Source organism: Vanellus vanellus (genome assembly GCF_965231255.1).
Source record: "Vanellus vanellus genome assembly, chromosome: 4".
Lineage (NCBI taxonomy): Eukaryota > Metazoa > Chordata > Aves > Charadriiformes > Charadriidae > Vanellus > Vanellus vanellus.
Window position 1 is genome coordinate 63,942,954 of NC_138909.1, and position 143,423 is coordinate 64,086,376.

The window sequence follows — 143,423 nt, forward strand, 5'->3', positions numbered from 1 at the left end:
GGCAAAAAGAACACTGCAGGCAAGACTAAGCAAAAATTGTTCTACAGTTGGAAAAATGTCATCATCAGATTTCCTCTTTTTGCTTCTGTAAATTGCAGCACGAGGTGAAGAGGCGAAGGGAGAAGGAGGGAAGCGGGCTTATGGCCAAATTTTTATTGGCCATTTAATTGGTAGTCCAAACATGGACTAGGAAATCTGTTAAGAAACGATTTTTTTCAAAGTTGTCTCAAGCTCTTCAAAGTTTAATGCTGGGTTTTACTACACTGTTTGCCTCAGTAACACAATCAACTCTGAAATGGAAATAGTCACCCCCTAGTGCGTATGACCTCTTCATGGTGCAAAGGACTACCCTGTTACAAATGACATTTCATTCTCAGAGGCAGAAAACTAGTATTTTACAAGCCACATATTTTTTAGTTCAGCTGGTGTTCCATGTAGCTGATGGAGAAGCTACCATAAAAAAATGGCCCAAAGAAAGACAAAATAAGGAGATGGAAGGGAAAGGCAGTAGTCCTTTCACATTTAGTTGTACATGCTAGAACTTTGAGTGTTCAGGGTCCTGTGACTCTGAGTCATGCCTGTGTTCTCTGAGATATGTTGGCATCCCTTCCAGCTCCGCTTCTCTGCATTGTTCTCTGGTTCAGTTATTCATATTAAATCACATTTCAAAAACCCTCTTTCTTCCTCTAGGGAGTGCTGCCATGTGTACCACTAATAAAACCTAATTAGTACGGCTGCAATACCATGAGGTGGGTCACATGACTGGAACATAAGCATCTGTGGCAGCAGCTTGGTCCAGGCAGGTAGAGCGGAGTGAGGAAGTGCTGCTCATCACGGCGGGCACAGCCCGGTCTGCTAATGCTGAAGAGGTCTGGCAAGCGCCGAGCCTTACCTATACGCATGCGGTTCACAACTGTGAAATTCTGAAAGAGGAATTGTGACTACCTTTTACAGACCACCTGGCCATTTTATGCAACTGCCCGGGACATCTATTGGTAGTACTAAGAAGAAAAAAATATCTTGTGTGACTTCTTTTTGGATTTGTTGGGTGTCAAATGCCAAACTCGAAAAGAGACTCTAAAAATTAGAGCCAACTTTGAAATACAGAAAGCTTTGCACCCAGGAGAGGATGATCTCTGCTTAGTTTAACAGAGGAAAAGGAGTGCTCTATGATTTTGTTACCTGATGCAATCAGAATATGGCATGAAACGATTAAAGGAAAAGAAGGAGCCAGTTCTCTAAAGCCTAAAGCAGTTCTAGGTATAGTTAATTAGGAACAGAAACTTAACATGAGAACTGTTAATGAAAATTGGGAACTGTTCAAGGATCTACTGCTGCTTTGTCCATGCACAGCATAAAGGAGAAGTAAATGGAAACAAGACAAATTACTAGTCAACATATACAGGTGATAAATGGCGGTCAAAAGAATAAATGGACTGTTTAGACACAATTCCGTCTTGTGTTTGCAAGGGAGCAGGCGTACACGTTCTCTCGGCTGGACAGCAGATAGTGCCATACTGTGCCATTAGCTACCTTGTGCACCACTGCGTAAATGCCTTCAGCACGGCACGCCGCTCGCTGGAACTGGAGCACGAGCCTGATGCATGCTGAGCATATGGGAGGAAGCCTTGGAAACCCAAATTTCAGTTCAACAGGCCTGAAGACCTCAAGGCACGTTTATTGCCCTGTCACTGCAAGATACCTACTCATGTGTCTGCCTAGCTAGATCACTTGCCACCTTTCTGCTTTCTTTTCTTTCACCAGTAAAGGTGAAATGGAAGGAGAGCAAGGGAAAAAAAACAAACCACAAACAAGAAAAAAGCTGAGAACCCAAAAAATATCGCAGGAGGGAGATTATTTTGAAATGTTTTCTATGAAAATATTAACATTTTTCCCCGGCTGCAGTGAGTGCATGAAACAGACCTGCTATGTTCTGGTTGCAGCCAAGAGGAGGTATGGGTGGCTTTTTTCGCTTGTGGGTTTTTTGACAGGATTGTTCAGTCTTCAGCTTTTTACTTCCATTAGAACTCCACGCAGAGCAAAACTTTATATTTCCAAGCATCTATTTCCTTAGTAACTAACACTTAAAATAGAAAAATCTCAACATTGACCTCATTGCTTGCTCTCTGCCCTGCAGAACTAATGATATAGAGGTTTCTAAGAAAAGGAAGCGGGATGTGCAGGCATGGTCCAAGAAACGGATCAAGTCCATGAAGACCTGAATCCAGGAATGAGGCTGAGCAGATGAAGGTCCAGCAGAGGAGCTGTCTCTCAGCCGCTGCTGTATCCATGCTGTTCTAAACACCACTTTTTCTCTCATTGCAACAAAGCTCTAATAACAGTACTATCTAACTTCCACTTTTTGTGTTTTCTTTGGAGAGAAAAACTGCCAAAAGGAAATTCTTTTGCCTATGGCCAAGTAATGTTATTCAAAATTCCAGTGTTAGATGGGGGTTGCTAAAAATCCCTTTGGAATCTCCCTTGTGCAGTGTTTCTGTACAAACACAGCATGGCACTATGTTAAATCACCACGGTTGAATGATCTCTGCAATCCATGACATAAGGAAAATAGATTGATCATATGGATTGAATCACAATAGATAGGAAAGACTAATACAGAATATATCTTCTTTAATTAGGAAATCTTTCTGTCCCAGGTACTCAAAAAGTGAAGTTAATTCATGTAAACATTTTACATCTGGGCAGACTTAAAAATGCATCAGCACAGAATATTTTAAAGTTGCAGCTTCCTAGGGGAAATTCAATAATTTTTTAGGGCCAAACACTGAAGCCAATAGGATTTTCCTCTGTAGAATCAGAATAAAACAAAACAGCCCCCATCGCTCCCCTTGACTATTGATGACAGGCACCAGAGCTCCGCAAAGGAAAACAGAAAACGAACACTAATGAATTTTGGAGTGAACTTGCCAAGTTACAATACTGTCTTCATTTAAGTCTCTTCTAAGAATTTTTCCAAGGTATTCACAGGAAATAAATAGCTTATGAAAACAGCAGTATAATTTCAGTGGAACCATTGACGTACCCAGGAGCCCAAGTCAAAGCTTTTTCATGTGAGCAAGAGTCTCCGTGGCCGTTGACAGAACAGCACACATTTCATGGGTTTGGGGGTTAGTTTGGCAAATAGACATGAGTACCGTTGCTTGCTCTGCCCCGACTTCCTCTGAAAGTCCTCAGTACTTTTAGGACGATCCATTCATTTCCTTTGGGACGCAGGGATGACCAAGCCAACTCTGAACCTTTTCATACCAAGGTAATTACTAAAGCCAACTTTCAGATACCAAAAGACAGCCCCTGAATGAGCAAGCCTGGTTTCAGGGAGCAGGATAATCTCAGTGGCAAGGCACAGGTTGCTTTCCAGCAGGGCTGACTAGCCAAGCAAGCACGGCTGTTGTTTTCCCAGTGCCTGCCTTGCCGCTACATGATTAAGTTGGGTAGATTTATGTGTCCCTGTTTAGTTATAACCAGTGGGTCTCAGTTCTTTGGGTGTAAAATGAAAGCAGTAATAGCCTCCTCCTGCCTTGCACACATGTAAAGGGGAAAAAGTTAGAAGACTGAAAAGGACGTGGGTGTTTCTTGTAAAGACTAGACCTGTCTATCATCTCAGATCTCTCTTTCGGACAACTTTCTGAATTTTGAACCTGATCGATGCCAAGCGGCCGTGTGATTTCATAATTTTATCCATAGTCCTGCTTTTATCCTGTTTCCCTCCTGTTAGTCACATCCGTGTTTGGAGAGCGCAACAGTCCAGAGGGATGGTGAGAACCGGGGGAGACAGAGTTATCACAGAGCTGGTGCTGGGGCTCCGTGAGTTACTGAAGGCCTCAAAAGCAGCGGAAAGCTGGCTGGGTCAGAAGCTTTCCAGCCACTTCCTTTTTCTGCTGCTACCGCAGCAGGATGTGAGATGGGAGGCACCCCACGTTAAAAACTATCCTGAGACGCAGACGGTTCTCCCTTGACTACTTAATACATTTCTATGGGTCGATCACACTGGCAATGCCCCTCAAAGTAGTCACGCTGGGCAGCAGGATGCCGCTGAGCAGCCTGCTCAGTTAGGAGACACATAATGACTGGTTTTGTATATGAGTAAAGAAAGATGCTGTCCTGCAAGGTAAGGAGAAAGCAGCTTTCTGAGGTTGCTAAAAGTGCAGGCAAAAGTCCTCTCGGTACCTCCTCTCCCCTTGCCACGGGTAAGATGTCTCACACATAATGTATGCCCCACATGTTACTGACTCATTTTCCTTCTCTTACTAAGATCACTTTCGAAGCAAAATTTCAGTCTTTAAAAGCAAGTCCCTGCCCTTTTGTATTTAGCAAAAGCGAACGACTTCTCTAAAATCTGTCTGAATTTCTCTGCAGTGGGTTTGTGGAGGTTATATCACAGATCTGACAGTCATAGCGAAAGAGGAATATGACCTGCTCCACATATGAACCAGGAAGTCTACTCTTTTACGTAGAGTTAGTGAATTTCAGATGAAAGATCTGAATAACTTCCTTTTTCCACTTCAAGCTAAAAATAACATAGCCCAGCCCAGAAGCCAGAGGGATACAGAGGGATGGGGATAAAGCAAGAGACTGACAATCCTGTGGCTCAGGAGGTCAAAGCGCTTGCAAGAACATCACACGCTGACACTGTAAACCAGACCCAAGGAAAGTCTTGCAAGTGCTTATTATACAATTTAAATATACTCTTAAGCCTTTCCACACTCTTCCTCTGCCTCTGTCCCACTTCGTATTGGCTCTTTTAGCAATATATTTTCTAGAAAAGAGGACTCGATGTAAGAATTGTTAATAAAATGATCGGTGCCTGGAGCTATAAAGAAGCATAACTATGTCATTCCTGTTGAAGTCAGCTACATTTTGCCTGTCCTTCATGCCCAGCTTTCAGAGATCTGATACTGGAAGGTGAAGAGACTGTCTTTAGTCTGTATTTCTGGCTATTTTCTCTCTGTGAGCCATGTGGCTACAGTTTTGGGCTTCTAAACAGAATCTGAATGTCTTTCTGGATATGTTTAAATCGTACTGCAGGTACGTGCTGTAAAGCAGCTCCAGGTGGCTTTATTCTAGCTGGCCAATTCAAGCACGTGGCTGAACGGTGTCTCGGCTCCTGCCTGCCCACGAGTCCCTCCCAGGAGCTGGTGGTGGGGAGAAAGCGAGCACCTGAATCACACCAAACTGTGACCTGGGATGTTGGCATGTGGGTTGACATGCCTTTTGCACGGCTGGGGAGCCTATGTCTCATATTTGTGGGCTTTCGATGAGGATCTCAGAGATGACTGGTAATCTCATTGATTATTCTCTGCCCCTTAGCAGGAGGGTGGAGCTATGTGGTGGAATTCAGTATGTAAAACACCAACCTGAGAAGACAAGCAAGTGAGTTGGCCAGGAGTTTCTGTACTTGGCATTGCTTCAACATCTTCTAGAATAGTGTAGTTCTTGTTTTTACCGTTCAATAAAGATCTCAAAAAATTGGAGAGAACTCAAAGAGGATCCACAGCAATGATACAGAATTGGAGGACGTACAAAGACTCATAGGAGCTCAAGCTATATATTAGGCAGGTGATAAAGTTAGGGGAGAGTCTGCAAGTCACGCGCATGGAGGAAGAAACAATTTGGTGGTAAAGGGCTTTCTGATCCAATAAACAAAAGTATAAGACCTAGAAGATGGGATCTGAGGCCTCCCCTGGAAGCCCAACAAAAAAGAAAGTCCTTCCCAACAGATCTGCTTTGGTCCAGCTGAGATGGTAGTGGAGGGAACTGTTCCTTCTGCTGAACCCAGTGGAGGCACTGCCTCCGGCAAGGTGAGCTGTGGCTGTGGCCCTGGTTCAGCCTCAGCGGCAAGGACACGCTATTGCGTCAAACGCTCTGTGCATTAGCGAAGAAGCCAGGCAAGATAATGGCTATATGGCTGGTAGGTCACCTCTGAATTGCTGAGGGATTCTCAAGAAGTCTGGACTGATTTTAGTGTCACAGACTGGGCCTGGAAAAGCAGTCTTTTTAACATGTATTAGGATTGAGCAAACAGGGGCAAAAGGGAAACAAATCTCATGTTCGCCCTTGGAGAAAGAACTCTATCCCACGATACAGCTTGCTCCCACAGATGTCTGGCAAATTCTGGAGCAACGAGGAAATTATTTCTGCTCTGATGATAATTCAGATTCAACATTTCAGGTAAAAGAGAGTTGGAGAATTTCAGATCTCTAGCCAAACTTAGAGTAAAATGTTAAAGAGTTTTCTATCACGTACCACCTCAAACTGAGATCCTGCCATCAGAAACAGCAGAGATCAAAACCTAGGCAGCACACTCCCAATGGCTGCAGGAAGAGCTGGGCTTATAAAACTGGCTGAAAATCTTCTTGTACAGTAAAGATGACCACTTACTTTCAGAACGTTTTCTCTTCTTTTCTTGAAATTATTAGATTTGTTGACGAAAAATTTATATTTAACTGAATGTATGCTGGAAAGGTTTTCTGGACTAATGAAAGAATGTTTAAAGACTGGAAAAAGTCATCACAAAATCTTTAATAAATTAAATTTTTAAAGAAATTCTATAGCTGCAGCTCTACTGATGCATCACTTTAGCCTGGTTGTCCTGATGTAGGGTAAAGCAGGCTTCCAAAATTATATTCTCCATATGAAGGAGTTTGGTTTCTGCAAAACCAATTGCAGAATATTTATTGCCATTAAATTTTCTTCATTGTTTTTTGGAAGAGTAACATTTAACTGGTCAAATACCAACCCATAATTAAATTGCGCCCGAAATCCACCCGTTGCCTAAACTGAAGGATACCATCACACTGTTTCATACCTCAGTGCTACCTGCATTCTTTTATTGAACAAAATAATTCTGATGTGCAGCTGGTATATTTGTTTGTAAAACACCTTTGCCTTCTTTAGGGAAAAAGTTGCTCAATGAAAATTCTAAAGGCGGCTACACATACAGTGCACAAATTCCTCAGTTTTAGTTTGATGCAAACATAGCTTATTAATAAAATAGTCACACAGAACTATTGTATCATCATGATAACGGGCAAAAAGATAAAATAATAGGCTATTATATGTGCAATAGTCTACTATAAGTGCAAGACCCTTAAAATACTATGGATTAACATCTTTAACATAAACTTAATTCTTATAATGTGATTTATAACCTATTTTTCATTAGCAAAACTTTACAACAGTAAAAAAATTGAAACAGCACATTTTTCCTAAAAATAAACTTGATGCTACAGTGAAAGTGAAGACAATTAATAAAGGGCAGTTAACTGGAAAAGTTTTCCATATATATCTTCAAAAAGTATATATTACTTTGTACATCTTTAGTAGTAAGGGCTGTTTTGTGTCCTTTGTATTGCCTTAAGAAATAATTAATTTGGATGTGAAAAAATAAGAAAATATCCTTGATTCTGAGTAAGGGATGATTTCCAGATATCACAAATACATTAATTATATTTTTTATATACCTATATATAAAATCAAGGGCCAGAAGTAATGACCAGAGAGAACCACACATGCTGTATTAAGCCATTATAAGAGGAAATTTAGAAATAATGCAGAAAATCCAAAAATGTTCAGTATGTGATTTTGTACTTTTCAGGGGTGTGGGGTGGAATACAATACTGTATTAACATAATTTGTTGATTAAATACTTTCTACTATGGCATTTCAGCTCTGGAGCCCCCAACACAGGAAAGACATGGACCTGTTGGAGTGGGTCCAGAGGAGAGCCACAAAAATGGTCAGAGGACTGGAGCACCTCTCCTATGCAGACAGGCTGAGAGAGTTGGGGTTGTTCAGCCTGGAGAAGAGAAGGCTCTGGGGAGACCTTATTGTGGCCTTCCAGTCCCTAAAGGGGGCCTACAGGACAGCTGGAGAAGGACTTTTTACAAGGACATGTAGCGATAGGACAAGGGGGAATGGCTTCAAACTGGAAGAGGGTAGATTTAGATTAGATATTAGGAAGAAATTTTTCACTCAGATGGTGGTGAGGCACTGGAACAGGCTGCCCAGAGACGCTGTGGAAGCTCCATCCCTGGAGGTGTTCAAGGCCAGGCTGGACGTGGCCTTGGGCAACCTGGTCTAGTGGGAGGTGTCCCTGCCCATGGCAGGGGGGTTGGAACTTGATAATCTTCAAGGTCCTTTCCAACCTAAACCATTCTATGATTCTATGATTTTTCAAAAGGCATCTCTAGTCAACGTATAGAAATAGGAGCTTTTTGCTGCTTATTTATCCCACCTGTCTTGGGCTCCTCTCTCACTAAATCATATTCTGAAAGTGGCTAAAGAGAGAGGAGGTGTATTCCACCCTCTGGGTCAAAACCCCATGAATTTATGTTGTAAAGTGGTGTTCCTCATCACGGCATAATAAAAAAAAAAAAAACAAAAAAAAAACCCAAACCAAAAAGGCTGGTCAGCTGCAGGATGCAGTCAGGGAAACAATGTGACCTGAACGCAAAAAGGGACAAGTAATCTCAGGATGAATCAGGTGAGGGAAGTTCTTTTTAAAAATGGGAAAATATTCACGCTATTTGCCAAGACTATTGGTAAGATGTTATCTGGAAACTCTGTTCACTCATGTTTGAGAATTCAAACTTGCGCACGGGTAGAGCAGACACCTGGACGAAATGGGGAAAATTGCTCTTGTAGAGCGGGCATGAAGGAGCTTGTCTTGTTTATCATAGCAAAAGAAAAGCTGGGATGTGATATGATTGCTTTCTGGAAATACATCAGAGGGCTGAGCACCACGAGAGGAGAAAGATATGTGAACTAACAGCATATACAGGAAATGGGAGATAGGTAGGTAGATAGATAGATGTATAGGTAGATAGATAGTCACCTTCAAAGTGTCGTAGTCGCATCAGAGGCTCAAACAGCTGGAAGCTGAAATGAGAAAAATCCCAATCAAAACGAGATGAAAATTTTAATTGTGATGCTAATTGTAGCAATTCATCGATTTGCAGTAGATTCTGTCTCAGTGGAAACTTTGAAATGAAAAGGCATATTTGCTCTAAAAGATATAGCACTGGTCTTGAATCAGGAACTGATTCATGGAAATCATATGGCTCCTATTTTCCTGTGTGTCAACTAGGTAATTCCCATAGTGCCTAAAATCTTGTTGTTATCATTCTACTTACTTAATTTAAAGCTCCTTTTAAATTGCAAGAACAGTGTAAATCAGACCCAATGGAAATGAGAATTGGGTCCTACGCTTTAGCACTTCTGTGAAACAAAAATCCATTGTTTTATGTGTCTTTAATCCTTCTTCTTGAATGGTTTTATTTCATACATGGTGATAGCTCAGAAGGCGGCTGTTGTTAGCTCACAATAACAGATTATATTCCAGCATTTTTTGTGTAGCTTCCTTTGCCGAGGAGGCCAGCCTCTAGGTTAACTTCTGGAAGTAACTTTGGAAACTAATTTTCAGGCAATGCTCCAAGAAAAAGAGGCACATGTTGAGGAACTGACATAACTTTTTAACACCACAACCAGCATATTTCTTCAGGCAAACCCAGCCAAAACAAGTTGCCAAAATCAATATTGATGTAGTCCTTCATCCAATCAACAAATGCCATTGTTTATAAGATATAACTTTTCTTGGTTAAAGTTCAAAGCTAAACGCCAAGGATTTTCAAAACTATTAAAATGAGAGGATTTAGATTTCCAGAAACTCTGGCTTGCTCTCAGCCTCAGTGGGTATTCTGAGCCATTAGAAATTATCCAAAGAACCTCCACAGTTTTTATATAGAGCCTAATGGTGAAATGACATTTATATAGAACCTAATGGTGAAATGACACAAAGAGAATGTGGGTGCATGCACACATGCATGTGCACGTGATATATGTACAATCAAAAAGGTACTTTATAAATCTTATATCAAAAAATGGCACTTCAGATTTTTCTGGATCACTGCAATTTAGCTTGAGACTAAGAAAAGAGAATTGTGCAGTATGATTAAATGAAATTTGCAGGATCTCCTGTGTGTTGGTAAAATGTCTGCTCTTCCAATCCAGCAAAATAAACCACGACAGTTGGGTTCAAAATTCCACGAGCTTGGGTTTTATAATTGGGAATCCATTGAATCATTGCGTAGGCATGCGATTTGTTTAACCATTTCCCTAAGACGTTTCTTTAACTGAACCAGTCACATATTCCTGAATTTTCCATGGTACTAATAAGTCCAGAACTACACAAACCCAGAAGAGGCAATGCAAATGTCTCTCTCCCTTAGCAAGAGATTTGCACAATTCCAGTCAAGGATTGTATTCCAGAATCTGGGCTTCATTTTGTGAGACACCCTATAGGAGCTTTAGATAACACGTAGACAGGTAGGCCACATGGCAAAAAGCCACTTTCAACTAATCTTCAGCAACCTCAGTAAGTGGGAGGCGCACTTTTGAAATTTTTGAGTAATCTGTGTTCTAAATAGCATTATCAAGGTGTTCTTGAAATACTAGCGCGGACTGGCTTTGGCAGGCCATTTAGGTAATGATGGAGCCTCTTGCTTAGATATTGAATGGTGAAATTGGGTTTATTTTCATAGCCTTTAAATTCCTGGAACCATAGCGCAGACATCTGATTTTTAACAGGCTTATTTGGTACTCTGAGGCTCCTGCTTTGCTTTTACCTTGGATTTAGGATTTTTGCTTTGCTAGCTTGAGGGTGAAGTGGTTGGAACAGATTATAATTTCCAGTGTTAACCCACTCCTAAAAAAAAAACCCTTACGTGCCTATTTGCTAAAAATTCTGGTTATTCATTGCATTGAGTAGAGATAGCGCTGCCTTCTCCTCACTTTTACCGTTTCAGTGGCCAAAGACAGCCCAAAGCATCGTAGCAGTTCCTCTTTGTACCTCCGCATGCATGGGACTTAAAGTTTCTATCTTGTGACAAAACAGACAGCAGTGTCTTAAACTCCCCCCTACTGAGTGTATCACATGGTAATCCTGGATATGACTGAGGACTGTGCCATTTTCTTACTGTCTTCTCAGAAATCAGGGGTATTTTTTTGTAAACAGGCATGCCTGTGTAATTGCATTAGTTTCACTTAGCTTTTTGAAGTCTTCTCCCTAAAAAATGGTGTGGTATGACAGATTATATAGTCTGGTATTTGGTAATCAGGCTGCAAGATGAATAACCTAAACATGTCACAGAGTGGGAATTTGGTACAAAAATACAAAAAGGGCATTGTCCTTTTAGGTATTCTGACAGTCCTTCAGGTCTTTTTCTAAGCAGAAAAAAATAAGAATCTGTGCTGTTTACCGATGAACACTCATAGAGGATAGGTCTAGTTCTTCCAGAAATCGTGCATTATTGTGGTCTTAAGCTGGGCCATGCTTTAACTTTTGGGTTTCATAGTCCTGGCATAGACTCTGTGGTAAGACATACATTTCATGCTGCTAGTGTCACAATTTACGAAAAAAAACCAAACCCCAAAACATTTTCTCAAAGAAAACCCCTTGTCCCTAGGTTTTGGGTTATTAAACTCCATCAAACTAACTTTTAAATGTAGCTTCAAAATGAGCATCCCACTCAGATGTTAGTAAGCAGAGAGATACCTACTTATCCCTAGCCTTTACCTGCAGGTCAATAATCTTTTCTTTATTAGCTGTAACTTGTTCTGGCTTTACAGCAAGCAAAGATAAAGACCTCTCCCTCCACCCCACCAGCGGAGCCAAGCCCTCCCTCCATCCAACAACGTAGGATGTCAACCTCAGCCCAGAATTCCAACCCATCCCACAAGAGGAGGAGTAGGGTGTAGTTCCATGAAAAGCTCCCGGCAGCGCCTTGGATACACCGCCACCACGTATTCAGTGGGGAAGGGACAGACAGGAGGGCAAGCTCCTGCTCCGAACTGGTCGGAAGGGGCATTTCACAGCAGGAGAGGGCACTTCAGGCCAGCCTGGTTGACAGGGGGCAAACCAGTCTTCTCCTGCGGTCACATGTGCTGTCTTGCATATTAAGTGGTTTGCACTGTGGTGGACTCGTCTGAAAGTTTCACATGCTTGAAAGTGGTGAGGAGACGCCGCTGTCCTTTTCCAGCCCGTATGGTTTAAGTGCTATGAGCCAGTTGGACCTGTGAGACCTGGTGGACTGGGTACATACCAGAGGATGGCTACACGTAACAGGGGAAGGAGTTTCACATTTATCCGCTAATAACCAACTATTAGTTTTGTCTACCTGTTTTTTTTTGACTCGGGGTTTTTTTAAACAGCTCCTATGTAACTGTTTCACTGTGATGAACAATGATTTATAGGACTGCAATGGGTTCATTTGTTCAGCATTTTAGGATCAACTGTGTCTGTGCAGCAAAACCAGAAAACCTCCTCAGCCTTTGCTTTTTCAAAAATCTTCCTGGATCTTGCATAAAAGTAGGTGTACTGCTCACTTGTTTTCTCCTCTCAGAAACAGAAGGCCATTCTGGAGCGGACATCTAATGACATATTTTGTTTTCAGGGAGATGTTTAAAAATATTTGAAATCTATCGCCAGTAAATATTCATAACATTCCCCATGGAAAAGCTTGTTCCCAGAAGTTACCATAGGTGACAGGGAAGTTCAGGAATGATAAACGTTTCTTTTTGCTGACGATTTCACATTTTCTTCTTGCTGCTGACATTTAGACAAAGTTTTCTGCTGACATTAGAAAAAAAAAAATTATTTTCCCTGTCCAGACGTTCCTGGCCAAAACATCACTTTTGTGCTTGCTTTTACATTCTTAAGTTCCCAGTTGTCCGAAACGAATTCTTTTTTATTGATCTAATGATTACTAGGTTCAAATTCTCCCTGATTATTCTTTCACTTTATGCCTTATATCTGTAGCTGTAGTAGGAAAGCTCAGCTGTTTCATTTTAATACTTTTAGTAATCTTCCTTTCTGTCTGTCTAGCCACACGATAGCTTTCACTTGACTTGATGGTAGTTAATGGCAGGTGACTGCACTTATTTTTTTTTTTTCCCATCTCTTCTGCAACCTGGATTAGCAGTACTTCCCTTCAAACGCATTCTCAAAAGTGCATCTACCCCATCTGTTTGGTGCCTTTGTTTATGCGTTATTTTACAGCAATATGGTTGCAATTTCTTCACCACTCTTACATTATCAGGTGTCTCTATTTCCCCAGTCACATCTAGCTTTGTCCCTCATCTTGAGTTCTGGGCTTGGCTTCTTGCTTAACATCATACATAATTTCCCTCAGTTCTATAAATGTTAACTCAGGCCAAAACTTAAGGTTGCAATGGCTACAAATGAATGTATTTTGCAAGGGAATTACTTTCTAAACTAACATTCAGTACAAGCCTTATTAGTTCCAGATTCGCACAGATTTTTAAATGCTGCTAATTCAAAACTTTTGAATTTACTTTTGTAACACTGAGACAATTAAAAGCAGGCTGGACAACAATGAACAAATCTGGGACTTGTTATGACACCATTGTTGTTATAACAGTTCTGGCTGTTTGTATTTTGAAGTGAGAAAATTGAAAGTTATTCTGAACAAAACCAATGCTTGTGAACGCTAAACTTTTAAACTCAATTTCACTGCCTTTGGTTTTTCTACCATGGAAGACAACATCCCTAAAAAAAAATAAATCACACGATATCGGTTCTTGAGTGTCATTGTCTGGCTGCCAATCAATAGGTAAGCAAGAAGGGCACACGTCTGCAATAACACAGGAAAAGGAAAACAAAGCATGCAGGCCAAATCCTAGCAGATCTGAAAAATTAAACCAGTCTTACCTCAAAAGCCAAAACCGTTGGGGAGAGGCAATGAAAACGTTCTGCAGAAAAGCCTGCACCTTTGTAAGTCGGAATGATTTATTCCGTCTATTGCTGCCAAAGGAGAGGGAAGAGAGGACACAGAGTCTTGCAGGAAACACACGCTTGTGCAGGGCTTTTCACAGAGTCGTAGAATGGTTTGGATTGCAAGGGACCTTTAAAGGTCACCTAGTCCAAGCCCCCTGCAATGAGCAGGGACATCTTCAACTAGATCAGATTGCTCAGTGCCCCGTCCAGCCTGATCTTGAATGTTTCCAGGGGTGGAGTTGATGCTCTTCTTGTTTATCAGTTAAAACGATAGGAACCTGTACACAGCTCTTCCTGACAAGAGCAAATCTCTCATGGTGGTAATACATGCCAAGAAAAATATCTTGGTTTGGGTTCATGCCTTCATTCCCTAAAGAAAAGCCACAGCACGGACACCCTCTGGTTGTTGTTTCCTGGGGTTCTGGATTCCCTGGATCCATACCAGGTAAATGACAAGTTGCCTGTGGAGCCAAATTGCCCATTTTCACACTTGCACCTTTGTAAATTCAGATGCATTTGGTACCAGTAGAATTGCTTTGCAGTAAGAAGACCCGCGCTATACTTTCTGTCCTGCTACTCCAAATGCTCTGTAATAGCTTTTATTCTACCGATGATACAGGGATGGGAGGCATCCTGTGTAATGAAGACACACTTACCAAGAAAATTAAAATATTAAAACAGCAGAAAAAATAACAGTCTCCTATTTTTTAGCCCCATTGTCTCACAGTGCCAGATACTGTTCTGCCATACCACACTGTTCTCTTCTACCTTAACATATAAAACAAAAAATATTCTACCACGTCTTGAAGATTTATATATCTGCAAGGTTAAAGGCCCTATCCCAGAAAGCTTGGTTGGAGGCAAAATAGAGAGCTGAAAGCACATCCAGCATGTTGAAGGTGTATGTATTACATATGAGACTCCTTTCCATCATCACAAAATTCCTTTTAATATAAAAAGAACAAGAATTTCTAGCAGAAAACAGTCATAGAACCATAGAATGGTTTAGGTTGGAAGGGACCTTAAAGATCATCTGCTCCCAATCCACCTGCCACGGGCAGGGACACCTTCATCCAAAAATTTCCTTATTTTGCTTTTCTGTTCATGCCACCCTTGTTGCGCCCACAAGAATGAAGCAAAGGAAATGAGAACTGGTTTGGCTTCATGGAGGTATACTACTTGATGAACTACATTTTGGTTAAAATATTGACACCTTGCATTAGGTGACAGAGAGGACTATAGAAATAACAGGAAGTTTCCTGCTCAAGCAGGAAGCTATTTTTAATTTTTTTTTTCAGAAGCCCTGCAGAGACATTTAGTAGTTAGAAAGCAGTGATGCTTTGCTCTCTTTTTCCTACTCATCTGACCCAGCACAATGGCTGCGGGGGACTTCCTGGTTTGGAAGCTGTAGCATCCCAGAATCAAAGGTTCTAAAAATATACATTGTTAAATGCGGAAGGTAGATAAAACCAGTACTAAACTAAGGCAACACTGGATGTTCTGGCACATGTCAGCTTTGGAGCCTTCTAAAACTGCATTTAGGTGTGTTCTTAAATGACGGTGTAATCCCAAGCTCAGACAGGTACCGCTGGCAACGTGCTTTCCTTCTCAGCACAATTCTATATTGTTCAGCTGCAGGAGCACAGGAAGTTTAAGCATTAGGAAGCTATGGACTTTTCCTTATGCATTGAATTAACCTTTTTTTTTTTTCACAAGCAATTAGGCACTCGTTGGTCAGCCTTAAAGGGGATATTTTACAAAACAATCCACAAAGGAGAGTATTAAAAGTTATGGCTGCTGTCTTCACAAAGGTTAGCGACTGTTCTACAACTGGGCAGAGACTTTACCAGAGTTGCAGAGAGAGCAAGAATTACTTTTCTGAATTTCCAGTTCTTGCTCAGCGTAATGAATATGGAAAACCAAAGAACCTGGCTACAATCCCTTCATGGGGTGAACTTTCTCAAATTTTGAACATAAAGAAGCTGGAGGTTGTCAGCAGAATTATACCTTTCCCTCCTTTAGGGTAACCCTCTGCAAGCTGCTACATTTCGAGAGAGCCTCTCCATTAAAGTCTATTAAATCTATTGAATACCAGCGTTTGCACTGGAGGTGGCCAAACCCCAGAATATCTGAAGGGATGAAATTTTGGCATTTTGAAATTTGTTTCTGTGCAGATTAGAGGGAAAAAAAGCCTCTGAAATTTCCCATCGAGCAGGCAAAATGAAAAAAAAAAAAAATTCTGGAAATACCAACACACATAATTTCCGAAAGGAAAGGTGCTCTCCAGGGATCATAGCAGCAGTTTTGAGAAAGCGGTTGCTCGTCAGGGTAAGCAGTAGTGAAATCAACAGGAATCATGTCAGCATCTGCCACGGCTTTGTGACTCCAGGCGAGCTTGGGGAGCCTAAAAAGCCAGCTGGACCGGGAGCCTGGAAACCCTGGGACCCTCGGCCCAGGTCAGTCTGAATTAGCAATGAACCTCTGCAGCCTCCTCCATGGCAGGACGCCTGGCTGGCAAGCAAACTTTGGCGTGAGCTGGGGTTGCAAGCTGACTGCTACAGAGATGGAGGCCAAAATAAAGTTAGAGTCAGAGCTTCCAAGGCTTCCTTGCTTTTGGCTCAGGTAGGATCCCAAAACCCCTCCCAGACCCTGGCCCCAGGACTGCTTGTGCAGGGGGCTGTTCTGGAGCTGTGGGCTCCAGGAGCGTGGGATCCTACGCGGAAACCTCACAGCAATGCCACTGCAGCCCACCAGGACCAGGGGAGAGCATGCCAGGTTTGACAGATTTGTAGGAAAACAAACAAACAAACAACTTTTTTTTTGTTTTGAAACTGACCAGTGCTTCCATCCTGGCCACAGGGATGCAATGCGTAAGCAGAAAATACAAATGCCTCAGACTGGACAAAGACCATATCATAACTTCACAGAGTTAGTAAAAGCGTTTGTAAAATGTCAGAAGAGGCATTTGCTGTCATGCCATCAATCTGTGGCTTTTAACCCAACAAAATAGGATAAAAACTCTTCCTACTCATCTTAATTATCTCCCTGAGGCCAAGACAGGCATTTTCTTTCTAATAACTGGGTCACAGCACATTAACAACTATCTATACACCATGTGTCAGCTGGAAGTGAGCTAGTAGAAGGACAACAGAGGAAGAACGTGCCTGAACCAGAAACCTCAATGGCTCATTTTGCCTTTGACTTTACTACCGCTATAATTAACATCTTTTTTTTCAATGTCAGTGTCCAAAGGACCCAATTAAAGCAGGTCTGCACTTTTACCTGGGAACTGAGTACAAACTGAAGAGTGATTGTACTCCTGAATCTAAACGGCGAAGGAGTAAGTTGGAGCACAACACACCTGTTTTTTTAAGGTGATACAGTTGTATCCTTACACTGAGACAATGAAAGCTGTATATCAAAAACATTATGAAACATCACATTGAAATACAGTGATTCAATTTAAAGCCCAGATTGGCATAAATATAAAACAGATGCTAAAACTGCACTCTTGTGGATCTTGGTTGAAGGCTAAGCCAATACTCTTATCTCTGAAAGCAGCCAATATCACTTTCTCTGAAGGTATAATAGTCTGCTGCTTCTAATTTCTTACTTCTGTCAAGAGGAGAAGCTTTGTCTTCACCGAGCTACTGATCAGCCTGTGAAGCCGGATTGATGCTTCCAAAGTCTCTCCCCAGCTGTAGTGTAGCGTAGTGTAGCAGCGGAGGCAGATGCAAAGACATTAGGGAATGTAATATCCATCAGTTTATTGACTTATCTTTATTCCTTTGGTACAGTATATGAAAAAATATGCAAGGAACATTGCCCTTGCAAACAGAACAAATAATTAGTAGGCAAGCTGAAGAGCTGAAGTTCACATGCAATCATAGCTCCTTTTTTTATCCCTTTCCACAAGATGCATTTTTTTTTAAACATGGACCAGGCTCACTAGTCACATGCAGTGTTCTTTATTGGCATGAGCCCCACGCTGCAGTCTCTCTCTGCCCCCTTTCCCCATATGTCTATAAAGCAGAAAGTGGTGGGAAATTACTGTGGCCGTTTCTTACTGGACATTTTTGCGATACAATGGTTTGCGGGACTATCAGGATGAACTCCAGCTGACTGCTTTCAGCCCAGCAATATTCCATATAGCCAGGAACTAACCCTTGAAGCATTTCCTTCTTTCCATGAGCTCTGCAGTGAGGAACACTGACGAGTTATCTGTACATCTAGAGTGCTTCTCTGTATTTCTTTAAAGCAAGACAAAGAGGCATTCAATAGGAATTTGCCTGTATTATATAGCTTCTACTTCTGTTTTTGCCATTATCACGTATCAGCTCTGGTTTTGTTCCTCAGCCAAGTTCTTTTCATATTTTCCAGATCATTCAAGTGCTTGCACCCAGTGCCCCAACAAGGTTTAATGAACAAGTCAGGATTAGGTTTTAAGCAAGCAATTATTTTTTGATTCATCTTTTTTCAGGTCTGTAAGGGAAACAGTGAATTAAAGAAACTAATGGAAAGGAGTTCCTGCTGCCACTACCATGTGCTGGCTCTCAGCCAGAGCCTGTCTAACATTTGCAGGAGTCACGAGTGTGAAATGAAGGTGGACGATGGCTTTTCTGTAAAACGATGAACAGTATCAGTCCTCTTTCACTCTTCTCTTCGAAAGAAGTCAGACAGTTCTCGCAGAAGAACTAAACTCAAAAATATTCCCAGTCAGCCTGCGACAGGGAACCAGGACATCCTCAGCCAGAATGAGCTCACCCAACCTTTCCCCCTACTCCCGAATGTGTTAAATGTTCATAGACAGGGGTATGTCTGGGAGTCTGGCACAAATGATTGTTGCCATCTGAAGTAGCTCAGATCAGGATCAGCTCCTTTGGATGAAGCTTTGGGCACCGGAGTCCATTTATTTCAAGGTCGTTTTCTTTTCCACTTCTGTTGGTCTGGAATACCTCCAGATATGAAATTTCTGCACGCCAGTGTCCTACCATTGTCAGTCTTTAGAAGAAAACATTCTTGTCCCTCTCACAAGAAAAACACGGCAGAAGCTGGTACTTTCCACCAAGTTCTGGCTGAATAGCATCATTTTTTTGTTCCCTTTTCAGCTATGGTTTTCATCATCTCCCTGACATCCCAGCCTACAAGCATTACATTGTTTTTCATGTATCATTAACAACTTTTTATGTCTTGCATTGGTGTATTGAGGAATGGGATCTAATAGCCAGGATCCCTGACATGACCGTAATGCGAGTGGCCGAGGAGGGCAGAAGGAAGTAGCCTATGCTGTAACCTGTAGGCAGCTTCAGCATCTAATAGGTGCTCTTTCGTCTTCCTTAATCTAGGGATGACACAGTAAAAGCAGGATCCTAACTGTGGCCTCCTAAGTGTGTCTTATTTAGATGTCAAAAGCTTTTGTCAACACGCTTATGATGACAGAAGATAATCCTTGTGTTTTGGTTTTGCACCTGGATTCTGACGTTGGACGTGAAGTGAATTTATCACTGCCCTACTTCCACTGCGGCGTGACAACTGCCATCCTTGTGCTCCTAATGACTAAGATGTCAAAGGAAATGCTGATGCTAATAAAGAGGCATCTTCTCACACGGAATTCGCGCTAGAGCTCTTTAGCACTGTTATTATTTGCACTTGAATTCCCCTTTTTTTTTTTTCTCTGGATGATACTTGTTTGAATGTCTAATACTTATGCTGATACTAAACTTTACATTCTATTTTTGCTTATGTTGTGTGTCTTCAGGCTGAGTTAATATTATAGCTGCTACTGGAAAATGAGTCAGCACTTTCCAAAACTGCAGTCTCGAGGCCCCAGATGCTTAACCTTATGAGAATAGTTTTGTATTGATAGCCAAGGACTCCCAAAGCTTAGGCCTGGACTAGGTGGGATTGTAGTACTTGAGATGCTGAAAGTTTGCAAATTTTATTTCACCCTAATAAAGTTCCCGGTATTGTCTGTACATGTGAATGGGCACAGATCAGATGATACAACACAGGCTTAAACACATTTGAGAGAATTTGAGTTAGACTCTAATTAAACTTGCTTTAGTATCTATTCCCTCTAATATTTTGTTTTCAGAAAAGCTGGGAGCTCTTCTGGCGTAGCTGGCCAAGGAAACACTCCCTCTGCCACAGACGATGCTGAGATGCTCCAGGCAGCTGGAGTGCCAGTCCTCCAGCGCTCAGCTTTTTTAGCCCCATCGCAGGGCTTGACCTGAAGATGAGAAACATGCCTAGGTCTGAAACTTTTTCTTCTCCTTCTTTTGGCTTCGACTTCTATTTGCATCACAAGTCCCTGATTTCGTTATCTTTAAAAGGCCTTTATCACACAGAACCGGGATCACCGCTCCCAAGCAGCGTTGCATATTTGGAACTTGTATAAAGCACAGTATCTTACCACACCTTCCACTTTCTGTCTGGGAGCATCTCCCGATGCTGCCTGCTTTGGTGGTAAGGACAGGAGTCATTGCAAGTATTCCTCTGGACTGATTATAATGGAGAAAAAAACAACAGTGCAGCAACTTTCTAGGAAGGGTTTTTTTTAAAACGAAAACAAAGCCTATTGACTGGAAATGATCTAAATGTGATTCTAGCCACTGCCAGGTCTCTTGGCAGCGTGAGCTGCCAGCTTTCCTTTCCTGTTTTTTTTCCCTCTGATAACATATGTAAACAATCAGTAGTACACATCAGAAGGTTTTTCTTGGGCTTACGTAGGATCTGCAGCATAAAGCACACACACGACACGGGATGGCGAAATCTACTCCATCAGAGGTAGGATTCATTCTGTCACAGGGCAAATTTGCATTTGTAGGACGGTAAAACAGCATGATGGTAATGGAACTATTTGCAATTCGTGGAAACAGATGCTGAGGACAGGGTCAGATGATTGCAAGCCTCTGCCCAAGGCACAGCGTGACATGAAGGTTGCGTGGTCCTGGCTTCTCACGCCCATCCCGTGGTTCATTCCCATTTGCCCCTCAGAGGCTGACAGAGGCAAAGAGGTCATTACTGCAAAAGCCAAGGTTTTGGAGGGTTTAGTAGGGTCTTCACATTTTTCTCCTGCTGGCAGATGGAGTCATTTGATAAAGTTGTCAGGGAGCCCTGAAGCTACTGAACTTCACGATGCAGATCAGCACTGCTCACAGCTATTGTTTCAGACTGCACACGCAAGCATCAGTATGGGCGCAAAAATTTCTTCACATGGACTTATTTTTAAATGAAAACTGAGACTATGATACCATCAAATGAATCTCAGCAGGTTTGGGCTCTAAACTATTAAAAGAAATTAGATGTATGCTGCCAGGTAGGTCTTTTCCATCTTCTCATCTTAAATCCTCCATCAGTTCTATACACACTCTTTAACTTGCTTGAAGTCCACTAAATGTCTTTGTGCTTTCCAGACTGGCTATTTGGAGCAGGGAAGGAACAAGATATAAAAAAGCAGAAGAGATTGTAGAAATTCCTGGTGAAAACCAGGAAAGAATAAAAAAATTGTAAAAATATGGGCAAAAGGACACCCCAAATCCTCTCCTTCTGAAATGAAATCTCAGGAATCGGGGGACAATGAAACTTGTGTTCAACAGTTAAGCTCTCTGCCCTGTAAACTCTGACCTGGAAGGCTCCAGGGTAGTCCTGGAACTTACCAGCTTTGATCATGGAAAGATTTCACGGGCATCGGAAAGAGTGAACAAAAATACATTGTGGTGCCTTTTTTTTTTCTCCACCAATGTAAAAACCCACAGAATTATGTCTGTCAGAGTGTCCTTAGAGCCACTGACCTGGTGAATATCCTTGATATTAAAGGAATTGCAAACGATGCTATCAAATGAACCCCTGGCCCAAACAGCCAATCCATCATTATCTCGAGCATTATTTAAACAGAAGTGAACAATACCATTGTGATGGAGTAGGAAGTGCATTATCATCCAAATAATTCTCACTCACTGAATTATTAAGCAGAAAAATAGGTTGCGTTATTGCATGTCATTTGCCAGAATATTTGACACTGCGATGTCAGACAGAGATCAAGGCGAGTACATGGCAGAGTGATATGCAAGTCATAAGTCACTGACTAAATGTACTGTCCCTGTACCAAGAAAGTAGCATATGTCATCCACCGCTTCACACTCCCAGCACCTCTGCACTGTAGACTGGAAAGCAGGGGTATAAAGAAGAGGTTTGAGCACCCAAAAGGACACGCAACGTGTGTTCTTCTCTCTAAGGAGCTCTGGAAGTATTTCACCCACAAGCTGCAGAGCACACCTACTTTGTAGCTGACTGTAGGCAGCAGTAAATGGGATGTCCACAAGGCCGTGCTGCCCCATATTCAAGTTCACTTTTCCTGGTCACTATATCTTTGTGGCAAACTGTAAAGCCCAGCTACCCACATGCACACCTTCACTCCTGTTTTAAAACGGAGCAGCAGTCAGATTTCTGCTGTTCATTCTCGGTGGCCTGCTCTGCTCCGTAAGGTAAGAACAAGGAAAAGTCGCTAAAAGCTGGGCTGTTTTTATTTCATTTCTTCAGACTGACTCATACGCTCCAATCCCTTGTCCTTAGGGAAGATACAAGGAACTGATGTAATTCTTTTTTTGTTTTGTTTTGTTTTGTTTTTATTTCATGCTTTGGACTTTTTCTTTTGGCATCATCTGCACTGGACCTGGTTTTTAATTAATCTGTATGGACTGTGCTAAAGTAAAAGCCTGTGCCGTCTGTCTCTGTCTGCTCACTTGTAATAGGGATGTAATGGTTAAGGATAAGAAGTATTGATCTCCATGACTTACCAGGTGACCCATTAACAATTGCTCAGGAGTTCTCCAAGCTTTCTTTAGAGATCAAATTTAAAAAGGCTGACCAAATTTAAATTTTAAAAGCCTAATAATATTTTAAAAAAACATCTGTTTGAGAGATGCAGCTGTTATAACTCCTGCAACTCTAAACTTGTCATAAACCTGGAGTGGAAGGGAAGATACTTTACATTTCTGCATCAAACTGAGAGACAAAAATCAGAAACATCTAGGAGATGCTGGTTTTACAAGCAGCTCCTGGTGTTTTATCAGACCGGACTGAGACCTTACCTCTGAACACCCCTGTGGACCACCTCCAGTCCAGATTAAAAACTAAATCTGAAGCTATCTGTAGTGTCTGGTTCTGAGGAAACTTCTAGTTTTGCAAAAATGAGGTGGAAAACTTTGCAACAATATCTTCTTCTCAGGAAACAAATACACTTGTGTTGTTCTAGGGCCAGAACTAGAAAGGGAGATGCACACTGAGGCAAAGGAAGCCCAGGAGGTGGAAACCGTAGGTTTGAGTCCTCTTCGACTCAGAAAGGAGCTGAGCATGGCTCTCTCTGTAAGTTTCCTAAACTAGACTGACATTTCAAGGCATAAGTGCAAAAGACATTCTAGAAGGAGGTTTTAATTAGCGTGTGACGTGTCGGGAGTTTGGAGCCACAGTTGACTGACAACATCTTAGCTCCCCGGGAAGCCGCATCTCCCAGCTCCCTGGGCAAATTTAGCCTCTAATCTGGGGACAGGAAAATTACAGCTTGGGACACTATCCTCAAAATATTATTGGCAGGAATCTGGACCAAATTGGGTATTGCACAAAAGTGGATGGCAGCAATTCCTACTTCTGCCTTTTACAAAGAGAAATCTGTCCTGCTCCTGCCGCTCATACCAAACGCAGCCCTTAGGAGAGCCCCGGTGTGGCTGCACCGAATCTGGGGTATCGGCCGGGTCTCGATGGCAGTAAGCTGCAAGCTGACAGACGCAGCTCTGAATACGTGCCAATGCAAAACCACAGGTGCCAAAGGAGCCTCCAGGTGAAAATCAGGAGGCTCTCGGGGCGCTCGGGCACCTCCACAGCAGCGGAGTGCATCTGCCTGAATTTCCTGCAGTGCCCGTGGTTTTCGGTGCCACCATTCCCTTTGGCAGCCAGCAAAGCAACCTGGAAGGCAGGCTGTGGGTATAATTGCAGCGTAAACATGGGTGGTATCTATTAGGCTTAAGCAGAAGCTGAGCTGAAGTTCTAACAGCACCTGCTCTGAACTTTAGGACTCAGTTGCTATTTTAAGTGACCGAACTCCTTTATGGATCAGACCCCTGTGGAAGAAATTCAAGAGTATTAGAGCAAAGCCAATAGAGTACACTACTGTAGGAATTCTTTTTTTTAGCAGCCAAAAGCTTTTTCACTATTCACTTTACATTCCTTTCTATTGGCTTTCTGGACACACGCATTCACTCAAAATGTGCCTGATCATTTGTTGAGAGCAAATGCGAAGATCATATACGCAAGAATTAGCTGAAACTACATTTTCTACTCGTACCAGCAGCTGCAGCAGAAACTTGCCTGAGCTCTGGTAATCCAGCCAAGGAACTAAAATTACACAAATGAATGTGACTAATCAAAATTAAAACATTCAGTACAAAAAGTTAGCCAGAAGTAGTAAACGAAATTCAGAGCAGCGTTTTAAAAGCAAAGTAATGATTCATTCAAATGAATAAACTAGAAATCAGAAAGGTAAATTGTTAAGCGTTAAACTCTTTCTTCTGCTCTTTCAAGCATGAATCTTCCTTTGCTTAGGTGGGAAACTTTGAAGAGTAACGACTTGACAAAAGCTGAAAATCATTGACAAAGTCAGAATTAGCATTTGGGTGTTCTGACTTCCAACCTCATGAACGATACATTGATGTACTGTATTGTATCTGCATTTCTAATGTGACTTGTAATCGCCTCTGGTTGAGGGGAGTAAGCACAAATAAAAGCTAACTACTTTTTTCAGACTTCAGATCTGATTCTTTCCAGGTTTTGACTGATACTTTTGGTTAACTTCTTTCTTGAGAAATGTAGAAGCAGAAGACAAAGATTGCTTTTCATGAAGCTTTAGAGCGTATCCACTCTCTTTTCAAGATTAACTATCAAAATAAGACAGTTGGAAAGAAAAAGTTCTCTTTTGTTCAGACGCTGAACTATATTTATGTGCTGTACACATTGCTTGAAACATAAGTGAAAAGAGGAGTCTATGATATGAGCGGAGATATGAAAGCAGCAAACCCAAACTTTTAATGGGGGTGAAGTTTTAAATATCAGCTGCTGAAAGATCCCAAGTATCATCATTTCAGGTTATACATCTGTGTCCTTTTTCCTGCAGACTGCCCGAAGTTTGTCAGCTAGGGGCAGCGATCAGTATTTTGTGGGCTTTTCCAACTGAGAAGATAGAAAGGGTTTATTCAAATATTTTAATATCCAACATTTAAGTGAATGAATTTTCAAGCACATTGCTTTAAATGAAGCCTACCTGCTTCCAGACTATTTTTTTCCTTCACCCTTTATGTGTTCTCATGAAATCTTGTGTAGAGCAGGGCCTTCTTTGATCACAGAGTCAGTCTCTTTTCCTTATTTGGCAAACCCATCACTTTCTCTTTTTTGGAGTAAAACTTCCTCAATTTACATCACAGTCATTTCATCACGCAGCTTGGAAACCATTTTTTTTCGTGTCGTTTATGTGTGGACCACAATTGTTATCACTTGATAAAATAAAACCTGCTCTTCTGAGTTGCATCTAAAGTACATATGTCAGGATTTCTTTGCTTACGTAATGGTTCAGTGTAGCTGGTTTTAGTCTTTGCATCATTTAACCCAGAGAACTTACCAGAGGCTGCTGGCCAGAAAAGTATACAAGCAGATATGTGAGCATTACATATCTGAAAAATATGCAGTGTCTTCCCAAAGCCACACAAATATATAGGGTTGCCTATACATTACAATTTTGGTCCAGAGCAGTAGCGTAGTTTTGAAACAAATCCCATTCCCTGACCATCCCCATTTACTGCACATTGGTTCGGCTCACAGAGCAGATTTGGTGCCGGGAAGCACTGAGTTCTCTTCGCCGGGAACTGACCCAGGAGCTCTGCCCCGTGCACATGAGCCGCACTCCAGCCTCCGGCGGGGACGTACGAGTCCAAACCAACCCCCGGGCCTTTGGGCAGCTTGAAACCACTTGCATGGTGAGAAGAGCCAACCCGAGGGATCAAGTTAAAGGTAGCCTGAAGTTCAAATCCTTGAAGTGCTTATAACGAACATGCTGATTCTCAGCACTAACTACTTCAATATGGTGATTTATTTCTGCTATGACAAATTACTCATTAATGTATACACAGCCAGCCCATGAGACATACAGCAAAAAAAAAGAAAAAAAATCCCTAAAAGTATCAAACAGGTTTTTGCACAATATTTTGAGAGGTATCGCTACACGTTTGTTTATCGTGCTGCTAGTTCCACTACAGCCCTTGCTACCACCTCCTCCTATGACATAAAAAGTACAGCTAAAATTTTACAGATGAAGCAAGATACCTTCGCTTGAAATTAACTTACAGTTCAGATGGAAAAATCCTGAAATGGTAAATTTGAAAATACGGTACCAATTTTGGTCTAGTATACGTGAACCGAACAGATGAAGTAATAAACACCATCTCATTCTTAAACTACTATACCGTGGGTGGTTTCTGATGAGACAGACGTGATGGTGGTCTTATTTTACAATTGCTAAAGCATCTGTAGGTTCTTTCAAAATTATAACACACACTAACTCACTAGTAAAAATATCACAAGAAAATCAGTTCCATTTTACATTACCTACCATTCCGAAAGAAAGACAATTTAATCACTGACCTAAAAATTAAGGATTGTGTGGATGCACGGGTCATGCTCAAATTAAGTTTGCTTTGAAGAAACAGATTATTTTTTTTACCTAAGCAGTTACTACTTTACAGGAATAATTTCTCAAGACTGGAAGTAACTGCCAATGTAACACAGCAAATGAAAACATTTTACCTTAAACCTAAATAATAACTGTGAATTTTTTAAGAAGGCTTTATTAACTTCAAAACTCCTGTCATTGGGACAGGAGGCGTCCTTTGGTTAAAAGGAAAAACTACTGTTAGATGATGACAGCAGGGTGCTCAAAGGCACATGTGGGTAAATTGAGATTACCTACTTCCAACTTGGGCAATACAGAATTTACCCTCTTCTCGGTTCCTGGCTTGTATGCCTCTAGAAACTAACAAGAGCATTTCTATTCTTCTGCCTCCATTTTTATGGTGCACTTCTCTGACCTTTCAGAAAGTACCAAGAATCCCCAGAAAATCTGTAGACATTAGTGCTCTCTCCCAAGCAGCTTTTTCTTTTGCACGTCCACATTGCCAAGTTATTCCCAATAAGAGCAGCTATCCGGAGTCAGTACTGAAGACCCTGCGTTCATCCTGTATACGTTTCAGCGGATTTTACTTTGAAGTAGCTTGAGCTGGACCCGTGGACTGAAAAGCCACGAGCCGTCTGAGGACATTTGGGGAGCTCCTTCCAATTTAGTTGCCTTGTAACAAAATTCAGCGCTTGCGGCCTGTCGCGGTTTAGGCCACCAGACCACCCTTCACCCTGAACAAATGCCACCAGCAGGGACAGTGGGGAGATTACAAAAATGCTACCACAGGCACATCCCCTGAGCTCTTGGGTGCCCCTCTTAGATGTCCCACCACATGGACGGGCAGACAGTGGCAAAAGAAATAAAACCTAGCCATGCTGCTTCAGTCTGAGCTACCGGTGATACCCTGGTTCCCGCTCTGCTACGCGTTCTCTTAGCCGATGCAACGAAGAGCGAGGGGAAGGAGAAAATGAGCCAGCTCCATGGCTTTGTTTCGGGCAGCATTTGTTTTCTCTCCTGGTTGTTCCAAGCAACAGCAAGACATTACTGTTCTCCTGGCTTCCAGGGCTCTTTTAACTCTTTCTGCCTCTTTCTGAAACGGAGGGTGAGGATGGGAACTGTCCTGTTTGCGGCACCACATGGTCCCCGACGTGGGACCTGGCGTCCTCCAGTCACTCAGTACTTCGTAACGGCATTTGTGAAAAAGGGGGGACTAAAGTAAGCGTGTCTGTATCTCAGAGAGGTGGTGAGAGTGCACATTAGCAAAGCCTTTGTTTCCTCAAGTCTTGCTTTCGCAACTATATTCTTTGATAAAGCAGTGCAGAGGTGTCAAATATCACAATGATGATTTATTTTTATCACCACTTTTGCAGCGATTAGCATATTTTTTCTTTTGATTTTGTCCTCCTGCCTCCAGCTTGCTCCCACATCCCCATTTAATTCTCCCCCCCCCCTCTCTTTTCTCCCCCTTCCTTGTTTTGTCTCCCTCAGGTTTTTTCATTGTCACATTGTGCTCCTTCAAATGCCGCACACATTTTGTCAATGGAGCCTCTGTAGTGGCTGGAAACCGAGAAGACCCTGTACCGCTGCTTGCCAGGCAGCAGGGGAGCAGGGTTTTCTCAGTTTCCAGCTGCTTTTGAAGCAGCACTGATTGGTTTCTCTCGCTGCTGCAGAAAAGGCTGGCACACGGGAGAAACAAATTCAGCATGTCCTTCTGGCCTGTTTTCAACAGCCCCGCAAGTGCCAGAACAGAGATGGGGAGCAATTTGATGCTGTCTGCTCAGCCATCCCTTCCTCTCTTTATGGAAGCAACAGTCTCTCCCTTCGCCTTTCTACCCCTTTTCCCTTTTTCCTTCACTTCTGCTGTGATTTCTCTCTCTGCCACATCTCTTGCCAGTCCGCTACCTCAGCTTAGCCAGAGTTTCTGCAGGACCTTAAAGACAACATTTTTCTCTTGTGCTACTTTTGCAGCGGTGTTTAAGCTGAGCAAGCACAGCTCTGTCTCTCAGCGAGGTGCTACTCTGCCATTAACACAGTGCAATGGCTTAAAAGGTGCGAGTAAAACAGAGGAACGTCAGCTGCTTTTGTAATCGACATAAAGGGCAAAACAAAAGTTTACTAAGTTGATTAAAGCAAGACAACCCTTTCAATAACCCTTTCAGAGATTTCTATAACAGCGGAAAGTAACACCAGAAACAATGGGAACAAATATATTTGAATATTAAAAGCTTTGAATACCTTTTTCTCCCTCCTGAAGTCTTAAGCATCTCCAATATGCCTGGGGAACCTCCTGTACTCTATGCTTAGAAAATACCACTGCAAAGACTTATTCAGTCGAGCAAATACAGGCAACTAAAATACGATGCTGTAAGCGGGTAGAGCGAGCAGTGAGAAAAGGGATGGAGGACAAAAGCAAGAGAAGTCCACAATAACCGTATGTGTGCCCTAGGCCAGCTGCAAATCACTAAAATATTGCTTTCATAAAGCTACATAATTGTATTTTATGAATCCATTATTTCCTAATAGTCACTTATCTGGCCATTAGGCATTAGAAACTTCTGGCAGACATTACTGCAGAAGCAATTCAGAGAAAAGATTTGGAAGAAGATAGGTTAGTAGATTACTGAGTGAGTTCAAGGCAGATACATTAAGAAACAGCATATAAGTGGTTTGGGGGTAAAAATCAGGCCAAGGCTCTACCAGGCAGTAAATCCAAAGTTACAGCAGTTAATCCCAGATCAAAAATGTCACCGCCTCCTGATGCAATGTACTCAACTGGTACAGCTTATGGTAATAGATTAAATTTGTTCAAAAAGGCAAAATCTCGCCACTCTGCAATTCGGGTTTGATCCAATATCACTTTTTCTCCCATAGTTGTCACTGAGGCAGCACAAAGAATAAAGCTGGCATAAGCACTGTATTATGTGCTCTGGCTGATTCAACGTACGTTTCATTGTGCCTGATCTGGACTGAATTTGTATCGCCCAGAGATCTGGTAACTCACAGAACTGGTCTTTATAAAAACATATCTACGGCCTCAGAGACAAAGGGTGATGCAGATGAAGTAAAGAGGCAATATAAAAAACAAAGCTGTTATTCTGGCCTAAATTTTCCCAACAGCTCATAGAATCATAGAATGGTTTGGGTTGGAAGGGACCTTAAAGATCATTTAGTCCCAACCCCCCGGCCATCTCCCACCAAGTACCTAAACAAAAACTTTCCAGTGCAGCCCCGGGGTGCTGTGTGGTTTCAGCATGAGACTCCTAAGCTGTACACCTAACTGGGTACCCATTGCTCTGGGCACTATATAAATTCATTTCATCTGGCAATTAAGAAAAATATATTGAACTCTCTTGTTCACACAATGACAGATTTACAAAATGGAAGTTAAGAATACGGTTTATCCCGTATGCCACAATATGGTTGCGGAGGAGGGAGTATTCCACCAACAAGAACATGGTTTAGCAGGAATGTGCCATAGAACAAGAGTACCAACACAGTCGTTCAATTGCTCATTTAGTAAAAGCTTTATTTTTATCAGAAAATTTATTTTCTTAGGCAGAATGTATCTATTCTTGTGTTTTGCATTTGTTAGTAAACACGGGACTTCTAAAATATCTCCTGAATGCTGAGGTCCCTTAGTTATCTACAGAACACATGAAACTATCCCAAAGTTCCACCCCCAGCATGATTTGAAGAATATGTCTGAACTGTGTCTAGAAGGATGACTGAGAAACCCAGTCTAGTCCCTGTGCTAATCTAGTCACTGGCTGCTGGAATAAAGCTGCCCACGAAGGTGCAAGCAAGCACCGAAAAGGGATGACTTCCACGATGTAGCACCTGTCTATTGTGGATCAGACACACAGGACAACACATCACTTCTCTTGGACTACCGATGGGAACGGCTTTCAGTCCCTACACAATTGGGGCAGATTTACATCTATTCCCTACAGGTTAAAGGCGTTTTATCCTCTCATTTTATTACTAGTGTCCCAAGAGAGCCACCCTGCTGCCTTCCCGTTCTCTGCCTTCCCCTCTCCAAAATTACAGATATCTAGATATTTTACACTGTATATGCATCTGCATACACTACAATATGCATCTGAACTATATATTGACTACTCTTCTGCAACTTTTTGCTTCAAACTTAGTTCCATAGCACTAGATTGTTAAAATAAAAATAAAAAATTTCTTCTTTTAGTTCTGGTGGGACACTGAAAGGCTGCCCAGTTGCAGTACGAACCTGTGCAGTTCAGCTCTGTGCCCGATGGCTCAGGGCAAGTGCCCTCTAAGTACAAATATGTGGCTGAGCCTGGTGATGTTTTTCCAAGGGAACGGGCAAAGGCTGCTCCCGTGCCCCCGCAGGCTCCAGAACCAGCTCTGCGGCTCCGGCAGCTGGGGTGTCCTGGTGCCAGCAAGGCCAGGGAGGTGGAGTCTGGAAGGCTTCTGGGTGCAGCTACCTGGAGGTCTCCTCTTCTATATTGTGTTTCAGGCAAAGCATCTGAGAAGGCTGTCAAACGTTACATGGACTGGTGAGGCTGTATGCAAAAATGCCCAGAGCGGAGCTTAGTAACAAGCGACTGAGGATAGACCTTAACAAGATTGGGTTTGTTTGTGCCAAAACCACCAATTATCAGATGAAATGTCGAAAATGATGTATGTGGTAGTGCCGTGACAGACGCCGCAGCTATGTGAGGCAAGCAGTACAGCAGCCCTTCGTGTGTTGTTGCTGGTGCAGCACGGCTTCTAGTTATTTGGCAATAAGCCTCGCTTAAAAAAATGTCCTGGGTCCAGCTCCACCTGCCCTTTTTATAGCTTCCCAGGGCTGCTGCCCGTTCCTCTCACCCCATGCTGGCACTAGCCGCCTGTTTTAACAGCGCTGATGCCGAGACCAAACTCATAAACTCGGCCGAATCCCGCCGAGTCTGTCCTGAGCAATACAGAGGTCTCTGCGCGGGGCTCGGCTGCTCCCCTGCTGCAGCGCAGAGACGCCGGCCTTAGCCCCGGGGGCTTTAACCTCTGTGCCTCTGCGCCTCACGGTGCAGCAAAGAGACCCACCTCCAGTTGTGGGCACCAAAGGTGTCACATCTGTGCGTGTGTGTTGAGCCACGGGTGCAGGACGGCACCCAGGGAAGGGTTTGCAGTACCCTGCGGACACGCCTGATGTGTCACACTGGCGGCGCTGAAGCAGCCGTTTTTAGCAGAAGAAACGCGTGACTCGCTAGTCGTCGTTTGGGCCGAAGAGATGCTAAAGGGGCTCCTTCGATCACAGTGACACAGTTGTGCTCGTCCTGTTTCCAGGAACTGTGCAGTTTACGTCAGCCAGGGCTCTGCACCTCGCTCCAGCACATGGCATTAGCCCCGTAAAAAGAGATAGGCACGGCCAAGCTGGGGTAAGCGGCAGAGATCATCTTGCTGCTGTTACAGAGTATTACATCCCAGTGTTTAACAATTTATCGCCGAAGACTTTCCTATTGAACTACCTTCTAGAGAGGGCTTTGTAAAAATAGGCAAAGGGGAAACACAGAGACCCAGGCGCCCTTTTAGCGATGCTGCGTCAATTACAAATACAATGATCGCTAGGTTTGGGCTTATCGGCGACAGTTTTTCTTCCCTTCAATTTGTGTTACGGCCCGAAATCAGAAAGCTGTGATCCCCTAGAACCTCCTTTGTAATGCATATCAACTTTCGTTGTGCCCCTTTGTTCCCGATGTGACGGAGCATTGTGGTGCCTGTGTCCGGGGAGCAGGTTCGCTTTATTGTTCTTGTAAATATGTACTGCTGGGCGCAGCTCGGTGGAAGGCATTGAGTTTGTGCATGACTGACGCCGACCCGGACAACTGCTCTGACCCCCAGCAGATGGTGGTGCAGGGACTGCAATGATCTGGAAGTAATAGCATGTGCCATTTCTTTTTGTTCGGAACAGACAGCCAGACCCTGCGTTTCCCTCCCCTGCGCAGCAACAGCTGTATATACAGTACAAACTGGCGAAACCCTAACTGCCGCTCCAGCCTTCCTCCTCTGCCATTAATCAGAAAACCTTGGGCGCCGAGACTTCATCGAGATTAAGCACTGTATGAACACCACATGGCTCTTTCCGACGTTAGTAAAATTGTGTGCGTGGAGGCATAGCTCAGTTGCTTTCCTAGAAAAGAGTGAGTAATAGTTAAAGATACCCACCACCCCCAATATTAGACTGGGTCGTGGTGGATTTGGTGGGGTTGTTTAACCTCTACCCAGAAAAAGCCAGGATACAGGAATCGGTATTTACTAAGCATTTTAACTTTCAGACTACAAATAGCCTCTGCTGTAGCTTTAATAAGTTTTCATTGTCATTTGTATCAGGTTTTATCAGGGACCAAAATAAGTGTTTGTTTTGAAAGGAAGGTATAAAATGGGTGAAAGTCCACAAGTGATGGTTTTTTCCAAGGCCGGGGGAGATTTATTGCTTCAGAATGATAGCGGAGCAGTTGGTATTTGTTTTTGCAAGTGAGAGGCCAGATTTTTTTATCATTCATTGTATATGGGGCATCTCATCAGAGGTCAAAAATGACAAATAATAGCGTGTTGGAGTTAATAATCATCCACCGTATGTTTAGCCTGTGTTACCAATGGCCATAAAATTGTCCTGACGGTCCAGAAGGGAACTTCCTTGGGATGGATGGAATAACTGCTCCCTGCCCCTCCTCTCCCAGCCCCAGCCGAGACAGCTATCAAAGAAAGGGGCTGAAAACCAGCTGCGCTCTGAACATTGTATTTCTGGCTGCTATAGTGCTTCTGCGCGGCTTTCAGCGGGCAGGTCAAAGAAAGGCAGACTTGCAGTGCTCGAAACAAGGAACAAAGGTGGGGCAAGAGTAATGGCAAGGCGATGCATTTCTTTTTCCACAAAAACCTCTTTAGACTTTTTCCCCACTCTATACCGGCATAAACGCCTCTTGAAGATTTCACGCACGAGACCCTCAACCTAGATAAGCCCACGTCCAAACTCTCAGATCATTCCTCTGGGAGAGCTGACACCTTTACGTTGTTTAATTCACTATCTCCCTCTTTTTGTGCAGGGCAAACCTGTCCTGGGTTTGCCTCTCTCAAACTCCTCACATTAATGAAATATTCCTGGGGGCACCTGAAGTCTCCCAGGTCGCAGCATCACGTCCATGCTGTCAGGCTACAGTCAGCCTCTGCTGCTGGGCCGTTGGCCGAGATGCATACATCCCATTATCTTTCACTTAGAAATTTCATCCTAGGCTTGAGAAATGAGCTCATAAAGTTTGCTCAGACCGGCTTCAGTTTTGGCAAGCCCCCACCTTCTGAAGAAAAAACAATGCTAGACAATCCCTGCTCGCCTCCAATGTGAAACCACCTTGTGTTCATCACCCATCGGGGTTGCGTCAAGGAAAAAATGTTTGAATTTCTCTTTACATGGCTTTTAATGAAAATTATTGTTCAGTCTGAATTCTTTCCAGACTTTCCTGATCTTGTTTCTAGTCACACTACCTCAAATGACAAACGCTTAAACAGAAGTAGCTTTACTTTCTTGACTAATCCCATTAGCTTTAATGACTCTAATCGCATGAGTAAAATTATGCATGTGCTTAGCTCTTGGCAAGGTCAGTGCCAGTAGTGAGCAGAAAAACAAACTGATAATGAAGCCATGAGTAAGAAGAATGGCTGGATATCTGGATTCCTAGAAAAAAGATACAGCTGTCTGGAACACTAAAAATGAAACACCACTTGTTAGGATTAAAGAAGAGAGAATGAATTCTGAACCAAGACTGACAATAAATAAAATTACACAGAAATTCTTTAATTAATTAGCATCCATGACATATCTTCGGTTACCTCTGTAACAGCTATAAGCTCATTACCTTAGTTATGACTTATCTGTTCATCCATTCATTTATACAAAGCTCATCAATATGATATCCAAGCACTAACGAACTTTAGCATTAAAAGGTCACGTGTAATCCCCTAAAAGGAAAAAATTCAAAAGGTTATTTTATTCACAAGTGTCATCCACCCTGGATCTGAGCAATGAAATATTCTCAGGCAATTTGTATGGAATTTATTTTCATTAATTACTGCCAGAAATACTGTTTCTTTTTCCAGTATGAGGATTATGGAAAATGGGCTACAGAGCAGCAGAGGTTCAAAATGAGAGTGGTATGAAAGTTAGACTAAGTCCACAAAAACTAGAATTTGTGCAACTGTTCTTGACAAGAGAAATTATCCAAATAGAAATCAACATGGCAGTATTACAAGATAATTATTTTTCAGGATTACGTGTTCTTTGACCATGCCTTTAGACGACTTTAAAAAAATCTTCTGTTTCAGGAGTGTGTAACTTCCTCAATGGTTTAAATAAAGAAACAGCCCCAGACCAAGTATTATCTTCATAGCCTGAGGCCATGGACAGTCTCTGTAAGCCACTAAACACAGAAAATTAGTTTAACTTCTTCATACAGGACCAGCACGAGGCTTAACCGTCACTAAATTCTCCAAATAGTGTTTACACAGTACCTAGCTTTATACTCATTGTGAGGCAATTAATTTCCCAACTCCTCTCTCAAGCCCTAACTGGGAAAATTCCTGTGTGCGCGCATTTGTATGTAGAATTACAGGTTAAGGATTTCTGTCTATGTTTCCTCTTATTCGACATAGCGTGTGGTTATGACTGGGACCTAAACTTTCCTAATACATAGTAAAACGGGCTGGCTTATAATGTCGAATAGGTTTTCAGTGGTAGTTTTATCAAGGGGTTATGCACAGTTCGTGGTTTTCTTTTAGAGTAGGCTGTCGGGCTCTTTTTTTGTACTTTGTTATAGTTACTCTGAAATTCCCTCAAGCACTATATCCAGCAGAAAAATGTGTATAATCAAGAGTGTGGGCTTCTCTCGTGTTTTGTTGAACCAAAGGAGTTTTCATTCTTTGGGGGCTTTTCCAAAACCCATTTTACTTGCAGGTAATAAGCAAGCATGTCAGCATACACTTTTTCAAAAAGCCTGAATGGGAGAGCAGTCTAGCTGAAAAAATCAGCTCTAACTCAGACACCGAATTACAGGCTTGGGTGTGAGCACGTCTCTAGCAGTGTAGATGGTAAACTAATATATATCATGAAAACAACAGAGCTGTGACAGCACGTCTGGTTAAATAGTTTTTCTGCACAAAGACATCTGTTTTCACATTGATTCAGAACTGTAGCATCGCAAATTCAATTTGTATTTATATATGAATGAAATTGATAAAACATCTGGAGCCATATCATAATCTTTAAATCTTCCTTTTGCTTTGTTAATTACTTGTGATAATTCACAGTCTAACTGATGAGTTCAATCTTTCCTGTCCTCTTGATTTCAGTGGGACGCAACTACTTTCCTTTGGTGTACTCTGCTCAAAGTCAGTCCTACAGACAGGCAGCAGACAGACCGAAAAGGAGCTGTATCTCCTCCAGCATCTTTTTGGAAGCATGGAGATTTTTACACAGGTTATCCTGCTGTACTCCTTGTCAGTAATGACGTCGTAATCCTGCGTACTGCGGTTTAATCTTAGAACTGGTTTGGTGGGTAGACACGCTAACCATGGCACGAGGTCAGGGCACCTGGGGGGGGCCCGCGGAACCTCTGCCCCCCCCGTGCCGGCGGTTGTGAACGCTGGGTGCAGGGGCTGGACGTCGCTGGTGGGTGGTGGGCAGGGTCTGCCAGCCTCTGGGACATTTCACTCTCTGGCTGATTCACAAGTTCACCAAAGCCTGGTGGTACCCGCAGGGGCACCCCGAGGATGGGGAGGCTGATGGCACCGGTGACCGCTGCAGAAGAGGGCTGGGTGTGGAGATCGGGGCTAAGGGAATAACTCGGTGCCATGCTTCACCGGTGGACAGGCACCATGTGCAAGAGCGGAGGAGCGCTGCGTAAGAGAGGTTGAGAGATGGGCTCTTCAACTCTTAACTTTACTCTCCCAGTAAAACTAAGGAGAAGAGAGATGCAGGATAGTTTACACACAAACAGAAAAACAAAACTTCTCCTATTGGAAAGTAAATGAAGATACTTTGCTGAGGTAAGGTGAGGAGCAAAATTTAATACAATGCAAAGTGTCTTAACAATGTGTTCTAGAAAAGTATTTAAAAATAAGAGGTTAGAGAAGTCTGTCATCAAGCTGTTCACACTGTTAACCTACGTAACCACATGATGTTATTACTGTTAACCTCATCTTCCCTCCCCCTCTTCCTTCCTATTGTTTGCTATACTCACTTCTTGCATCGTGCCTTTACATTATAAAAACGCCCTGTGAAGGGACTGTACTTGTTTGCAAGGCAATACCAGAGTGAGGCCCGAGCCCAGCTGTAGCTCTGGGGAACAACCATACTGAGGCATACTGACGCCTTAACTGGCATTAACATGCAGATTCAGATTTTTCTTTGCGCTACCGTCCTCTCTGAGGTTATGACACACAAGTGAAAATTATTTAACAACCCTCCTGCTGCGGATCGCTGACTTTCTCCCCACCATCCTCAAGACAACGCTGCAAATCCTCTGAGCCGTGTTGAACAACAGCTTCCATTTCAAACAGCAGAGCCACTTCTGACATCGAGCTGTCCAGCTAGCAGCTGAGGCGATAACTTTTGTTGGCACATACACCAAAGTTCAGATGTAAGATATGTTCTGTGGGCAACTGCCTGTTTATTTTCTTTCCTAGACACGCGGTTAAACCACATTGTACATCCTGTGCTTATAAAATTCCAGCAGGGTTGTATCACAGTACCTACTACTAGAACGTGTGATTTACACCACCAGACACAAACTGCAACATCTCGAGATCAATCTGCCACTTACAATGAAGATTCAGATAACTGTGTGGTTCTCCTACCTACCGTGCTTTTTAAGGTCACTGGATTTTATAAATATCTAGTATTTTACAAGACACACTATGAGTTATTTTTATGAAAGACGCTCAGCTGGGAAGGGCAGTCTTGTCCCCTTGCATGTCTCTTTCTTACATGCTCGTGCTACGCACGTAAGAGACACAGGGTGCTTCTACACTCAGGGGTGCAGGTCTGTTTTCTTCACACCTTTCTCCAAGCCAGTGAGGCAGGAGGTAGTTGCCAAACATGAAGCCAGAGAGCATGTTTGCTAGGGCTGTGCCCAAAGGAGTGAGCTTAGGGGAAGCCCGGAGCCAAGGCTGAGCTGGAGAAAGTTTGGTCCAGACTGGTCAAACAAGCTGTTGACATCTTCAGCCCAGTTATCGCACCTTGCATCCAGCACTCCCTGCTCCCATCTGCCCTTCCGCTCCAGAGGCCGGCTGCTCATGCTCCACTGTCCACCAGCTCCTTCAGTACCATCGGTGAGACAAAACTCCGGGCCAAAAGACCTCCTCGCCCGTCCACACAGAGGGCCTGATCCCTAATGACTCTGCAGGGTCTTGCTAGGCTCCCTTTCTCCTCTTGACACCCGAAGTAAGATCCTGAGAGGACAGGGGAACCATATGAATCCCCAGATGAAGCTGCTGGCACCCACTCAGCACAGACGCGCGGACCTGGCTCTGTCTACATCTGCACATCTCTGTGAATCTGAAGAAGCAGGAGGTAGCCCTGTCCCCCAGTTTACAAGTGAGAGTACATTGGATTTCCTTCTTTAACAGCCTTCCATTTTTGAAGGCTAAGCACCCAGCTGGGGTCACCTGGCAGTGGCTGCTTGGAAGAAAAGTGAAGGCCAACACTTGTTGAAATCACGTCCTTCAAAGGCGCCTCCAAGCTGTGCTTCTCCAAACTGCCCCTGAAGCAACGGGCCTGATTAAGAACCCTTCCACCAATCTCAGCAGGGCTTAAATCAAAAAGTCAAACAACCGATTTGCATAGCAAACTCAACATTTTAAATGGTGCAAACCTTGTATTTAAATTTGTTTTCCTACCTCAGCTCTGGAAGCACTTACATTCATTACAGACCAGAGAGTGGGGCCTAGTTCCCTGAGGTATTAGACGCTTTCAGTTTCCAATAAAGTCAACAGGAATTGCTCACGCTCTACTATGCGAAATACAAACTTTTAGGAGCAAGAAGAAAATTCAACGCATGAACAATATTAAAAAACCCTCTGTGGTTTTATTATCTTTCTTTCCACCAGCTACTCACATAATTTCAGGCTATTGTTTTTGATTTGAATAGTGTTCCTGGCCTTTTGAACTATGGAATGTTTATAATCAAAAGAAAAAAGATTCAATGGTTATTTGTTTTATAATATACCTCTGTCAGTGATGGAAAGGACTACAATAGTTTTTCTAATTACTAATTCTTCGAAATAATATACCTGCTCCAGTATTCAATTAATCTGGTTATTAATCAAAATGCCTTCTTTGTAAAATACTAAAAGTCTAGACACTGCAGATTATTGTGTGCTATATTTTTAGATTTTCCAGTTTGATTCAAAACACACTAAAAGAGGGGCCCCAGAAAATGATCATCTAGAGACAGTCCATGGCAAATATCCAGAAATCATTCTTAATGGCATGGAGTTGAGCACGAGCTGAGATCATTCTTTAGCCTTGGGAGAAAAAAAGAAAAAAAAAAAGGAAAGAAGATGTTTTTAGGAAGAGATTTCCAAAGGGATTATGAGTTGCTCTTTGCAAACAATACAGAGGATTTCCAGTATGCATTGTGCTTTTGCCGAGAACTGTGCCTATGAGGGAGCCAATCAAAGTCCTTTCCTACCTAATGAGGAGGGTGGGTGAAATCACGATGGGGAAAGTCCCTTAATGATAGCAAACAATAGCTTTTTGTACAGTGAGTAGAACTAAAGCAAACTTTGTCGCCAAGCAATCTCTTAAAACATGATTTTACTCATCTGAGACATAATTCATTGAATTAGTATTAGCACTGGAGAGCGTATGTGGGAGAGAAATCCAAAATCATATTCACAGGATTACCAAAATGTTAATTTTTTTCCTCATTTGGGAGACAGCGGAGGTACAAAGGTGAAATAATAAAAATGGTGTGGGTTTTAGAATTTCAGCAGATCTTTAAAGCTATGTTGCATTTGTGCTTTAAGTCAGCTTTAAGATTGATGTTATACTAAAGACACAGAGGAAGTTGAACGGACAGGACAGACTCTTTGATGTAAAAGAATTAATTTTCAAACACAGCCTTCTAATGGATGATTCGACCCTCACTTTGAAACAGTAATGTTGTTAAATGACTCCAAAATTGGGGTCTTCTTTTTTTGGTATGTCAAAATGTTGGAGCAGGTTGAGGCAATTTTGTTTTGCAGATACCTTCTGTTCCTGTCCCTATACTCAGCAGCCTACCTGAGAGGTCACCACAAGATTTGCTTTATTGGTTGCAGTCTTAGCATGCTGACTTAGCAACTTTTGTTCTCTAAGCAAGTGCATCTTAGGCATTTTGGTTGCAGGAGACAACAAAATTATGAAATCAGACTTTTCATTTAAAATTGATTTAAAAATAAGTGATGCAATATTTCTTTGTAAGAAACCTAATAGATCTTTCTAATAGTTGTGCCTCTAGATCCCAGCCTCCTACCGTGAGTTTTTATTCACTATTTGAAAAAGACTTTCTTTTTTCCTATCTCCCACTGGTGTCCGAGGTCTGTATGAATTAATTTTTAAACTCAATAATGAAAGAGCGTTTGGTCTGTACTGCCTGGCAGAGCTACCAACAGCAACGACACAGGTCACCTCGCTGGTGGGGTTTGACTGTTTTCACAGGTTCTGGTAGGAATCCCAAGCTGCTCAACAGTTATCAACTTGGGAGTTTTATTTATACGATTTAAGCGATCCAGACACAGCAGGTACATCACTTACTGACAAAACTTCCCCAAAAGCTCCGGTTTGAACTCCTGAGAGAACGTATTCATTTTATACTGCGGGGAAAAAAAACCTCGCCCGTCCCCCTAGTACACCCCCCTCCCCCCGCCCCGCCGGTGACTGAAGGCCCCATGTCCTTGCTGGCAGGGCCCCGCGGCGGGATGGAGACCCCGCGGCGGGCCCGGCGGGGAAAGCCACGACGCCGGAGCCCGCAGCAGGCCCTCACGGCGCGGATGAACGCGGCGGCCGGGACCTGGGCCAGGGCCGGGGCCAGAGTCGGAGTCGGAGTCGCACTTGGGGCCGGGGCCCGCCAGGCCGCGCATGTGCCGGGTCCACCGACAGCACGAGGCGGGCGGCCCCACACGCGCTTCCCGCGTGGGGGGTGGTGGGGTAGCTGGGGAGGCGGCGGCCGCGAGTTCCCCCGGCCGGCGCTGGCAGCCACCTCTCCCACGCACCCCCCGCCCCGAATGGTTTCTCCGCCACCGCCCCCCCCCCCGCCCCCCGCGTTGGTCCCTCCCTCCCCGCCGGCAGAAGCGAGACGCGCGAGCGGGCAGAGGGAATCCCTCGCTCCCGCCCCCTCCCCCCCCCCCCCGCGCAGCCCTGCTCTCGCGAGAGCTGCCCCGCGCTCCGCTCTGCCCGCCGGCCGGTGGCTCCCCGGCTCTCGCGAGAGCAGCGCGGTTCCCACGCCTCGGCTGTTGTGTCTGAGGGGAGAGCCCGGGTGCTGAGTGGGCGGTGCGCGCCGCTCCCCCCCCCGCCCGCCCCGCGCGTGTCTCACGGGCCCGCGCACGCGCGCTCGGGGCCCGGGGAAGGGGGGCCCTCTCGCGAGAGTAGGAGTTTTGGCGAGAGTTTGTGGAAGATGGCGCCTGTTGTGACAGGGTAAGTGCGGGGGGTTCGCGGCGCCGCGCCGGGAGCCGTCTGTTTCTAGGGCTGCCGGGGCGCCGGCCACTCGGCTCCCCCTCCTCGGCGCCTCCGCCGCCCCTCGGGGAAAGCGAGGGCTGCCCTCCGCACGGCCCGCCGGCAGGCCCCGAGAGGCAAACCCCGGGGGGCTGGGATCCCCCCCGGGTGGGCAGACGGGAGGAGGCCCCCCGCGCCCCGGCTGACGGGCCGCCAGCGGCCGGGCTCTCCGGCCGCCCCCCGGCGTGGAGGTGCCGGCAGGGCTGGGCGCTTCCTTTTGCTCTCCTTCTCTCCGGCACGGGCACACCGGCCGGGACTCCGTGCGGGGTCAGTGCGCATCCCCGCTGCTCCGGAGGGGAGTGTGTGCGGGGGTCCCTCTCTGAGGGTTCCCTGGGGAGCGGCGGGGAGGGAACCCGGGGCTGGCACAGGCCGTACCCCCTTCTCCGTCGCCCTAGCTCGCTCGTCCCGCCGCAGGAGGGGGTCCCCCGGGCTCGCTCGGCCACAGACCGGCAGCGGTCGGACAAAGGCTTTTGCTGCTCTGGTTAGGAGAAGTTGAGCGCAGTGTTGCTGCTGTACCTCATCCCCCCCCCCCCCCGGCATGCCGGGGACCGGCTGGAGGTCCCGGCCCGGGCTGCGGAGCCGAGCGGCTCTGTCACTGTCACACGCTGCGGTGGAGCAGCCGAGCGCGGTCAAGTTGGCAACGACCCCCGTCCTCTCAGGCTGAGGGGGCTGAGGTTCCCTTTCTCTGCTCCCTGCACACCGTTACCAGGGCTTTGTTGAGTTTCTTTAGCCCCCTTCCTGCTAACATTGCACTGCAGTGAAGAGTAGCAGCCTCCCCCCCCCCTCCCCCCCCTAAGAAGCCACGCTGGATCATAGTGAATGATAGTTGCCATCCCTTTCAACCACACTGGGTAATACTTAATCACGGCTAGCCAGCTGCAGCGTGTGTCACTGTAATAAGTGACACCCTCTTAGCCACCTACAGCTGATGAATAATAACAGATCCACTGCTGGTGTACAGTATGCAATCTCACCTGCAGCGTTACATGCATATTGCCATCCTCACTGCATCTTGAATCCTGCTGTTTATTATAGGTGCTGTGCCCTTAATTTTGGGCTATACTGAGCACGCGCGACCTCCCTCTAGATGTTGAGGAAAGGGGCAGTCAAGAAAAGAACTGGCAGTTTCTGTACTCCACCTGTTTGTTCCAAATGAAATCTTGACTGTTGAAAGTACTACTGTTTCTTTCTAAGTGTGGACCTTATTTTATGATTTCGCAGTGTGTCTGTGACCTTCTGTCTTCCCTGTGGGATTACATTGTCTACAGCATTGGCTCTGTGGTTAGAGAGCAACAGCCTGCTTGGGGGTGGGGTGGAGTTGGTGGTTGATGCTTTTGTTCTCATGGAGAAGGTAGCATTATGGTATTTTGTTGTTTTGTTTGGCTGCAGTATTGTTTCCAATTCCTCACTCTTGTTTGTCGAAAACTAAATCGAAGTCTTTGCTTGATTTCTCTCCTGATAAAGGCATCTTGCTGCTCATACACGTTTTCCCAATTAAATGTTCTTTAGGGAAGCTGGTCTTGTTTGTTGTGGTTCCTGGAGTGTACTATTTTAGAGGTTAGAGTTGAAAGAAGGGAACAAATGCTTTCAAAGTTTGCTATAAGTATTTGTCTGTGCTCTAGTTAGCAACAAAGTTTTTCCATGTTTCTGTTAGTTTACTCATCTGAATATTTGGGCTCCATTTCCTTTTGTTCATTGATTATTACAGGTTTGACAGAAGCATTCTCATGTTTGACGTTACTTTTATCCTTCTCGGAGATCTGTTAAAATGTTGACAATAACAACTGTAGATTTATTTATTTTTTAAATAGATGGTCAAATAATTTGAACATCAGGAAAAATAGTATTTTAACAAGAGTGAAAAAAATTGTGTGTAGTTCAGGTATTTAATGCTAAATTTATTGTTCCAAACCTCTAAGTCTAATTCCCTGAAAAAGTAGTCTTGTTTTCTTATAGTTAAATATTTTTAGCATTGGTAAAATGAAGTTTGTTAACTTTGGTTAATGTTACAGTTAGATTACATTAAGGAGCCTGATTTTTCTTTTTATTAGATGACCTGTTTTTAGAGTACAGCTCTGATGCAGAGTTGTTTGTGTGTATTCGGATTAAATATTGATGATACTCCAGCAGCTTAATTTTTTTTTTTTTTTTTTTTTTCAAAATAGTCAGTAAAGACAGTTTTCTCTCTAGACTGTTCTGTAAAAGCTGACTTGCACAGGAAAAAAGTGCTTTCAATTAGAAAGCTGTAACTGAAGAATGTATTACCCAGATAGCGCATTGTATTTTCATGGGCAGCTTGCAGTTCTTATGGGTTCTCAAACTCTTGAGATAAAGCATATGGCTTTCCTGCAGTCAGTGTAAGCTGAATGTAAAAACACTTTTTTTTTTTTTTTTTCCCTGTGAAAATTGTATGCCTAAACCTAAATTATGGTACATAGGTTTATGCTGTGTTGGAATGGAATAGTAGGAATTTACTGCAGTACTTTTGGGGGGCGGTCCAGTATGTTACCAGCTTCTTGTTTGCAGCATGTGGCACGCTCCCGCTACTTGCATCACGAGGAATGTTTTGATCAAAACTGCTTGTACGTACAGTATGACCAAACCTAAATGGCCCAGTGGCAGAACTAGATATAGTGAAAAAGTGCAAAGAAACATGAAACAAGTAACTGAAAATGAATTATTAACTATTTGAACTATTATTTAAAATGAAGTGGCTAATTTATGGCTGGGATAATAGCATAGTATTTTGGGGGGTTGTGGAGTATTTTTCGTTTTGCTTGTGAATGGTTTAGTGAAACTCATCATTATAATATGACAAAATTAATGAAAATGTTCTTTAATTAGAGAAGCACGTTTTGAGTGCAAAACGCTTTGTTATAAATAATCAGTGATATTACCTGTAGACCTCAATTTAAAACTTGCTGTGCTAGGTCTAATACAACCGTATGACAGAGAGAATTTCTAATCCTAAGAACTTAACTTTGTGTCATTTTAAAATGACATAAAATACGGAATGGTGTCTTCTCTGTAGCCTGGGACAACCTGATCTTTAAAATACTAGAAAATAATGCAGGAAGCCACTGCAAAAAAAAAAAAAAACCTTGCAAAGATTCCTATACCTGCAAATGAGTGAACAAAATTTAGGAAGGGTAGATAAAAATGATAAATGCTAGATACAGGTTTGAGTACTTATTACCAGTGAAAAACCTCTGTAATAGCAGTACACAAGACAGTATTTGGATTATTTTTCAAACAGGTTGAGAAGCACTGAAAAAGACTAAAGTGACTGACTGGGCTTATCACTGGTATGATGTTTTCCATAGGCACTGTAAAGTAAAAAATTGTTTTAGTAACAGTTTTCTAAGTATCAGGCTATTTAATTTATGTGGCGGAATTAGTCATCCCAAAGTTCTGTGGTTGAGAGGTGTTTCCTGACCCAGAATACTTAATTTAAGGGTAAGGGAAGACAAATCAAATCTGTGATGACACAGGAGAATGGCATCAGTGCAGTGAATTTTAGTGTAGTGGTCTAGGTGTGCCAACCATCTGGTCGTTTTGTTTATTTGTTTGTTTTTTGTTTTTAATGAGAACTATGGAAAAAACCTGTAGGGTTTTTTTAAAAGAAGAAGGTACTTGCTTTGTGAAGCTCTCACAACCATGAGGGGAACAGAAGAGAAGTTCAGACATGTTTATTGAAACTTTAACCTCATCTACATCCTGATTAGTAATTTTATGATGAGGACATTATCCAGTAAGGGTCTTGAAGTAGAGAGTGAAGCGGATGCTGCTCAAGAGATGGGGGGGTAGGGGGGGAAGACTTGTGTGATCTGACCTTAGGCTAAAAAAGCTATCTAGAAAGGAGTGTTCTTAATAAATAGAACAGTTTCAACTCTGGATTTTGAACGATGAAGAAGGATGCTTCACTAGTTCACATGTGAACTGCTGTGGTCACGGGATAAAATTTAAACTACTCAAGGCACATCTTGGTGATGTTGTGGACATTGTCAGGATCTCAGAACCAGGTTATTTCCAGGACCTATAGAGAACCATGATTTGAGGGCTAGTGCTTTAAGAGTCCTGAAAGTCAATGACTTGCAGTGGCAGAAAGGAGACTGAAGCAGTGATAGAAAGAGTAAGACCTGTGTTTTGTCTATGCTGAGACAGAGCTGATAGTGAGGTATTTCATCTCAGAGAAAGAAAGATGCAAGCTGAGGTGTTAGCTTGGACAAACACAGGAGATGTGAAGTAGAAAATGTGTTTCTGATTAATGTGAGGGAGTTAATAGTTGAATTTGAATCCTGGCCCTGGATGAAGTGAAGGAGAATGGAAAGGGATGCATGGCAGAAACCTATTAAATGATTCATAAAAGTAGTACAGGTGAATGAGGAGGCTCCTTCAGGAGGATACACTGAAAGAACAATTAGAATGATAAGGGATGAATCATGACAGCAACAATGCCAAGGAAACCAGGGAGACTGTTTCCCAAAAAGAAGCATTGCTGGTAGTCTTGGGTGATTGACAGGTCTAGAAAGATAAGAATCATGTATTGATTCTGAGCCTCATCATAGGGTTAGGCTGCAAAAGATGTTAGTGAGAATGGTTTCAGTGAAGCTTAAGGAGTGGAAACAGGATTATGTAGACTATAGGAGTAGAATTCAATGATGGGATCTTCAGGCTACAGTTTTTACTGTCACTGGAGGTTTAAACATAGTGCTTATTAAGATTTGAGTAATAGCATAACTACAGCTATTGTATTGTGTGTATGCACATGATGAGTGTTAAAGGTTCAGAAAAACTCGTTTACAATCAAATGAGTAGATGGTTTTGTGTGACTAACATTTAAATCATCACGGAGCATGTCAGCGTCTTAAGTCTGGCTATTGGGAAATCTTTGTGAGCACTATATTCTTGAAGGAGTCTTCTGAGTTGTTTGCAAATATTCTTTTAAACTTTTGTAGTTTCAGTAGGAGCAATTTCACAAAGCTAAGCTCTTGATTTGGATTTTGTTTGCTTTCATTGCTTATTCGTTGTATTAAGTAGCTTTTTGTCATTTCTGACTTGTTCTGGTTGATATAGAGCACAAAGAAACTTTGAAAATCATCTTTTTATAGCTTGATATCTCCAGAAATAATCTGTAGACTGTTTTATTAGGCATAATATGCATGTGTTTTTTACTGCTAGTTAAAAGGCAATATCCTTTGCCGATACCTCTTTGCAGAGATAACTTTCTTTTTAAGTATGCTATTCCGTACTATGAATTGCATAAATGATCATGGGTTTGTGAATGAGAGAGGGTTTCTTTCCTCTGACATGCTAATTTCTACTTTGCACTGTTAATTAATTCTAGGGTTGTTTTTCATTATTTTGAACTTAAGCAATTTCTATATTTAAAAATAATGTGAAAAGAAGCTAAAGTAGCCTATAACTACTTACAAAGCATTTTAAAAGACCTGTGGTGTCTTCATGGGCAAAGATTTTGAAAAAAAAGTGTTAACAGTTAGTAACTCATTTTGGTGAAGAGTACAGTTAAGGTGCAGTACATACCTATTCTAGGCTGTGTTTGTTTTTTGATCAAGTTGAAGAGAGAAATTGTAACTTTAGATTTGCAAAATACATATTTAATACAAGCAAGTATTCTATGTTATGCAATACATTTGAATCTGTATTGGGAATGAGGTATGTAGTTTATGCAAAATATTAGTTTCACATTTGGAGAGCAAATCATGTCAGCAAAATTTTAAAGTGTCCGGACATCTTTTTTATGTTTGTAACACTTACCACCCTAAATTCTTTGGATGTTAAATGCAAGCACATTATTAACTGACCTATATGGCACTGTAAAGTGCTGAATCACTGCCTCCCAAGAGCATTTCACAAGGAAGGTGTACTGCTAGTGGACTTTTTAAAATTTACATTATTGTTGTATTTTTAAAAATTGAGCAATTGTAGGGTTTGCCTGCTTTTAAAGAATTGCTTATTTTTTCCTGTGTATTTAGGTCAAGCAAGGAAGAAGGTAAAACGTTACTAGCTGTATTGTCAGATGAAATCTTAATTCTATTGACAAAACTGGATAAGTCTTTTGCATCTATAGTATTGTAATTATAGGTGTAAAATTACATTCTTGATCTTACTGAACTTTTATTATTTTTACGTGGAAATGCTTACAATGTTCTAATATTTTACACTTTCCATATTTGTCTTGAACATAATCACAATAATTAATAACTAAGATTTTATGAGGCAAGGAAGTAATACAGAATTATGGTTGTCTCTTTCCAGTGTAAAACTCAGAAAAGGAAACAGCAAATAAATTTCTTTGAAGACAAAATTACTAATAGAAAGTAATTTCCATATCATTATATTCTTACTGAGTCTTGGAAAAGTAAGCGCCAAACTTAGAGTTTGACGTTATCTCATTTCCTGGGGTTCTACTTATGTTGCGGTGCTCTTTACTCATAATTCGTGTGTCTTTGTATTTTGTGGTTGCTACCTTTTTTGAAAACTCCCTTTCATAGTCTGTTTCTATGTGACATTATAGGCCACTTTTCAGAGCTGATGTATACTATTTAAAATAATTTCATTTTCTGAAAAATGCTTCATACTCTTCAACTGGAGTTTAGTTAACCAGTGATATATATGGCCGTGTATCTTCATGATCTTTTGCTTGTAAATGTGTAAACTACATATTTGTAGTAGTAACCTTTTTTACCAAGAAAGGAAAGAAGGTAGGGGTTTCAGTATGTAAGGTGTGAGACATTTGTTAAGGTCGCAGTTTTACATCCTTACAATAGACAGAAGCTATGACTTTACAAGGATAAACACTGTTTTTGGGTTCCATTTAATAATTTTTGTAATTTTTGAAAAGCTTGGCTGATCTATAAAATTTTACCATAAAATTTAATCATTACAATGGTTTAGTATTTTGATTAATCAGATTATTTAATGAATGACATGCTGTTGAAGCATGATTTATTCTTTCTAAAGCAATCTGAACATGTCAGTCAACAGCGTGTTTCTACAGTAATTTTGTGAGGCTCTTTTTTGAACATGTCTTTTTATGTAGATAAGTCTTGAAAACACTTTTGTTGAATATAAATACACATTTCTGCAATTATTTAAATAAAGCTATTCTCATTGCTTCATTTGGAAAACATGAAGACATTCAGGTGGTTGTGTTGAGGTATAACTTTTCCTCATTTGCTTCTCATTCAGGAGCAAGAACTATCTCCTTTTCATTGTAATTGCACAACTAACTTGTATGAAGTATCATTTAATCAGTATATTCAAAATCCAGAACACTAATTGTAATAGGCAACAAGCTGTATTGGGAAGTGGTCATTTTTGACTGCTCTGCGTGAGATTACATCTTTTACTTAATTTATTCTTCTGCTTCCGGTAGGTGAGATTCAAGGGTATATATTGCAATGGATTCTAGTTAGTCTTTTGATTGTTAATCTAATTATTTATAGTTATTTGAGTAGCATAATGAACATTTATAATTTTCCCTTTATGAGTATGGACAAATGTAGACATTTTTCCGTATGTGCCAGAAAAGTCTTTCTACTGGTATTCTTGATAACATTGCTTGGTCTGCATAACACTTCATCTGCACTTTGTTGTTCTTTTTCAAAGCTGTACTTGTGGCATATTTCCAGTGTGTGGTGCTTTGGGAGATTACCAGGAAAATTGGTATCAGAATGAAACTTCATCAGGCAACCATGAAATTCAGAATTTTCTAAGTCTGCGAGAGGGAATTGAATTGTCTAAAATACCGGTCCCTAATTTTTACTGGACCACAGAAATAGTGCAGAGTGAAAAATACTATCTAGGCAATATCCTACTTTTTTTTCCCTGGCAGCTCTTATTTTAACTCTGTGATTTAATTTTGTCTGGGAGCAGTGGCAGAGGATCTTGCAGGCAGCGTTTCTTTTGCAGGCTGTGTACTAGGAATTGCCAGTGTTGAAAATAAAGTTAACTTGTTTGCTTAGCAGAAGAATTTGTGAAACTGAGCTTTTATCAGTTTTTGATATGGTGGGGAGTGGTCTCTGATAATGGGTTCCTGCATTCACCAGTGCTCTTACGTAAAGGGAACTTGAAAATGAAGGTCTAGAGAATCAGAGGTGCTTCTGCTCACTCTGAATTTATGCCATTGCGGAAGAGTTCTAAGGCCTGGCATAATAGAATAAATAATAATTAAACTTACTCAGTTATTTTGTTGTTGTTGTTCCAGCCATCTGCGTAAAAGCCCTTCGTGTCCTGGACATGAAAAAACAAGCACAAAAAAACAGTGACTTGCCAAGGTCAAATGCAGAGTCTGTGGAGAGGTGGAAATAGAATTACTGTCTCCCGATTCAGTTCTCATTGCTTTTTGTGGTTATGTGCCGTTCAGAGTCTGCTGGGTTTTGACAGGTGGCATCATGTCTTTTCTCCCTACTGCGACTGTGTTAAAAGTGAAAGATGGGCAAAAGATAGCAGACTTTCTGAGGTTCTTAATCTGCATAACAGAAAGGTACGGTAAGGAAGATCCAGAGTGACTGTATTCATTATTAATGTGTTTTGGTAATTGTGAGGAATATTAGAATAGACAGACATTAGAGAGATGCTACTCTTACATAACTGAGACATGAAAGCGATGGATAGGGCAAGACCAGTGGATAAATGTGGCATGAAAGAAAATGAAGTGGCACTGCAGTGTGCTGTAGCCATGTCTTTATACTACTGAAAAAATTCAGTATACATACTTATTTTTAAAATTCAAAATATTTTACCACTTTCCAAATTGGCCATCCAATTCTGGCTTCAGTAGTGAGTGTAAGAATTCAGAAAAGAAAAAGCTTTATTGAAAGACTGGTCTTATTCTGCATGCGTGTGTTTCTTTTCATGCTCTTCTAGTTTTGTAGTAGATATATAGTGATGATGAGCAAAATCTTTAATAATGTAATATCTTCCAGGAGTGAGGGGGATATAGCAAAACTATTTTGGACATGTCTTTTCTGGCCAAGTGCTTTTCTGGCCAAATTTTTTTCTTCTGCTGTTCAGCACTTCTTTGCCAGCACTGCGTCCTGGGGTGTTGGTTTTGGTTTGATTTTTTTCTTTTCTTTTTGCATTCCAATTTTTTTTAGTATTGCATGGTTGGTGTTGGTTTTGGTTTGTTTTGTTTACATGTACATTACAAATCTCTCATTAATAAGCTATGCAGAGTAGTTAATCAAAATAAGTATTTGGGATCAGGATTCCTCTTTGGAAGAGGCCTGTAGCATGCTTGGTGCATTGTGACAAACTCTTTCAGACAGCACAGATGATACTAGATTTGTATCCTAATCATGATGTAAAAGTTTGAGAAATCTTCATTTAGGTACCAAATATACAAGAGTGGCTTCAAATATTAATTGTTTTGCTGCTGATTATGGCGGTGAACGTCCCTCGTAATTTGTCTGCAAGAGTGGCAGAAGAATATGTTGAGATAAAAAATAGGGGGTTCTCTAGATCTGAAGTAATTTTTTTGCCATAAAGGTAATCAGATACAGGAAAGTTAAGGCATAAAAACTTATTCTTACATCTGTTTTAATTAATAACACAGACATTGGCCGGGTTCATGTTCAGTTTTGATAATACAGTCAGTAAGATCTGTGTTTGCAGTGCTTATGTTCAGATAGCATCACTCTCGAAATACTAAGAACTGTGTTAAAACAAATACCAGAACTATGCTAGAATAAATGTCAGAACTTTTTGCATTTTTATTTGCAATGAGCAAAATACCTGTATTTCACAATAGTTAACAAGCAAAACAAAGGAGTCATTATGAAACGATGTTTTAAAAAGGTCCCATTGAGAAGTTTTACTAACAGTTAACTTGTTGAAGTGATAAATTATACTTCAAATGGTAGCAAAGGAAAAGTGGACCAGGCTCTTACAGTCATTTGTAAGTGTTAAAGGCTACTACAAAGTATAGGACGACTCTTATTGCTCTTCTTTTTGACTGGCTGCTGCATCTAGCTGCAGCTTTTGAGACTGCAATAAATAAAAGGTGACCTCAGAAGGTATGCTGAAGGTACCTGACAAGGAAGAGTTTGAAGCCAGTCCTTCTGCAAGTGTTTCCTGAATATAGGTTAAATTTCCATATGGAAATAAAATATATAAGAGAGAACTCTCTGGACATATCCAGTGGTTTTCCAGTGTTTCAGCCAGATAGTTTTTCTGGACAAAATACTATTTTTTTTTAATATTGTTCAATACTTACCAACCAATCAGAAAACCTGAACTGACTCTTCACTGTTTCACCTTACTGCTGTATGGCACTTAAAGTTAGCAATAGACTGTTTTATGTTTTTCTGTTAGAACAGTTCTTAAAAAAAAACTCAAAAAGCAACAGACCTTTGTTTGCCAGAAGTTATTAAGCAGTGATGAGTATTACATCTGTAGAGATAAGAGGCTTCTTCACTTAATGAAAGTTTTTCTCTGTCCTTCTGGTGTGTAGGATTCAAATTGTGGATATTGTTTTTTAAGGTACTTTCTTAACATAGATTTTATTGGTGGCACTTTTGATACTTGCTTTCTTGTAGTCAGTATTCTTCTACTTAATGTCCTGATTTTAGGCAATTTCCATCAGTAGTGATAATGCTTTTTTTTTTTTTTTAAAGATTGAAGATACTATTCTACCACTGTCCAAATTGCTTTCCTAAAAAATATTTTTCTCTTTTTTGTTTTGACATTAGTTGAAAGATGTGTATAGCCACTGCTTGACATTCCTTTCCTCTGATTCCAATTTAGATCCAGTCAATTCTGCTTCCTCTTGTTATATATACAGCATATTGAACTAATGTTGTTTTTTTTTAATTTTTCTTAGTTGCTTTCAGTCGTCTTCCCTCCTGAATTTTGTGACCAGCCCTCAATTAGTTTTGCTTCTACATCTCTTTTAGGAGCAGCAGTACTCCAGAATACTTTCTCTCCTCTTTTTTTTTTTTTTTTTTTTTCTGTGAAGTTTCTGTATAAGCCCTGTTCTCTTTGCTCCTGGGCAATCTGTGTTCACTCACCTTTGTCCAGAGCAGTAGTTCCAGAGTACTTCCCAACAGTGTTGCTCCTTAGTCTGGACCTGTCAGCTTCACCACCCCCATTTTTGCTATTACTAGCCCTGCAAGACTTGTGGTGTGCTTAGAGCATCACCACCATTATCTACAGAATGGGGAAGTCAATGTTGCTACTCAACCAATGTGACAACAACTGTATGTTTTAAGTCAAGTCCAAACCCTATTGCTTGCTTTTTGGAACTTGGAGCTTTGCCACATTGGTGTCTTTGATCGTGAGAGGGGATGTATAATGAGTACTGGGATGCTGCTTGTCTCCCAGCTAAAAGCACTGGTGAGGATTGGAGAGAAAAAAGAATTTAAAGGATTCAGGAACCTCAGATATCTTGTGTAACAGAAGATAAAACTTTGATACAGAGAGATGAAGAAAATTAAATTATGTGGGGAATGCCAAAGAAATATCCTAAGTGTTAATATTGTGAAGGCAGGAAATGTATTGGCATAGTGGAGGATCACTTCATTTTGGAGAAGCTTCTTTATTTCCTTTCACTACCCTTCTCTCTTTTGACATGTTTCAGTCCTCTTCATCATCTTAAAAGTGGGAAGCTATTACTATTTTGTTATCCTTTTGCTACTCCAAGAGGGATGGATAAAATAGAACTTTGAATGAATTCAGAGACTGCAATCTGTTGCTAGTGGCTTTATAGAGAGTATATTGAAAGCTGTGATGAAAAAGGACACTTTGTTCTTACTAACATGGTTCATTTCTAAAGCAACAGAACTGGGAGAAAGGATTGTTTTTGAAGTGATGAAAGTAAACAAAGGAAAGCTGAGACCAGGTTTTGGAAGCTAAATTCTGTAAATAAGCATTGCCCAAATAGGGGTGTGTGTATACAGATAAACTTCAGGTTGTTTGCTATACAGCTTTGTAATACAACTTGAATTAATATTTACTATGCAGGAAGTTTCTCCTAACATAAGATGGGTTAAAAGAGTGTGTGTAACTTTCTGCATAAAATTGTAACTTCTGCTTTTGCCTGGTTGAATACAAACATTAGATTTGCTTTTCTTAATATCTTTTCAGAACCTTAGAGAAATAGTACTCATACTGGAGTGTTTTAATATAGGTTAAAAAACTACCAGTTTGGTTGAACTAATTCCCTCCTGCATTTGTTGTTCTCGTCAGAGGAGGAATCTTTAGTAGTTTGTAGATTTTGTGACACGCTTGTCATGAACTTGTCTGCTATTGTTGCATGTCAAAAAAATAGGTATTTGAAAGGTTAACATCAAGATATTACTGAAGTAGATGTGTAACATTGGTGTGTGCACTTTTTCTTTTGACAGCGAGCCCCAGTTTATTCTCAGTGGTTAAGCAGCTCATGTAGCCCTTTGGCTAAAGCACTCCTCCTCCCTTCATTTTTCCACAAAATTTAAAAAGTCAAATAGGCATGTCCTTTGGATATCAGAATTGAATAATAGTTTCAGCCAGTGAGGCTCAATGTGTGCAACCTTTCTCCTTTGGTAAAAAGAACCTTCAAACATTCAGTGTTGCAACACTGGACCATAGTTGGAGAAACAGGAAGCAAACACTTAAGCTTTGTCCCAGATCTTCACTGCTCCTTCTGTCTGTGGCCTCTTCCTTTTTTCAGCTGCTTTCTTAATTTCTGGCTTGGAAGCCAAATGTAACTTCATGCTGTTCTCCTAAGAGTTGAGTCATTTATCAGCTGCTTCTTTGCCAAATAATCTGTAATGGAATCCACTACATTTTATTCTGCCTGAGGCCGTTTATTGTATTGTCCACTAGCTTTTGCCTTTCTGTCTGAGTCCTCTTGATTCCTTATTCTGTCCATTTTCTACAGTGTCTACAATTAATTGTAGCTGTTAGAAACATCTTCTTGAGGACTCTGAGTTCAAAGTGCCCTAGGTCTTGCCACAGTATTGTTCCTGTAAGTAGCCTGTATTCACCTATAATTCATACTGCTTGCAGACTTTATCTGTTAGGTGGCATGCAGGTTGAGAGAGCAGTTTTAACAGGGGCTCTAGTATACCTGAAAGGATAGACTATGTTGGGTTTCATTAGAAAACCTGTCTGGGTAACTGGAGATTTCGGGACCTCTCTATACTCCTTGTGTATTGTGAAGAGTGGTGCTATGATGGTGAGTATACTTTAGATTTGTCCCAAGGTGTGCTGGCATGGTTGACCACATCTTATAATTATTAAAAATAGTGTAGTTGAGCAGCTGTTGGGTACCTGTCATGGCATTGTTTATGTCGTTAACGAAGATATATTTCCTAAAGGGCATTGTGCTTTGTAGTTGCCAATCTCTGGGGAAAACTAGATAACCCTTTCCTTGGGCGGAAAAAAAAAGAAAACTTAAATAAACCAAACAAAACAAACACCAAAAAAACCCACAAACCCTCTCAGAAAACTCATCTGGATCTGCAGCTGCTTTTTGTTTTTTATGTTTTTTTTTTTTTAAAAAAAGCTCTGTTTTCTTATTTATTTAAATTAGCTTTGTGAAAAGTAAATACATGACTAGTAGAGACTCAATACTCTTTCCCTTACTGTTTGTAGTTAGTTTTATTAACAAGCATTTGTATTATCATACTGCACTTGACAGCTGGCTTTCTGTGCGTACCTTCCCACAGCTGTGGCATTCCATTGCAGTGCTCAGGTCAGCGGTGAGTGTCTGCGGCTTCTGAGCCATGTGATTTGCAGGCTTTTCGAGTGTCACTCCAGTATGAAATTGGCTTTGCTGACATGTTAAAACTGAATTTTAGTTCTGGGGTGGGGTGACCCTTTGAGGCGGATCGTACTGATGTCGCCAAGTTGCCTTGGGATTCCCGTGCACATCTAGTGTAGCCTTGTTCTATAGCAGAACTCTTCCTTGGTCTCTTCTCTGCCGCACTGGTCCCTAAAGCACATAGTATGTGTCCTTTACTGTCTACAGTATCCCAGGACCATGTGAAGTCCAGTTATTAATAAAAGCTGTGTTCATTCCTGGCATCCACATTGGGCTCAGAAGTCCCCTGAACTGAAAATAGTTATAGCCAGGAGGATGTTCAGGGGAGGTACCATTTAGGCTTGTCTGGTTCTTACTCTTCTTCAGCTGTCCATTAATCCTGCTGTTGGAGATGAACAAATGGCTTGCTGGAGCCTAGGCCTGAATAAGAATAACCCCTGCATCCACTGGCAGTGGGAGCAAAAGGCCCTGCACCTCTGGGTGGACTCTTAACTCTGCCCTTCTTCCTTATCGTTGCCTCACTTGCTTTCCAGTAGTGAAAGGGAGCGAAGGGGAATGGATGGACAGTAGTCTGGGGTTGGGGAAGAGAGTTAACTCTCTAAATACGAAGGTAGATGATGATGTGTGTAGAGGCATCCTAATCTTTTGTCTCTTGAATTTTCAACTACTGCAGAGACTTTGTTGTCTGAAGAAATTTTGGAGGTGGGAAAATTAAATTTTGCTATTTCAGTGTTGAAGTTTTTGTCTGATCCTTTAGTTTGTTTATGGTTTTGTTGTTTGGATTTTTTTTTTTTTGTTTAGGTATGGAAACATTGAATGGCTTTTCTGTTTTACACGTTCTTGTATTTAGCTGTAAGGAAGTTGGTCTTTCTCCCCCCAAGGGAGTTTCCTGTGTGTATGGAAAAAGTACAAAACAGAAGTGAAAAATACCTCAGGCTTCCAAACCTGCTGCTCACATTTCACTTCTCCCACTACCCTTTTCGTCATAGAAACAGTCCAGCAGTTCTTCCTCTGTCCCCATGGCGATACCATCTATTTAAAGAGCTAGACACCATCATAGCTAATATGGTAGGTAACTTGGCACATGAAATTACTACAACAACCTGTGAACCACTGGGGAAATAAAAAAAAAAAAAAAGTTACACAGTGAAATAATTTTCTGGTGTTTATCTTTAAACTGCCAGAATGTTTTATTAGGCTTTCTTCAGGCTAGTAAACATAACATAATTTGATACCTATTCCAAGAGGTTTATAGTCATAAATAAATTTAGTATGCAACCCATGGGTTTTTTTTGTTTAAACATCCAGTTAAGGCAGAGGCCATAAAATTGTGTGTAACTCAACAGTTAAGTTGCATTTCATAATTTATTATTGTCATTAAAAATTCTGGAGACCCTCTGCTTACAATCTGACTGTAGAGTAAACGGTTGGTTCTTCTATTTCTTATGGCTGGGCGAATAGCATGTAGATAAAAAAGTTAAAAGGCTTGTAAGATGAAATGCTGGTATTGTATTCTATATGCATGAATTCTGTTTTGACAGTATTTAAACTTTCCCATAACCATATAAGATAATTTAAGCGCTTTAAAATTGGCATTCTGAATTTTCTTCATTTGTTTAGACTGCATTTTGCATATGTAATTTCCAAGTTCTGCTTGTCTCTTTCAGAGACATCGGTATTTTGGAAATGTCTATCCAGCCTCCGGTTTTCATAAAACTCACAGCAACCTAGTTGTCTTTAAAAGCTCTTTTGTTCTTTTTAAACTTATTTAGAACTGATTTATGGGTTCCAAAGTTATTGCAAGGATGGCTAATCAGTTTTATAGTATAAGCTTCATTTTTTAGTAAACTGGGAAACTAAAGCAATGAAGGAGTATTAGCTGTTAGTAGAATACTAAGCCTGCTCTGTGGACACATTATGTCCGTGTTTTCCAGAATGCATTAATGCCTTGGAAGAAAAGATACCATCTCTTAAAATCCTGAGTTCTAAGCAGTGACTTCTGATATAGGTCATCCCCTGATTTTTCTTTAGGATGAGCCTTTTTTTTTGTTGTTGGCTGCACAGGCATTTGCATGTTTTCATTCAGGAGTTCAGCTTATCTATCTGATTGCTGAACCTTAATGATTGCATTTGTCCATGATTTTCCCATTTTTCTTGGAGAGCTGAGTCTGCCCTGTTTGAAGCAGCAGTAGGCAGGAGTTGTGGGAAGGAAATCTCCCTATTGATTAGCGTGTTCCACGTGCTACACACTTGGCAGTCCTGTGTTGGCAATCGTTTTTAAACTGGTCGAGATAGGATTGAGATAGTGGTAGCTGCTAACTGAAACGACTTCTTAAATTTGGTTGTTTAGTACTTCAAAACGGTTTTAACAATTTACTTTCCCTTCTGGCCTGAATACACTTGAAAGGATGAGACAATGTTTTGAAAAGAGGTTGGGTTCAGAGCTCAGCAGTTGGGAGTCTTCGTAACACTGCTTAGGCACGCTTATCGTGCAGTAAAATCCTTACACAAAAATTTGTGCCAGCACAGGCATTATTCTGGGAAACTAGTGTTGTAGCAGTCACAGGTTCAAGATCATGCAGAAGTTAAGTGCTGTTGGGTAAAACTTTCATTTAAAGTACTAACTCCTTAAACGCTTAGAATGCCTTGGTCAAGTAAAATTTGTCTCAGAAACATTCTTGTTTTCAAGTTGGCTTCATAGTTTATAGTGTACCTCATTAAGATGCAGGGAGAAGTTTTACCAGTAATTTGCATCTGTGTGGAGTTTAAACTTGACAAACCTGAAAAGCAAGCCCGCATGAATTAGGTATGATTCACACAATTTCCATTTAAAAAAATGGACAATAATAACTGCTTTGCATTTGTGCTCTGCAGATGTTTTTTCCTATGAAAAATGCCCTGTAAAAGCTGTTTGGGCACAATAGGAGCATGTGTAACTATTTAAGAGAACTGTAATGTTATAATATCAGAAGAAAGGATGATAAGGTGTTAGCCTGCTGACATCCCAGCTATGTAATCTAATCTCATATGGTTGTTGTAAATGTACTGTGATAAGGAGGAGTAAAAGTGAATTTTTGGAGTGTCCGTTTAATTATCTTGTTCAGGGATCATTGACTCATTTACCACAAAATTTATTAAAAGTAGTATCGTATTTGATGATAAGCATCAGGGAGATTATATTTCTTTAGCAATTTGTTTCTAAATATTTGTGTTTTGCAATTAAAAATACCAGTAATTGAAAGGAACTTCTAGCTTATATCATTTAAACAGAAATATACTTGTTGTTATATATACCCTATTTTCCCCTTTCTCTTCAATAGTCAAGTATATGTTTAATGGGAATCAATTTCTGTGTCTTTCCTATGTGGGAATGCCCTATTAATTATTGCAGGTGCTGTCACTGAAGTATAAATTAATCTCTTAGAAACAGAAATAATTTATCTATGAATCAATTCAACAACAACAAAAATCCAAAACTATTGAATCTTTTAAAACACACATGTTTTTATTGACACAAGTTTTGCAGAGGGAATATCAGCTAATTTTGCTGTCTCGATATGTTACTTTAAAGGTTTAAGAATAATTTGCTTGTATAAAATGTTCCCCAGTTGGAAACCATTAGCACAACCTCAGTGAAAAAGTGATGATGAAGAATGGTCTCCAAATGATTTAGCTGTCTTAGAAAGTTGAAAAAGAGCCTTCTAATTCTCGTTCTTTTCTGGGATGTGTGTTTATTGCTGCTGTTTTTATGTTCGTGGAATGATGTATTCATAAGCTTAATTACGAAACAATATACTTGAGATTGATTAATTCTAGGATCCTGACAGCTCATTTTGCAACTGCACCCAGTTAATGTTAGTGTAACCACATAATTCCTGGGTGATGCAATAAGAAAACATCAGAAATCTAGGAAAAGCTATAATTTTGTAAAACAGGTTAGTGCCAAATACGGCTTTGATAAAAAGTATATGTATTCACAGGTTTTGTGTCATCATTTTAATGTACTGAAGAGATGAATTTTATTTGCCAATTTGGAAATTACTGTTTGCACGGAAACCTGTTTATGAGCTGATAACCTACTCTCTGCCTACATGCTGATACCATTTGGGAATTGTTTTACAAGTCTAGAATTGGTGGCTGAAACAGTTGCATAGAAGTAAGCTTATATAACTCTAGCAGTTTCCTTTTAATGAATATAAGGAGCTACTTCCATTTTGCATTTTGAAGGATTACAGCAGTATGGGAGTTGGAGGAAGAAAAGGAATGAAGGGAGAGGGTGCAGACTGTAATAATACTGTGATTAAAAAAATAAAATAATGAAGTATTCTAAAATATAAAAAGATGATTCAACCGACTGAGTTGCTGGAGGAAGGAGATGTTAGGGAATCATCTCCATTTCCTAGAGGTGTTTTTTAGAAGTATAAAAATAGTAAAGATTTTTAAAAATGGCTCTTGGAATTTTGCTTTGGTGGGCTAAACACTGTATATACTATTGCTGTCAGAGCTTACAGTTCCTAAAACAAGATCAGTAAAGGGAATGTATGAATTGTGGTTAGTTTTTTTTTTTTACGTTATTTAAAATACAATTAAGTGAGTCTAAACTGAAGCTGTGGACGCACCAGATTTCTAATAGTGCACTGCTACCAGAGTGGGAGGTCACATTCTCCTCTGAGTGTTCCCCATTGATTGCATTGTGGTGGCGCTGGCACTCACTGGGTTCGTGACTGCATCAATAAAATCCCCTTTCCTTCCTTCCTTTCATCCCCTTCCTCCCCCAAAAGATAGTTTTTGTTCTGGGTTACTGATTTGAAGGAATCTGTGGAAAAGTCTGACAAGTGCTGGAGTTCGGTGTGTGGGGGCAGGTCAGTGCAGCCAGGGGGAAGCTGGCATGCAAAACCTGTGTTTGGTGTTGACAAATCAGCTCAGCTGCCTGTGAAGCCACAGTCCAACTGTGAACTGGAGCAGCTGGGACACAGACACATTTGCCTACCCTGACCTAGCAGAGAGGTGCGAGAGGCATTTAAGAGAGTGGTGACTTAAACTGTCACAGCAAGACTTGTCAGAGTTGGTCTGCTTAAACCTTAGAGATGTTAGTATGTTTAGCTGTCACTTTGCATTAAGTTCTAACTGCATTTGGGATGAGAGTCTTACAACTATCCTAAGCTAAACTTTGACTAAGGATGTTAGTCTGCTGCTAAGATCTCTTAATTATGCTTAAGACTTGTTTTTTGCAAGTCATTTCCTTACAGAATTCTTCTGTGTTTTATTTTCTTACATACAGTTCTTTCCCATGAGAGTTACAGGCTTGCTAGAATGCAAGAGAAAACAAGCTTAGCTGCTCCTTCTGTGTAATCTTTTTTGGCTTCTATTAAAGTTGATTTTGCTGAGGTGACTGAACAGCGTTCTGCAACCAAAACCACTGGTTCCCTGTCTCCCTCTTCCCAGTGCATTAGTGGTGTGGCAGACTGATGGGCTGAGTTGGCTCCCTCTGAGCCCTGAGAGTGGGCTCTGCAGGTGGTGCAGGGGGAAGCTGGTTGAGGAGCTTGGAGCAGGACAGTAAGCCCCTTAGAGACAGATTAGTATATTCTCCTTGTTTTCCTGATGATAGGAAGCAGTTGCTGTAGTAATGAAGCTCCTTGGTTTATGTGGGCATAGAGTAAGGAAAAGCATGTGGAAAAGTGATTAACCTATTGCTTTAATAGAGCAGTGATTAGAAATTTTGAGCTGACCAATGACTATCCCTGTCAAGAACCTGTTATCTCTTCAAGAGGTGTTCAAAAGAAATACATATTTGCCTTTAAGGTAGTGAGGTTAGGCTGGATTTTTGAGAATCTTCCTCCTTTGCAAGTTCAGTATGGTTCTTTACCACTTCCTTGCATAATCATTCACAATTTCTGCTTCTATTATGTATTTTTGGCATTACAGCGAACAGAGGCAATTCAAGGAAAACCATGAACCTTATGTTTTTGTTTCTTTTTTATTCACTTTTTTTTTTTTTTTTAAGTTGCCTTTTGCACAGAAGATGAATTCTTCTCTTCCAGTTAAGGACGGAAGGTATATTTAAAGATGGGAAACTGTTCTCTGAACATTGCAGACATTCAATGATTGAAAGTGCAAGGCTGAGCAAATCTTCAGGTACTATAGTACAGTAGAGCGTTCCTATATTGTCAGGGAAGTGGTCTAAAAAGTCTCATCTTGTGTCTAATTTGTGACTTTTGTCAAGTAATCAGGCAACAGAGGTAACAATCAGTAGGTTTACTAAAGCTGATTCCTCACGCATCTAAAAAAATCCTTCTTCAGCCTAAATCTTATTTGCAATTATGAGCAGATGGTAACTGTAAAAAGTACTGCTTTATTACTCAATACCTCTGTTTTTACTATATTTAGAAATTTAATTTCTTAAAAGAAAAGGTAGCTGCTTGTTTTTTAAAGGCTTGCTAGTACTTATTATGGTTTAGTAGGGGACATAGAATCACTTTCTTAGGAAGTAAAAGTCAAGTTCACTCGTGAAATGTCTATTCACAGGTGATGTGCAAGGTGAGATCCAGGGGAAAATTTACTGTGCTAGATGGACAAGAAGAATCCTAATAACTGTACAGTGAGCAAAGTAGTTGTCACAGAAAGATACGAGTGTGGGACGTTACATGTGGAAGCATGCTTCAGATTGTTTTTACGTATTAGCAGTTTACCATTATTTTAGTAGCCAATTCTGTGAACTATGTACGGTTGTTTTCCTTTTTCCTAGCAGTCACTCTTTTTTGGTTTGAGGGGATGCAGATAAAACCAATGAGCCTTGTATTGCACATTCCCTATGCAGTTACAATAGCTGAGCCAAATTATATTGTGTTTTAGGGACTGAGATTCTGTTGGCATGCTGATTTTTCAAGCTGATAACTCTTTCAGTTGCTAAGGTAAGTGTGTGCAAATCTGCAGTTTCCACTGAACGTTTGAGCCATCGTTATTAGGGAGTCAATCAAAAAGAAATAATAGCATGTGAATATAAAAGAACTTTAATAAATGGAGTAATTTTTGATGATGTTTCTCACATTCTACACCATTCCAACATTTTAATGGCATCCTTTAAGTTGGTAATATCTAAGTTCTTTAGTATACTTGAGTTCTTTGGGCTACTGTAGCTTCTTGCAGCAGGTACCTACAGCAAAAAGCAAAAGCAGGCAAAACACATCTCCAGGTATCTTTTTAGGCACTTGTTCTTAAATAAGCTGTTGTTACTGAGTTTCTTGCTGTGCTTAGTGTGGCAGAGTTGTGCGAGTTCTGTCTGCATTAAAATTTGGACTAGACCTTTTATTTTTAGAGTCATGTACAAGTATAATGATTTACTGGATAAAGTTTTTTTTTAAGTGTAGGTAAACTGCTATAAAGAAGTGAATTTGTTTACTTTCTGTATGTTGTTTAAAAGTGAGTCTATTTACTGATATGGTGCAAGCTGTATTTAAATTGCAGTTGTGGTTCTGTGATTTTCTTTTTATGGGGATTGGAAAAGACAGAGGACAATAATGAAAGCAACGTGGGAGGATGAAAGCGGGTCAGAAAAGGGAGAGGGAGTTTCTAATTGAACCAGTGACTTCCAGTGAGAGGGCGTGACTAAATGAAGCAGAGCTTTTTCTATTGTATTTATGTCAGTATTATTTGATATAGTGCCAAAAGTGTATATAGAGCTGTACAGTAGAAGACTTGTTTCAAACACGTAACATGTTCCCTGTGCTGGAGGACTTAAATTCTTTAAGGATAGGCTGGAGTGGTAGAGGATCATGCAGTACAAAGATGTGATAGTGCATGGATGGTGGCATTCACCCTGGAGCAGGTGGGTCGTTTTTTTGTTCTCTTTTTTTTTTTTTTGTATTCTTCATTGAAGAGAGAGAAAGTTTTGAGTATCTATCAAAAACTTCCTGGTTTTGTTATTTCAGGGGCTGCTGTGCCCCCTACTTCCAAAGAGCCACAGTGCAGTTGGACCACCCATCATTTGCTCTTTACAAGGGAGAAAACGCCTTTGCGAGTAGGAGAGATGCTAGCATTGTTCATGTCCCTTAGACATTCTCGATTGGTGAAGTTTGAATTAACTTTATCTCCTTTTGTAGGATGGATAAGAAAGAGGGTACATTGGGCCAGTAGTATTTCAGAGCAGATTGGCTGTGGTTGCATCTTTGTACATGATGCGTGGATATGAAAAATGTATTTATTTTTTAAAATGGGTTAGCTTTTAGTTCATCTCTTAATCTTTGGGCCAAAGTCTTTATAGTGATATTTATTACAGTGGACAACCTAATGAGAATCAGGGCCTAAGTGCCACTGGCAGGCAGAAGTGAGAGTGCATTGATGACTGCATGTGACTCTGTTAGTGCGTGTGTTCATCCTGAATGGTGAACCAGCCTGCGGCGTGATGGGTGATCTGGAAACTGTCATTTTGCTGACTTCATCAGCTCTAGAGGATCTTGCTGACAAACACAGTTGCACCTGGAGGGAGTAACAGGGGAGATGGGTGTCATTTCTTCAGCAGTTTCTGTACCTCAGGTGTGTGATATTATGGAAAGAATAAGAGCCTCTGAAACGTATCATTTATCTGTGTATTTAGTTACGTATGTCATATTACATAAATCTGAGTATGTTCATAGCAAAAAAAAAAAAAAAAAAAAGAATACTCCTAAGAGACATATATCAGTTCAAAGCAATGGATCTGCATAATCTTCGATGTCTTCTGCACCTTTCTTAGACCTGAATAATGGCCACAGCAGTATTGTTATTGAGGAAGTAGCACAGCAACAACTTCTGTGGTTCCGCTAAGTGAAAAGAAATAGTAGAAGACAATAAAATGTTTAGGGTATGAGTAGTCTTAAGGATTTAAAATCTCTTTTCTCTAAGATGCTATGGAGATAAAGCCACAGTAGTTAGGGACACTCAGAGTGTAGGCTGGGTCATGTTAGGCTGTATGGCATTAAGTTACAACAGACTATAAAGATCAGTGGAGGGCAAAGAAAAAATATGTATGGGACATGGAAGGGGCTAGCAGTAAATCTGCTCAGAACTTTAAGAGTGAAGTTTGTGTGGAATCGTAGGCTGTGGAGTATGGAGTGGCTGAGAGAAGAATTACTTCATCACCTGTCCTTTCTTTTGACAATATAAGCTTGTTTATTTTAGCTCTTTCCTTTTAATTTGTGTTTCCAATGTAATGTTTGTTTAGCACTGGATGTTACTGGTAGTACAACTGTCTATGTGTCCATTAACAATCAGACCTGTGGATATTGAACACACTTTTGTTTTGGAGAAGATGAAATTTTCCTTCTGCAGGTCTTTATTTTAGCCATTTGTATGGTTCATTTATTCAGTATACTCATACATGTGTATAAGTAATATTAATTGTTTCTGTTTATTCCATCTTAACTGAATTCATATAACCATGTCTTTTGCACTAATCTCTTAGAAATCATGTCCTTTAGGTGTTTTGGTTTTTTTTTTAATCATGTGTTAAATCTGTAGAACATCACTTTTTTGAGCTGTGCTTTTTTACCATTGGCAAATTGTTACACTCCCCTATTTTCAGCTTCATTGAAAAAAAAGATATCAGCGTGGAGTAAGGTGCACTTACAGAAATGAAATGCATCTGTTATCTCCAACAGCAAACAAATATTAGAAGTTATGTGAACGAACAGCTATATTTAATGTGTATGTCATAGATCAATCATAGCAGAAACCACTGTATGAAATTTTGTGGTCTTTTTTTATATGCCAGCTCATGCCGGATCATAAATGGCCGTTTTTTAATATGTAGGAATTCTCTTTGTGAAACCTCCAGGTGGGATAATGTTTCCTACTGATAGGTGATCTTTTCCCTTGGGAGTTGTGTTCTAAAAAGTTTGAAAGAGAATATGGTTGTGTAGGTGAATGCATAGAAATATTTTCAGTATTTGCATCTTGTCTTCACAGAAATCTGTGCACAGGAAAATATACTTACATTAGCAGAAGATTCCTGGGTTTTAAACTGTACATCTGCTGTTTTGATTTTACTGGTGATGTACATGTTACTCTAAATGTAGAAATCTGCAAAAATACAACAAGGCTGATGTGGAGTAGCTGAGTCTTACCATGTAGATTGCAGTATGCTGCTTAACCCGTATGAAATGTTTCTAACAAATGGAAAATTAAGGGATGGTTCCTGAGAACTATTCGGTGTTTCCTGTACATGGGCACAGTTGCATATATGTTGGCTTTGATAATTTTAAGCGTGTTTAAAGTCCATGAGTATAAACTTTCCTCAATACTTCTTCAGTTCCTTACTAGTTTGTCTGTGGTAAGCCAATTGAAGCTGGAAATGGGCAGAGGATAGAGGATTGAAAGAAAGAGAGAAAACAGAGTCTCAGCATGCTACTTGAATCCATCTCATTCAGCTTTTCTCAGATGATGTCTCTATTAACAGCTGAAAAGGAATACTGTTATATTAATCCTCAGACTTTAAATGTAAAACTAGAAATCCTAGTATTTCACTTTCCTATATCTTGGATAACCTCAGTAGGCCAAGTAAACCTAGTGAGCTCACATACTGGTGAGCTTGTAGTGCACCATGTTTAATAGGTTTGTGATAACTGATCATGTAGCAACTTGAAATGAATTCTTTGAAAAGAATTTTTGTTTCTTATGGTAGAAGTAATATGCCCTGTTATGACAAGGGTCATCTTGTGCTAAAGGCTGAACGTACATTTGAAAGACTTCATAGCTTTCTGGATATGTAGGAGTTGTTTTAAAGTTGAGGGAGAATGATAAAAAATACTTGTAAATTACTTGTCTTATTTTCATTTCTTTCTTTAAAAGGCTTTTTTCTCACTGTCCAACCCCAAACTCTTCACATTCTTTCACAAGTTTCACGGCTGTATCAGATGTCTGGATGAAGGTTGCATCTGACAGTTGATTGTTTTTAGAACATCTGACAGTTGGTTTGTGTTTTGGGGGTTTTGCAAAGCAAGGAGGTTTCTTTTGCAACACTTCTAACTACAATATACCTATAGTGGTTGAAATGGCAGTATTTCTTCCTCCCCAATCCTGTCACGTTTTATGGCTTTTGGGTTACAAGCTATTTGGTAGGTACTAGAAATGTTGGAAATTAACTTCAACCTCTCACCAAAATTCATTGCCACTTCATATTGTTGGAGAGCAGAGGTTGGAGTTTCTTGTGTTCTTTTTTTCTGAATTGTGTAGTGTATTCTGAAACTTCTCTAGAGATGATATAAAAATCTGAAATTCTTTTCATTAGACTCCTCCTGTTTCAGGCATTGTTTCCCTCAGACCTCCTCTGAGGAAGTAAAAACTTTCTTTAGTCACTCTATTCTGTATTTAATTTAGTATTCTTAATCATCTCTGTCACCCAGTAAGCCTATGCAAAGCGCACTGTATTTGTCTCAAAAAACATTTATTTGACAGTTTTGTTTAAGGAGAGTGGGACTTGCCACTCAGTCTCCGGATCTTACAGTAATCTGGATTAGTGATTGCCGTATCTTATTTCTGACAAAGTTGAGAGGTTTGTGCTTAAGGAGAAGGAGCTGAAACAATTGCACTAAACAGTTACAGGATAACTTCCTTCCAGGGAAGTTTCCTTCTGAGCACTTGTCTGGGGATTGTTTCCAGAATCCATACTGAGGTATTACAGTCAGCTCTTGTTAGAGGAACTCTTTAATAAGCTACGTGTTCTGCAGTAAATGCTGTGATATGTACTATCATATAACTGGACCAATAAAGAATTGGTTTGGCTATTCAGGAAAAATGCTGGGCTCTTGCTAGATCACTCAAAGGGCACCAACAAGTGTGTTGGTCCAGTTAGAAATGATTTGACAGTTGAACATTTGGGAGTCAAAGTTTTCCAGTGAATGGGCACTCTGTGCCTTTTCAAAATCCAGCACTTGTTTCCCATGTAGAAAGCATAGATTTTTCTTTAGTTTTCTCGTTGTACCAGGTCTGGTTGGGGTGGAGTTAATTTTCCTCATAGCAGCTGGTATGGTGCTGTGTTCTTGTGACCAAAACAGTGTTGATAACACACTAGTGTTTTTGCTCTTGCTGAACAGCATTTGCACAGCGTCAAGGCCTTCTCTCTTTCTCACTCTGTCCTGTGTACATCCCCCCACAGTGATTGGAGGGGGGCACAAGACATTGGGAGGGGACACAAGGAGGCAGATGACCCACACTAACCAAAGAGGTGTTCCATGCTGTATAATGTCAGGCTTGGCAATAAAATGGAGAGGAGTGGGATTTAGAGAGGTTATTCAGCTTTTGCCTGGGAACTGGCAGAGCATCAGTTTACCTGTGGGAGGTGGTGAGTGATTGGCTTGTTTTGTTTTGTTTCTCTCTTCTTCCACTTCTTCTTTGTTTAACAATTTTTATCTTGACCTACAAGTTTTATTGCTTTTTACTCATGCTTTACTTTTCACCCATGCGATGGCAGGGGAAGTAAGTGGCTGTGTGGTGCTTTGCTGCCTACTGGGCTTAGCCCCCAACTCCCATGATGATTTCTTCATGCCTGAGTAAGGCAAAAAGAAACTGAAGAGATCTCAACTCAGATCTCAACATATGGATATCTGCTACAATATGTTTTTGGATTCTTCAAGGTCAGGCAAGTATTTTGCTTTTATTTTCAATGTTGAAGTTTTTAAGGCACCATAAAAACTTCTGTCACAAAAAAAAAGTTGACAGAGAAAACAGTAACTGTTAAATCTGAATATTTTGCCTTGCCACAGGCTTTTCTGGTGCCTCATCTCCCATGATGTTCTCAGGCTCATTCTTCTCACCTAGTAAGTCTTAGTTTGCCATTCATGTCTTCCCATTCTTAGTTGTCGCTCTTTGTGTATTCCCCCCATGTTGGCCTCTCCAACATGCTTGCTTTCTGCTCAGCTGTTACTCCTACTGTATTCAAATTTGACAATTCCCTTTTGCTTTTTGTGTCTGTGGAGAGCATTATTTACAGAAAGATCTTTGCTATTCCTACTAGGTGCCAAAAATTGTGTCAGTCTATAGGCCAAGTGCAGATAGATTTCTTAAGGCAAATTGCTAAAGTTTGCCTCTACTTGAATGTTGTGGATTTTTTTTTTTTTTTAAAGCTTCTGCGCTCAATAAATAAAGGTGAATGGACTTTCTCAGGGTCTGTAAAAAGGATTTTCTTGGCTGAAGGCCAATACTGGAAAAATTTGAAGTTCATATTCCAGGCAGGAGGATGCTAGAACAGTTTAGTGACCACAGATATTCAGGGTTGCGGATGGGACAGCATGTGATGGTTTTTTTTCTTTTTTAATAATTTTGTTCTTGCAAATGGCAAAACTGTCTTGGTTCATTTTAATTTATTTTTACTTCCAAAGTTGATTTGATTTATAGAACCATTGAAAAAAAAAAAAAAAAAAATCATCCAAACCAGTTTTATCTCCAGAAAGTAACACTATAACAGAAAAAAGGTATGGTACTTTTAGTAGAGACATACAATAACTGATAGATTTTCTTTGTCTTTGTGCTCCTTTGTACATGCTGGAAACAGTGGAAATGCATATTCCTGCAGCCAGGGAAAACTATAATATAGTACATATTGTATCTGAGATAGGAATTTCAAATAGGATTTGGCATTCTGCTATTTTCTGAAAACGTTTGAAACTTACTCTATATGTTTTGTCATGTTTTTACCTAACCTGAGAATATTAAACGTTTCAACAAAACTAGTTAATGTTCTTGTAAGGTTAATGTTAGTGCACTTGTTCATTTCCATAGTTACTTTGAGGGGCAGTAAAAAGAGTAAGTTCACTTCCCGTTCTGTGAATGGGGAAAAGAAGTTTGAATAAAAGTCCGAATGGCAAACTGGGACTTGCTGAATGAAAAGGATGGACTTGAAAAGAATGATTTGGGACATGATGTGGGAGAAAAGTTATTCCTACAGTGCAAAATGTGGAAATGGAATTAATTTATGCAAAGCATCGGAAGACATAAAATACATTAACTACTAGAATATAAAGTGGTTGTTGGAGAAAATACAGGACTGGGAAAAGAATTATTAGAATAAGTATAACTTGCTGCAACAGCAAGTGATTATGGAGTGAGTAATGCTTACACTCATGTTTGCAGTGCAGTGTGTTAGGGAAATACTAATAAAATACACTTTGCACTGAATTAGTTTTGTGAATTGAAACAGCAACTTGACTGTATGTCCAGAATTCAAATACAGTACACCCGAGACATTGCTTGGTCTTGGGTAGTAAAATAACAAAAACAGGAAAGGAAAGGAACTTGGTGAGCATTCAGATATAATGATATATAACTTACAATTAGGATTTCAAATTTTATATATTTAGCTTGTTTAATAACCACTCTAGGAATAGAACTGATATGTTTTTGGTTTCCTGTACTATATATTTTTGTTATCCTTCAATCTGCATATTTTAAAGATGTAAACAAAGCGAGGGAATAGAAATACTGAATATAAAGAGAAATTCCGGAACACTGAAATCCAGGGAAAACCTGCACAAGAAAAATGTTGCACTCTCTCATCTCTGACAGGTAACCTTGAAATGTTGCCTAATTTTTCAACATGCCAGTCAAATATGAAAATTTGAAATAACAGCAATCATAGCTTGTACAATGTCTATCCTTTAGTACAAATCCATAGATAATGTGTTTCTTGCACTTTCAAATAGGCTGTCTTAACATCAGAAAAATTAAAAAGCCTCCTAGTCTTCTATGTGGTAGTTACTGATAGTTTTTGTACTTCAGGTTGCATTGTCAATACAGGTATCTACATCAAGTTTCCAACATATGGAAAGAGTAAACCAGACAAACCATTAACTGAAATACATGTGACACTTTTTTTTTTGTTATTTAATTCTCATGTCTTGTTTGTATATCTTTTTTTGCAATGTGACTGAAAATCTGACATCTTGCATGCAATTGCAGCTGTGGAATATATCAGGTTCATAGCAGTATACATACTGGGCCGTGCCTGCTAGTCATCAATCAGTGATGGATGATTAAGGAAAGAATATGAAAGATAGGGTAAATGTAGACAGTTTTTTTGTTGGTTTTTTTTTTCTTCTTGGTAACTTTGCTGCTGGTAGAACATGGTTTAGGTTTTCCTGAGAAGACGGTTGTAAAAAATAAGTCAATGTGCTTAATAGAAGCTAGTGGAGTTCTGTACCAGACTTTTAATCTTTTGAATCCATTTGTGCTTGCAGCCTCCACCATATCCTCTAACAATATGTTTTGCGCCTTAGTTATAGTAGTGCAAGGAAGAATTTTTTCATTCTAAACTGAAATTTTCAGATATTACATATATTTCCTAATTCCCGTGTTTGTGAGAGACAATAACCATCTCCTTTTCACGTTTTGCATATCTTTTGTTGGTCTGTTAGGTCTTTGCCTTCTCCAGCGTTTTTAATTCTGAAGAACTTTAAGGGATCTTTGAAATTATTTTGAGGTGGTACAAGAAAGTGCTGTTCATTGACACCATTGGTTGATAACCATCAGTCATCTGTCAAGATCACATTATGGAGGAAAAAGTAGCTGAATTTAATTTAGAGACAGTAAAAAATTGGACTTTAAATATGAATATGTAATTTCTTCCTCTTCTACCTCTCCCTCTAATGTATATTGGAAGAATAATAAAAGATCTACCAAATTTAGTATGCATCATCTCTTTGGAAGGTTCATGTTGGTAAGGGTAGCTTTATATGTGTTCAGAAGTCGATTGCAGTGACATCACTAACTTTATTTTGGATGGAGGAGGCTAGGGAAAGCTGACATGTGATTTAGCAAAGTACTGTGCTGAGCATCCGATGATCAGAGTTTGCCCTGTGCATCTCCAGAATGACTCAGTGCTTTAGCTGTGCCTCTGAAGAATGGCGATTTTGGTACTTTTTCCTGTGCTATATATTCAGGATTTAACTAAAGAAAAAGATGAGGGTTCTTCATTGAAGTAACTGCAATTTTTTTGTGCGTGTAGATGCCTTGTTAATAAAGCTCTTTTTAGGCAGCGATGAGCATACATGCAAGGGGAATGTATCTGCTGTGCTCAAGCGTTCTGCATGGGTAGATGTTGCCTTAGGGGAGTGTAAGATTTTGTCTGGGAGGTTTTTTTTGTGTTAATGCAGTTTCTGATGTACTAGCATCCTCATCTTGGATTGATCTGTTGGCCACAGTACAAGCAAGTGTGGTGTGCGTAATGCCTCCTTTCCTCCAAAACAGGCACCTCTTAATTTTTTTTCTGGTGAATTAAAATGCGCAGAGGGATTGGAACAAAGAACTGTAGTTCTGCTCAAAATCAGGGAGCTGATCTATAGGGAGGTTGTCTGTAGACTGTTGCTTAACGGTAATCTGTTTTCTAGTCAGTGGGTCACAGACAGGGGAATCCTCTGCCAGATAGAATGATCTTCAGTCTTCAGGGGAGAACAGTAACTGCATCGATAGTACTGGGGCTGGGAGGAGGGGAAACGCACACCCACTCACACAGCTATCCAAGGAAAATCAGAGGCATAGGGCATGCTCGAGAGATGAAGCTAGGCAGATCCTGAAAAGATAAGTAGTAGAAGCAGAAAGGCTTTGGGATATAACTTTCCTGCTGCCAAACTGCAAAGCTGTTTGGGTTTTCTAGTTACCGTTCTGCATTACAAATGTGAAAATGCAGTGATACATACCACAGAAAAAAACATAAATGAAGTACATGTCCAACAGACCTCGACATTTAAAATATATAAAAAAATCTTGCAGTAAGAATTTCAGTTTCATTGTTTCATTTAAACAAGTGAACAGTATACCAACAAGGGCAGAGGGGTTAGAACGAGATGATCTTCAAGGTCCCATTCTATGATTCTAACAACAAAGTAAAACATGAAGGGAACTGGCTGGGAAAATAAAATTTAATTTCCTTGTTTAAACTGAAAACAATAATTTTGCTTCATCTCATTTATTCAATTTATCTACATAGAGTGGACTACCAGTACTTTATAAGTCCACTGCATAAACAGGGGAATTTCTTGTCACATCATTTAATTATCTAGTTCTTGTTGTCCTCGGGACCCTCCAATGCTGTTGTGGGACAATATTAGGAGAGGTTTTTTCACTATCCAGGAAGCGTAAAGGGAAAGATAGGCCCACTGATCAAAGAGTGGCAAGTCATAGAGATATTTATGAACACTGGCAGCAGAAGCACAGTCTCTTATGCCTCAGTGTATTTTTAGATAGAAAGGTGTTAAGCTAAGTCTGCTGTTCCCCCGCCCCCCCCCCCCCCCCTTTTTTTTTTGTTCCTCTTTGTCCTCATTTTAGCTGGTGCTTATACTTCCTTACCAGGTTGAGCAGATGTACATTGCAGATGTACATGGCTGGGTACAGCCTTCCTTTTTTCACGTCTTTTAACTGATCATTTTGGTTTAATCTGAGGATGGTTTTGTTAATGAAAATGTATCTGTTGTGTGTAAATTCAGTGTCCTGTGTGTAAAAAAAAAAAAAAAAAAAAAAAAAAAGCTTTTGTGAAAAGTCTTAACCTAGTGTAAAGAGTATACTCTCTCTGGAGAACAGTGTTAAAGCACTGAAAGAAATACAGCTGTCTCAAAACACTTTATGGCTAAAAAATGTTAAGTGTGTAGCAGGATATTTCTGGATCATGCTTGGGTACATTCCACAAGAGAGATTTTTCTTATAATTCTGTACTGGCACATATTAAATATGTTGTCATCATTTTTGTAAGAAGCCATTAAGGAAAAACAGATCTCTGAGAAATTACCCTGATGGGGATAAGTCTGTTCATTTTGGTATTTTGGTAGTAACTGTTTCTGGTTGGCACTTCTGGTCAGTGTTGTGGCAAAGATCTCCTGGTTATTTATTATTAGCTGGGGAAGGACTTTTTACTAGGACATGTAGCGATAGGACGAGGGGGAATGGCTTTAAACTGGAAGAGGACAGGTTTAGATTAAACATTAGGAAGAAATTTTTCACTTTGAGGGTGGTAAGGCACTGGAACAGGTTGCCCAGAGAGGTTGTTGAGGCCCCATCCCTGGAGGTGTTCAAGGCCAGGCTGGACGTGGCCTTGGGCAACCTGGTCTAGTGGGAGGTGTCCCTGCCTATGGCAGGGGGGTTGGAACTTGATGATCTTCAAGGTCCTTTCCAACCTAAACCATTCTATGATTCTATGATTTACATACTTGTGATATCTGAACTTTTCAAAAGCAATTCAGAGAGAAAGTAAATGTGACTTTAGCAAAGAAAGTTATGTCGTGTTCTAATAAAAAAAGCCTCTGCTATTTGGGAAAAGTTATTGCAAGGAGGTGGTTGATATTTTAATAGTAATCTATCTAGGAAATTACAATGAAAAGACACAAATTTCCAATACATTTTCAAAAATTGTAAAATTGAGATAGTATTTCCCTGTAAAATTATGACTAAAACACTTTTGTTTTAAACTAGCAACTTCTTATTTTTTCAGGAAATTTGGAGAGCGACCTCAACCGAAACGGCTCACCAGGTAAGCATTAAAGAAATTCCGTTTTTAACAGTTTTTTAAAGTTACCCTTTTCATTCTTGAAGGATTTCTAAGTTAAAAAGTTGTGTCTTGCTAATCCTAGAATTTTAAATAAATCAAAGCTCTTCAATTCTTTTTAGGTTAGCAGCAGCCAGAAGTAAAATTTTGAACAGTGAGTGCCTTGGTTTTAATATGATACTCAAAATGCTTTTTTAGAAATGGTATTGACTTCACGTATGAGTTACTGTAGATTATTCAGTAGGCTGTTAGTCTGCTTAGTTTTAAATCACAAAGAATGAGCTGGGTTTCTTTTCTTGTGTAAAAGTGTTTTGTAAGGTTATATAAAATAACTTTTTACTGCCATAATTCAGCTGTAACGTTACTGCTGTCATGCAGCAGGTAAGAGGAAAATGAACTCAGTGCTGTCGAGGAGTGATCTTCACCAATTTTTGATGAAACCTAAACAGTCAGAGATAGCATCAAATAATTCCATCAAGTCAATCCATTCTGAAAAGCGTTTAGAGTGACTGGAGTACCGTGCCTGATTTGCTCTTGGTCTGCCTGGGAAGTATTTATACTAGAAGCTGTTAAGTAGTCACCATTTTTTTCAAACTGTTGTAACACACTCTGTGCAAATATTTATTATTCTGTGTCACAGACTATGCTGATTATAAGTAGCTACTGAGTTTAAAATCTACTGTTTGCTTGAAGTACAAAAGATGAGCAATTTTTTTATAGTTTTGTATGGTAGTAGTGCTGTATAAAGACATGGAAAACCCACTATCACTCTGGCTTACTTCTGTTTTGAATGAAATCATGATGCCTCATGCAAAGCACGGGGTCAGGGAAGCATTTACATTTTGTGTTGAGGCTATCTGTCTTGCAGTTCTGGATAAGCTTCAGGTTAGCTTGTGTCATTGTTAAACTTCATTTCAATGCAAAATTGATTTGTGCTGACATATAAGTAATTGAACAAGCATTGCTATTTCCTTTTGGCCTACCTATTTTCACAGATATTTAAAGATATCAAGTTTTAAGTAATGATCTTTTTCCATCTTGAGCAGTAACACCTGTTAGTATCACCCTGAAGTTACTGATAGAATTTATTGTCTATGATTTAAAAAGAACATCAAATATAGAATTTATCTTCTATTATTTAAAAAGAACAATGACTATTCAGTGTACGGTCTTTTAACTAAGTTTTCTATTAATTATAGTGACTCTAAATTTAATGTGCAGGATTTTAGCTACTATTTTAGATGTGCCAGGTACTCTTTCCTGTGGGTACAGGGTAGGCATCTGGGAACTGCTAGCTATTCTTCAAAGCAGTAGCTTGTAAACCTTTTCTATACTGATAGAGGCTGGAAACAAGCAACCTAACTTTTTGCCTCTGAAGAGAAAAAGGCTGAAATGGAAAAACTGTCGCACAATTTTTTTTTAGTATGTTTAATTTATATAATACTAAAAAATGTATCTGTAAACCTTAAAGGCATTTAGTTCAATTATTGGAAAATTATTCTGCTTTTTTGTGTGAAGGCAGTCCCGTTTGTCTGATAATCTATTAAATATCATGCAGGCTCCAGTGGAACAACAATACTTTGTTCATAGTGCGCTAGTTGGTTTTAGATGTAAACTATAACAGTACTACCTTTGTGGAGAGTTTTAAGATTTAATAATGAAAAATTTCATGTAAGAATTGCAATGGTTATGTGTTTTCTTTATCTGTGAGAGGATTTGGAGGGGAACATTCCTAGTTCTCCTAGGAGTTTGGATTGTACAAGTCCACTGTAGCAACAGACCAGTAGAAAAGGCAGAATTTCTTTCTCATAACAGTGCTAAATAAACATTGGATAGCACCTAGCATTTTTGTGCATGGGTTGCTGGTTTGGCGTGACCTTTTTTTAATGGTAGTCAAGTTAAAAGTTTTTAGTATGACAGATGTTCTTAATTTAGTATGACAGTACTCTTAATAGAGTATTCCAAATTGTCAGATAAAAAGTTTTTAAACCACTTAAACGCAGCTAATATATATCAAAATGAAATGTATAATAATAATCTCACAGTGAATTATGTCTTGTGGTTTAAAATATATTCTTAAACAGTGGATGTAAATAAAGTAAATCTGTGTGCTTTGAGACAGTTCTTCCATCTGTGCTTTCATGGTACATCAGTTGTACCAATGTCAAATGTAAATAGATCAAGTTAGTCCAAATTTAAAACAATAATTCAAGTCTTTGCTCTTATATCCTGCTATTTACACAGAAAATCTAGCACACTGATCACTGTCTTATGCAGGCAGGACAAATGCAAGAATTTATAAAACACCATTAGTAAAGCTGGATTGTTGTTGTTGTCCAGCCTCTCCCCCCCCTCCCCCGCGACCCCCATCTACTTGCTTTCCTCTCTGAAACTCTGTGTAGGGATTTCTTTTGGAAAAGGTCTATTGCTTTTTATCTTCCATCTTTTTTCACTGGAAATGTTTGGTTTTCCAGATCTGCCCAGGGGGAATTCAACAGTTGGGTGCAGTTCACACAACAAAAAAACCACAAAAATCCCTCTTCTGTGGGGTTTCATCTCTTCATATAACTTCCTGTTACATTCATAATTTGTTTTTCTGGTTGATGACCTTGAAGATGAGTGCATTGGTGGGCATTCAACCTGCAAAAGCTCCTCTGGGTACTTAAAAGTGCTCCTGTCCTCACTCTGACACAGCAAAACCCTAGGGTGTTGAATTTGGCATGCTGCTTAATGAACAGTTAGATTACTATACAGAAGAATGATAGGGTGTATTGTTCTCTTACTTCTCTCAAGGAATTGCTGTTGGTGTGTTTGAGGTAATTATAGCTTTTGTATGATGTCTGTCATTATAGTGATGATGAACGATAGAAAATCTAACTTTTTTTTTTTTTACCTGATTGTATGCAGGAAGTAGAGGCTTTCTCTAGAAAACTAGATGAACCAATAAGATGAAGAATTTAACTTTTTCCTACTATCTTCACAACCAAAAGAAAACTTTCATATAAACATTGCATTGATTTAGTTAATAGCTTAAAGAAAAGGCCAGAAAATAATGAGAGACTAAATCGGTTAAAGAGACAATATTGAATTAATAAAGTGTGTTCTAATCAAATATTTCTGGCATGGTACTTTATAAAATTGGGCTTTGATCATGGTATAGTGATAGGCATTGATATAATTTTATATCACAAGCGTCTCTTTTTCTGGAAAATGTAGTAATTGTAAATGACCACAGACCCCTACTGCTAGCTTCATGCAAGATAGTTGCTTCTTTTTGCTGTGTAATTGTCTTAAAAAACAAAACAAACTTATCTTGACCCTATTAATAGTTGCCTTTTTTTGAATTTCAGGTCTTTGGGTTTTTTGTCCTAAAGCTGCCTTTAGGTTATTATAATTATAAGCAAAGCCAAAAGAACTTTCAAAGCTTATTTTGTCTTGTAATTTTTAGGGAAGCAATGCGAAATTACCTAAAGGAGCGAGGTGATCAAACAGTTCTAATACTCCATGCGAAAGTTGCGCAGAAATCTTATGGGAATGAAAAAAGGTAAGTCTCTATTCTTTCCTGGCTTCCCTCTACAGCTTCCAGCTGGGGAAATTATAGTGTGTAATCTGGTGCATAGTACATTGCAGGATTCCTCAGATTGTACCATAGTCTGAAGAAACAAACCAAAATGCATTCTTGTAAGTCATTTAATTATGTAAGAAATGCTGCATTCAATGCAGTGATGCCTGTTTCTACCAACAGGTTCTCTATCTGTGGGTGAAGTTTTTCTTCCGTTTCTTCCATTGAACTAAAATGACTCAAAATTTAAAGCCTCCATTTTAATTCTGGAATAAACAAGGTGGTGACTATTTGTAGAGGAATTTTTTTTCTGAGTAATTTCAAATTAATATTAAAGGGAAACTGCTAGCCTCAGTAAGATACTTTTCTGAATCAGATCTGTAATAACTTCAAAAAGAATTACAGGTCAGTCATAACCATATTTATGATAAACGTTCTCTCCTAAAAATAATATAGTACAAGTTACAATAATAGGTAGTTTTCTAAAGGACAGAATCTACAGGACGGCGTGAGAATGAATGCTTTTCAGGCAAAGGTGAATTTCCTGCAGTCTTCCCTATGTGATGGTTTTATTGCATGACTAGTAGAAGCAAATAGGATGGTCCTTCATACACAAATTTCTAGTCCTCTCATGATGAAATAGAATTTTCTTTAAATATAAATGATACTTTTCTACCTTAAATTTCACTAAAATAAATAGTGCAGTATTTGGTTAGTTTTCAGATACTTTGTATTATTAATTTTTGTTCACTACAAAAGACCACGGATTCAGTACATCAATGGTTTTGAATTTTTAACCTTTCTTTCGCCACTGTTCTGTAAGTCCTGTTACAACACTGGTTTTTTTTTTTAGTTTTCTGAGATTTGAGATTTTACCATATTTATGTATGAAAGTGTTAAAAACCAGGAATGTTAGAATTAAGCCTGCAGAGTTCTCAGTTTGTTCTGACCAGTCTAAATCACGCTTCCTGTTGTCTGTGAATCACATAGATGCAGACTATATTTTCAGCTGTTCTTTAGTATCCTGTGCCTGGGTACTTGTCTTTCAATATGTGTCGCCTTTTCTGTTAGCCAGTGTCTCAAGTCCTTTCTTTGGGCAGTGTCCAGGTTCTGCAACTCCATGGAATTGCTTACTCAAAGTGCTTTTTAGATCTTTCTGAAATTCTTGATGAGAATCAAAAAAAGAAGTCAGTGAAAGAGTAAGGAGGAAGGGCACAGAAGCAGACAAGTGTGCTGTGTATCTGCTCTATAGCTGTGCGTCCCTGTTGCTCGCTGCCATGCTTAAATGCAAAAGGATTGCAATGTAAGGCCTTACTAGCAGTAAATGGTAACTTTAACCCCTTGCAGCAATCTCAGCCAAAAAGATTTATCATGACAATATAGGGACCTCTGATTGTTATCTTCTCAGATTGTATTGTCATTCAAGAGTTGCATAGTTAACTCATCACTGCAGATGAGTTAAGCATATTACTCCCCAAAATAGTGACTTTCTAAACAGTGTATCTGTAACTTCAGTCAGTTTGTTCTCCTGGGGCCAGAGCAGTTCATGAGAGCAGGAACATTTTGCAAAGCTGTCCTGTGTATCATTATTTTGTAGAACAAATGGCATGAAAAGATGGGAGAAAATAAAAAGATAAAGTATATAATTTTGATTATTAAAAGTTCCATTACTGTTTGGAAAACTTACACAAGTGTTCCAAAGAATACAGGGCAAAGCTTCAAATTGTTACTTGCTAACAATTTCTGAAAGCTCCTGTGTGCCTTTCATAGCATTGCCATAACTTCCTGTTTCCTTGGATATATGTGTATTCTTCACTTAATGCTGTTAAAGTCGCTGTGGCAAATATGTTACCCAAGTACTGGTAATGTTCAGTAAACTAGTCATTGTTTTCTCACTGCTTGAAATGATTGCTGACTGGAATTAAGCATTTTTTTACCACTTTAGATTTTGTGAGGTGCAGTTCAGCTGCTTGTCTCAGCACAGCTGCATTTGTTCATGAAAGGTATCTCAGATCCACTTCTTTAAAAATGGAAGCATGTGAAATGAGTGGAGAGAATTTCAGAGCATGGCAGAGGATGACTAGGAATGAAAATGGCTGGATGTTTGTTATAAAATAATATGATGGTGAAATGATTGCCATTCTGATATGGGTATGAAATGAAAGTTTGGAATGCATACTAAGATTTAATTTTTCAGTTTAAACATTTTAGGTTTTTTTCATGTTTTAACGCACTATCTTTGGTACTGTTCTACTAGTTCCCAGACTGCTAGCATTGGTAATGATGTCCTGTTGTTATCACCATAAAGAAAAATGCCAGTTATTAAATCCTTGGATCCGTGTGTGCCCTAAGGTACTTAGTGAAACTGAAGGATAAATTATTGCTAGACTGAGCAAAATTAGTAAAGGTTTAAGGCTTCTTTATGTAAGTGGTCAATCAAGTTTTCATCAGGTTTACATTAAATACCATTTCTGAAGTGAGTTGTTCTGCATACATCTGCTTTATAGACAGAAGTCTATTTCATACCTGGTTTTATGGAGAAATTACGTGTTTTCCATGTGACTTCATTATGGCATAGATACAATCTGGTTAATTTTTGATCCATAAAGAGTAGGCTAAACCACACTATCATTATAACTAAGATTTCGAGTTACAGAAGGAATTATTTCTTAAATCTGACAGGTCTTTAAAGTAAATATAGAACCTAAAAAAAACACTGAACAACTTCCAACTTTTGTTCCAGTCTTTAAACATTGTTTGTTGTGAGGTCATGGAAAATATTTATCATTAATAAACTTTGCATGGCATAATTAAAAGGTTAGCACAATAACTGCCTTTCAGTGTTTTGATGAGGCTTAGTAGATGGTGAAATACTCTGTTGAAAGCTCACTGTAGACGGTGTAGATCTCACGTAGTGTGGTTTAAATAGGCCTCACAGAAACACAATTCCAGGTCGCTGCCACGTGGATGGAGACTTTCTGGGTTAATTTGAGAGTGTTCTTGATACTTGTCCCTAAATAGCACTAATGAAAGGAGGCTGCTTTCTTTTGAGTCGACTCTTCTTATTAGCCTTTCTCTTACCAAAGTTCATGTTGTTTAGTTTAACAAAGAAGCCAGGAGGCAAGAAGCTTGGGGATGGACTTTAGATGAATTTAAGACTTTTCCCCTAATGTTTTCTGCTGGATGGCTGTCATCTTTCAAAGGCATTCAGCTGATAAGAGACTCAGGTGGTGTTTATTCCTGGTGAGTGTGGGTGTTTGGCTTGTGCTTCTTGTATTTTTTACATATTTACCATTCACTGAGACTTCTCTTCAGCGTCTGAACAGTGTGAACATTCAACAGTTTAAAGGACTGAAGTGTTTTGGATTCCAAGACAGTTCATTAAAGACTGTGAGCCAGATTGGTATTTGTGGGTTACTTGCTGTTTTAAATTTAAACATTATCACTGCTGATTAGCCTGAGAATGGTCTAGCTGTTTTGTTTAACGCCTGTTAGTGAAGGAGCACCTGTAATTTCTGTTCAGATACTTCCCTTCACTGGACTGAGCGTGCCTGCCCTCTGGTTAATGCTCTTGTTATTATTGAGAGCATAGCCTTTTCCAGGGCTTACCCCATGGCTCCACTATTTAATCCTTAGCACTCTAGCACCCAATGATTTTTGATTTGTTTGTTGTTGTATTGAATTCTTCAGTGGATGTTGTTAGTTCGTTGAGCTCCTAAGAAGGGAAAAAGGACTGCTGAGTAGTTTCGGGCTCAGAACAATGTGGGTAATTGACAAACACACCTCCTTTCTTGACTGACTTGGAATTGACCAACAGGTACAAAGGAAAAACTTGCCTGCTAATGTCACCCTGAACATAAAGAAAACCAGGTGGTAGACACCTCTAAATCCTACTAAAGCCAAAGACTGCTGTAAGATGAACACAGGGATGACTCGAATGATTTGAAAAAGCAAACCTTTGTGAACAGGAGCCTGTGGTTTGAAAAGAGTATCGAGTGCATCAAATACTTTTTACCCCTTGTTTCCTGGCAAATTCAGTTAGGGTAGCTTCTTTACTTGAAGTACCATATTTTCTCTGTATTGATTGTCCTGAATTGACTGAAGGGACTGAAGGAATGTTTTTCTCTCCTTCGGTGATTATCTGATTTAAAACAATATTCCAGGCGGTGCCAAAGACTCAACCTATTCCACTTTCTGTTGTTGCAGTCAAGACTCAGAAACCACTACAAATTATCTTGTTCTTCCCTTCAAGTCATTTGGAATAAAGGGGAGCATCCGTAGACAAATCTCAGCTTGGTTTTCTTGCCATGGAAAAACGTTCAGTTTCCAGTTGATCTGATGGAACGGATCTGTCAGAACAGATGAGTAACAGCTTGCTTGTTTGCTGTACTGGGTAACTGAGACTGGAGCCTACCATGAGGTTGGTAATACTATGGTCTTTCGTCACTTGAGCATCCCATGAAATTAAAGTATGAGAAGGAACTATGGGGATGCCCTTTACTTTTTGGAGATTAATCCTCTGACTTTTCCTGGCTAATGTCAGTCTCAATGTTAGCTTCATTTAAAATGTCCCATCATTTTAGTTACATTGATCACAGATTCTTGGAAGATGCATAGGAGGGGGGCCTCTTCTGAGAAACTAGGAGTTCACAACAGAATGTTGTAGAGATATGTTAAATACATGAAGTATTTGCAGAGACCTGCTATCCCAAAATGTTATCCTGGTTCAATCACTCTGCTTTAGATCCACAAGTAGGAAGCACTGATCTCGTCATATAACAAGTGCAGAATAGATTCTGTCCAGGAAAGACATTCCTGGTCGTTATATTTCCAGTAATGACAGAGCTCACAGAGTTGATCCCCAATAGATCTCGTGTTTTTTAGATCAAGTTGTGAGCTGTTTACCTCACAGAAGAAAGTTCAGTGTTGGTTTACTGCCACTGAACAAGGAGGTGCCAGTCTGCTCATGGCATAGAGAAGAAGTATTAAGAGAATATGTTATAAATCCAGTGAGGAAATTACATCCTACATGATTTTCCACCATTACTTCTTATACTGAAAATTCTGAACAAGCTCAGAAGAACCAGACACAGCTGCCTTTCCATCCAACATAATTTTCTTTTTATTATAGGTCAGATTAATACTTCAGAAGAATTTTTACCTCCTACTCAGTCTTACTTTAGTTTTGTGGTTAAAGAAAAAAGAGAGGTAGGCCTTGTAAATCAAAGGTCGAAGGAAGAGTATTTTCATTTGTTCCACCAAACATTGTCCTACCTTATTTCCCATCAGTAATACTAGTAATTACTTCACCTAAATTACTTTACTTACTCTGGGGAGGTGATTTTCTTTTTCTCTTTTCCTCTTCATAGTTATCTGAAAGCCAGCCTCTTACATAAACATTTAAATTCCTATTTACATCAAAAATATTTTATTAATGAGAACCTGTTTCCAGCAGTTATTTTATACATATCAAAGACACTTTCTTTAATCCTCTGTGAAAATTAGAAATATGAGAATACTCATGGTTTACTCACACTATATTGGATAGAAAATGTATAGTTGATCTCTTTTATACATGAGTTCCTGGGATTGTAAATATGAAGTAAAAAGCCCCCAGACTGTACTTGTGCATATCTGAAGGGTGAGGAAGAGGCTGACGCATAAGAAACCCCGTTCAAATTGTGAGTGTCAAGGCTCTTTCTTCTAGCTCGGTAGTTTAAAGCAAATTTAAAATTGTCTCGGCTTCAAAAGTTTCTTTCTTTGTTCAATAAGTCATAGTTTCCCAAGCTTTTTCTTTGTGTTGTAATTTAAAGAGTGCTTTAATTGTTGTGGCTTGTTTTCATCAGTGGGTTAAAGCTTATTTCTTATAGGTCTTCATTGCCATCTAGTGGCCATAGTTATTCAAACGACTTGGTTTAGAATAAAGTTGAAATGAAAAAGGATATGAAAAAACTTTAGGATCTTTTTCTTGTGTACTAACCAGTAAGATAAATACAAAGGAATATATGAGGAAGAAAGGTAAATGTGTGATGTTTGCTTTATGTTGTTATACCTACTTGGAATACAAGGCGGTTGGTTTCTTTTTTGCAAAGCATTTCTCCGTTAATAAAAGTTGGTATTAATTTTTAGTCTGTGTATAATTTCTTTATTGGAAATATCTTATAATTGTTGAGAGGAAAATTAGTGGGGTATATCCATTAACACTGAAAGGATCTTATATTGTCATTTGAGAGTTGAGAAGCTGACTAGATATGTGGTGTGCTTTTCCTGGCAATTTGAGTTTGCTTCCAAAAGATCAGTTCTAGAATAAATGCATCTGTTACTTGAAGTTTCTTCCCCCCAAAATTGCATTCCTTAACCTTGGAGTTAGTTCATAACCCCCATTTGAAAAGTATTGTTCATAGAGGACAACCGTCATATTTCCCCTATCTGGGATGGCAAAGTAGAGTAGGCTTCCTAATCAGTACTTAAGCAAGATCGGTGCCCTTGCTTAACCCCTTTCCGTCTAATAAAAATGTGACTCTTTCTTGTCTGTGTATATCTATGTATTTTTTAGAATGCTATCACAATTGTCTACAGTAGAAATTTTCTCATGGTAATGCTAAAGCTGTTATTTCTTGCTTTATTTTGGTTTTCTGTTTTCCTAAAACGTGCCGAAAGTTTCAGCAACCAGTAGATGAGCCTCAAAATAGATTTTTAACAATTGTGGTATTTACATATAGATGTGGAATGATATAGGGCATATAAATTAGATTGGTCATGTAGAAAGTAAATATACACCTTGTACTTTAACATGAATTATCACCTTGACCATTATCATTGCACCGTCTCCCTCACAAACATAAGCCCTCTTAAGATAATTTCTCCTTTAGGGTGGAGAACCATTTGAGACAAATGAGGTCATGTCATCTGTGCTGTTCGAAATAAATGCAGTTGAGAAGTAGGAAATGCATTCCTGGTTTTGAGATGAAAAATTAGTAGTAGGAAGGGGAGGGTTTAATTGGCATGTAACAGGAACGCATGGTGTTCTTAAATATACCCCTACTGCATCATTCAGCATCTTCATGAAGAAAGCTGGAACTGGTAGAAGAAGATAAGCAAAAGGCATAATAGCAGTCAAAAAGGGGATACACAGTGTATGCTGTTTGATAACATTTATTACTGCATGCTCTTTCTATTCATGGTGATTTTATAATGTCAGATAACTATAAATTTCAGCTTTATGATTCATGGTTGGGCTGGTGGAAGAACTCTCTTGTGCTGCTGCTGTGAAAGTGTTAAATTTTATTTTTGAGATAGCTTACTGTGTAGTTTCTCAAGTTGATAGTTCCATCAGGAAACACCTGCTTTGCAAATTGGCAAGTTTCTGCCTGTTGCCTTGGTTGTGTTCTGCATTTTCTATTGGAATAAAAAAAATCCAGAGCCTGGATTATGGACCCATAACCACCTCATAGAAAAAATACAAATAGTTAAAACTGATGCAATAAGCACATGAAAAAAATGTTAGTTGAGTGGTTTGCTTCTACAGGTGGCTTTCTGTTAACTCATAATTCCCTATTTATCAAAATTTCTATACTTCACAACAGTGTGAAGGCAATAAAAGGGGCAAATAATTGTTAGGGTAAGTCTTTGCTGAAATGGATTATCATAACGGAGGAAATACAGCATTTGTTTCTATTTGTTTAGAATTATTAAGTTTAAAAAGCAATCTGTAGCAGCAGTTTCACAATTTAATGGGCTTCTCAAACATGTGGCTCTTTTGACGTCCCATAGCAAGCTACTTTCTACAAATTCTCTTTTTGTAGCCTGTCTCTTTTCAAACCAGAGCATGATACTTTTGAAAGACATTCATAGATATTTAAGTTGTGTGTATATTGGTATATCATCACTTTTATTGTGTTTTAAAAGAGCAAAATGAAGTGAAAAATTTTCACTGGATTTATTGGCAAGATAGAAGGTTGGATGTTGGGGGTTTTTTTTGCCTGCGGGGTGCAATTTTTGCTTGTTATCATAACCACTGAGACATTTTGAATGGCAGTAAAAATTCAGTGGTTTGTTTCTCTAACAAAGCATATATCTTAATTGTGTGCATTAACTGAAGTTATTACAAATTTTTGCATTTGTTTATATGGATCCTTAAAATTTACATTTTATTATTGCATGATTATTAACTAAGGACTTTGGTTTCATCTTTTAAGAATTCTGTTGCTTAGAAAAGCATTTTATATCTGTTAAAAAAACGAAATTTTGCTGAATGGGTGAGATAAGTGTATTAGGCTTGATTTTCATACTAAAGCTGACTTCCTCTAGTAGAGGTTTATACTGTGTTTAATAGAAATAATCCATTAATTCAGTTGTCCCAAGCCAAATTTAAAAAAAAAAATCAGTCCTACCTACTTAATTGTATAAGGTGGGAGTCATCCTTGGATTTAAGAAGTGTCAAGTTAAGCGCTACTGTCCAATTTAAAATAAATAGCATAATGAAAAACTTTTTCAGTTATCCTCACCCTTAGTGCCTCTTTAGCTATCTCACAACTAGATGTACTCATTCTGCTTTGCTAACTTTGATCTTAACTAAATGATGATAAAAGCATTGCAGGTGTTGGCTAAACTAAACCCAAAAGTAGTTAGGATTTGCATTTTAACAATTTGCAGAAACTTCCAAGAGCAGTACATTGTTTTATAATGCTGCATTTAATATTGAACATGTTGCTGTATGTAGCATCTAGGTGAATTTCAGTCAGTGCTGCTAAAGACTAGATCAAATATTTTACTAGTGAAGAAGTAAAATCATCTATTCCATTTAAAAACTGAAGAGATTTATGTTTGGATGGAATAGACTCCGTCCTCATGGTGGAACACTAAATGTTTAGGAATTGTAGTCAGCAGTTGTCCATTAAATTAGTTTGTGGAACTGTTCTGTGTGTTTTAATCGTTGCATCATGTTAAGCACCTACAAAAGCAAAACACTTACTTTCGTTGAAAATCTTTTTTTTTTTTTTTTTTTTTTTTTGTAAGGGTAGAAGGCGTTACAGAGGTGCAAACTGTTACCTATCATATATTGAACTGGAAAGATACTCAGTGAATCTAACACTGATTTTCTTTACTTTTTCTGGTTTTTGGTTTGCATTTTAGAAAGTCTTCAAGGCAAATAAAGAGCTTGCATATATAAACTTGAATGCAAAGTGCAAATGGGCTGAGAAAGCTTTGGGTACATAATTTCTGTCTCAAGAATTTTCTTGAAAGCTATGTGTAATCTCATAATGCGTTTTTCATTTTTAGGTTCTTTTGTCCTCCTCCATGTGTGTATCTTATGGGCAGTGGATGGAAGAAAAAAAAAGAGCAAATGGAACGGGATGGTTGCACTGAGCAAGAGTCACAACCTTGCGCCTTCATTGGAATAGGAAACAGCGACCAAGAAATGCAGCAGCTGAACTTGGAAGGAAAGGTAGAAGAATTGTAATAAACTTCTCAGATTACTGCAAAGGATATAATAGCTACGTGGTGCATCTTTCAAGGAATACCCTTGCTTATTTTTTTATAAATTTGGTTATACTGTAGCAGATATTACATAAGTGGTTTTAAAAAATCCATCAAAAAATATGTAGGATGATTGAACAGGTGGATTTGGTTCATGGGATCATAGCAGGGTACTAACCTTTCATCTGTAGGTTGTTGATTCAGAGTCAGTAGGTTATTTGGTAGGCATCAATGATTAACTGAAGTAAGGTGTCTGGCCCAAACTCCATGTCCCTTTCCCTGGCTTGCATGAATGGATAATCTCATCAAGGAAGTATCTGAACAACATCGGCTGCTAGACGTGTTCTTTAAATCCCTTTGCATAAAAATACATTTAAAATAGCATCTTAATAAATTTAGTATATTTTTTTTACAGTTATATAAATTGCTACAAGATTTTGTTAAAGATACTTGTGATAGTTTAAACAGTTGGAATAGAACTGGCAGCATGCGAGGGCTCATTTTAGCTGGTTGTTTTATTAAGCGGTGTTTTGTAGCTACCTAGTATTTCCAGCACAGTCTACTTAGAAATGCTGAATCGGAAAAGAATAATAAAAGTTCTTTTTGATATTTTTTTTAAGGTCCTAGGTTGTCACCTAGCGTTAACACGTAGCTGAAAGTAACTTTCTAGTGTTTCAAAACCCAATTATCTCCCATCTTTTTGAGAAAAGTTTAGCTCAAAAGTTTTGCTAAAAGTTTAGCAAAAGTTTCTGCACAGGCAGCCTCTTGTGCATGCCCATTGTACTGCCTGTATAGCTCTACTGTAACGTAGTTTTTAGTAGTGCTCTTCACCACCACGCAGAGATTGCTTTGACACAGCTATAGTCTTTAATCATCTGTTTTCCAGTCCTGGTAATGGTCTTTAGAAAGATGCTAAAGTACTGAAGTCAGGTGCTAAACTTCACAAATCTAAACAGTAGTCATACAAGATATCCATATGGAAGAGATGGAAAAAGCAGTTTCTGATCTGTTGTTGAAACTATTGCATCAGTTTTCTTATCTTGTTCATAATTAAATATACATAGTTTCTTGAACTGGGTTGACTTGAAAGAAGAAACAACAGTATGTTTTCACCTACAGAATTATTGCACTGCCAAAACATTATACATATCAGACTCAGACAAGAGAAAGCACTTCATGTTATCGGTAAAAATGTTCTATGGCAATAGTGACGACATTGGTGTGTTCCTCAGTAAACGGATCAAAGTCATCTCCAAACCTTCTAAAAAGAAACAGTCACTGAAAAATGCAGACTGTAAGTATTTTACAGTTCTTTTCTTTATGTAGCAATTCATTTTGCCTACTACTAATTTTTTCTTCTGTATTCTGAGGTCTGACTTCAAAGTATATACAATGAAATTTTCAATTTCTATTTTTTCTAATGTATTTCAGAACTGTATACATCAGTGTATTTTAAAGTATTCCAATATAGATAGGTTACACTGAGTTTTATGCAGTCACAGTTAATTATTTAGCAAATACAAAAGGTCCACCAAAAAAAATTTATTCTGAAAATTGTGTCCTTATAGACAAATGCATAAAAAATGCTCTACCTCAGCTTTCTACGCTGTTGGATCTCTTAAGTTGCCATGATCTGGTGCTTAGGATGTTTTGATCAGTATCAGAGATAGCTTTCAGATAGTGATAAATGAGTAACATCAGGTTATCCAAACTGCACTTTGTCACATCACAGCCACATCTTCTTACTGTCTCATGTCATTTTCCTGTTGGTTTTTATTTTTAATATGTTTTGCATGGTTTCTTTTAAGTAATTGGTTAAGAAATCTGTATGGTGATATTTCACCCAGATTTATTTGCTTACCATGTTTTTCAACTAAAGATATCTCTGGTGCTAATGTATAATTGGGAGCATTTTTGCTTTTCCTCCAAAGTTTTTTGCCTGCGTACCACTGGAGCACCTCAAGAGATATGCTTTTTTTTGTTTGTTTTTCTCTCTCTCTTCACTAGTGCTTTAAAAGGCTCTTCCATCTGTGTTGGGCTGGAACCCATTCACCTATGGAATGTGGATCTCGGGGTCGCTAGCTTGCCACATGACTAAAGGCAATCTGTTGCTGTGCAGTTCACGCCCGTGGGCTCAGAGTATGCACTGTCGACTTTGTATTCAGACAGATAGTTTTGATGGACAGTGAATATGAACGAAGCATTCTTCGATAGTAAATATGAACCGAGTAGAAGAAACATGCCTTTTGTGATGGCAAAATGCTAGTTGCTGTTTTTTTAGGGGAGCAGACTTAGTGTTTCGCTTTCTTGAATGATAAGTAAGTTCAGATCTGAGAAAATTTCAAGTTGCATGGTTAAAATTTTACATAGTTATGTCTGTCTTCCTTTCAGTTGATTGATATGGAGGAATAATTTTTCTTTATACTTCAAATATATTTCAAATGATCACTGAAAGTTGTCTCAGTACTTCATAAGGGCAAGCTAAAACTTCTGCTCAAATAATCAGTTGTTGGAGAACTATGAACAGAAGGAGTTTTCAGCTGGCAAGCACTGGCCTATTTGGCTAAGTGGCAAAATTCTGTGAAGTAGCATGCCCTTGGAGAACAGCCACTATGTATGTCATCCCACTTGTAATTTTGTGATTATATTTGTGACAGACCAAAAAGTAAATATTTTCTAAATTAACCAATAGTTAAGATTTTTTCTTTATTTCCAGTATTAGTTTATTTTACTGTATTTGTGACTTTTTGTTACTTTTCTATGTAATAATGAAATAATTTTATAATCTCAAGTCTGTATGTGTTCCTTGCAGTATGTATTGCGTCAGGGACAAAAGTGGCACTATTTAATAGACTTCGATCCCAAACAGTTAGCACCAGATATTTGCACGTAGAAGGTGGTAATTTCCATGCCAGTTCACAACAGTGGGGAGCATTTTACATTCACCTCTGTAAGTAAAAAATGAAGCAATACATTTTTTTCACCTCCCTCCCTCCATCCCCACAAAAAATTCTTGTATTTTTTCCTCCATAGTAATTGCCTATACACAGATTTGTTTTGTTACTGAGTGTATATTTGATGTAACAGTGTGATATTAAATGTTCCTCCTATCGAGGAAAACAGTGATTAAAACAAATAATGTGAAAATTCCTGTTTCATGCAGTGGATGATGATGAATCAGAAGGAGAAGAATTCACAGTGAGAGACGGCTACATTCATTATGGGCAGACGGTCAAACTTGTATGCTCAGTTACTGGCATGGCACTCCCAAGACTGGTACAGTTTAATTTCTCCAATGCTGTAATTAATTTGTAGATGGCTACTTAGTGTAATTGAATAGCTGGGTTTGCATTGTTTACAACTTTTGGCTTTGTGTGAATACTTTTGGTAATACATGTTTTACGTGGAAAATGGCGTTCATTTTAGTAAAAGCATATTTTTATATCTGCAGATAATTCTGTAAGCAAAGGACATCTTGTAAACTAAGCATAGGGAATTTTTCAGAATTCGGACCTGCCAAAGTTGGTTAATCTGCAAGCTGTCCTTAAGAAAATGTCTATTTTGAAAACAGTAATGTAGGTCCCAGAGTAGCAAAATACTTTAAATGTTGATATTGAATAGATGAGTGGTCTTTGCAGCCAGTAGGACTATTCCATTTATTGAGTTCAGCACAGCTTTAACAGTGCTCTACTGATTTGAATCTGAAAGCACTTCTGTGTGCATCTAAGGATACATAATTATACCAATATCAGTTTGCAAAAGCATTTTTGTGCATTTATTAATACTGCCTGTTTTAAATATGGAACATTGGAAATGCCTTTGGAATAATTTTTTTTAGAAAGAGACAATTTCAGCACTTGTCTCTGACACAGATACAAAATTGATTATAATCAGAGGTTTGTGAAGCAAAAAAATTATTTTATTACTGGATACACAGTAATGGTTTATATAAATAAATTTAAGTATAATTACTCCTGTTTTGTGCTCTTAATGCCAGCCTAAGTGGAACTTTATGTGACTGATAATAAACAGTGCTTCATATGAGATCTTCTGTGAAACTGTGGTTTGTCAGCCCGTTACGGATTTCATACAAGGCTTTGCTAATTCCACTTTTAACTAGATACAGTTTTTAGGATGCACCAATGTAAAACCACCCTTCCCTGCAAGCAGGTTTTTGTTCCCCTTCCCAGACTTATTTTACAAGGACTGTAATGAGAAATTCTCTCTCAATATCAAACTTTAGCTAAAAAAGAAAATAGTCTGCTCAGAGTAAATGGTATAACATGATCATTTAAATAGATTTAAAAAAAAAAATTACATTATTTGATGGAAAAATTGAAATCTGTACTGATCTGGTTCGGTGCACATGAAATTCACTAAGAGGATCTCACTTTATTTGTGGGCTTCATGGTAGTGTTTTTTTACTGCTGAAAGGAGATGCCATCATTTATGATTCCAGAAAACTTATTTGTAGGTAGAAATAAATGAAAACAAATTGGGCTAAAGGTTCCTGTTTTGTTTGCTATTGGGAACGTTTGTCATGCTACCTACAAGATTGATTGAAGGTGGTGCGATTAAAAGGTAACTTGCAGACATTTTATAGGTTAATGCAAAGACCTTTGAAGAAACAAGTTAACCTTGAAACTTATATTGCTAATAATGCCATTTATTATCATTAGAAATCCCAGAGGACATGGTTGGCTTTCTGATTGTCGGCTTAGAAATCTTCAAGCACTTTGGCTGCTGCTTCTGCTGATGTTGCATAAATGAAGTATTAAACTTTTTTTCTAGAAGTTGAGTTAAAATTCCAAGCTACAGATTTCCACTGTCTGTAAGGGAATAACTTTTTTAATTTTTAAAAATAAATTAGTGTAACAGCTCTGAATTAAGCCAGCAGATATTTTTTCACTGAACTGCCAGATGTAAGGAACAATTGTTCTTTGCAGTTGTCTTTAAGTAATATTTAATGACCGACTATTGTTAAGATATGCTTATGATTGTTGTGTTTGCAAAACTGTACTTAAGGACATCTCAATACCTTTAAAGTAAATCCTTATTTTCAACTTTTTTCATTCAGCAACCAGACTGCCACAGAATGTTGTTGACGCTATCAATGGTGGAAGCTTCTGTAGAAATATATATTAATGCTCTTTTGTACCAGGAAATGGAACAAAAGTAGATTTTGCTGAAGCTTCAAGTTTCTTCCCCACTCTTATAGGAAAAAAGATAAAATAGACATGCATGCAGCACGTTGAAGCTATAGTACCGAGTGTCACTTCAATGTTGTGTTCTTGTTTCAAAAGCATTGAGAATTATTAATCTAATGTTGCTATTAAAACAGGAGGCATGGAAATTAAAAAAAAAAAAAGACCTTTCACTTCCTTTGCTAATAGTACATATGTAATCTCCAATGTAATGAAGTACAGAAATTTTCCTAAATATATATACATTTTTCATTCGCAGATAATTCGAAAAGTAGATAAACAAACAGCATTATTGGATGCAGATGATCCAGTATCGCAGCTCCATAAATGTGCATTTTACCTTAAAGACACTGAGAGAATGTATTTGTGCCTTTCCCAGGAGAGAATAATCCAATTTCAAGTGAGTTTTTTAAAATTATTTCAGTAGATGAGAAGCGTGGTTGTGATGTTTTCCTAAATATTCCCAAAATATGTATGAATGCTGGTTTCGCAGTTGTTTTTAATGTGAGTCTAATACTTTGTTTTGAAAAGACAGAGGATGGAAAGCAACAAACTTTATCTGCCCCTTTCCAAATCTGTTTTTCTTTCCTCATAACCTTTTTCCATGTCTGTCTAGTCAATGAATTTTATTTTCTCCAATGGAAGAAACGGAAATACACTAGAAACTTGTGCATGCAGTCGTGATACTGTGACTTAACATGTTGATATATGCCAGTGGAGTTTCTTGTGTCCATTTCTAGATTACAGCAAATAGGAAACGATACAGTTCATGATAGTCTTATTTCACAATGAACTTAACAGAGTTGCACTGTCTTGCTCTTGGCTAAGAGCATAAACAGACAGCTATGGCAGTTGGCCACAGTAATTTGTAAAGCCACAGAAATTAGATTTGTCTGTAGAGAATGTAGCTCTGTCAGCCTTGAAGTATTTGTTTCTCCAGCAGGTGGAGAAAAATATCCTTAGCAAGTTATTTTAACGTGAATAAACCCCTGGGGAGAGCTGTTTAAAAAAAAAAAAAAAAAAAAAAAACAAACAAACAAAAAAAAAAAAAAACCACAGGGTACAATTGTTCTGGCAGCTTATGCAATATGGTAACGAATTGTGGGTTTAGTCTCATGTGTATGTTGGCATGCTTTTAGCAGGCTTTCGACGTGGTAGTTCCCTCAGAGTAACAAGACTGTGACCAAGTTCAGGCCTACCTAAGTATTGCAATTTTCTTGAACGATCCAGGGCAGCTGAAATAGCAAAGGGTGTTGAGAGAGAATGCTGCGCTCTAGGAAGATGGCCACACTTGGGAAACAATTGGGACTTCCCTAGGAGAACAGCTGTAGCTTCTTGGGTAAGAAAGGTAGAAGTAGGAAAGGGGGAGGCTAACTTTTTAAAGATTTCCTTTAATTTAAAGGAAGGGACAAGGATTGGTAAAGGTTTGGTTGACTTCTATCCTGAATTGGGACAATAGAAAGAGAATATGAGAAGCTTTGTTCATATTTCAGGGTACTTATTCATGACTTGTGGCTCAGAAGGGACCAGATCTATTGGTACTACCCACAGCACATAGCAGAGATATATCTATCAATATACTTTCTTGTAAAGGAGAACAGACCTTTGTCAAGCTATGAAACAGGAATTGCAGTAACTCAGGATCAACCTTGCTATTTGGTCTTTCTTCAAGTACTTTATGGGAAGAGCTGAATGCAGAAGCAACTCTTGCTTCTCTGACAGCTGCCTTAGTTCTGCATCCTGGAATTGTCTGTGGGACTACCAGGACATCCTACCACTCTTGAGTTTCTGCAGCACTCGTGGAGCCCAATCTGATAAGAGCTCTGAACTTTCCACATGGGTAAGGCTTAGATAAAGGACAACCCACTATTCTGAATTCTTTTAGTGGAGTAGGTACCTGCTGCTTCTACTTGTTGAATAAAATTGGTTAAATTGCACATCAGGCTGTTACCAGTCTTTGGTAAGTGAAATCACTATGAAAGATAAACTCCTCCTATCAGTGGCAGGAGAGAAGTCCCATTTTATCTGTTTTGTTTTTTTTTTTTTTCCTTTGGACCAGAAGACCAAGACCAGAGGAACAGGAATGTGTAGCATCTTTCACCTGCCGCTCTTAAGCATTTACTGTTGCATACAGTTCCTATAGTAGTAGTCTAGACAGACTCTGGTCACTGTAAGAGAAGAAAAGGCAAAAAGCACAAAAATACGCAAACTTTACTTTAGGTTGACAAGTCTCTCTTGGATGAATGGAAATAGCCCAATATAGAGACCTTAGAGGCTTAAAGCAGAGAGGCTGTAAAAAGTCAGCAGGTCAGTGTGAACCTATAAAAGCCTTGAAATTCAGTTGCTGAAGTACCAGCCAGATCTCTCTTTAAAGATGCCCATGTATTCTGGAAAATACAGAAAGAATATAAATACTGCCTTACTGGATCAGAGCATAGTCTGTATCTGTGTCTAACAGCAGCTTAGAGGAAGCAGGCAGACCTGGTCACTTTATGCAGTCCAATGCAATTGTACTCTGCCAGCATCCACACTTCTTGTTTTAAGGGTTGTTAAAGGTTGCATCCCTGACTCCATCTTTTAGTATCATTTTGTAGATGTGCAGTCCATCAGTTTGATTCCTTTTTCTGCAGTATCCTGTGACAGAAGGTTCAAGAGGTTTTCTGTCCTCTGCATAGTAAACTTTTGCTCTATTGGTTTTGAATGATCTAATAGTTTGTGAGTGTTTCCAGGTTTGCAGTATTTAGTGAGCAACAGTTCTGCATTCACCTTACCCATCAACATCTTAATTTCTTATCTTCAAATTGGAGAGTGACAGTCTTTACAATTTCTTCTCATAAGGTCGCCAGCTTCTAGTTGCCTCTTCTGTACCTTTTCTTTTTTCACCCTGGCTTTCTTAGATGGGAAAATGAGAACTGCACGCAGTATGGCATAATTAAGTGAACAAAGGATTTACACTGGCAAAATAATACCTGATACCTTGTTCTCAATATTTTTTTCTGATGGTGTCCAACATTGTGTTGCCTCTCATGGCTGCCACTGCATATTGCGCTCATGATTTCAGAAAACTGTCAGTGGTCACTTCAGGATCCTGAGTTGTAACTACCATTTTCAAGTTCAGTATTCTATGGGCATCGTTTAGAGAACTTTTCTTTAGAAACCTCACTTTTATCTAAATTGAAGATCATTACCACTTTTTTGCACTCTGTTCATTTTGATGTCCTTCTGGACATAAAATCCTTGCAATTGGAACAGCATTTAACTACCTGGAAAACTTAGGATCATGCAGAAGTTTGAAGATTTGACTTTACCAGCACACTGGTGAGGATGTTGAGTAAAACTCATTGCAACAGCAGTCTCGGGGAGGGGAACTGCACTGTTGGCTTTTGTGCATTTTGAAAGGAGAATGACTGTTAAGTTCTACCTTTTGCTTTTTGATTTCCTTTAATTAGCTTTCTATTAAAAAAACCCAACTTTTTCTAATCCATTATAATTTCATTTCCTTAATATCCTTTGATACAGAGCTTTCTTGAGGGTTTTGGGGGGGTGGGGGGGGCAGGGTTAGTGGTATTTGATTGTTTGAGTTTTTTAAATCCAGTATATTCTGTTCCTTGGGTTCTTTTTGTCTGTGTCCTTGTTGTATTTACCGGTTCTTGGGGAATTCTGTCCTTTGTCTGTTAATGTTATGCAATTGTTTGTTTCCCATCCTGTCTCCATGTGAAGCCAGTCCATACATGAGGTACTAAGCGTGGTGTTAAGGCATTTCAGTCTTCCAGTGCTACCTCTTGAAACAGTTTAGTTATAAAAGGAAAGGAAGGACCAGTGGAAAAAAGTGCCTGGACGGTAAACTGCTGTACTTGGAAGTGACAAGGAGGAGTGCCTCTCCAGAAGAGAAATCATAATCTTTCAAGGATTTCTGTGACAGAAGGAGTAATGTGTTCCTGAAATGATTCTTGACACAGCAGGGCTTTTAGAACAAATTCTGTGATGTTTGCCTTCCACTTTGTGGCAGGGATTTAGCAGATCTGAAGAAGCCAGTCAAGGGTCTTGTACAGGGTCATTCATTTTAGATATCCATGGTTTTATTTGTCATGAAGTACGTCAGTCCATTCCAACAGGAATTGTAGTCAACCTGTAGGAAGTGTCACGCATCAAAATAGTATGCAACAGTTCCTCTTTTGAAGTTGGGCTGGTAATTTAGAAGCTCCCGGTGTTTCTAATAAAAATAACAGTTGAATCTTGAGCTTGGAAGGATCTGTAGTTACTATGCCTGCTGCGCACTTCCTTGCAAACTGTTTTCAGTGCTTTTTTACATGATCATATCAGAATGAAGGGATGCAGCTTTGATCTTAACTTTCTTTCATCCGAACTGGTAAACTCATGCTAATTGAAGTTTATCTAACAGTTCTGAAGAGCAAAGGTTATCGTTACATATGTAGATACCCTTTAAGCTTTATGGAAGAAAAAAGAATTTAGGTATTAAAATTAGAATTTTTGAGTCCCTTTTTTTTTTGTGCTCGTGTTTAACCTATACACAATTTCCTTATTGGTTGCTAGATGATGGAATTGTTCAGAGAGGCTTTTGTTGCCATTGTCAGTGTATTTTCTATCTGTATCTATGTAAGTATACTAATTTATTAATATTTAGTAATATTTACAAGGAGACAGTGAAAGTTTCTGACTAAATTGCAAGGTTGTCACTTCAGCTACTATCCCGTGTTTTTGCACAGACACTAAAATATAAGCTCGTGTTTTCCATCATTTTGTGGATGGTGAACTTCTCTCTAGAAAAAAAAACAATCTTGGCCAGATGTAAGTCATAACTAATGAAAAGTATTCTACTTCAGACTGTAGCTTTTTTAGTCACTTTGCATTAATAAAACGAGATCTATTTTAAAGTAGCTGCTTCTGGTTGCTGTAGTTTGTTGGTTAATGGCTATTGAATAGAGTTAACACTTTGAAAGGTGAACTAAAATAAAACCCAATAACAAAGAGAAAGTCGGAGAGGTGACAGTGTCATAGGTAAGTTACAGTGTTCTCACAAGTTTTAGTTTTCTACTAGTTTTCCTGAAATGTATGTGACTGTTTCTCTAGATCATTTTGTTAGAGGAAAACCATAAGGAAACATGTTTTTGAGATTGTTACTGGGTGAGTTGTTTTTTTACCTCTGTGACTTGGCAGATGAGTCTATAATTCAGATTTAAAACTTTTCTTTTTTTCTAAGGCCACTCCATGCCCAAAAGAACCAAATAAAGAAATGATTAATGATGGAGCTTCTTGGACAATCATTAGCACAGATAAAGCAGAATACACTTTTTACGAGGGGATGGGACCGGTCCATGCTCCAGTGACACCTGTGCCTGTTGTAGAAAGTCTTCAAGTAAGTTTATGTTATTTCAATTAACTCTTTTGTGTGAAATTATTTTTATCATACTGATTTAACCTTCATGGTACCTTTGTGGGATGCTGTAGGAAAACATTCTTACTATCTTTATAAATAGGAAAATTACTTTATGTTGCAATAATTTTTCTTACCTACATTTCAGAATACACGAGCCTATCCATCACAGGAATAATATTAATATTATTCTATATATTAAGAATTTCTTAAAATACTATGGTAGTGATGTCCTTAGGACTTCTACTTCTGTTTGATTATTTAGAAATCGATGTGGGCTCTTAAAACGGCCAATTATAGATCAAAGAGAGCCAGACTGAAACCTTATTAAGAAAATCAGCATTCTGCTTTGGAAAAACCTGAAGCTCTTCTAATATGTTCTCTGAAAGATTCTTTGCTCTTTGTTTTCAAAGACTTGTTGACTTCTAAGTAGCCATTATCAAAACTTAGAAGTTCCTTCAGGATATCAGATTAATTGGCAGTATCTTTTAGATGTTTTACGTCTTTACAGTTCAGTTGTGTAGGTCTGTTTCTTTCAGTTTTATCCAGCTGATAGAAACAGCACTGTTTACAGTTCTTGTATGCTGTGAAGAATTTTTTTTTCTGTTTTCTTCTGAGAGGGTGGTGTTTGTTTTTATTAATACATAATTTTTTGTGGATTTTCTTCTTTTTTCTATTCACTCTCTTTCCAGTTGAATGGTGGCGGGGATGTAGCAATGTTGGAACTTACAGGACAGAACTTCACTCCAAATTTACGTGTCTGGTTTGGGGATGTGGAAGCTGAAACCATGTACAGGTACAGTATTTCCTGCTACTTTTATGGTGATTGCATTTTACTGGATGCTTTGAAGAGTGTATACTTTCTGCCCTGCAGAAAGAGATCTGGGGGTGCTGGTTGACAAGGAGGCTCAATATGAGTCAGCAGTGTGTCCTGGCAGCCAAGAGAGCAAACTGCATCCAGCCGCTCAAAAGGGGTGATTATCCCACTGTATTTAGCATTGGTGCAGCCTCACCTTGAGTACAGTTCTGGGCTTCACAATTTAAGGAGGATGTTCAGGTACTTGAACATGTCCAGAGGAGGGCAACAAAACTGGTGGAAGGGCTGGAAGGCATGTCCTGTGAGGAGTGGCTGAGGACTTTGGGTTTGTCTAGTTTGGAGAAAAGGAGGCTGAGGGGCGACCTCATTGCTCTCTATGGCTTCCTGAGAAGGGGAAGTGGAGAGGGAGGTGCTGATCTCTTCTACCTGGTATCCAGGGATAGGACATGTGGGAATGGTTCAAAGCTGTGTCAGGGGAGGTTCAGACTTGACATTACGAACCATTTCTTCACCAGGAGGGCGGTCAAACACTGGAACAGGCTTCCTAGAGAGGTGGCTGATGCCCTAAGCCTGTCAGTGTTTGAGACATTTGAGCAATGCCCTTAATAACATGCTTTAACTTCTGGTCAGCCCTGAAGTCGTCAGGCAGCTGGGCTAGATGATCATTGTAGGTCCCCTCCAAATGAACTGTTCTGCTTTGTTTTATTCTTGAAGCTTAAGTTTTATTAAGCTCAGTTGACTCTCCTGTTTTTCAGATGTGCAGAGAGCATGCTATGTGTTGTTCCAGACATTTCCGCATTTCGAGAGGGTTGGAGGTGGGTCCGTCAGCCAGTCCAGGTTCCAGTAACTTTGGTCCGTAACGATGGCATAATTTACTCCACCAGCCTTACCTTTACATACACACCGGAACCAGGGCCACGACCACACTGCAGTGCTGCTGGAGCAATCCTCAGAGCCAACTCAAGCCTCATGGCTTCCAGTGAAACAAATACAAACAGCGAGGGAAGTTACACAAACGTCAGCACAAATCCAACCAATGTCACATCATCTACAGCAACTGTAGTTTCCTAACTACTGTTGTTTGTCTGGACTTTAACTGACTTCTAAGTGCTACATTCAAGAGAACTGAACAATTTTTGTGGTTTCATGGGAAAACACCGTTCCATTTTAGGTGATATTATTTGAACCTTGTTACCTGCAAGTGCTGATCTTAAATATAGAAGCCACAATAAAAAAAAAAAAAAAACATCCGAAACATAAGAACTCTATTGAAAATCTATTTTTCAGCTGGTTTTTTTTAATGGGCAAGAAACAAAAAATGTGGCTGGGATACATGTTGAGCAAACTAGAAAACATGAACACAACCTAGTTTTTATGGACCAAGGAACTTGTATAAGCTTTAGTATAAAAGGTACATTTTCACCATACCTTTTTTGTATCACAACATATAGTACACTTTTGTTACCAAATAGTTTATATTTTTTTTTCCTCTGAGCTTTTGCTCTGAAGTATATTCAGGTTCCAAGCCTGACCATGCTTGTATAATCTAATTACCATACTCTTCCAGTTTTAAAAAAATATATATATTTTTGGTCTGTGGCTGGAACTGTTCCTTTTTTTAAACTGAAGTCTTGTGACTTTTTATGAACTGAAATTGTTTTTATTTCAGCAAGTAGAACCTTGTAAAGGCCAGCATATTTTTTTTAAGATTATATGAAGTCTGTGCAAAAGCTTTAAAAAATGCCTCTGCCTTGCCTGCAATACATGCAATGTATGTTAACTTTAGTGCTCTGTTTTCAGTCATTGTTAATAGTTATTTCTGTTTTCCTTTTTTAAATATGTATTTATAGTGATAATTCATGAGGTTCTAACATTACATGAGTTTTTTTTAAAGTGGCATCTCAAGCAGTCATATTAATGATTGTTCGTGTCACAGGCATACGTTGGTGTTTTTGAAGAGTTGTTACTGGGTTACTCCCCCTCTTCCTTGCTCAGTCATATTGCATCTGAAAATGTTTCAGGATCTGTTCAGGTTTTTCTAATCTTGTACATAATTTGTATTAAGTGTAAGTTAAATGTTTTATTTCGAAAGTGGAATGTTCCCAATGACTTCATTTGGCAGCATGTCTTCTGTCTTGTTGGCATGTAACTAAAATACCATGAGAAGTATGTGCTATAAATGGGATCGGTAGGTGATGCCCTTCATCACTTGAGAATCACAACAAGCATGTTTTTCTTCATACTGTTCAGTAAATTAGGCCAGACTTTGGTGTAACACTTGTATTGAGAACGTGCTTTCATTGTGAAGTGATCATACCATGATAACTAGAAGTAAATTTTATTACTTAGAACTGGGCAAATAGAAAATCGTAAAAGCACTATGAAGATGTCAACTCCTCCCATCCTTATTTCCTGTGGGTTTCTTTTTCCCTGACAACAGCTTGTGCAACATTCAAGTCTTCTCTCCATCATAAATTCAAGGCTCATTTGCACTTTGACTTTGTTGGTTGTTGCATTTGTTTTTCATTTTGACTTTGCCATGTTTTGTCCCTCCTTGTAGACCTGCCTGCTTCATTTGTATTTGAAAGTGTACCCCGGTAGTTCATTTGTAGTCACAGAATTAGGCATAGACTCATAGGACAAGTTCTGATAGTTTGATCTTCCTCTTTAAAAGCCAAAATACAAATTTTATGGTGTGTTCAGCCTTTTCTGTACCCTGAAGCAAGAGCCACAACTGCTGTGTAAATGTGAACCTGTGGCTTCCTATGGTGCGTTGCTTACAAGCTTATCTGTTGACAGTTTTCATAAGGTTTTTATTTCTGACCACTTATTCCAGTTTGGACACCCACCGCCATTTTAAAGTGTTGTCTCTGCACCATGTTTGTGTACTCTGACGCTCCATTTTACTTGTTTGCTTTACTGCTCTGTTGTATGTGTGAAAACAATGTGGTTAAAGGAAGAAATCGGTTATAAAGCATATTTAGCTAATAGTAAAATTGGTGCCACTGTCCTTCTAAAATGTGCTTGTATTCTACCACAGGCCTTCATATTTGTTATTCTGTATTACAAAACTTACTCCCATGACACAGTTGCGATGCTGGTTCTTAGCACTGGTGAATACTGCCTCACCTCATCTCTGTTTCAGTGACCAAGGGCAGAATTCATTGTGGCCTTATCTCTGTTTTAAACTGTTTACTAGCAATTACTTGCAAATCTGTTTACCTTTGTATGTGCTATACAATTTTGTTTTAATTTTGTTGTGACAGGAATCATTTCACAGTGGTTTTGTCCGAAGCACGTATCTTGCAGTACGGCTTAATTCAAGAGCCACAGATTTTCATCACTGATGAGACTGAGACTTAAAATAAGCAAGATATATATCAGATTTAGAGGGTATTCGAGAACAGACCATGATATACACACAGTAGGCAAACCGTAACAAGCCTTTTAACCTTCAAAGACTATTTAAAAAATAGCTTTTCAGAACTTGACACCGGCTTTTATACTCATTATTTTAAAATTTTTACATATAAATGCAATACTTTTTATATTCAGTTTCTTTACTTGCAATAATTTTGCCCAATAGATATAATATTTCTTGACTTGTAAAGAACCTAATGACTTAACCTAATTTCTGCTGTTCTACACACTACAGCCAAGTGGGTGAGAAAAAGGGACTATTAAGTTCTGCTTGCAAGACCATTTTAAACCCCATTTTTCCCTTGGGCTTGTGGCTCCATTGTTGCCAGTAGTTATTCTGTAGTACAGAAATGGTCTTCCAGGTCCTTACTGTTGTTAAGATGTCCAGTTGTTCAGATATATTATCTTCCTGAACTTTTTCCTGTGGGGTGATATTGTTACATTTATTGGCCTTGTGAGCTGTTAATCAATTTTCATGATATTAACAATATCTCAAGATTTTGATAAAACTACTTTTACAATGTTTCAGTATGAAACTATTATAACTGTTTGAGTCTAGCTGTTAAGTCTGCTGTTAATTCTATATACATAGAAATTGAGTCTGTGTTCAGAATGTTGTTATAGTTCCAATTATGGGAAGAAAAAGCAAATTAAGTGCTCAAATTTAGCTATGCCTTTTCTTGTTTTCTTTTGTTTGGAATTGCATTTCAGAATTCAACACTAGCGTAGTCTTTAATAATCTGCTGCTGCTGTTTTTTCCGGATTATTTGCCCTAAGGGCATCCCACAACTGTGTTAATAATGGCATTCTCTACTTCTTTTCATTGCCCAGACGTGTAAGATTGGTTACCTGAAAAGACGTGAACTCAAGACATGAATCAGTGAATTCCCCGTATACAAAATATTAATGCCAAGTGAAACAAATTACCTGTTGGAAGTAAGCTACCCACTTGTAGATTTAATGACTCCGTAGAGGTGTCCGTCTTGAAACTAAGATGCTCTTCAATTATTAACCATATTATTTACTTTCTTTCAAAAGCAGCTGTGTTTATGAGTACTGAACAAATGTGTATACTTTCCTGTGCCAGACTTTGACTTTGTTTTCAAGCACTGTACTGTGGGATTGAGTGGCAGCTTTGTTAGAAAAAGAAGTATATTAGGGTTTCTACTTAACCCTTTTAGGACTGAACAATTTCTTCCCTTTAGAAACTGTAAAATAAATGAGCAGTTCTAACTTTGTAAACATTCTGTCTGTGTTCAGCACTGCATTTGCCCCATCTGGAGGTGCTATGCTAATGTCATATTTTTTTTTAAATCCTGTAGCATGTGTATACATTCAGTCTTAAAAGGGTTATTTTTACAAACTGTGCACCTGTAAAGTTTCTTAGCAATAAGGTAGAAAAATGAGCAAGTTTTTACCATAATTTTGTAGAATTAATTGCTCAGTTCCATATTTCATCAAGAAAAACCCTGCAATATGGGCAGTTTTGAGGATTAAATAAAAGTGAAATGTAAACCACATAAAAGTGTTTTTGTCAAGTGTACTCTGTGTGTGTATGAGCATATACTATCGTGTTTTTTTTTTTCCTACAAGGCTAAAGATAAAATGCCATGTTACTGTTGATGTGACAAACTTAATTGAATATCTGTATGATATCATAAAAGCGGTTATGATTTGATCAGGTGTTGAAACTTGCCACGGTTTTGTGGATTTTTTTCAATGTTGATTTTTTTCAATGTTAACCAAGGAATATGATTTTTTTTTTTTTTTTTTTTTTTTTTGCGAATGAACAGTGAGGTCATCTATGGAACCAGAACAACACATAAGAAGACCAGCCCCAGGAGTGGAAAAGTCATCAGTAGTTGTGAGGCTATGCACACTGGACTCCACTTAAACGGGATATGGAATGTCCACTCAAAAAACCTATATCGGTGTCATTCTTGCTTGTATTATTGCTGGAGTTAGATAAGAAACTGTTTTTTCCAATAATGTAAAAAAAAAAAATCCAAACCAAAAACGGTTCACTTTTTTATATTATTTATTAAATAAGAAAAAATGAACTGTGTTTAATTGTTTAACTTTAGCAACTTTATTATTGCAAGTAGTATACCTGACTTATTTTCATCCTTTTCTTAGTTGCAGACGGTCTGATGTTTCTTCCAGTTGGTTAATAATCAGAACTAGAAATTTAGCAAGCTAGCTTATTTCTTGCTTTGACAGAATACTCTAGTACGGCCACAAGAAACAACTAGAAATTACGCGCTCTTTTAGTTTGCAAGCACAAGTGACACAGTCGCTTGAAAAAAGTTTCTGAGATGGGAAGCGGACACAGCAGAGAGAGAATTTGGAATGGCAGAAACCTACCAGTGCCAGGTTTGTATTAAAACTAGTACAAGAAGTACTGGTTTATGCAAAAGACTGCAAAGAGGGCCGAAACAGTTATTAAGAAGGTGTGGCAAGGGCAAGAGAGAGATTTCATTGGGGGAAAAAAAAAAATAGATCATTTGACTATAAAGAAACACTACAGATTTGTATTGAAACATCTGCGAAGGTGAGTGCCGTTATTAAGAGACATGAGATAGCCACAAACTCAACAGTGGTAGAGCGACTGTTTGAAACAGGGACAGTGTGGGCAGATTACATTTCAGAATTATTTCAGAGATTCTGCAGTCTCTTTCTGGAATGACAAATTGATTCTTCTGGAACACAATAGAAGTTAGACCTGTGGTTTTGGAAAAGAGAACAGTCACTTGCTAAACTTTAGTGTTGGTATAGTTGGAAGAAACAACATGCAATAGTGCTGGTCTTAAATGAAGAACTACAGATATAAAAAAATCTTCATCTAAACCTTGGCAATTAGCTATATATAGATAGTCTCAATAGTAAATACTGTTCAAATCCAGAGTAGAGGATTAAAATGAGAATGGTGTGAAATTACTTGGCTAGAAGATAGTATTCTTTTGGAGGATTACATGCAATGCCATTTCAGAACGTGTGGAATTACAGAACTGGGAGAGAGGTAGTTTCCCTTTCATAGTGCCTTGTTTAGGTTGGAGCTGCATGCTTCTGAGAAGGGTAGAAAGACCTCTACGTGCTCAAGTTGTGTGTCTGTAAAGGATATTTATTTCTGATATCCTGTAACACATGCTTAGTGTGAGGCCAAACGCAGGGAGAGTTACAGCCCATATTATTTATTTAAATATATTTTTGTATGGCAGATCAACATTAATTATGTATGCTAAAGAGGTAAGTTGATGAAGTCTTGATTCTCTAGAAGCAAACTTGCAAGCTAACTGCTGTCTGAAAAAGATCCGATAAAGCCGTCTGACTTTGACATCCTTCAGATTCTGTATCTCCCAAGTATGGAAAAGGATGGTTAAAAGTTTGCTGTTGTCTTTTTCCATGCGCTATTGCCTTTGTATGCTAGTCTCACTTCCCTTACTTCTCACCTGTGCTTTTCCAGATCCTTAATTAGTTTACACATTCTGAGAAAAACTGCAAGTTTTGCCGCATAATTTAGGAGAGCAGAGTTGCTGGTAAGGTGAACTATAACTTTTGAGACCGTGCTGTCATGTCTCTGCTGTTTCCACCGTTGTGCTGTGGGGTGGGGGAGAAAGAAATGTTAGTTGGTTGTTTTTTAAGCTGCTTGTAGGTACATTGAATGGAAGTTTCTACAGATCTGGCCTTAATGATCTGCAGGTCTTTATCTGAAGATAACACGTGATTTGGAACCATATAAAGGTGCCTTTGAATCTTAATCTGAATTTAGAAATTCTTTGCTTTTTATTCATCTTTAATTAAACTTGTTGTCATGTTGCCCCCGGTCTATGTTCATTAAAACCCTACATCTTCTCTGCTTTGAACTAAAATACTTTTGTTCTCTTTGCTGATTTGTTCACTGGGAAATTTGTCTGTTTCCACCTCTGTGTTTCAAAGGAAAGATGGGACCTTGTGCCATTCCAGCTACTTCTATGCCCTACCTCCATCTCTTGCTTACTGCTTTAGCTTCTCCCAAGTGACTTGACTTTGAGGCCTTTGACATACAAATAAATAATAGCAACTGCATTCATTTCTTCATTGCTATACCAATACATTAAGACATTTATAATAAATTGCTATCCATTAGCCACCCTTTACAGAAGGAAGGATTTCATTGCAGAAACCGCAGCCTTGCAAACCGTATAATTGGAATCCTTTTAAGAACATCATAGTTCTTCTCCAAGAATAACTTCAACAATTGTGTAAAAGATAAAACACAGATCTATATGTACTCTGTTTTCTGCCTTGAAATTGTCTGTTTTAATAGCCAGCTGGGCACAAACGTACAATTAGTTCTTAAAATCTCTGAGTGAGTTTAATTCTTGTTTAAATCCAGTGATGTGGTTTTTCGGTTTTGTTTTAGTGAGACAGTTTGTTCTAGTGTTTCTTCTTGGTTTTGATAATTCTGATAGAATTGCACGTAATCTGTTCAGAGCTAATCCAGCCAAGGTATCTGAGCTGTCAAATGGGACGTGGTCCTGAGATCCATGTTGGTGTGTTCAATACATATGGCAAATGTGACAACAGTGACTTCAAACTTGGTTTTTTGGTGTCTGTCCAAGACAGCTTTGTGTGATACTTCTGGTATGGACGTGTAGTTGCAGAGTTTAGTTCAGTGTGAACTCTAAGTATTTCTTTACCTGCATAAACATGTCTCATGCAGCACCATATAGATAAACACACACAGCAAACACCCAGACACCAATGGTGGGTTTGTATCTTGCCGGCTTCCATTGTTCCCTTTCGTCCCTAGTAATCTATTCCTGTAATATCTTAAATTATGTCTTTTTCCTATTCTTGTACTTTTTTCTGTTTGTTCTCAATTAGGTATGCTTCAAATTCCATTTCAGTTCTCTCACTGTCAACAATTTTACTTTGTGGAAATGGGGAATGGGGAGCCAGAGGATTCATGGTGATTGAATTTACTGCCTTAAAAAAACATAATTGGGAATTCCCCAAAAATGTGAGAGATTCAGCAACATTATTAGATTTTAACACGAAAGAAATCATTAGGTTAGGAGATGGTATATCTGATTTTGTTTATGTACTCATATCTTGGCCTTTATGAAAGGTGTTCCTATACTTTGCCTTTGAAAGAAAGAATTTTAAATTTCTCACACTGTTTAACATAATTCTGTGGAATCCTTTGTTTGCAAGATTGAGAAAACAGGCACCTCAACATATTGACAAGGCAACTGCAGATTTGCCTCTTGATGTCAGTGCAGTTTCCAACACAGCATCTGCTTTCTTCTTCAGAGGGAAAAAAGCGAGCGGTCCCAGTGTTCCTTTATCTTGCTCAGATTTTATAGGTGTTGCAGCCTGATTTGTATAGCAGTAATTTCAAGCACTGTGATTAAGTGTAGTCGCTAAGGTGGCACACTCTGGCAGTCTGCGGTAATAGAAAGCAGTAATTCTGCTGGGTATTAGTGCAGAGTGCCATACGAAACCGTTACCTCAAAAAAAGTATTAAATATTGTATTGACAAAGCGGGCAACTTACACAAAATTCTTGATGAAGTAGGAGTTTGTTGTTTTTTTTTTTTCCCCAATTGAAAATGTCTTGTGGCAGTGCTGTGCAGATTACTGCTTAGTTATTGTGAAATTCAAGATAGAGTTCCAAGCAAAATAAACTATTTCTGAAGGGCCTGATGTGGATTAACCTTCGTGTGGGCATGCGTATCTGTGTTGCCGGTCCTTTTGACGCTCCCTACTGCTTTTAAGAGCATGCCGGGGTTTAAGGAGCCGTCTGTGTTTTGGACTTCACTTGATGTGATGACCTCAGTTGCGAGACTGACATTTGTGTCATCTTCCCAGTTTCACACATTCAGAAAATTTTGGACTTCTAAATCAATTTTTGATAAACAATTTTACCTTGGAGATTTAATAGACATACAAATCAAACAATGGTCTGAAAAAATGGTTTATTCTTTATTTAATTTACAAGTAATGTTGATAAGGAAAATTCTTTTCCTTATTTTGGGAAGATAAATGCAATCGGTGAGTATTTAAGCTTTCAAATACATCTGCACTTTCTACCAAGTGGTTCATTTTTCAAGTTAATAATTTTATGCTATTCGTTCAAAGAAAAAATGTGATGTGATTTTTATTGTTGTTTTGTATTTCTGCCTTCAGATACCTTGTTCTTTATCTGAGCTGTCATGAGCCAAGTGTGTTTCATCCTAAAACTTATGATCTGGGTGTCTTTATATTCTGGACTTCTTCAAGATTCACAGCTTGAAATGAAAAATTTTGATAAAATTCTACTTTTGCACAACTTTTTACTGTCAGCTTATAGGTAAACTTACAGAAAACAGATACTGGCTACCAATATAAATGTGTTAAATTAGAAAATAACAACAAAAAAATCCGTCTGCTTTCACAGGATGCTGAAACAATGAACTATGCTTACTGCCTGCATGGGATTATCTTCACAGCTAGGAGAAAATTTAAATGTCATGAAGTCATAGCTTTTAAAAATGAGATGTGAATCCCTGATTGCAGCTTGTTCCTCCACCTACCTGGAGGAATACAGTGATGAAATATGGGTAGAGTTTTGCCGTTCATCCGCCGGGATCTGGGAAAAGTTTATTACCAGTTTCGCGTTATATTACCATCTAACTTCTCTTTCTCTCACCTGTACTTTCATCCTGTTTTAACAAGTAAATTCTTTGCAGCTGCTATATTAGAGTGAACACTAAAAATATTGATGTTTATCTTGTTTTTCAATTAATTCAGTATTTACGTGACTATGAAAATGTTCCTTTCCTCTAAAAATGAGGTTTAAATGCAAGTCAGCTTGTGAAGCGTCCTCTGCAGAAGCGCTATGGCATGTTCAGTGCAAACTGAACTGTTTTCATTATTCTGATGCAGGAAATGCACAGTCCTAATACAATAATATCCTGATGCAAAGGATATTTGTCCAAGTCCCAGGTAGGGGTGGAAAAAGTGAGTTTAGACCTTAAGTTAAACCTAAGTACTGCCAAATTACTGCATAAAATGGAAGGAGAGAGGTAACAGGAAAAGTTAGCGCTAGTTTTTAAGCCAGACTGTTGGATATTTCAGGGCTGATGGGAGTTACGAATCGTGTAATGGATTCAGTCATTAAAGTCTGAGTGGTACTTGTTATAGAGGCCAAGAGGATGTGCTGGTTTTTAGGTTGTTTTTTTTTTTTTTCCCACTGGCCAACAGTGATGTAGGCTTGGAAGGAGGAATGATCATATGTGAAACCCCTCTGTCAAGTACCAGTTACAGCATCGCTTCTATGGCCCGAACTTATGAACCATTTTATTCTAAAACCTGACAATGTAAAATGGGAAAGATCAAATAACAGATGAATGATAATAACAATTTAATAAGCTGTGGGACTCCAGCAGAACTGAGTTCCACTCTATTGTTCTCTAGAACAGTTGTTCGTTAATTGACAATTGTTCATTAATCGTCATTGGTCAAGAGTTCAAATCATATACAAGATATCTACTAGGAAAACTCAGGCATATGTGCCATCCAAGTTGAAATCCTCTTGAATCTACCTAATCTTAACCAATTTTACAGGGCCACATAGAGCAAGTTTAGGAAAAAGAAGTGGAAAAGGGTAAAAAAAAAAAAAAAAAAAAATTCTGGTTGAGAGACTTGCTTTGGATGCAAAGTTGGGACATAAGTAGCTCTCTTGCATCCCACTGAAGTACAGTAATTGTTTCTCTAGGTATTTATAATCTGTTTTCCCTGTTTTTCCAATTGACAACAGTTCATAGGCTTTGATAAAACCCCAGACCAGAGCGGCTGTAAAGTCTGTCTTATGGGTAATGGTTTCGTGGGTCCATTTCACCTGGAATGGAGCAAACTGAGATTTAAATCCTTTTTCTGAAGCAGGAACAGGAAGAACTAAAACCTGATTCTCTCTCATCTTAAATCAGAAGTTCTGTGTTGAAGTAGAGAAGCTTTCTCCCTGCCAAAAAGGGTTCACTCTGACTGGCTCGTCTCCATCAAAAAGTTTTTGATTAGATAGTTTAATAGGAAGGCTCCTAACGAACTCTCACTTCCCCTAACTTGCCAGTCGAAGCTGAACTGTAAATTTCTTCAAGGAGTGAATTATATCCCCGAGATGGAGAAATACGAATGATTTGATGTGTGCAAATGAAAAGCAAAGTCATGTTACCAGAGGATGCTGAAGAACCGTCACCTTCAGTACTTTCAGGTCCTTGATAAGGGTCCGGGCACAGTCCCATAGGCAAAAACGCGAGGGATAAGAATGGATTTGTGTATAAAGGAAACTGGGGGCTACTGGACTTCAATCTGTAGCTGCTGCCCATAAAACCCCCGCTGGCTGTTCTTTGACGAGGAATATGCCAAAAATGTGCTGGGTTTCTACTTGCCAAATCATCTAAACAAGTCACCCTGGTAATAAGCCGAGCTTTTGAATGGAGAGATGCAGGAATCTCAGCTTAGAGACGGAGCAAAAATTTCAATTCATTAGGAAGGTGAAAGAATTGTTTTCTTGTCAATGATACGAAGCCAGATGAGACTCGGCTTCGGTGGCCTCCCAAGCCCCAGCCCCACACCACCCTCCCCAAGTGGGTGTCTGGGTTCAGAATTAAAAGTCCCAGTGGAGACAGCTGAGTGGGATTCTGGGCTGATGTACTGAAGACCAGTGGGAACAAACACTTGAAAATAAATACACAATCTCCTCTTGCGTACCCAGAGAAAAGGGACCTTGTGCTTTATCCTGACATCCTTACCCAGACAAACTCTCATGGATGACAAAAGAATCTGCAAATGTAAGCCCAAAATTGTTGGCAGCAGCTGCTCTTTGGGAGCGAAGAGATTTAGATGGGACTGACCCCAGACTGGGTTTGAAGCAGAACAACTGAAGCATACGAGGTTTCCAAGTCAGCAGCAGCACCTCGGGTGTTCTGCAGGTCTGTCTTTAGAGCATCTCTTGCAAGATTTATCCCTTTCTGAAGAATTCTGTTGCAGGTGTTAACGAACTCATCCAGACCAAAAGACATTTAGTTGTCTACGTTTTAAACTAATTTCCTCTTACTTCCCTACAGGCGCAATCTACATACTCATTCAGTGGCCTAAAAATGCTGCTCCTACTTCACCAGGTGCTAAAAATTTTAATCCCCTCTCTCCTTGCTGCCTAAACCTCCACCTCCCTTAACAATACATATGTATGTGCTGTCAGTCCTTAAAATGTATTGCAAAAAGTGAAATCTAGAAAATACATCTGTGTCTCCCCTTATTTTCCATGCTGTTGGTAGGCCACCCCATAAGAGGTGGATTGGTTGTCACATCTCGCTTCACGCCATGGAAAGAGCTGAAGGGCCCAAATGCAAGAAAGGGAAATGTGCAAGATGGTCCAACGTATGTGAAAGGTAACTTGTCAGAGAGGACACGGAAATCCTGAAATACTAATAAAATTAACCTTAGAGTTTGATGAAGCCAACCAAAATGCCTCAGGAGGAGCCATCAAAAATTGCTTTAATTTTCTGGATACAAAACAATAGTTTTGTTGGTGACCTGTGTGCGAGAGTGTTAGATCTCACAAACTCCACATGGAAAAGGGGAATTGCCAGAATTAGAGATCAATCATAGGAGGTGAAAGAGACAGGTTCATATTAAAGCTATGGAACAAAGTAAAGGGAACTCAAGGCAGATATGAGATTCTGTGGTATTTAAAAAAAAAAAAAAAAAAAAAAAAAAAAAGTGGATGTAAAGTTACTTGACCGTGTAACTAAAAAGCAGGTGTTTCCAAGAGTCCCTTCTTCAAAGCCCTCCCGACCGCTCGGTACGATAACTGATCGCACAGGTGGAGAGAGTCTCACAGACACAGAAAAGTACTCAAAAGCACTTGCACAAATATGTTCGTCCAGAGAGGACCAAGGACAAATGTAAGCAAATAACAATTCTTGGCTCAGAGGCAGAGCCTGAGGTTGCACAGATGGCTACATTTGAGCCCACGGGTGTACGGAAATAATATCAAAGTTCTTCAGTTTGTTTTATGTAGTAGTATATTAGAAAACGTTATTCAAACTAAATTTGGAGGAAGCGCATGGGCAATGTGAATCAGTTATCAAATTGCATTTTGGTAAATTTATATTCATTTAGAAACGTTGATCATGGTGGAGTTAGGAGAACAATTGAACGTGCAAGGCACTGTAGTCTAAGCAGACGTGTAGGTTTGGAAATTATTACCTAGCAAAGCCAACTGGTAGCCCCGAGATGCGTAACGAACGGCTGCTGTCAGTCATGGGGATGAGGACACAGAAGCTCTGCGGCGAAAAACAGCTCCAGCAAAAGTGAGCTGAGGTGAGGCAGGAGAGAGAATACCTTTTTCCTCCTGGCAGAGACTACCACTCTTCTTAAGTTCGTTCACAGGATGCTCGTGAAGAGTAGGCTGTTTCAATTAGCGGTCGCTATGAAATGGAAGCACCACAGTTTGGGCGGGTGGGGGAGGAGGGGGTTGGGTTTGTCTTTTTTTTTTTTTTTTTTTTTTAAATTATTTCTTTTTTTAAATAATCCCTTGCTTATTTAGGTACTTGTTTTCCTGTTTACCTGAACGCAACTGAGTTTTCTGGTTTCCGAAACCTTCGTCGCTTCTCGCCGTGTCTGCTGGAACGCGGTGTCCCTGCGGGCTGTCTCCCACCACGGCCGCAGAGAGGGGATCTGCGTCGCGGGGGGGGGGGTGGGGGGTGGGCAGGACGCGGAGGTGCGCCTCTCGGCAGGTCCCGCAGGTGGGCAGCGTTCCGGGATACGGGGCCTTGGGGGCAGGGGAACGGCGTTACGTCCTCTTAACCCGCCAGCGGGAGTAGAACGTAACGATGCTGTGGGGGTGCGGTTAAAGCCCCTCCCGTGAGAGCGGCGCAGGCGTGACACCGCGCGCCCTGCTCGCTACCAGCGCTGCGCGCGCAGCGGGTTTGCCGCCGCCCCGCGGCCTCCTCTGCTTGGGGACACCCCCCCCGCTCCGCTCGCCGGCCCCGGCCCACCCTCTCACAGTCCCCTCTGCAAAGCCTGAGGGATCAGCGCTCGTTCTAGAATAGATGGTTTGCGTTTCAAATCTCCGCTTTCAACCTGGCCTAAAACCAGTCCTTTTGTACCCGAAGTGAAGCTCGATTTTCCTTCCCCCCCTTTCTGCTTGGGGAAACTTCTGTCTGCCTCCCACGCGCGTCCTTCACGTACAGGGCACGGCTGCCTCTTCCCTTCCTCTCAAGAGGGTATTGACAATCCAAAACCAAGATAGTTTGCGATGGTTTTTTCCATCCGCAGATCAGATGGCATTGTTCTTTTCTCCTTATTATAATTTTCTTCCCCAACTCTACAGGGCCAAAATCCTTCTCTACAGAAGAAGGATCTGGGGGTTGTGGTAGACAGTAAATTATCCATGGCCCAGCAATGTGCCCTTGTCGCCAAAAAGGCCAATGGAATCCTGGGCTGCATAGGGAAGAGTGTGGCCAGTAGGTCGAGGGAGGTCATTCTCCCCCTCTACTCTGCACTGGTGAGGCCACAACTGGAATACTGTGTCCAGTTTTGGGCTCCCCAGTTCAAGAGGGACAGGGAACTGCTGGAGCGAGTCCAGCGAAGGGCAACTAAGATGATTAAGGGCTTGGAGCATCTGCCTTATGAGGAAAGGCTGAGAGAGCTGGGACTCTTTAGCCTGGAGAAGAGAAGGCTGAGGGGAGGCCTTATTATGGTGTACAAGTATCTAAAGGGTGGGTTGAAGGAGGATGGAGCCAGGCTGTTTTCAGTGGTTCCCAGTGACAGGACGAGGGGTAATGGGCACAAGTTGGAACATAGGAAGTTCCGTTCAAATACACGGAAACACTTCTTTACAGTGAGGGTGACAGAGCACTGGCACAGGCTGCCCAGGGAGGTTGTGGAGTCCCCTTCCCTGGAGATTTTCAAGCCCCGCCTGGATGCAGTCCTGAGTAATGTGCTCTGGGCAATCCTGCTTTAGCAGGGGAGTTGGACTAGATGATCTCTAGAGGTCCCTTCCAACCCTGAAACTCTGTGATTCCGTGAAAATGTTTCCCATTCACCTTCCCTTCCCTTTCCTCCCCCAGCCCCGTGTTTGGGCTCTGCCCAACCATGGTTCCAGCTGCGCGTGCATTGGATTCAGCTTTGCCTTCAGTCACCATCTTTCTAAATATTCACTCTCCTACCAGTCTCGTTAATCTCTTACAAATCTCACAACAGCAATATAGGACAAAGCGTGCAGTCTCTCCTCTCTCTCTTCTTCTCCCTCTCTACGCCGCCTCTGTAAGCAGGGGCTTGTCAGCCTTCAGTGCGTAGCAAAGAAGTCCATCCAGGTTTTAATAAATATTTGACAAATTAGTGCAGCGGAGGAGTGGTATTGGATGTTAATAAACACTTGAGGTCTTGTGAAAAACCCCGCCTTTCAGTAAACGTTATTTGAACTTCCACCAGATTTTACTTTTCACTGCTGGAAAAAAGGAAGGAAATAAATACAAAAGGAAAAAAAAATGCTTGAAAAATACCAGGGAACACACAGCTGTGCCTGACAGTCTCTCCTGAACTGTATTGTTTTGCTTCAGTCAGTTGACACTATTTAAACAGGTTTCTTATTTAATAAACACAAGGGCAGGGAGATATGTTTTCTGGATCCTTTTCCTAGACCTGCAATCCCCGGGAAGCAAGGGCTCTGATATTAGGAGGACTTTCTTCTGATTGAAAATCCACTGGGAGTACCTGGTTTAGAGCCAAAAATTTGCTTTAGTCGCCACTGATTTTCTTGTGACTTGGTTGAGCACTGGCTACATCTGAACTGCAAATAAAAAGCTCTTTGTCTCCAAGACACGGCACCTTCCTCATCCTGCCATGACCCCTGTCCATCAGACCACCAGACCATCAGAGGTGCATTAGATGGGTCGTAGCACCCTGGGACGCCAGAAGGGACGTGAGGTTGGGTTTGCAGCATCAGCTGTGCCTTCCCTGATACAGCGAGTTAGTTTCAGTGCCGTAACCATCGCGTAATTTTTCCCACTTGCATGTGGACTGCGGCAGGACCATCTTTTGGGAGGCCACCAGATAAAGCACCTCCGAAGGCAGAGTGTCTTGGATGCAGTTACTACCCTAATATTCCTTTGCAATAATAGCAGGCCAGTCACAGCGACGCTGCCAGGTGCCACCACCAGGGTGTGGACTGAGTTTTGAGCCAGTTTCAGAGCAAGGAAGCAGCTCTGGTTACTCCGCATTTGCCTTCAGTTTAGCTATGAAATCCTGAAGATCTCGGGCATTGGAAGGCCCATAGCAGGTTTGTAATGGTCAACGCAGCGTTCCCAGCTGGCTGGACACCTCTCTCGTGGGTATCGTCATCTGTTTATTGCCGTTGCCCCTCTGCTTTCACCTCTGTGTCTCATTCTTCACTTGGTCACAAATAAGGCCCCTTATCGGTTGCTAAATACTCTCAGAATGAAGCCCTGAGCCACTGTCCGTTTCATTAAATTAAAATAAAATAAATAAAACAAAATAAAAATTAAAAAAAAAAAATTTAAAAAGGTCTGACAGCAAACCAAGAGCATGAGCAGCCCCTCCTCTTTCCTATGTGTTGAGGTTCTGTACGTGTGACTGTTCTTCGTGCTTGTTTTGTAACACCGGTGTTCGTACGATGTTGACGGGAGCTACGCAGCCATTCGTATGCTGTTTTAAATCAAATTTGGTATATAAGTTGCATTTCTTCATTCTATCAGGAGATATTTTTAAAATTTTTAATAACTGCCAAAACAGCAGGAAATGAATGAAATGGTGTTTACTCCATAGGGGATGATTCCTACTTGATGTTTGCTACCTGCTGGTGCTAATGAAGGTGTTTTGTTCTCATCTCGCAGTACAGTGGACAACTGACATCTCGCTAGCTCAAAATTAGTGCTTTTTGGACACAACTGGGAGCGGAAGCCAAAGAACACCCTTCATGCCATAATTATCTGTAGAGATGCTGACAAATAACTGCTTGCAGGGATGATTTGCCATTAGTCAAGCGAAGTAGGAGCTTCGCAATTCACAAACGTTTCCTTTGTTTTGGTTTTTTTTTTTTCATTTGTAGGTACCCAAGGCAGTCTAACAAGCATTGCCGGAGGCAAAAGAAAAAAAAAGGTGATGCTAGAAATGGGTCTTTTTATAAACCACTTAGGAATTCTGCCATCTTTAAGGCACACATTGCTGTGCTGTGGAGGTAACTGATGAGCGAATGAGGATGGATGGCGCATAAAAAGCTGGAGCCGTTTAACAGAAATGCATAACGTGTATAAAAATTGTATTGGAAAACTGTGGTCAGGGGGCAAGCAAACTGCTGACCGACGTGTGCACCCGAGTGAAGTGTGCTTTGCTTGGTCTGTGTTGTATTTTAAATAGAAGAGCAAGGCATTTTGTAAAAAACAAAAACAAAAACAAAAAAACAACCCAAACCCCCCAACTTTTTTTATACTCTCTACCACCCTGTCTCTGATGCTGTATAAAAAGATTACAGCCTCTCCTTTCAAGTATTTCTTACTCAGAGCCATTAAGTTTTCTCTTTCTTCACTTTCCTCTTGAGAATAGGCATCTTTTCCCACTAGGAACCCTAAGTTTTGCTCAACATCCATTCAATTCAGACTGAGGGGGAAAAAAAACAGAGGCATGTTTACCCAAATCCTGAGAAATGGAAGAGGGAGTAAGTACAGTCCTTGAATCTGAAGACACTCTTGGTTTGTGTATCTTGATTTGTATACAAAAGCATCGGCTATGGAAAACTGGGTATCTGAGAAAACAAAGGAGATGAGTGGCTATTAAAATCCTCGCAGCACCTAAACAAATACTTGCAAGATTAATGCTTCGTGAGGGGAAAAAAAACCCCAAACCACATTTAAAAACTGCATTCACTGTCACGGTTGTAAGATTCCAAGACGGTTTGACCGCAGCTGGTAAATGCCTACCGCATCCTGGGCTGTGCGTAGCGTGAGTGTGTCTAACTGTGGATTAACTTTGATTCAGAAACACGAGCTGTGTTATACCCTGCCCTACACAGTGGGTCATCCAGATTTTCCTGGCAGCTTCTCTCTGAGAGGTCCCAGGAAAGGCACCTGTCTTCAGATCCGCCCTCCGCCCGGGCAGTTGTGCGTGTGGCCTGTGCGAGTGCCTGCTCTCAAGAAAAACCCCGCTGAACTGTGTGAGCGGGTGTTCATTTGCTGTGCTTTGCCTGCAATATTTCTGCATTGTATTGCATTGTATTATTTCAGTATAGTCCGATCCTCAAATAATCTATTCCAAGCCAGAAAAGTGTCACAATGAGCCACAATGTGTGAATGTGGGTTGCACCGTCCCTGAGCTTTGAGGCAGGAGGAGCAGGAAGAGATGGAGGAGCAGGCAGGGATGGGGGAGCAGGAGGAGATGGAGGAGCAGACAGGGATGGAGGAGTAGGAGGAGATGGAGGAGCAGATGGGGATGGAGGAGCAGGAGGAGATGGAGGAACAGGCAGGGATGGAGGAGCAGGCAGGGGTGGAGGAGATGGAGGAGGAAATGGGGATGGAGGAGCAGGAGGGAATGGGGGAGCAGGAGGAGATGGAGGAGCAGATGGGGATGGAGGAGTAGGAGGGGATGGAGGAGGAGATGGGGATGGAGGAGCAGAAGGTGATGGAGGAACAGGAGGGGATGGAGGAGTGGGCAGGACCCTGAACAGCCTCACCGCCTTGCCAAGAAGGTCTTGGTGGCATCAGAAAAGAGATCACAACTCATGTAAGAGGATTGTAAACCTTTAATGGCTGTAGTTCCAAATCCACATGCTACTTTTCATTCAGGGCACCTGTATTTTGCCCTGGAAACAGTGAAATATATCCTCAATTTGAGCCCCCACCGATTGCTGTATTTAGCAATATTTTAAGCATCTGTCTTAAAGCGCACCCTAATAATAGAGGTTGCAAGTAATAATGACAGAAGTAGCAAAGGAGGACTTGGATATTATTTAGCGCTGCAGTTTTGTTTTATGGACTAGTATATACTGTTGTTTGAGCACGCCAGGAGCCGGTGGCCAAGAGAGATGATGTGTGAACTCAGACGTGGGGTTGTAACAGGCGATGGCAGAACTGTTGCGTTGTGGGCAGGATATATTGCTTGGAGTAATGTGTTTCAGGCGTCTGTCAGCCTGAGATGATAGGGGGAAATGAAGATGAGAGTGCTTTCTGGGGAAGTAAATCTGGGAAGTAAAATAAACCTGTCAAAGAGGAAAAAAGAATCTAGCAATCGTTGGTGGGGGGAAAGTAACCTACAGACTGGGAAGGGGAAAGAAGAAAAAGAGATGGTGACATGCAGCTGAAAAGGATTAGAGACAGACAAAGGGAGAAAAAAAATGGGAGTCAGGGGAGAAAGGGGAAGAAGAGTAAAACTTCAGAGATTTATGGACATTATACACCTGAAATGTATTGGTTTGCCGTTTGTCTGCTACATCTGGAAAACAGTTTGCCCTTAGGTACTGCCCACTGTAAAAGTAGACTTGTAGGATAGGGTTTCTCCCCCAAATCCCTGTAAACTAATGATGTTAAAATAAGGAGACGTCATAGTTTATTTTACTTTTATATCCGTTTATTCCACTCGTATTTGTTGTTGAAGATGCATTTCCATTAATGGCACTATCTGAATTAAAGGTGCTGGGAAGATTCCACAACTCTTTAGCACAGAAAGGGCAACATTCAGAGGCAGGAATGATTTCTGCAACGCACAGATCAGGGAAAACGGCATTAAAATGCATTCCGGTTGCAGAAAGGCTGAAATTTCCTCTGCTGGGGGACCAGGGCAGAAGATGCCCCAATGATTGGATTGAATATTACATTTTTAAGATTTAATTCCTACTTGTTGCTGGAATCTGGGTTAAGGCTTGTAACTTCAGGAGCTTGGCCAAAGAGTTCGTGATTGTTTTTTATTTTTAAAAAAAAAGGTGTATAGAGGGCAATGGAGGGGAAGAATGACACATGCACAAAATGAGTCCTGGGCAAATGGCAAAGTGTCCTTTCTGGCACATTTCTAACCCTTCCTTGATTGTTGCTCAACCACTGCTCCATCAGGATCTTCTTCTCCTGCCTCCTTCATTCATCACCTCCAAATTGTGCTCCCTGAGAGTTACGAGTGGGAAATCAATCAGAGACTCCGCTCCTTTCAGCCACAGGTACTGGAGGCCACGGGGGGGCTGTGATCTGATTAAGGCATTGTTGAAAATAGCTTCTGCCTTTCATCTGAAACCACTATCCTCAGACTAAATCAGTGGGAGCAGGTGAACGGTGCATGTACCGCTACATGGGCTCTAAAGGTACTGGAGAATCTACATCTACAGAAAGAAATTTGCTTTTTAAAGTGCATAGAAAAGTGTAAAATAGTCTGTGTCACTTTACAGCGCATAGTCAGCAATATTCACATCCAGTATACTATTAAAATGTGATTTATTTTTTTTTTACCTAAACAAAAATTTTTAAATTATGTCCTATAATAAAGCCGGACTTTCAAATGGTGTAAAGTACTTTACAAATATTTTTTTCTGCTCTCACTGTTCCACAGAAATCCAAAAGCAGTTAGGTTTGTTCCTTCAGTTTCAACACGCAGGACAGGTTTGTAAAGGGTCTCATCCTGCACTTAAGTGAAGTAAAATTTTCATTTCATTGTTATGAATTAAATCCCATAATTTAATTCGGTGGGTATTTGCAAAAGGTCAGATCAATGTCAGTAGTCTCAGTACTGTTCCAGGAACAGTGTTACTTTATTAACATGGCAGGCAAAACATTGTTTCTATGGATTGTTCATAAATAGTGTTTAGATTATTTTTTTTTTAATTTCCTGTCTGTGGACAAGCTGGATGCAAATAAAAATAATAGCCAAAGTTGTGTGCTAAGTTGTATGGGTAAACTGTTTCAGGCAATAAGTGAGTGCAGAACATGAATCTGGGTGCCTGGAACTCAAAATATATTTCCCATTTAAAATCATTCAGTAAAGAGATCAGATTTTCCTGATTAAAACCCTTGAGAGTGGTTATATTTAATATCCACATCTACATTCCACGCTGTGCTCAAATTTAATCTCGCCTAATAACAAGCTTTTTAAATGATATCGACTCAGCTAGAAGATAGAAGCGTCTCCAACAGGATATTTTCACAAAACAAAACATCTGAATAACTTCTGCCGAGCTCCACAGAGCAAAGGGCATGACCCGAACGCCCACCCTCGCCCGCATGCTGCACAGGAAGGAGCCCGAGTTCCCTGCTCAATAAACTACCAATAGTTACGTCATTCAAAGATTTTTTTTCTACGTTGAGCCTGTTAACAAATATGTGTAGTTGGAGAAAATAGTTGTTCCAAAGTTTAGAAAACTTTGCTCGTTGTGTGTGCTGTTTCTGCCTTTCTACATCCAATGGCTTCTATTTTCACATAGGCAGTACCCCCACAGGAGTGACTGTGAATATATTTGTGAAATGTATTACTACCGTGGCCATTGTCCTACATCTTCAGTCCCGTGTCTTTTGTAAAATCCCCTCTCTGCCTGTATCCCAAGCATTTATCCCTGTGCTTCCCAGTGTGACAATTTCCACATGAGCCTTTGGGGCTCACCAAAGACCCTGCCGCTTGCACAAGTGGGTGCTCACAGCTGCACAGAAGAGATCATAGAATCACAGAATGGTTTAGGTTGGAAGGGACCTTAAAGATCATCCAGTTCCCACCCCCCTGCCATGGGCAGGGACACCTCCCACTAGACCAGGTTGCTCAAAGCCCCATCCAACCTGGCCTTGAACACTTCCAGGGAAGAAAGCCACTTCTTTGTGCTTGTTTTATGGGTTTTATTTCAAAAATACACAAAATGATATTAACTTAGGTTATTGCCTAAATGAAGAATGCATTCCATCCACGGTCACCAATCTTTATTTTCATTTTATTAAAAAAAGAAAATTATTTTACTTAAAAGCATTGTTTTCACATGGACAAGCCCGTTCTCCCCACCGCAAAATTCTTCCTTTAATTGACTGTGACACCAAAATGATCTCAACATGTATTAGCTCAACAAAAATAATGTGAAAAAATACTACAAATGTAATTGAAAGATTTTGATTATGAGGCATAGATACTGAAGTGAAGACTGCAATACAGGTATTCAAGTTTGAGGAGAATCTGTCAGTCTTGGGAATTTTAAGAGATACTCAGAACTACACTGAAAACTGAGCAAAACTGTAAAGAACACCAATTTTTACAGGAGAATTTATGACAAATAGACCATCTTCTAAGCCTTTTTATAAAGTCCCTTATCTTCAAAGAGCCCTCTTCCTCCTTTGTACTTTTGCAGGGAAAGTGATATAAAGCTCAGACAGTGATAGCATCCATTTCCCATAAAATTGTCACTGCGTTTTACTGTCAGCTGAAGTGTTTCATTACCTCAGAACTAAATCACGTTCAGCTGATGCCACAGTCTCTTTCCAAGACCAGATGATAAATATTTGTATTTCTGTAGGCCACCGGTAGCCTCTTCTGCCGCAGCTCAGGGGGGTGCGGATGCATTCATGTGTGTGTAAGAACACTTGGAGAGTGAAGCCCCTGTTGTCTTCCCCTCCTCTTCATCACCAACCTCTCCCCGTATCGCAGGGGGCTTTTGCTTAGCGCAGCAGGTGAAAGTGGCTAGAAAACCCATGCGGAAACGCTTGTTCATAAAGCAGTATATGATAGGGTTCACGCAGGCAGAAGTGTAGGACAACAAGTGGATAAAGGAGATCGGAGCTCCTGAGAGACGCTGGTCTGCCGAAGTGGTGTCGAATGCGCGCCAGGCATTGACACTGAAGATGGGAGTCCAGCAAAGGAAAAACAAAATCACTATCACCATCAACATGCGGATGACGAGTTTCTTGGCCATTAGGTTGGCAGAAGAGCTGCTGCTTCTCACCCTGTCTATTTTGCTATGGCTAGTGGCAGAGAGCTGTTGCAACGCCATTTTCCTTTTTCTTTTGGTTTTGTTGAGGTAGCATCCATCGCCGTCCTCGTATTTGGCGCTGCAGGTACTTATTTTTCTTTCTGTACATACAAATTAGTACTTAAATAGTTGGCAAAATATCTCTGAACAGTGCTTCAAAATACAAACCAAAGCGTGGAGTCTAAGTCTAAATAAATAACATAATTCGTGGCTGAACAACCGCTGCAAAGAAAGCACTGTCCTCATTCTGAGTCAGTTGTGTATCAGTTGCTCTGCGCCTGCTGTCTCCCAATGTGTCTCAACTCTATTCAAAGTGATGCAAAAGATGTAACAACGCTGTTCGCTCAAGTATTTACTGAAGATTATTTTCAAAATTACGTGCTTCTGTCTTAATTTAATAATTTTTATTGTAGTGTTAATTTACAGAAACAGTCCTCACCCATGGCCAGAAAAAAGATCTTGGTATTTCTATAATAAGCCAATTACAAATTTAGTGTATCCTGCCCTCGCAAACAAGCCATAGGTGACGAATTATTTGCTAGTGAATAATGGAATAACTTCAATCAACAAATGCATCTGGTAATTTCACAACCATAACTGACCATGACGATTATTTTTCCAAATAGAAAATTTGCTTTTAGTAGCCTCAAGATGACTGCTCGTATCTTCAAACCCAACTTAAAAAAAAGCCCCAAACCTAAATGTATTGTTACCTCGTGAAGATTTTCTCTGGCTGGCATCAAATTTTATTCCTCTGTAGAGTTCCAAAGAAATCAGGCCATATGCAACCATCATTATAATCCCAGGTATAAGAAAGAGTATGAGTAGCAGGAAAGTGTACCTAAAGAATCAAAAGACAAACTGAAAACAGGGAACAGCATGAAAACAGAAAACCTCCTTTTTCTCCAGGTGAGAACTGGGGGGGGACAACAGGATTTCAAGATTTTTCTGAAATTTTTTCATGCTAATACGAAGCATCATTTTGACAGCTCTGGAAATTAGAAGCTTCCCACGTCTTCTCCTTCTTCTTCCCCCAGAAAAGAACAGCAGGAACAAGACTATCGTGGCTGCAAAACATCCTTCACCCAACCGCCGTGTGCCCAGAGGAGATGGGTGCTGCCGTAGAGGTTAGCCGGGGCAGGAGGTCTCTCTGCCCATCAAGTGGGGCCTTCTGCTCCAACCAGATGAGCGTCAGATGCCCTGTAGCTTTGAATGACGTAAAAATTGTCTTGCAGAAGCCAAATGAGCTGTTGATTCTTGAAGGAGCCCCTGGTACCGGCAGTCACTCCTTCGGTGAGCTTGGACTTGCCAAGGGTGTCGTGGTTTAGGCCAAATCCACCACTGGGGACCCGAGGGACCCCAGACGGGACCGACAGATGCTCCCCTCTACCCCTCTACAAAGAGAGAGGCAGAGGAGGAAAAAGAGACTTAAGAGTTTAGAAGAAACTAAACTACTTTAATGAAATATTAATAATAAAATAAAAAGAAATAATGAAAAATATATACAAAACCGTATCAAGCTCCCGAGATGACAATCACGTCACCGGCTGGCACTGGGGCAGTCCCAGGCTGGACTCAGTGGCGGACGGGAACTGGATTCCGGATCTGGAGTCAGGATTGGGATCACAGGCAGAGAGAGTCCTCCTCAGACGTCGGCCATTGAAGGAAGAGCCCGTGACCCTTTGGTCCCTCAGCTTTTATACTGAGCATGAGGCAGATGGGATGGAATACCCTGTTGGTCAGTTTTGGGTCACCTGTCCTGTCCGCTCCTCCCTCCAGGTGGGACCCCACTATGCTTTTCTGCTTCCGACCCTCCAACGTGGCAAATAACAAAGTTGGTTGGCCTTGGCTGTTATGACAATAAGTATAAGCAGGAGCCTCTCTGCATCCCATGCCTGGGCATCAGCTATAAACATTGGTCTTATCACTCTGAGAGAGTGAACACTGTCTGCACAATATGCAGTTAATTTCAGTTGTTAGAAGAGGCCCAGCTAAGAAGCGAAGTTACTGAACAAAATTGGTTCTGTTTTACCTCAAACCAGGACACAAGGGTCATGGCACACATGGGCAGGGACAGAGCAGCCACCACTTGGGCTTTCATCCCTGGGGCCAGGCAGAGCCCCCGGGGAGGGATCCCAGGGCCGGCTACCCCCTCGCTAAAGGAAGCAACTTTTACGTGGTTGCACACCTGTTACTCTCCTAGGCAGCTTATCTAATGGGATTAAAAGTTGGGGAAATCATTCCATTTGAAAGCATTCACAAGCCTACATCTCTTCTGCTCCCCGGGACTTTGGTGCAAACTCACTAACACACCTGGGAATCTGCAACAATGCCCCGGAGAAGAGAATGTCGCCCTGCAACCTTCTTCCTCATCTGTTCTCATACTGGCAAATACCTGAGACTACTGAAAGCATTAATATAAATTTCCTGCATTTGTGGATACACCATACGGAAGCGGTGCATACTTTAATCTTGTGCCCAGTTCCAACTGGCCTTCAGTAGCCAAAAAAATCTTACATTTTTTCCGTGCCAGTGCAAGCATTTAGTCACTGTGCAAGGTCACACTGTCTAAATAACATTGCTGCTTGATAGCACTAGTATTTACTTACTCTGCCTGGACGTGTAAGGCTTGGAGCGCTGTCTCTTCCCTCATCTCCCCGTCCCTATACTCTGTATATGACCACCAAAAGGGTTCAGTTCTCAGGAAGGGCGTTTGCAATCTCTGCAAATGTTTGTATTCTGCACTCAGACGGACACTTGCATGTGTCCAGGCTTTTCAAAGATTCATCAAGGATTTCTCTGAAAATGTTTACGTTTACGTATAAATGAGTGAAAGCAGTATTCCTACTTGAAGAGCGAAGGATGCTTTCTTTACAGTGACAGGAGGGGCTTAGCAGACCACAGAGTGAGAATCATTGCCATGTTGGGTATCATTGCTATGACAAGGGAATAGTCATACAAGTGTCAAAATGTAAGCAGCTTAAAAACATTTTCTTTTCTTTTTTAATTCTCACATAAGCACGATGGAAGTGTAAATGTTTGTTGAAGGTTAATACTTGATTTTCAGTAGGCTTAATGCTACCATGAAATCCTGTTTTCCACCAGCTGATTAGGCATTTGCTAACAGGCAGTTATGTCTTACCAAGACTGCTGAATGACATCACTTGGCCAAAGGAGCCGACACATGTTTCCTGTGGTGTTGTTATACTTGGTAAAAGGTACCAGTTTGCTGTAAATTGGGTACGGTGACATGATAGTAAAGGAAACACACCAGGTAGCAGCAATCACTTTCAAGGCGTGAGATTTTGTCTGCCAGACCCGGGACTGCAGAGGTTTGCAAATGGCACTGTATCTCTCCAGAGATATGGCAACCAGGTTGAATGTAGATACACTTACAGAGACACCTGTACATACAAAATAAAGAAAAAGGATAGTACAAAGAAAAGATAGAACATCTCGTTTTAGATGTTCGGATTATTTTCAAATAGTCTTGCTGACTTTCTGTATGCATATATAAAATTTAAAATATAGCAAACTATTTATAAGCTAAAATATTTATAAATATCATACTGATTAAGTCAGCAAAGAGTGTGTGGGCAATAGGTCTGAGTCTCCAGACTAACATCCCTGCTCTGTGCTTCTCTAACTCCAGGACTCCAAGACAAAAGATTAATTCTCTCAAACTGTGAAATTCTGATAACAGGGAAAGACAACACCTTTTCTCCGAATTCTTCTCTGCTGTGGTTTATACACTCCAGTAATTGTACTGAAATTCAAACAAGCGTTTGAAATCACTGGGATTGTTATGCTGTCAATGACATTTTTAACACAGAAGTTCATAGTCCCTCTTCTATTTTTTAAATTTTTTTAAGTGTGCTGCTTGTCTGTTGATCTAATTATCTCATTCAAGAGAATTAAACGTGTTACCACTTTTTTAATTAGATGCTAATGGCGTTACAAAGCAGAAGAAATGAAGTCATGAAGCAGAATCTTTGTCCTTCAAGTGCCCTTAATTTCTCCTGTTCATATATTATAAAATATAACAGTGGTCTGTATTTCTGCCACTGAGGTGCTCCAGTTTATCGCTGCAAGATTATAGATATTTCTTCTTTATCACAGATTTATCTTTCAGTGAATGACCTTTCATTTAATAGTCTTTGTAAAAGTTCTGATGTGGGTCAAAATATAAAATGCCAATATCTTTACAGCTTGTTTTACACAAATTATCTGTAATTTAAAATAAGTCTTCCTACATCTTAAAGTGAGAGATTAAGAGCATAGGTGATATGAAGGAGTCCCTGTCTGTTTGTCAATAGAAGCCTCTGTTAACTTGAATTGGTAATGGGAAATATCCACATTCTATTTCTTAAAATAAAACACCTTCATAATGAAAAACTTCATGTTTGAAAATATTTCACTGGATTTTTTTATAAAGTAATTTGCAGAGTGTGAAAGAAGAGAAAGATGACAACGCTTCAGTAATTTCTTATAGTATTTATGACAGCAATTCATTACGATTGTTTAAACATGGCCTTTAGTTTTATTGGGTTTATCTACAAAAAGATGTTGCTTTCCCATTCGTGCACTTTAGGTGTGTACTTTCACATTACATCAAAGTGCTCAAGGGCACGGGTTGAAAGGGGACCTAAGGTTTCTGTAAGTAACGGAGGGCGTCCCAAGGTAGCAAAAACTTTACATAATGTTCTCCTTTTTTTTTTTTTTTTTTTAAGAAACAAGCAAACGCACAGGAAGTATTGGAAGTGAGACAAAATCACTTACACAGACATACATAATCCAGACATTTTGAAAGTCCTGGCTCCACAACCAAAGGGGGTATGGGGCATATAAAGGGGGCAGATAAAAGCAGCGCTTCTTAAAGTCAGCCTCTAAAACCTGTGTCTGTATTTTGTGGTCTCCTGGTGAGCTCTGATCACACCAAGTCTGTTCTCAAAAAGCGCTTGCTCTGATTTCCAACTCCACAAATATTTTGGCCTATTTGTTTTTTCATGTATCACTGCTACCAAAAGTCTGTGGGCAAAGCCACTTCTGATGGGTGATCTGAACACTGCTAATAACTGACGGGTGACCGGTAAGCAAGCGCGTGTGATGGGCTCCTCATTAAAGCTTGCTCACGCAACGGACTTCTCACTTAACCTGATCCAGCCAAACACTTCTGTGTGTCGTTAAAATTAAGTGGTGCCTCCGTGTTTTGCTGGATCAGCCTGAGGAAACCAGAACCATGAAGATCTGCAAGTTGTTTCTTCGTGGTTTTGGTCACTGTTCAGTCGCAGATGGAAACAACCTGCTTTCACCGGTCTTTAATGAACCTCTCCCATATCTCCTTAGTCAGTCTTCAAAATAAGTATAAACTTCCAAGACTTACCCATGAAATAAGTGGCAGTTTTGCAAACAGTGCTACCAAAAATAAAATCTTTCAGCAGGTTGGGAATGAGGGTGAACGGCATGCAGAAAATGCAGAGCATCAGGTCGCTGACTGCCAGTGACAGCAGAAACGTATTGGTGACTGTTCTCATCCGCTTGTTCCTAATCAGCACTGTAATTACCAGGATGTTCCCCAAAACGCTGAGCAGAAATATCAAACAATACAGCAGAATCCGAATTATCTGATGCAAATCTGAAAATTGTCACGAGGAAAAATCAGTTATGCAGTATACACCTTAAGGATTAGTATTATATGTTTCATCTTTGAATCAGAAGGCAAAAGCCTTTCTCTATTCAGTTTTACTAAGGTTTATGTCTTTACAGCAGTGCAAAATCAGTGGAAGTTCTGAAATCCTTACTCTGATCTACCTGAATTGCATAACATTACAATACAATAGATGCAGTGCAATGTACATTTGGAGAGCCAAATACAACTTCTTAAAAGCAGGTTCTGCTCACGCTACTCTGTGCACCGCTCACTCACCGTGGGAGTTCCTCCTTTATGCAGAAGTAAGAAACGATACAGCAATCCAAAAAATTTTAATACATGGATGTTTCTTTCAGCCTCAGAGGGCTATAATCTCATATTTAATCGCTTTCATACACAGTATCAGATCAGATAACTCCATTGTTACTGAATTGCTCAAAAAGTAAAAATCATGTTTCCCCAAGTCCTTAGCAGAGCTGTTTACATTCTGTGTCCAGTAGTGCTACTGTTTTAGTTTTCCATTATACCCGAATTTTGTTCTAGTTGAATTTTTAACATGGAAAACAGGCACATACTAAATTCTGCTTGTTTGTCATCCTAACTTATCAGCAAGCAGTTGATTTTGCACTCCCTCACAGAAAAAGCCTTGTGTAGCTGTTTCTTTCCATAGTACCTCCACTTCCAGCCAGAACTAAATCTGCCTGAAAAAAATCTATTTTTCTATACATACCTTTAGAAGGGTAAGGTGGATCATCCACACAGAAAAAAGTGTCATTTTCCAAGATGATATCGCACAGGAAAGCAGTAATGTTGGTACCGTTCCCAAGGAAGCTAGCATCAACTATTTCCATTCTTCAGTATCCACAGCTCAGCTTTGATAAAGAAGAAGGGGGGTTTGTAACTATCTGCCCATTCTTTCAGCAAACAAATACATTTCTGAATGAGATCCTCGGGAGAAATACGGGAGAGGCAGTTGTGCAAGGAAGCTCTTCTAAGTCTCCGTCAGGAACAGCCGGCACACAGAGCCCCGTTCAGGCTGAACAAGATTTATTCCAGGGGCACACAAGGCAGTTCAGAAAAGCAAAGCATGCATGCACATACACACTCACATGTATGCACCCACGTACACACACACACACACACACACACACACACACACACAGACTCTAACGCATCCTCTCCGATACTTTTTTAGATCCACCCTCTCCTGTTACTGGCCTACTGTTGGGATTATAAACAGGCTACAAAAAAGATTACAGCATTAACCCCTTGCAAGATTGCTTCTGCTCACGTTGCTGCAATATTTCTCAGACGGAGTCTGTATTGCCACGGCCAATAAATCACAACCAGTGAGTGATGAGAGGGACAAATCCGTCTCTCAACCAACAACATTTTAAATGCTAAAAGTAGCTGAATAAAAGGGCAGAGAAGAGAAAAACATAGCAGGGATTTTGCATGCCTTACATGAAGATGTTTCTTACCTGCACATTTTTCAGAGCAGACTGAAGACTGGGTATGCTCAGAAAAACAAGAGCTTTTATGTTTATCTCTTTTGGTGAAGTACTAACTTCATATGAAAGTGCTGTACATGCATGATCCAAACCCCAGTAAGTGAACAGAAAGTCCTCGCTAATTTCAGTGTTCTTGGGTCAAACCCTATGAAAGTATGGCATTAGAATTGTCAGTTAATAGCAGCAGAAGCTTACGCATTTTCTCAGTGCAAGGACTTGTACACGACTTGCATACAAACTTGATGAACGGAGAAACTGAGCCACGTTAGTTGCCTATTAGTATAAAACACAACGATCTCGATTGTTTAAAAAAAACTCTTTTTTCTGAGTTCTGCTTTTTGAATACATAAACATCATCCTCTCTGATGTTTCCGTGAAGTCATGGGCTGTTAACTTCCAGTATACAGCTTGCTTATGGCAAAAATGTAAATTAATATTATAAATGAATCGCTGCTGTAACTCAATTGAAAACAATTTTCACATTTAAAATTAATTAGTTAAATAAGCAGAGCAATAACTGGTTCCTAATAACAGCTTTGGACCCCTTAACGTTGATATACAGAAACTGGAAAGCCCGGATTTCTTTCCCAGTCCCTCCAGCCTTGCTCTATAGTGCCATTAGCGGGTACGTAGGAGAGCTGACTGAAAAGTTAGATCGGAAGTTCTGATTTCTAAATTACCTTTTCTTTAGCAGATTAATTATATGTTTTCCCATATTTCTTTTACAGATTCTTGCAGTTTTTAAAAATCGGCGATAAAACGCCTCAAGCTGGCAATCAGTGTGTATAACGTGTAACTGCCTCAGCTGAAAGAAAGATTCAGTTCAGCAGGGGTCAATTCCAGCTTCACGGGTGTAACGTACTGGTAGGAAATTAATCCAGAATGATACATTCTGGTTTATTTTGCCAGTCGTGAATCTCAAAATGGCAGAAAATCATATTCAAGCAATAAAAGTTAAAATATGCTTCCATTTTTGCATTGATTGAGAATTAAGCTTGAACATTAGGTACCAACATCTCTGAAATTAGCTGCTTAATTCACCTTTATTTTTTTGAATATGTTGCCTGTGATTAAATTGATGGGTGTTACTAATCAACCCCTCTATTAAATGACAAACATTGCCCATTTAATTAAACATAGAAATTGTTTTTTGTTGTTTTAGTTTTGAATTTATTTGTAATTGTTCCAGGATTTCCTCAACATTTTCCCTGACAATTTCAAGTTGCTATAGTACCCCAAACAGCTGAAATGGCAGCCAAGGCAGGTGCTGATTTGGTTAGTGGTTGTGCGGTAACAGATGCTTTTTGGAAAGGACTGCTGAATTTAAGTTGCTTTTTTGCTCTTCTTCACAGACAACCTCAAGATGCTGACTAGTCCGAGCTGCTCAAACCTGTGGTTAACAACTTCTCTTTCCTTTGAGAATGACTTTCTATAAAAGAAAACCCAACAGCAAACCAACTCAGAACAACTTTTGTAGCCTCTGTCTGCCTTTCTAAGCTGTCCTTGATGCTTAAGACACTGATGCTGCTTTCTGTATCTCCTATGTGAGTCACTTCAATGAAGTCTTCAAATTTTAGAGAATGTTCTTCTGTTATAAAGTAGCATTCAATCTGAACAATTCTGAGGTTTAAGAGACCTTTCTATATCAAAAGAAGCTATTATAATTATTTATAATTATTACAATGGTCTGACCCGCTGCAAAACACAGGCTGGGTAATTGGGTTAAGCAATTCCGTTACTGAACTAAATAGCCTGTAATGGAGTTTGAGTCTTTCTGTAAGCAAGATGTCAAATTGTTGTTCTGGGCTTATTCTTAATGTGGAAGAGAAGAGATCTTTCTGGATTCCTGGCACCTTCTATTAGATCTGCATTAGAGAAATCAGTTTCGGTTGTGTTGAATGGCTGATATTAGCAGTGTTTCCTCTATTACTTTTTACCACAGATGTGTTGCTATTTGGGGTTGGATTCTCTCTCAATTCACTTTTAATCTACAGGTTTTATACTGGTTATACCACTGTATTTTTGGGACGAGGGGTTAATTGCTGGTGCTCTGGGGAGACTTAGCTTGGTTATTCCTGTACCCTGAGGAAGCGGTGTTATACTGCAGAGGAAGATTCATTTTTATTTATGTTGTCAGATACAGACTGAGACTGTCTACTTAACATCTGCTGGGCTTCCAGTCTTGCTAAACTGGATTGCGTAGAGTCTTCCATGAAGTCTCTGTGACCTGGTTAAAAAGAAGAAACAGAAGGAATGGTGGTATGGGGGAAGTTACAGAGGTGCTGTGGGAGACCGTTAGTGATCAGGAGGAAGACAAGATTAGAGGGATCATTGCAATCAAAGAGATCGCACCGGGGCTATTGTACTGGATCCTGTATTGTGACAGAGTGTGAATTATCATTCTGACGTCAGCTTCTCTGTACCTGTCATGATTTTGTCATATCTGAAGAACACCAGGTTAGTTATTCATTCCTTGTAAACAAGCTGTTTCATACCTCCCATGACCATTGTGGCCCAGATCTAAAATCTTTTCTAGTTATTCTGCAGTCTTTCACAGATGCTAGCACGTAAGGATGAACCAAGTACTTAAATAATGGCATATTGAGTTTTTATGTTGTTTTTTCCCCTGTTCCTTTCCTAATAATTCCTGTAATCCTATTTGCCTTTTTTATGACTATTGGGAATTGAACTGATGTTTTCATGGAAGAATCTACTGTAAGTTTATTAGTGTCCTGCATAGTAATATCTAGTTTAGAGCCCTACACTGCTCATGAAAAATTACAATTGTTTTCTACTTTGCAGTGATTTTTATTCTTTCATTTCATCAGAAAGAGCTTTCTGCAGTTCTTCAAAGTCAGCTTTTGCTTCTTCTCTCCTTCAATGACTTACCATCAGCAGAAAACTCCTTTACTTCACCTCTCTTCCCATTTTCTGGAGCATTTATGAAAGTGATGAATGGCTGTAGCAAAGCTTCCTGTGGGGCGCCTTTCACTCCTACTTTTCTTTCCTACTTTTTATTTCCAACCTTTTAATCCTGCTGTTCCCTGTTTCACTCCAGACCAATGGTTTCCTCCTTGTCCATGATGTTAATTTGCTCCTAAACTCCTGCTTCCATGATTCTTCTGGTTCTTTCTGGCATGCAAATCCATGCAAACTTTTCTCCCTCAGCCCAGATAAGTCTTCCAGGACTATCTGTGAACATTGATTGCCATCATCTCAGGCCTCGGGAAGGTCCACCTACAGAACCAATGAAAAAACAAACCAAGAAGTCTTACAGCAACTCAGTGATGTGGGTTGTGCCCGTAGCATGAAGGAATAATATTTAAGTTAAAGAAACAAAACATGAAGCCTGAAGCACGCATGCAAGTCTATACATGCAAAAACTCAGCATGTATTCTACTGAGTTATTAAGACCTTTACTGGCATGACCACCACTGAATCACCAACTACTCATGGCTCACTGGCTCTGTGTCCACATGTGCTCTTGGATGCCAGCAACTTGGCTTCCAAGTACTTGCTTCTGATTGCCAGCCTAAGGAGAGAGTGCCTTTTTGATTTTTTTTCTTTCCCTGGGAAGAGAAGGAAATCAGACCTTTCCATTCCACTTTTGCAAAGGTAGCCCAGAGCAATGTTTGCATGGCAGCTCGCTTCTGTGCAAATTCAGATGACATTTGTCAGGCTTATTGTCCTGAATGACATGTGAGCAGATGGCTTCCTCCTTTGCCATTCATGTATTCCCAATGGAAGCCCACTGGTGATAGCAGTGGCAGACCAGGCTGTGCATAAAAAAGCCTGCCATGACCATGCCACACGGAAAAGGCTGAACTGTCAGAGAGCAGTGGGCTCTTGTGGAGGGCTTGGCATAATGTTCTTTGCCTCTGGAAGTCCTGGACACAGCTGGCCACCAGTGGTACATACTGCCACATGGTCCCACTAACCCCCTTGCTGCCAGGGGGTGAGAGGCTGGCCAGGGCTTGCAGGTCAGTCCAACAAACACGATAAAGCCAGCACATGGCTCTCACATCGGTCTCAACTGTAGGTGGGAAGGTGTGAAGGACCAGCTTCCCCAGGGTGGCAGGAGCCCCTCACCTAGCCCCATCCCAAGGGATGGGCCTGCTACAGCGTCAAGGCATGCTTCCTAAGCACATGCTAGAGGGCTGAAGCCAACGAGGCCAGCAGCCATGGCCAGAGCCTTCATGTAGTCAGCAGAAATGCAAAATGGACCAAGCTGCCTTAGATGCAGTCTGCTTTGTGGAGCTTCTCGGCTTAGTCACATGCTGTGGAGCCAGCAAATGCGTGGATAGCATAGTGTTGGGAGGCAGAGGGGAGAGCATAGACATGAAGGGTTGAGGGATAGGTACTGAGCCATGATTCACTCCAGAGGGTACTAACTTCAACCAAAACCAAGCGCAGAATGACTGAGGGAATGCTATCTTGTGCAAATCCCAACAACTACGTAGTTGCTGTTTAAAACAAACTGGATCATCTTGTTCACATGCTCCAATCTCTAAATCTGCAAGGTGTGGCTTTCCTCTACAAAATTTTTGCAGACCGTGTGTCCAGAGATCTTTATCTGTTATTACCATCCCCACCAGTCTTCCTTCTGTGAATGCCAGGCTTACAGACCGGCTTGTAATTCCAAGGGTTTAGTTCTCCTGCAGACCTTTTTAAACATTGGCATCACATTTGCGCAATTTTTTTTTCTCTGGCAACAATGTAGGCCTAAGCAAGAGATTACACATCATGTTTAATAATTTTACTATTTCCTTTAGAAGTTCTGGATGAATACCATCTGGTCCTGGACTGAGCTGGATTCAGCGTCTGCTGGTTAATTTGCCAGACTAAATGAGTAAGAATTTGCTATGAACTCTTGACTCCCCTTTTGGAGTGGATTTCTGCATGAAACATATTCAGATCAAAGAGTTTTGTTTTCATAGGCTTTTTTTTTATTTGCATAGATTTACTCAAATGTACAGCCAATAATCTGAATGTTTGGACAGTTCTGAGTTGCCTTTTTAGCATCATTTCTTTCTCCATTACATTTAGCTAATTGCATGACAGATCACTCTCCATGCAAATCAGTATCATCTCATTGTCTGCTTGCAAGCTTTAGAAGACAGAAAAAAAGGAAGCTGTTTTAATGAAATGCTTGCTAATCACAGATGTAATTTTATTATGTAGGAGAAACAAAAACCTGAATGTCTGTCCCACTTGAACTTAATCATGCATTATCTCAGATGTTTGAAGTTTTAGGCAAGAACTTCCTTTGAGTTGGCTGCTTTATTAACAACACTGATTTATTAATAAAATTGGCTTTGTTAATTAAGAAATAATTTAGGTACCATAATGTACCTGCGTAGATAATTTAGAGAAAAGTATACAAAAATATTTTTTCTCTGCATTTGAAGAAGAGGAGGCCTGCTAATCCATGAAAACAAAAGAATCTGCCATTTTTCTTACTTTTTTTTTTTAATTTTAGTCTTAATCCTTTTTTTTTGCCCTGTAATGTCAAATACTGAACACAGTGGCTTTGCAGCCAAAACAGTTGCTGTGCTCTGTCATTTCATACTATGTGTACGCTTTTCTCATCCAAGACCAAACCACATCAATTTACAGTTGCCTCATTCTTTTTGCTGAAGAATAAGCATCTGTTCTGTTTTTTCATTAACGTGACAAAGATCTTTACTTACATTTAAATAGAAATTCAACTTGTAAGATGATGAATTAGGAAAAGCTTATCTTTATCTTGTATCAAACCTACAAGTAATTTTGGGGGTGTTGCCAGTTCTTTTTTGACCTGGCAAATGAAATAAAATAAATGAATTAAAAGTTATATATGTGGAAAGTCATGGTCTACTTCTGTTCTCACTTGCCAGGGTTATGCTGGCATATGGCCAGTTACTCACACACATACAAACTGCAGGGAGATCTGAATTAGGCCACGCTTTTGGAGAACACACAAAATTCTCAAGACCACATTTATGTCAAGCTTTTTCAAAGTGATATGAGTTTGAGTCTTACCAGGGTCTCACAGTAACTGCAATTACGAACGGTTTATATCATACTTATGTGAACTCGGTAACATAAGGATGAAATTTCCTTCAGAGCACCCTGATCAATGATTTCTGAAACAGCATTCACCAACCGTAGAGGGTATCAAAGACAACCAAGGTGCTCTTGCTGCCCCTGCAGTGCTTCTCCACCCATCATGTATGACCGTGCTGTGGCACGTAGCTTCATAAATACCTGGAAGACTCTGGAGGTCTTGATAGGTGATACTCTGTCTGGACACATCTCAAGGCATCTTTTAAATGTTGGGGGTGACCACTTTTCTTTCTTTTGAAGTGCCAGTTCATAGTATTTGAACTTCTTGGATGTTTGCAGTATCATGAACACACGGCCCAAGATGTCACTTTTCTTTTATTATCTTAACACCATCAGGTATTGGTACCATTAATGGGTTCCTTTGAGCGTATTTTTGCATACTAGACCATCATCAGTCAAGATCAAAATCCATCACATGTTCTAAGGTACCAGTCACCTGAGACTGTTTTCTGCGGTAGGGTCATGACATGGTTTCTAACAAACAGATAAAAAGATCAGGTGCTGCCACCAAAAAGCCTCTATATATTATAACATCAGCAAGATAAAGCTTTAACTGTTCTTGGCACTACTGAATTTCTTAATAAAGCTCAACACTGGAACAGACTGCTAAATAAATCCCTATCTGTAACAATCGAGAACTGCAGTCTTTTTAAGATTCCAGTTAAGCACATAACGAAGCACCACTACTATTTTACTTTACTATTTTACTATTTTCGTTAGTAGTTCTCACAGAAGTATATGAAAGCAGCTAGTTACGTTAGCTGCAGTCACTATGAGTTTCAATTCAAAGATGAAAAATATGAAGCACAGGGAAGTGTAATATTTGGCACAGGCCACTCAATGGGCTGGTGGAAGAGTCAGGAGAAGGAAGTCAGTCTCTTCCAACTCGGTCCGGTGCTATATTTGTCAGGCAGCTCTGCTCTCAAAAGAAGCCACGCTATACTCATGACGTTGAGAACAAATAGATTTCTCCATTTCCGCAGAATTAGATAAAGAGATGTTAGTTTCACAACACCGAGTAAGTCATTAAGGGACTGGCTGAGCAGTTAGTAGGGAGGAAATAGAGAAAGTCAGCTGATGTATTATTGGGTGAATCGGTACCAGCATGTCTGAAGCCAGGGCTTTAATTTAAGATTCCAAAGTTTATGTGTCTCGCTATGTACTGAGAGAAGTTACTTCAAGTTTCATGACATCTGCTCTGACATCTACAGTTTTGGAGGAGTATCACTTTCTGTAACAGATGATAAATACCTTTAAGGTGATACTATTGAAATTTGTTCATTGACATCTGAGTTCCCAAGAATAATATAATCTTTGGCTTAAGGAAATCTAAGCTATGGGTAGCAAGAGAAGTATTGTCTCTATTAGAAAAATACTGAAAATTACACTTACATAAGAAAAATTCACTTAATCAACAACAGCAGTCTTGAAAGCTTCAGTTTTTATAGGAATCATAAACTTCCTATGAACAGCAGTCATCTGATTTGACATAAATTTGTACAAGTGTGCATAAGAAATCGAACATACAATTTGCTTATTTTTGATGAATTCTCTATTATCCAGTAGTTAAAGAGGGGCACATAGCCTCACTTTTTTTCAAAGTAACTAACTGGCTAAGTCCCTAATCAACAACTGAATTCTGAGGAGGAATTTTAGTCATTTGAGACAATTCAGACCATGAAGCAAGGGTAAAGAATAAGAAAAAGAGAACAGGAAATAAAGTATTTGCAGTAGGGTATCTGGCTATGAAATAGCTATCCAGAGCTATTTTTAAATCCAGAGCTACATCTGAAAATTTTGGGAGATATTGCAAAATGTCTCCCCTAGAGAAGACCTTTCTACCATTACTACTGGTACAACATAGATAGCTACTATCATCTATAAACCCCTACCAGTAATACCCCCAAAGAAACAATACTGCCTCCTTGAAAGTACTTAACCCAAGCAGGATTTTGATCTAATAAAAAGAAAAGCAAAAGATTGTGTGATGTCCAGAATTTTGCTGGTTTTCCATCATCATGATTTTTCATAGAAAGGTACTCAGACAGTGAGATGATGGGTTGTCCCATTCAAATTCTGGGGCTCTGAGAATGAAAGTAAGATTTTAAGTTGGGCTTATGGCTACGCATTTCGTTGTACACAATTAAGGACTTTATTGTTTGACTCTTGCTCTTTTACTGTGAGAATCTCCAGGCCAGTTTTTTCAGTTAACTGGAACTCTGCTAGCTGACAGTTTGGACTAATTATTGGACCAAGTAAGATGAGGTACAGGGAGACCTTCAGGAGCAAAGACAATTTACCCCAGCTAAAGTTCTGTTCTTGCTCTTTGTTTCTGGAATGTTTATCTTTATTTGTAAATTAGCCAAATTATCTTTGCATTGTGGACTTCTCTATAGGTATAATGTTGTCCAGTAACTGGATGTAGAAAGCTGTCGGTTTTAATTTTTTTGAGAAACTGAGAGAGGTGGGTCAAGCCTGTAGTGATAAGAAATACTGTGATTTATTTCAACTATTGTGCTAAGCTGTGTTGGGAGTATCTGATAGTATTTCCATACAAAGTCATTTCAAAATATTATTCAAACACTGAAACACTGCAAACAATAATTTCCAGAGTTTCACCACAGATGGGCAGTTAAGAGATAGTATTATTGGCCTTACTTGCCATGCTTTTGTCTATATAATGCTTAAGAAAACATACTCGAAGGAACAATTGCTGTAGTTAGTTTGGACTATTTGCCCGTGTTTATACAATATTACATTGTGCAGGGAGTTAATGTGACTGAAAGCATGTAAGTTTTAAATTAATTTTCATTGTTTAGTCTTTGCTTACATTTCAAAACTGTTTTAAAGCTGCCAAGGAGAACACTCAACTCGCAAAAGAAGGGAGAAACAAAAGTCCAAGGACAAATTCTGCTCTGAATTCTCTACGCTCACTTTTTGATAGAGCCCGACTCAGTTAGGACGCTACAGTATCCCCAAATATCCAGGGGCTTATAAATCAGATAAATATATTAGAGGTTAGATCACTGGGATTTAAACCTTGTATACGGAAAAGTTATGCGATACGCTGTCGATTTGCTTTCACAAACATTTGAAAATTTGCAACTAATGTGGATGATTTCTTTCAATAATTTTTTGTGGGCCTGAGGTAATTATCTTACATTTGCAACTTCATGCATACTGGTTTGGCCCTTTCTGTAACCAAGTGCACAGTCGTTAAGCGTGCTTTGTACAGACAAAGCAGTGCAAACCAGTCACAGAGCATACGAATTGTGGCTTCTGTGTCACTTCTCAGAGCCTTTATTTCTTCCCAGTGTTGTCCTTTTATTCTAATGCATTGATTTTGCAATCCTGTAGTGTGGGGAAAATGAATAAATTGAAGCAGGAAAGGTATTTCTGATGAAGCCATGATAAAAGATCAGTAACAACTAGTATCTTATTTTTACAAGCTTTGCTTACTGAAGTTGCTGGAGCAAGTAAAGGGTGTTTAAAATACTTTAAGTGAAATGCTCCCAGATTCTACTCTCACTCACACTGGTTTTAAACCCAGCAATACCGCAAGTATACTCTTGCTCAAACCATAACCTTACAGTGATCTTACCTCTTTACATTTCATTTACATTTCACTTAGAAAGCCACAAGAGTCAGCTGCAATTTTATACTTTGTAAAGACAGACCTCCCCAAAGTCTTCACTTTATTCTTAATGACTGCTCATAAAAGTTGTTATTAGAAGTCAAATGGGAATGCTCTGGCAAAATGAAAAATAAAGCACTATTTATTTAATTAGCTGTTAAACTGAGTCATTTCATACTGGAATATCTTGTTCACAAGACCTTATATAGAGAAGGCTGGAAATTTAAAATAGGATTCTGTGGGAAATATTCAAATAAATTCTAAAATAAATATCAGATCATTATATAAATTGCTAAATAGATTTTGATTTTCTGGTTTAAGAAGGAGTAGGTAGTAGATAATATACAATATTATCCAACCTGAAATGACTGGAAAATTTTGTTCTTCTGGTTTGATGTGTTTCTAAAAATCCAAGGCCTTCCAGATTTAATGCTGGTTGAGAAGAAACCGGCAGTACAAATTGATATTTCTTTGATGAAATCCAGCTTACTTATCAAGAAGGCAGTAAATTTCATTTCCCTGAAGAATACAGGGGAATGAGAAACGAAACAGGATTTTTCCTCCCTTACACTTTTCCTGTCGTCCTGTTCATTACGTGGTGGTTTGTTTAGTTACTGACATGATAACGACTTCTTTTCCGCTGTTCCTTCTTCGATGCATCCTCAGGAGTGCTTCTTTAGCTACTGCCCTGCCTTTCTGTGTCCATTTCCTCCTCCTTTAAGCCAACTTAACCAAAACTATGAATTTGCAAATAACACCTTAAGTCTTGAGTGTTCATCCCTCAGGCCACGCTACTAAGCTGTATTCAGTACCTTTCACAGGGCTGTTATTTCCAGTTTTAAGGAGTAAATAAATGGTTAGGTCTCCAAGACTTGGGCCTCTTGGATAAACTTATGAAAGCTAGTAATACCTTACTGCATAAGGATAATTTAAAAAAAATATTTTAATTAAAAAAAAAATAAACATTAACTCATGTCACAGTTAGAGCTCAATCAAAGTTAAAACCATTGCATGACTATGGATATTTGGGGGTTTTGGTTTCCTAAACCACTGCATAGTGATGCCAAAGCAAAGTGTTTTTTCTAAGTGAATATTTGATTATAACATTAATATGCATGCACACATTTTCTCCTCCAAATCCCTTACTTCACCTGCTCTATAGGCTACTTTAAGTCTTTGTCCAATTCATATTCTTCTTGCAAATCTTTACATTTATATTTGGGGAAAAAAATTAACTGTGTTTTGAAAGTAGCTTCCTTCAAAGAATCAGTGTCATCTCCTCCTATTATTTCCCTGTATGTCAGTACATACGTGGGGGGACAGGATTACGTGTCACCTTTTTGAAATTAATGTTTATTATGCTGCCTTTATTATTAATCTAATTTTACTCAAATTAAAAGCCTCATAAGTGAGAGCGGGCCCTTCAGTTCTCGAACAACTCCAGTGAGGTATCTTAATGCTATATTTTAGGTTGATGCTATACACTCTACCCAGCAGAAAGGTACCTTGCTCTACCCTCTGGGAGTGCAGTTTCAAAGACCAGGGAATTTCATCCACATTGGCTACTAGTGTGTATCTGCATATTTATTTAGGCTGGGAGCACATTTATCCCATCTGCTCCACAAAATATGCCCTTTTAGTAAACAGGGGGTAGGAACGTTGGCCGCGGGGGTCCTTCCTATGAAGATCAAAAGTGATCAATGACAAAAGTCACTAGGGAGGTTAGGGAAGAACCCATTGAGGAGGGTGGACTACTGACCATCTTCGGCTCAGGGATGTGGACTCCTGGGGCTGGATCAGGGAAAATCTGGCTTTAAAATATTCCGTGCCTCAGCTGTCTAATGTATCACAGTTATCCTTCTGACATTACATATTCCCCCAATTACACTGCTATGTGGCTGCTTACTCATAGTAATGAGCGATAGCCTCAGCTAGGGCAAATCTGTACACTTTTGCTAAATTGTTTTACCAGCTTCATAATTTGTCTCTTCACTTTCATTTTTTGCAATGAATACAAATAATTCCAACCTTTCTTCAGCCCGTTAGCACTATGATCGTTGTGAATGTTTTCTAATTTTCCTTCCTGGACTTTCTGGGAACATGTTGCAATATAGATTGTAAGATTCAATCCTGTATCCTGTTAATTAACAAAATAATATTCTTTTTTTCGTAGTACTTCTGTCCTTTTTTTGATTTAGCAAATTTGTCATGCATTGGAAAGATTTCTTCACAGAGCTCTAAACGGTGATGCAAACCAGAAAACCTGACTGCATTTGTATATTTAATTTTTTTTTTTTTGCTTTCAGTGTGCAGAGCTTCATCTGAAATCAAGCCATTTGGGTTTGTTTGTGCTCCCTAGAGCTGGGTACAATGTTTCAGTGCCGTTTTTCCTTTAAGCGGGTGTGTATACTAATTTGTATTTTTGGGGTTAGTGAGAACAGGGTAGCCTGCTATTCAACAGCTCTGAATCCAGCCTTCAGAGATCAGCTTTACATACGTTTGCTCTTCCACCTCACTGTTCCACTCTTTTCAGGTGGTTGTTTCGAATTCTTGTGCACATTCTCATTACAAGCTTATTTCCACAGTAAGAACTGATCATTTAGTTGTGTTTCATATATGCACAACAATTCTTGTAAAAGGCAGCATTAGATTTCAATGCTTTCAGATGATTTTCTGCAATAATATATTGCTGTACATAAACAGAGAAACTGTGTTTAGAAATTAGGGCTCAGTTTTACATTCTGACTTAATCTCTTTTGAACTAATACAGGACAATTGCAAGTATTTTGCTATAGAATTCTTTAGGCTCCTGCCATGGCCTGAGATCTATCAGAGGAGACTCTATTCCATAGTTGGTGAAGATATTTATTCAGTGCCCGGTGATCCCTTTCGATGTTAGAAAGCATTTGTCTGTACAAGTACAGAAAAGCACCACCAGTAGAGACAAAACTTATGAAGGTTCTGCTTATGAGAAACTTATGAAGGTTCTGCTTGCTATGTTCAGTTCATTCAGCATTTCCACTTTTTAGTTTACCTTACTACCAATTCTAGCTGTCTTTGTAACAGAGCAGACATCAAGTTAAGGAAGCAGAAATCACAGCAAAGGATATCTGAAAAATCCCAGCAATGGAAGTGATGTGACCTGAACTAGAGTGCTGCCTTTAACAGATACGGTATCTGGTTATCTTCCAACTACATAACCATTGGGAAAGAATTACAAAAACCCCACAAGAGTTTCTAGATCCTCTTAGTGTATTCTTCACTTTTGAATCCTCTACCTGAAAATGTAACAAACAAGGAAACCAATCAGCCTACTAATCTTTCATAACAAAAAAAAAATTAGAAAAGGATAAATCCACTTTAATTGTCATCAAATCTTAATCTGAAGAATAACAAGTGCCTAGAATTGATATCCAAGGACAGATCCTTGTTCTGCCATGGAAGTTTATAGTTCTACTTCTTAATGATTAAGGAGAAGGCGGCTATGATTTAGACAGTAAATGATGTAGTCAAGGTGACCTACTGGTTGTTGAAGACTTGCAACACACACTGATATGACTCTGTAATAACAAATATTCCGGGCAGTGAACAAAAGTATAACAGACCACATTAAAACATTTATTGCATTTTCCACAGAAGATAAATTCCCCTACTGCAATATGTAGGATATGGTATCAAGGAACAATTTCAGTGGAGTAATACTCAATACTGTATAATACATAAATAGAAAATCAGAGTTTCAGATACTTTTAAATAGTAAGTATAGAACTCCACTACATACATTTTTTAGATAATTTTAAAAAGGGAATATTTCCTGTCACAGACAAAATCCAAGTTCTGCTTGTATTTACATCACATCATAGCCTCATGGAAATCAATAGGTTTGAAAAGAACACAGACTCTCACCCTAGCATACCTATATACCGATAAACCCTGACCTGGAGCCATTAACTAAGAATTTCCTGAGAGCACTCTTTTTAATGCATTTCTTGCTTACAGACCAATTGGTTAAAATTTGTAAGAACCTTAAAAGAAGTGGCTAAGGTAAGCAGTTACGTGTGTACTGGGAAAATATTTGCTCGTGAATGTTGCATTACATCTTTTAAAAGGTTTCGATAGGTATAATAGTTGTGTAAATTTCCCAGCAGGCTTGCTGATAGGTCAATATCCAATTTAAAATTAAAATATAAAATATGCCATGTATGAAGTGCACATACTACTCAGTATATAAACTGTATTTGTGATTCAGCATGTGTTTTTCTTCAAAATGGATCAAGAGCAATAGACTCCATTTGTGTTTTAAGCCCAAGAAAACCTACATCTGTGTAATTACATGTTAATAGTCACGGTTAATGCATACATGGGATTTTATGAACCAGAACATATAGAATGTTACTGCTAAAGCCCATGTCACTTGGTTAATAATAAAGCACATGAAAAACAGACGAAACAGACGAAATCTAATGACACTAGAAAAATTAGGTGCATGTTATTTTTTCACATATCTGATAACTCGCAGTTGCTGCTGTGACTCAGCAATGCTATTAAAAAGTACCAGTAATAGATATTACGACCTGAGATATGTGATCCTGTCTAGGGAGGCTTATAAATATATAAAGCCAAGGTCTGGTAGCAAATTACCTAAAATCAAGAACTGAAGCAATGTGGAACTCCTAAACTAGACTGATAATCCTTGACGTCATTGGTAGTCAAGTCCAGCACTCAAGTTCAACCACATATTAGATAAAACATATTACTTCTCGTGAGCAGTAGTCTGCAATAAGAGAAGTTTCCTGCCCTGATAAGTGGAGAAACATCATCTAAGCTTCCTACATTCTTCAGATTGCATCAGTGGTAGTTGGGCAAAAATCTCATTACTCCACGGGAACTGATTATTTTAAATAAAGTATCAAAACTTGTCAAAATATACACTGTCACTTTTGGGGCAGTAATTTGAACAAAGCTTGAAACTGATGAGGGTGAGTCACCGACAGAAATTTCTTTTTTGTCACACCTCTCTCTTATCAGCTCCAAACAATATATTGTGGTTCTGACTGCACAAGGAAACCAGAGGATGTTATAAAGGTGAGCTTGCAGGATCAGCCCATAACTGAGATTAAAGTTTAA

The 143,423-nt window shown here is 39.7% G+C and overlaps 2 protein-coding genes across 2 annotated transcripts; one reads left to right on the top strand and one right to left on the bottom strand.

The window, feature by feature from the left end:
- Positions 1–41,155: 41,155 nt before the first annotated feature.
- Positions 41,156–100,160, top strand: RBPJ (recombination signal binding protein for immunoglobulin kappa J region). The gene is made up of 11 exons (XM_082482853.1): positions 41,156–41,208; positions 73,503–73,541; positions 77,005–77,100; positions 86,401–86,566; positions 87,718–87,892; positions 89,411–89,548; positions 89,762–89,874; positions 92,062–92,202; positions 97,024–97,179; positions 97,890–97,993; positions 98,770–100,160. The coding sequence occupies exons 1-11, from the start codon at positions 41,189–41,191 to the stop codon at positions 99,083–99,085; spliced, it is 1,464 nt and encodes a 487-aa protein (XP_082338979.1). The 5' UTR covers positions 41,156–41,188; the 3' UTR covers positions 99,086–100,160.
- A 20,810-nt stretch (positions 100,161–120,970) lies between these two features.
- Positions 120,971–127,897, bottom strand: CCKAR (cholecystokinin A receptor; the record flags this gene model as incomplete). The annotated part of the gene is made up of 5 exons (XM_082482129.1): positions 120,971–121,497; positions 122,110–122,237; positions 124,539–124,800; positions 126,780–127,031; positions 127,777–127,897. The coding sequence occupies 5 exons, from the start codon at positions 127,895–127,897 to the stop codon at positions 120,971–120,973; spliced, it is 1,290 nt and encodes a 429-aa protein (XP_082338255.1).
- Between the last annotated feature and the right edge of the window lie 15,526 nt (positions 127,898–143,423).

Coding starts and splice junctions, on each gene's coding strand:
- RBPJ (XM_082482853.1), top strand. CDS start 41,189: ATGGCGCCTGTTGTGACAGG. Junction 73,542..77,004: donor CAACCGAAACGGCTCACCAG/GTAAGCATTAAA, acceptor TGTAATTTTTAG/GGAAGCAATGCGAAATTACC. Junction 77,101..86,400: donor TCTTATGGGAATGAAAAAAG/GTAAGTCTCTAT, acceptor TTTCATTTTTAG/GTTCTTTTGTCCTCCTCCAT.